This window comes from Esox lucius, chromosome 3 (assembly GCF_011004845.1).
Source record: "Esox lucius isolate fEsoLuc1 chromosome 3, fEsoLuc1.pri, whole genome shotgun sequence".
Classification (NCBI taxonomy): Eukaryota; Metazoa; Chordata; class Actinopteri; order Esociformes; family Esocidae; genus Esox; species Esox lucius.
The window spans coordinates 23584472-23705339 of NC_047571.1; the positions used below are offsets into that span (position 1 = coordinate 23584472).

At 42.0% G+C, this 120868-nt stretch overlaps 6 protein-coding genes across 9 annotated transcripts; 2 read left to right on the forward strand and 4 right to left on the reverse strand.

Moving 5' to 3' along the window:
• Positions 1–493: 493 nt before the first annotated feature.
• dapk3 (death-associated protein kinase 3) lies at positions 494–8861 on the reverse strand. Its single transcript, XM_010891306.4, has 11 exons — positions 8706–8861; positions 7723–7829; positions 5381–5602; positions 5027–5165; positions 4449–4578; positions 4103–4151; positions 3973–3999; positions 2919–3071; positions 2588–2633; positions 1825–2036; positions 494–1720 (listed from the first exon to the last, which is right to left on the reverse strand). Exons 1-11 carry the CDS (start codon positions 8808–8810, stop codon positions 1405–1407), a joined length of 1506 nt encoding a protein of 501 aa, XP_010889608.2. The 5' UTR covers positions 8811–8861; the 3' UTR covers positions 494–1404.
• Positions 8862–9014: 153 nt separating this feature from the next.
• On the reverse strand, positions 9015–11987 carry lsm7 (LSM7 homolog, U6 small nuclear RNA and mRNA degradation associated). The gene is given in 4 exon segments (NM_001304120.1): positions 9015–9708; positions 9941–10012; positions 10290–10404; positions 11962–11987. Coding segments are annotated over 4 exon segments (336 nt in total). The 5' UTR covers positions 11968–11987; the 3' UTR covers positions 9015–9565.
• A 1937-nt stretch (positions 11988–13924) lies between these two features.
• sppl2 (signal peptide peptidase-like 2) lies at positions 13925–24567 on the forward strand. 3 transcript variants are annotated; one of them, XM_010891278.3, is made up of 16 exons: positions 13925–14045; positions 14630–14746; positions 14948–15130; positions 16146–16235; positions 16556–16695; positions 17909–18051; positions 18807–18903; positions 19082–19198; positions 19507–19588; positions 19901–19975; positions 20147–20209; positions 20343–20442; positions 20765–20842; positions 20976–21136; positions 21357–21397; positions 21931–22042. In XM_010891278.3, exons 1-16 carry the CDS (start codon positions 13998–14000, stop codon positions 21938–21940), a joined length of 1545 nt encoding a protein of 514 aa, XP_010889580.1. In that variant the 5' UTR covers positions 13925–13997; the 3' UTR covers positions 21941–22042. The 3 variants fall into 3 exon arrangements, 2 of the variants coding, with proteins under 2 accessions (XP_010889580.1, XP_010889559.1); XR_828916.3 differs by lacking the exon at positions 21357–21397 and having other exon boundaries at positions 20976–21223; positions 21931–22018; XM_010891257.5 differs by lacking the exon at positions 21357–21397 and having other exon boundaries at positions 21931–24567.
• Positions 24568–26906: 2339 nt separating this feature from the next.
• On the reverse strand, positions 26907–40721 carry LOC105022637 (rho guanine nucleotide exchange factor 18). 2 transcript variants are annotated; one of them, XM_010891244.5, is made up of 21 exons: positions 40530–40721; positions 35965–36144; positions 35631–35771; positions 35190–35308; positions 34794–34904; positions 33920–34163; positions 33326–33580; positions 33003–33082; positions 32688–32866; positions 31998–32050; positions 31738–31923; positions 30963–31166; positions 30748–30872; positions 30196–30243; positions 29910–30092; positions 29242–29394; positions 28934–29047; positions 28630–28842; positions 28133–28331; positions 27866–27985; positions 26907–27716 (listed from the first exon to the last, which is right to left on the reverse strand). In XM_010891244.5, the coding sequence occupies exons 2-21, from the start codon at positions 36062–36064 to the stop codon at positions 27550–27552; spliced, it is 2994 nt and encodes a 997-aa protein (XP_010889546.2). In that variant the 5' UTR covers positions 36065–36144; positions 40530–40721; the 3' UTR covers positions 26907–27549. The 2 variants fall into 2 exon arrangements, with proteins under 2 accessions (XP_010889546.2, XP_019900004.2); XM_020044445.3 differs by having other exon boundaries at positions 27575–27716; positions 27894–27985.
• Positions 40722–40769: 48 nt separating this feature from the next.
• LOC105022629 lies at positions 40770–42557 on the forward strand. The gene is made up of 2 exons (XM_010891231.3): positions 40770–41051; positions 41276–42557. The coding sequence occupies exon 2, from the start codon at positions 41299–41301 to the stop codon at positions 42244–42246; it is 948 nt and encodes a 315-aa protein (XP_010889533.1). The 5' UTR covers positions 40770–41051; positions 41276–41298; the 3' UTR covers positions 42247–42557.
• Positions 42558–43204: 647 nt separating this feature from the next.
• Positions 43205–117981, reverse strand: LOC105022623 (insulin receptor). The gene is made up of 23 exons (XM_010891217.5): positions 116739–117981; positions 103806–104366; positions 65933–66063; positions 65194–65387; positions 61971–62110; positions 61677–61821; positions 61130–61344; positions 60778–60904; positions 60582–60697; positions 59346–59477; positions 55507–55674; positions 52857–53055; positions 50287–50579; positions 50001–50140; positions 48802–48961; positions 48567–48669; positions 48308–48375; positions 47885–48114; positions 46480–46590; positions 46200–46362; positions 45889–46018; positions 45599–45733; positions 43205–45009 (listed from the first exon to the last, which is right to left on the reverse strand). Exons 1-23 carry the CDS (start codon positions 116821–116823, stop codon positions 44619–44621), a joined length of 4137 nt encoding a protein of 1378 aa, XP_010889519.2. The 5' UTR covers positions 116824–117981; the 3' UTR covers positions 43205–44618.
• Between the last annotated feature and the right edge of the window lie 2887 nt (positions 117982–120868).

The following is a 120868-nucleotide window of genomic DNA, read 5'->3' on the forward strand; positions in this document are numbered from 1 at the left end:
AGTGAGTATGCTGGCCATGCAAGAACTGGCATTTGTGAACACAAAGACAACAATTATTTTGGAGAATCCTGGAGGGGGTGTGGTATGGGTAACTGATGTGCTGTGTAAATGAAACATTTGAAACAATTAACTTATTGAAGAATTATATTTAATGTGTCTTGGTAATGACATTAAGTACTGATACATTATCCAAATCTAAATAATATTTACATATTCAATGGAATATTTAGTGTAAAAAACATACCCAACAACTAATCAGTTAGTCGTTGCTTGACACTGGAAAACCTCCCTGCCTGGTCTTTAAGGCTGCGTATGTGCTTACAATTCACTACTCAGCCGTTAGACCTCACAGTCAAGTTGAGCTGTATTACTGTATTACTTCCCATAGGGATTTCATTTGATTTTGGCAGCAGTTTGCATATATATTTGATATCTGTTTCCTTGATTATATTCTACATCCCATAATTGACCTAAAATAAATCTACACAAGGGATTTCAGTTACAAGTATTGAATTTCTTTATTTAAAATACATACCTGTATTATCATCTAAAACTTAAAAATACTTACCATTATACAATTTGCTCATGTAAAAATAATGTAGATGTTTTGGACCAATATATAGGGTTCTATGGTCCTATGCTGAACATAGAATGTGATACATGTGATACAGTAGATTTAAAGATTAACTTTGGGAATGTCTGAAGTGTGTGAGTTATAGTTAAAATAATAAAAAACAAAATTGTATGTTTTATACATAGTTTAACATCATGCATATCATTTGGTTTGAAGCTAATGTGCAATAGCAGTATTCAAAGGACCAGTTTCCCAGACGCAGATTGAGACAAGTTCTGCCCTAAAAAACTATTTAAATACAGAACTTTCATTGACCATGCTTTTTAGCCTAGAACCGCGAGTGACCGGGAATCAGGCCTAAAACATTCAGAGGGACAGTCACTATGCCTGTATTTTCACTACCATGTTTAGACATTACTACAGTACATTTCTGCTTATATTATAGGCAATACGGTGTTCAATGCAGCATACAACTTGCAAAATAGGTTTATAGAAACTATATATCTTAGAATTCTCTCCATACTTAAGAGAACTATAGTGCTCGCATTTGTTTCATGGATATCTTTGCATTGCAAAACAACAAGTCATTTCAGGAACTAATTTACATGTAACCCTTGTCGTGACTGTACCTGTACTAAACACACAGACACAGTCAGACGTGATTTGACAATGAGAATGTCATTTACTGACACCTGCCCCAGCCAGGTGGGACATCACCTTCAGGTCACGACCACACTGTCCCATAAAGAAGCAGAAGTAGTTTGAGAATAACGTCTGTGCCTGTAAAAGGCATGTCCGTCTGATTGTAGGAGCCCGGCTGGAGCCAGGCCTTAGGGCATGACCGGACAGTCTTTCTCCCTCTCCATCCCTCTGACCATCTCCTCCACCCAGCGCACCTCCGATGCCACCTGCTCCGCCAGGACCTCGTAGCGATTTTCCAGACGCCCAAACCTCCTCTTGAGCGCGTTGGTGGCTAACATGGCCGCGCGAGCGTCCTCCTGGTTCTGCTTGCGCTGGGTCTGGGTACGCTGCAGCTCTAGACGGATGCGACCCAGGTCGTTGGCGATGCTCTGGTTCTCTTCCTTGTACCAGCCCTCCTTCTCCTCGTAGATAGAGAGGAGAGCAGCCACGTCCTCCCGGCAAGATCTGGACAAGGGTGTGTATATTTGAATTCATGCAATATACATGCATCACATGACTGAATCTACCAATCAGCCAACCCGTTTAATCCGTTTCTCCGCCCCACCAACCTCTGGTTGTGTTCCAGGTCTTTCAGCCCCTCCTCCGCAGCAGCGATCTCCTCCAGCACCTGGGAGAAACGTTCAAAGTTGACGTAGGTGTTGTTGGGGGGCATGGACGAGTGGGACTTGATGGTGTACTCCTTTAGACGTGTTGTCTTCAGACGCCTGCGCTCCGACTTCTTCCCGCTGTCTTCCTGGCGCACGTTCCGCCTCTTGATCACCTGGGAGGAGAGGGTGTTAGTTGTATAGACAACTGGGGGGGACAGTGATATAAGACCACTGGGGGGGTCAGTGATATAAGAACACTGGGGGGGACAGTGTTATAAGAACACTGGGGGGGACAGTGATATAAGAACACTGGGGGGGACAGTGATATAAGAACACTGGGGGGGACAGTGATATAAGAACACTGGGGGGGACAGTGATATAAGAACACTGGGGGGGACAGTGATATAAGAACACTGGGGGGGACAGGGGTATAGACAACTGGGGGGGTCAGTGATATAAGACCACTGGGGGGGGTCAGTGATATAAGACCACTGGGGGGGGGTCAGTGATATAAGACCACTGGGGGGGGGGGTCAGTGATATAAGACCACTGGGGGGGTCATTGATATAAGACCACTGGGGGGGGTCAGTGATATGATGCTTCTCCGATGCTCCCGTGTTTCACTCTCCTGTAAGTAGGAGTGGGAACTAAGAGTTTGCAACATCTGCTAAGTTAATTGAATGTAAGTATAAAAACGTATCAACTAGTGAAAGGTGCTACCTACCTTGATCCATGGATGCTGAAGGCTGTCATCGATAGTCATTCTCTTCCTTGAGAAATTGTAAATAAGAGATCAAAATCACTTACTATTTTCATTTGGTATTAAATTGCTTGGTATTTGACCTTAGTATTGGCAATTAACATTTCCATTTAAGGTCTCAATGTCTATACCAGAGCAGTAATATCTTGAATAATTTGCAGACTTTGCCCAGAGCGTATTGGTTATATGCTATGGTGCAAACTTTCATATTAAGCTAATATCCCTAAGATGACATACAAAGTGCTTGGTTTTAATTATTCCCTGGCCAATTCTGTCCAGAGTAAACTAGGCTTACTTGGGATCCTTGACCAGCAGTCGTCGGATGAAGTCCTTGGCTAACTCGCTGGTGTTGCTGAAGTACTCCTCGTCAAAATCATAGTTGACCGCTGAGATGTTGGTCAGAGTCTCCTGCTTGGTCTCGCCCAGAAAAGGAGAAGCACCACTCAATCTAAGGATCAAAAGACAGCATGGAGAACATCAGAAGATCACTCAACCAGAGGATCAAAAGACAGTATGGAGAACACCAGAAGATCGCTCAACCAGAGGATCAAAATACCGCATGGAGAACACCAGAAGATCGCTCAACCAGAGGATCAAAATACAGCATGGAGAACACCAGAAGATCGCTCAACCAGAGGATCAAAATACCGCATGGAGAACACCAGAAGATCGCTCAACCAGAGGATCAACAGACTGAAGGAGGGAAACACAGCTGTCTCCCAGGGAGGGGGTGTATCAGAACTGACAATTTAAAGTGCTGAAAGGAGGCTCGGGTGAATACATATCAAGCTGGAACCTGAAAGTTTGTTGCGTAGTTTGCGTTGTGTATTGCGGTGAAACGGTACTCTGACCTGATTACGACCTGGTTATAACCTTTTATCCACTTAGTTCAATAGCCGTCTCCTGTGATGTAGTCAAGCACGGTATGGTGTTATTGTGTATGTTTCAAGGATGCCGGTGTGAGCTTTCTCTAAGACTGGTAGCTGTACTCTTTGTATTAATACAAAATGCTCGCTTGAAGGAGTAGCATCTGTTGAAGACCATCTAGCTAATTAATTAGAGAAGATAATTTCTGTTCAAGATAAGTAATCATACTTTGTTGTATATCTTTGCTATATGAGAAAGGAAGTGACCCTCCTGATATTTGAGCAACTTGGCTGTTAACTAATTTCCTTCTGTTCTGTACAAATAAAGAACTAAACTATACACTACAATTCTCAGTGTCAAATTCATACCTCATTTTGGTATATACATAATAAACACACAGTACACACACACTGCATGTTCATGAATGAATTACAGAATAATAACAAAAAACTTTCGTTCAAATTAAGTGAACTAGTACTTACAGAATGTATGTGATGACTCCAATACTCCTGGAGAGACACGAGAGACAAAACTTCAATTTTATCCAATAAAACTTGTGATTAACAGTGTTAAGGGAAAATGGTCATTTCAAATAATCTCAGTCCAATTTACCACATGTCTGCCTCCAGTCCCAGTGGCTCGTAGTTGACGATCTCTGGAGCTGTAAAACAAGCCCCGCCATTAGCATGACTCAAGCTTTAATTCAAACCAAATGGTTTTCAAGGATATTTCAACACAGACATACACACATTAGGAATATTTGGCCCATGTGTGCTTAACATAAGATAATTGTGGGTATTTAATATATATGGATATTCTGTATGCATTAACGAGAGAAGTGTAGTAGGATATACTGTAACAGGGGGAAAAAAATATGTGGCATAAAGAATAGACAATATTAAAGCAGTACAAAACTGCTTGTGGTTCTATTGGTCTTTAAGGTACGAGAAGGTCTCACCAACAAACTCTGGAGTTCCAAAAATGTTCTTAAACTCATTTCCGGCTTTGATCTGATGAGCAATGCCAAAGTCGATGAGTTTGATCCTGGGATTGGGAACATTCTTATCTAGCAGCATTATGTTCTCCGGCTACAGGATAAACAAACAGAGGAAGCATTGCATTTATACGAGCTTGAAGAGGATGGGTGAGCCACAAGTGATTTGAAATAAATGAAAACACTGGAAAGAATTTACCCAGACCTGACAAAAATCATTATAGAAGTGGTCTACTATGATGGTATATTTAATGAGGATGAGAATTCACTGTTTGAAACACCAACCCAGGATCATTTAAAAACAGCATCAAACTAGCTAACAGGATGAACAATGATAAACTGTGTTTTCCATTGAAACATTTATTACGTGGAACATTACTTTTAAGTTTCTCCACCTAGAGTTCTAGCAAGCTTAGGGTTTGGAGTGCAGAAAGTGGACCCAATCCAGGATCTGTGTTGTGTGTGTACCTTAAGATCAAAGTGAGCAATGCATTTGGAGTGCAGAAAGTGGACCCAATCCAGGATCTGTGTTGTGTGTATACCTTAAGATCAAAGTGAGCAATGCGTTTGGAGTGCAGGTACTGGACCCCGTCCAGGATCTGTTTGAGGAACTGTGTGGCCTCCTCCTCAGTTAAAGACTCCTTCTCAGCCAGGAAGTCAAACAACTCCCCTCCAGACACTCTGAAACAACACACACACACACACACACACACAGTTGAGTGACATTCGGCATTACGAAAAGCCATGTTTGGGGCTGTATTCACCTCGGTAGGAGTGTCGCTCTAGGAGCACATCCCCCATGTCTATGTAATCGCATTCATTCTGATTTCTAGATCAGAATTTCTCCCCAGAGACTCCTGGGTCGTATTCATGAGGTGTCATCTAGTGTAACTCACAGCTCCAGGATGAGGATGACATCGGTCTTGTTCTCGAAGATGTCATGCAGTGTGATGATGTTACTGTGCTGGATCTCTTTCAGGATGTTCACCTCTCTCTCGATCTCCTCGCGGCTCACTCCGCGGCGACTGGATGACAGTCGCCGTTTCTTGATGAATTTGGCTGCGTACTCGGAGCCAGAGCTTTTCTCTCTACACTTCCGCACAATTGCAAACTGTCCACTGAGAGGAGATGGAAATCAAGGGACATCATGAGAATGATGACAGCATAAACAGGGAATTCTTGGAAAAGAGCAACTGGGGCACATTCAGAACGCTAATCTTGAAAAAAGCTATATATCATGTTGGACAACAGATTAAAAAGGCTGGGGTTTACTGGCCATATTGCAACACACTTCCTGGAAGTTTTAACTTTTCTGTAATAAGAAAAGCTCTAGGCAAATATGGGAAGTGGATGGCAAACAAATCTATAAACATTTACACTCAACATTTGATTTAGCACATGAAAATGTTATAAGTCAAGTGGGGAATTCTGCATTCCAGTGTCGAAATTCTGGTAATTCTGAATAAGATTCAATAGGGCTCTAAACGTCCTGCTAAGTCATTAAAAGCATGTTTGCAAGCCAGATCATAAACAAACCCACTCTTCCCACCTCTTACAATAAGACTAAACATGGAGACATGGAGTGAAAATAAACGTGTAGAAAGGCAATGATGTAATTGTTCCTCTGCTGAAACCCTACAGAAAACAATCCTACCATATATAGAGTGGATTGTCAGATGTAGTCTGTAACATAAATGGCACCCTATTACTTTTAGTGCACTATGCTTCTATGTAGTGCATTAAGCAGGGAAAATGGGTCCATTTGGCACACAGTAAGGTTAAATCCTGTACAGGCATGACTCATTCTATTGCTTTGTTTCAGAACAGAAAGAGGCCTTGCATAACAAGCCAGAGTGGAGTGCAGTTTAATAAACAGCCTCAAAGATACAGACAGGATCTCCTAATGGATTACATTTTTAAAGGGAAAGAAAATAGGCAGAAAATGTTTTATTATATTATAAACGGCATTGGGAAAATATGTTATTTGAAATTGAGTACATTCCAAATAGGCTTGTTACTAACTGCGTGTTAACGCTCACCTGATTTGGCATATTTACAATTATTTTATCTTATTAATTTTTAACTGGGATAAAGCTCTGGTGAGATCTCAAGTATAGACGCATTTAGAATTTCCACTTGAACCCGCACAACTATTTATCCCACTTGTAACATCCACTATACTTAATAAATGTACATTTCCTGCCCTGTTCTATTTGCACTTCTGGTTAGGTACTAACTGCATTTTGTTGTACTGTACTTGTTCAATGACAGAGTTGAATGCAATCTAAAATATTTTTTAAAAAGAATCCCTTTTCTCGACCGGGTACACTATTATTCTTTGAACCACTATACAAAACAGTTAATATCTAACAACACTTAAGCTGCACACCCAAGGGAGACTTTTGTTTTGAAGCCAAAAGTAGAATTTCACTAGTGTGGTTAGGTGACACACACACACACACACACACGTTATAAAAATGGTTTACTTGGTTATTGTTATACCCCGGCAGGAAAGGCTTCAAAAATGGAAAGAAATGAAATTACAAACCATACATTGAATAATGTTAGATCAAACGCCAAGCTAGCTTATCTAGTTCTCTCCTAAGAAGTATCCCTGTCCGACGCCACTGCTATTAACGTAGGACAAATACAAAAAGTATTTATTTACACTGTTGGTTTGTACTTATGTTTGAGAGATTTCTGAGTCAGTTACATTTGGTTCACACGTAATTGTGTCAGAAAGACTAAAACTCCGTAGGGTTGCAATTTCCTGGTATGGCGTAGTCCCTCCTCGCGCCAAAACATTTTCCCATTAGACCGTGGATTGCTAGCTAGACAGGTAACTTTACATCACGCTTGCTTGTCATTAGTATTTCAAGGCAACATTTGGGGAATTGATCTTACATGGTGAAATTTAACCATTCCAGTTTGAACCGGGATAGGCAATTGCACAACAACTTTATGAGACAGATATTTGGATATTCTAACTCAGTAAAAAAAATTCTCCCACTGATTTCCTGGTGATATGCATTCAAATACAGATTGAAAATTCATAGCACTAACGACCAGATTTAGTGGAATGTTGAATAAGCATGAATACGGGTATGGATGATTTTAATAACCTTTGATTAAGCTTGCATGATGTGCTGGGAATAAAATAAAGCCTAGACTTGATCACCCAAACAAACATGCCAGATTTAGAGCAGAAGAATCCGTGAAGAATCACATCAGCACTTACCTTCCCAGCTCCTCCCCCATGTCATAGAAGCCTTCCACATCTTCTTGTCTGAAGCCAGCCATAGTCTGACAGAGCTGCAGATGATCGAAGCTGTGTCTTGAATCAAACTGAAATACAGCACAGGAGGGGGGGAAATGCATTTTAGTAACTGCGGCATGAGCAAACTGGTTTTTTAGACCAATGACAAAGAAAGACACAACGACGTGGGTAGAACAAACCGATATTACAACATTGTCATAAACATAGCAAGAAATGAAGATGGCAGAAGGGTTAAAAATAAATCTCAACACACATAAGACAGTGAGCACATTCAAGCCCAGAGGTCGTCCTTATTTTGGCCGCAAAGTCAACACAGCAAGCTGGAGTCAGAGGTGTCAAAACTCTGCATACCAGTCTTACTTACGTCATCTTCCATCAACTAGCTGATTATTTCACTGGGGGGTTTAACATAACCATTTGCCAACTTCTCCCATCAAGAAACAAAGCTTTCGTATTGTTAATAAAATAGTCTACTCGCTATGGTATTAAAACCCAGATAATTATGTTACAAGTGAAACGCATCGTTTTGGCTAGCTGTGTAGAATTACCTAGCTAGAGAGGTAGCCGCACTGTAGTACCGCAGTGAAACGTACACGAAATTGCTAGCTAGAGGGCTAAGGATAATAACGAGTTTACATTTAATCAACTACACCGGTCTGCCTCTTTTAATTCCGAATAAAACATCTCACCAGCAAACAAAGATAAAACACAAAACCAATAAGATAATGGGTAGAATAGCAAAATTATCCAAGAAATAAAGCTAGTTAGTCACAATTAGACCAAACTAGATGGGTAGCTAGCTACGCTAGTAACGTCGTTAGCATCGAATTGCCAGCTTTGTTAATCGACAAGGATTTGAAGCCAACTTCAAATGTTGTAGAACTACACGACATAGCTTTGAATTCAAATAAGATTAAATCACAATAATATACGTATATATTTACATTTAACTGGCTAGCGGTCCCGCATTCCTCTCCTGAGTAATATCCGGTGGTTGAAGAAAAATTCCACCGCTTTTCTGGAGGATGGACCATATGGAATGACATCATACATCATCCTTCTGCGTGTATAAACTTGAAATTGCTCAAGCTATTATTATTGAAAAGAGCAACTGTGATGTTCCTAAATGAAGCAGAAACGTGTCAAACAGGTTCACTAAATACTTAACGTCAGCACTGGTAAGGGTATTTGTCAATTAATCAAAATGAATCACTTCAAACTGATAAGAAATGCAAAATACAGAAGGAATTTAAAGAAAATAGTACATTTATTAATTTTCTAAGGTAAAAACATAATATGCCACATTGTTTTATTCTGGCCTGAATGGGAAAACAGCAGTAAAAAGAAATAAAACAATTTCCTATGTTTATCATCACAGCAAAACTGTTTTAACTTGCCTGCAGTCAGATAATCTTATCTCAACAAAAAAAATACAATTGAAATCACTGTCATTTGTTTATAAACAAAAACACATGCTTATCCCACCACTCCATCTAAATCAATATTTAGGATGGCAAATCAAATGTGTGGGGCTGTTGGGGCGGTGATGGTGGAGTGAACATTATGTAAACCTCTGGGATAAGGAAGAGAGTAGAAAAGGAGTGAATATCAATATTTCCTTTTACCCTCACATCTTCCGATCTTATCTCCTTCCCATAACACAGTGGAGAAGATCTAAGGTTTCTACCCTCAGATCTCCAGTATGGGGAGAGTGAAGGATGTTAAGAATCTCTGAATTACACTTGAAATTCACACCAGTGATTGGGCTACTGTTAGGTAAACCAAGAAGAACAAGGCTGGTCAACTATCCATCCTGCTGCTGGATGAAGGGGTTGGGAATGGCCTCCATGCCGTCCTGAGGACAAATAAGCACCACAGATGTCCCTCGACATACCACCAGACCCAGCTGTCGTGTGTCTTCCGTGAGTTTGAACTGGTCATCAGGATCTGGAAACAGAAAGTGACATAACGGGTCAGAGGTAATAAACATTGCGTGCAATTTCACCATACAAATTATAAGACCTCTTAGTTTCTATGTAATTCTTTTTGTCTGAGAAGTTATATTACCAAAGTGTTACCTTTGGTGGTGTGGGTAACATCTCATCACCAACCCAGGAATGCTTTTTTACAAATGAAAATGTGATATGCCATCCCCCAAAAAAGACTGTCTGCTAAATACCTCGCAAGTACTCGATAGTGCTATCCAACACCAGGTTCAACAGGGGGTCAAACCCCTTTAGAACTCCACTGGCTGAAAAACAAAATAATTAGGATTATTTTCTTGAATGAAGGCATGAAATAAAACCGTAGAGAAGAAGGCCCCATGTAGCTCAGTTTGTACAGCATGGTGCTTATGACAGCATGGAAAAGGATTTCCAGACAGTCAAAAGGTTGTCAGGGTTGTGGAAGCCACAAAGTCAACTGTTATTCATGTCATGTTTCACATAGCAAGGAAGACAATCAAGCTCATTATCACCACTTTCTTTTTAACAGCTAGATCTAAAAGGTAAAAACCGATTTAGACCTACCTTCTCGTCCTCCCTGGAACTTCACTCGAATTTGTTTATCAATGTACTTGGACAGGTCAAAGATACTCTCTTTCTTTTTCTTCTCTCCATCCTTGTTTCTGTCCTGGTTTCGGTCCTGAAAGGAAAATATTGTGCATACTTTAAGATTAGCCTGAGACTGAACCCTATCGTCTCTACGTTTTATTCCTGGATTTACTTGTGCCAAGCTTCATCTCACCTCTAATCACAACAGAAGCCCTGTGACCAACCTCTTATGGGGCAGCTGTACTTAAAGCTTTGTCAGAATCTATTCTTGCTAGCTCAGCATCATATCCAGACAACTTATAGACCATAAGCCAGCGGGTTGGTCAGGCTCACTGGATGTCACTATGTACCTGCATCGTTATCGAAAATATATGATAATGCGGCGATGGTGCATTTCTGTCTGTTTTCATTCTTCTTACTACCATCCCATTCATTTTCCCTTATGAATTTTACCCACTGACAAACAGTGTAATTACACATCAGGTTATTGCTCATTTATATAAATGTATTACATAAAATTATCCCGCAAAGCTACCTAAGGTTGTCAGGTGAGTGTTCGTCACATACTTTGTCCAATATGGCTTGAAAACAAGCTCCATTGCTTCCATTGGAAGTTGCACTGATCAGACATGGCTGCAGTTGCAATTGGATATGACAAAAATAGGGAAGGGAAAAAAGTGGCTAGCTATATTTAATTATGTAATTATATGTACAATTACATTCACAGCAATCCATCAGACATTTTTTGAATGTAGGATTAACAAAATCTTTAACTGTGACTTCTAGGGCACGTATTCCCCCTCCCACCACCACTGATATTAGAATGTTGGAAACTTGCCACAGAATTTGATGTTATGAGGCAGCAATGTTTTTAGATTGGTAACATTGGTAATATAGGTACATAATACACAGCAAATGCATGCAGAACAGGGTTGTATTAATTCAACCAAACAATGTGTCTGCTGAGATGATGTAAATCATTGTTTTTCTAATCAATAGCGTATTCTAAATAATATAAATGTAATAAGTGATTTTAGGGTGTACATGAGCAATACCTTCTATCCGGACATTATCAATTTAAAATACATATGGGTAAAATTTATTGGATGATGAATTGAGTGGCGATGACATACAGTAACCGACCATTACTGACCTGCTATGCCACATTTTCAAACTGTTAGAGGCTAAGTACCTTAACACCAAAACAAAATAGGCACTGTCAGCTCAAGTGAGTCTAAAAGCCAAACTCTGGAGGTCTGGCTCATGGACTTGTAATGTTCATACTCCAGCAATATAGATGTCAGATGGAAATCTATACGAAATTTACTTATGTAGTCTGACGTAAGGATTTGCAAACATATATCAGAATATATACTGTTATAATGGGATTAAAGCGTCCTGGGCACTACTGTTTCAAGCGATAATATGAGTTTTTGGGTTGTTAATTTTAATTATCCTTCCTTCTCTTTGTTGGTCTCACCGACAACACGATGCACTCTAAACTGCACGCTAGTAAATATCTCTACTTCGTCATTTTTTAATTCTTAAACAGAACACTGTAAATGTTCAATCACAAAATAATATAAATTCAACAGTACATAGCATAATTACGTTTAAAAAACGTTAATGAAAGATTTCATCGACTCACCGCCATTTTTAAACTGTTCGAGCCACGCTTCTCGAACTCCAACCTTTGACCCCTAAAAAGCAAAATCAATCGCCTTTTCTCTCTACTGTTTCAAGTAGCTTTATAATTATTATTTATAGTTCAGTTTGCAAAAGCGCATCTTTTTAAAACTTTCATGTGTCGGAAATCCCAAGTAACCTGGAAAACCTCTGGATTTTATGGCTTTAATTTTATTGACATCCACGTACACCAATCAAATTTCATGTATTTCAGCGCTGGTTGAAAATGAATCAATGAGGGCGGGAGCTGGAAAAACAGCTGGTGGCTGCTTCATAGAATTTCAACCCAGAATGGACATGAAACTTCATAAAATCGGGTAACTTGTCAGACATTTTGGCTAGGGAGTAGGCAGTTTCCCAGCCATGGATTGAGATTGATGTAATACTATATATTATTATCTAAAACAATATATTTTATCATGTAAAAACACTCATATATTTCCAAGAGGCAATTGAAAAAATCTGAGGGTAGAACAAAAAATTCCTTTAATAACTATTTATAAATATATGATAATATTTTAGGTTGGCAACATTTCAAGTGAATAAAACAAAATATATTAAGTTACTTACTTTTAAGCTCAATGTAGAAATTCATACTACTGCATCATTATATTTGACATTTTTGTGGGCTGAAATCACTTCAGATGGACCATCTCATCGTCATGATTTATTTGAAATACCCAATCAAATAAAATAAAAATTTTTATTATTTGTATTGTATTGCAACTTATATATAATAACATAATTAATAATAATAATAATAATATAAAAAGCTAAATGCATTTATTAACAGCATGAACATGTCTTGCTGTACAAATATGTCTACCATTAATAATAATGACTGCCATTGTCCTACAAATACAAATAAGGAAAAAAATGACCTATTGTTTATACAATTGTTATAATTATTATTATTTGTCTATCACTACCAAGACTTACATACATACATAAATACATACATGCACACACCCATACATGAATACATATGTACATACATACATAAATGTATACATATAGTACCTAAATACATGCAGTACAAAATAATATATTATTTTGAAATAGTACGGTTGTCCTCTGGGAGTGAAATCAGTGATTTATTGTACAATGACACGTCCTATAACAACCTCCTAGAATAATTCTGCTAAGTATGCTAGTGTTTTGGTAAATGTCACCAATACATCACTATTTTATAGAATAGGAAGCAGCAGTTTGGTTGCATTGTTATTTTTAAATGAATACAATATCAATTATTAGATTTGTACAGTAACCAAAGCTTATAGTTAATCGTTTTTCTAATATAATGAATATGCTTCCCAAAAAATGTCAGAAAATATTCTAAAACCTATCTTTCTGGACTCCTCCAACATACATTTTGGTCGAGGTGTGATACCTGGCAGGATGATGTTTATTTGAATCTGAGAAAAGGTTCACGTCTTTGAGCAACATAATTGAATTTGAAGAAGATTAGATTTTATAACTATGAATGCCCCAACTTCACACTTGACTAACATGGATGCAAGCCAAAAGTAATTAGGCTACGGTTTTAATGTTTCAAATTGACTCAGAACTATTTGATTGAAGTTAGGCCTCCATTAAGCATCAACCCTCGACTTGAATAGATGTTGCAGGATTTGAGTTGAGATCCATGACTATCCTCAAACCCAGATATTTCACATTGAAGCATAATTCCATCACCTGTATTATTTTAAATGGCTGTGGTGGTTATAGGTATACTTTGCGGAGTATCTTTCTTTGATAAAAAAAACTATTTATTTGATGGAAGCAATTGTTCACGTTTTAGAATAATCTCCGAGAGTTGACTGTATCAGCAAAATATTAGAAATATTCCATATAAACCTGTTTGGATATTTCCCCGACCAAGATGGCTGTAACTTTATTCCCCTTCTGACAGTCGCTCTAGTTAACAGTATTTCTACCGGCCGCACTGTGTTTGCGGAGCAGTGCGGTTGATGGGGAGACAACAACAAGCTAGGCAACATGAAGGTTTCGCTAAGCTTGTTTTGGGCAGCATTCCTCATAAAACAGGTTAGATTTGTCTCATGTCGAATCACCCCAAAATGTGGCATTAACTTGTAAAACAATTCACAAGTGGACGATATGTATATCATTACTTGTATTTTGTTGTCGAAATAATTAGCTTGCATGCTACATAACTATTAGCTTGCGGAGATCACCGATTGAGGGCGCTGAGAATATTCGTTGCTGCAGGGCCCATTCGCTATTCTCTACAATACATGACTTTGATCGTCTTGGAAGTACCATGGTGGTTTAACATACATTTTATAATCGTCTGGACACTTCTCATGTCGTGTTCACTGATGTTGTCATTTTACTGTGTTGTTCATAATAAGGTGCCAAGCGTGTGTATTCGGAGTACAGCTAGTTAGCTGTAGCTATGCTTATGTAGGGGGAAAATACTATACACTCATAGTTAACTGTGACCCGTCTGTAAAAACATGTCAAGATGTTCTGATATTTCTATACAGTAGTAACCCATTATTATCAGCAGTACAATTTATAACTCCTCTTTTGCTCTAACCTCTCTTCAAGGCACTTCAAGTATCTTGTCAACCATATTTGTTAAACATTTATACATTATTGCTTACCAGGTTGTGGGAGAATATGGCATGGCCCATTTCAGTGACAAGGGCCAGAGCAAAGGAAAGGATTACTGCATCTTTTTCAATTCTCAGTGGGCACGTCTACCACAGGATCTCAACAAAGCAGTAGGTGGAATAACATAACAAAAAGTTGTTGTCACTTCTTTAGAGAGTTCAGACACATTCATGTGTGCTGGTTTTTCATTAACTGGTTAATGCCCTCAAAATAAAGCTGCCCTGACAAGTGTGTATGCATGTGTGTGTGTGTGTGCCTGACAAAACATTGTGAGCAGCCCCCGTTATTTGCATATCCTTTTTTGTATCCAGTCCCGTCTCGAGATCTTTGACCTGGTACCGTCAGTCCTATGTTCCCTGTCAGAAGTCCCAGAGGGGGGCTTCCTAAATCGTATACCAATGGTGATGAGGGGGAACTGCACCTTTTACGAAAAGGTCCGTCTGGCCCAGCTCAATGGAGCTAAAGGCCTGCTCATCGTCAGTAAAAACAGGCTGGTAAGTGTTTTAGCATAGTGAACTGTGAAGCACATCAATGCAATTTGCACACATTGTTTTATTATACAAGTGGGTAACAATTCTTTTTGGTAAAGGGAATTTTGCCATTTGCCTATGAGGGGCATTGCTTTACTTCTTTTCAACGGCAAACGGCATTTACGTTCCTGTTTTCTGTATATCACATATGTAAGCAAGGCAGTACTGTGTGCTTTAACAGTTCCCTACTGGAGTTCTGAGATGCTTTTAAAGAGGATATAAGAGCATTGGGACCCATTGAGTATAGTCACAAAGAGTTATGGGATATTAAAAATCCTCATCCTACGGGTACAGTTGCATTGGCCGCTAGTCCACCCAGTATGCCATTATAAACTTGAAAGTCCCATTTTAGTCCTTTATATTTCTATGAACACATCTTTTGGTATTCCGATTATACATTCAATACCAAAAGGTAAGAGTCTGTGGAAGTACACATACAATCTTCAGTGTCTGGCTAAAGATAAGTTAAGTAATGGTGTAAACCATACATATGTAAGACCACTAATCAAAAATGGGTGAAAAATTAAGATCTTAGATTTAGTAAATTAACTAATTAATTACTAACTAATTCAAATTGCAAAATGATCCATGGTTTGACCATCTTAAAAACATTCCAAATGTTAGCTTTGTTGAACTGGAAAATTGTGGGCAAAAACGAGTGCCCACCATATATCAAGTACAAACAGAAAGTCTATGACTCTCTTCAAACGTCTTCTCTAGTTTCATTCCCGTTATCCTCAAAAGTTGAGGGAGCCAGAGTTATAAAACCAATTTTGACACCAATCTTTTTGAGTTTTTCTAGTCTCAGTTTAGTCTTTGTTGCTCATCTTTATCAAGAGATAAAATACAATTGGAGATTACTGTAGGTCATCATTTGTAGGTGTTCTATTAGCTTACTTAGTAGATTGAATGTAGATTAATATTTTTTTATTGTTTCTATAGGATATTTGTCCATTAATTTGGGTTTTTCCTATCACAGACCCCCCCGGCAGGAAACAAGACCCAGTATGAGGAGATTGACATCCCCGTGGCGCTCCTTAGCTACACTGACATGCTAGACATCAGTAAGGTGAGAGGACAGAACCAACAACACCAGTCTGGTTACCAGTGTCTTTGTGTCACCATGCTTGAATGGCATTACAAGGACTAAAATTATATATATATATATATATATATATATAATAAATGTCTCGTATCCTATATACAGTAGAACAGATTTGTAGAGAAAGGAACAGTTTAGTTCCATTAAGTCTATCACCTGGGGTAAGGATGTTATATCTTTCTGTATGTGACCCTAATTCTGTAAATAAATTACATGACTTTTAAGAACAATTATTTAATAAATTGATACATGATTTGACCCAAATGACATGCTCTGGTATTCTGCAGACGTTTGGACAGGGCCGGGAAGTGGCCATGTACGCCCCCAACGAGCCCGTTTTAGACTACAACATGGTCATCATTTTCCTCATGGCTGTGGGGACGGTTGCCATTGGAGGATACTGGGCTGGCAGCAAGGACATGAAGAAGTAAGTGTGGGAGATATTAAATAGTAGTCACTCACCCACAGACACAAAATAATAGTAATTCCCCAACAGACAGTAAATAGTAGTCTTTCACCAACAGACATTAGACAGTAGCCGACTTGTTTATTTTATCTTTCAAGTTGCGCTGTGTTTCTTCTGGTGGGGTCTATAGAGACTGTCTATGTGGAGTGGAGAGCAGGGCTGTGTGTCTTGTGAGGTCTATAGAGACTGTCTATGTGGAGTGGAGAGCAGGGCTGTGTGTCTTGTGAGGTCTATAGAGACGGTCTATGTAGAGTGGAGAGCAGGGCTGTGTGTCTTGTGAGGTCTATAGAGACGGTCTATGAGGAGTGGAGAGCAGGGCTGTGTGTCTTCCCTGTGTGGTCTATAAGACGGTCTATATGGAGTGGAGAGCAGGGCGGTGTGTCTTGTGAGGTCTATAGAGACGGTCTATGTGGAGTGGACAGCAGGGCGGTGTGTCTTGTGAGGTCTATAGAGACGGTCTATGTGGAGTGGAGAGCAGGGCGGTGTCTTCCTGTGGGTTCTATAGAGACGGTCTATGTGGAGTGGAGAGCAGGGCGGTGTGTCTTCCCGTGGGGTCTATAGAGACGGTCTTTGTGGAGTGGAGAGCAGGGCGGTGTGTCTTCCTGTGGGGTCTATAGAGACAGTCTTTGTGGAGTGGAGAGCAGGGCTGTGTGTCTGGTGTTTAGTCAGCTGAGGTCATCAACAGTGAATCATTAGTGATGTTGTCTGAAGAGACAGAACAGGCTACACCACAAGGCTGAGTGGTCATTGATGGGGGAGGGATTAGAAGGCACAAGTGTGTGTTTCTCCCAGTGCTTGACTGTGGAGGATGCTGTCATGGATGCCCTGCATGTTTCTTATTTCTGACTGTTCTGTGTTTTATGAGTAGGTCTTGACCCAAAGATGCATATTCTGTTTGTAACTCCACCAAACTATGACCAAACTGAATGGGAATAGTCCCAATTCATAAAATCCTTCAATTCTTTTGAGCTGTTCCAAAATACCTACGTAGTCTCTATCTATCTCTGCCTAAGAAGAGGATATATGTCCCAGTCATCTACCTGGGGCTCTTGCTGTGGGATAAAGGGTGATGTTGCTCCAGATCTTCTGTGGTCAGTTTCAGTATGAGGAGGGGTCTCCGATGCCGGGGCTCCTCCCTCCCTTACGTGACCCTGGGCTGCTCCTCTGTCTGCAGGCGCTACATGAAGCACAAGCGTGACGACAGCGCCGAAAAGCAAGACGAGGAGACGGTGGACGTGACTCCAATCATGATCTGTGTGTTTGTGGTGATGTGCTGCTCCATGCTGGTGCTCCTCTACTTCTTCTACGACCACCTGGGTACGCACCTGGACAAACACCCGGGGTTGTCTCTCTGCCGGTCTCTAGACTGTCTCTATCTGCCGGTCTTCCTGTCAGCTCTAGTCTGTCTCTATCAGCCGGTCTCCCTGTCAGCTCTAGTCTGTCTCTATCTGCCGGTCTCCCTATCAGCTCTAGTCTGTCTCTATCTGCCGGTCTCCCTGTCAGCTCTAGTCTGTCTCTATCTGCCGGTCTCCCTGTCAGCTCTAGTCTGTCTCTATCTGCCGGTCTCCCTGTCAGCTCTAGTCTGTCTCTATCTGCCGGTCTCCCTGTCAGCTCTAGTCTGTCTCTATCTGCCGGTCTCCCTGTCAGCTCTAGTCTGTCTCTATCTGCCGGTCTCCCTGTCAGCTCTAGTCTGTCTCTATCTGCCGGTCTCCCTATCAGCTCTAGGCTGTATCTCCTCTCAGTGTCGCTGAAACACTTTTCTAAAATACACCCCCCATAAGACCCCGCTACATTTTCCCAGAAAAGACTAAACCAAATGAATACCCACATCAGCTTAGTATAAGGAGTCAAATATGTATATTTTATATCACTTTGTTATAAATATCTAACAAAGTGAGTGGGAAAACTGGATGTGTTGCCATCTGAACAACATGCCAGCAAAGCCCCTCTGTCCCCGACCAGCGATGATAAGACAAGGATAGTCTGTGATTCCGTTCCAGTTTCCCATCTCTCCGCGCCCAAGCTGTTAATGATAACTGCCTCTGTCTGTCTGTGTCTCAATCTCTGTTTAGTCTACGTGATCATCGTGATCTTCTGCCTGGCTTCATCTGTTGGGCTCTACAGCTGTCTCTGGCCCTTTGTGAGGAGGCTCCCCTTTGGCAGGTGCAGGTGAGACTTAACAACAAGCGTATAATCATCTCTAGAAAGCCCCCAGTAAAGGAGGACCCTGTCAGCCCGACGACAACAGGTCAGGGGAGCGTACAGTCAACAACTAAATGCACGAATCAGTGCGAACGGTTGACTCATCTCTCTTTTTCCTGTTCCTTGGATTCTGACTTGGGTTTAGGATCCCGGAGAATAACCTCCCCTACTGCCACAAGAGGCCTCAGGTCCGCATGCTTCTGCTGTCAGCCTTCTGTGTTGGAGTCAGCGTTGCCTGGGGGGTGTTCCGCAACCAAGACCAGTGAGCACCACACCAGCCCCCGTTATTGCTTCCTGATTCTGGGAGTCCCCGAACCGTTTCCCTGGTTACCCCGCTAGAGGGGTCAGGAGCCTTGACACCGGAAGTCGAGACTGGATTTAGCCTTTAGATGCCCGAGCTGAATGAATGCCTGAATATTCCATTGTTAAGTGGGCTTACGATGTTGTCGAGCCGCACGCGCACGTGTGTGTGTGTGTGCGCGTGTGTACACTGTGTGTGTGTGTACATACACTGTGTGCCTGTGTATGTGAGTGGTCAGCTGACTGTTCCCTCCATCTGCCATGTCCCAGGTGGGCGTGGGTGCTACAGGACGCCCTGGGCATAGCCTTCTGTCTCTACATGCTCAAGACTATTAGGCTCCCCACGTTTAAGGTAGGTTTGATAACGTCAGTATTCTACTGTTCTCTGTGTTATTCTGTGGGTACTGGAGCATGGATAATCAGCCTGTAATTCACTGACCTGTAATATCCCATTCAAGTCAGTGGTCTTGTGAATGGTTGGGATTTTATTGGTTTTATTTCTGACGACACTGAAGCGCTAACTGGGGATGGGTATTTGTGCTGATGATCTTGGATGTCAGGGCTCAATAACAACTAATATGTGCATGAACCCTCAGTACACATCATGCATGGGCAGGAAAATGGCCAGTCATATTCATGTGTTCTTCCCTGTCCTCTGTTACAGGCCTGCACCATGCTGTTGGTGACCCTATTTATCTACGATGTTTTCTTTGTATTTATAACACCTCTCTTTACCAAGGTACGTTACAGTGATGTCATTCTTCAGGCCATCTTTTCAATGAGAAATATTGAAAAAAAATAATACTGGAGAAAGTTCAATTGCTATTTTTAAGGGATAAGACTACATTGACCTGCTAGTTAAATGTTGGATCCATTAAGCAAGTGGACCGCCTTGTGTTTCTGTCCTCAGAGTGGTGAGAGTATAATGGTGGAGGTTGCGGCTGGTCCCTCTGACTCCTCCACACATGAAAAGGTACAGAAGGGGTCTTTGACTGATTCACATAAGAGTTGATTCACGAAGAAATGATAGTTTCAAGAGTTGATTCAAATAAGAGTTGTTCTGACTGAAGTAGTAATGGGAGCTCTCTGTCTGTCCTGTAATTCAGCTTCCTATGGTGCTCAAAGTGCCCCGCCTCAACTCCTCCCCCCTGGCTCTGTGTGACAGGCCGTTCTCTCTGCTGGGATTTGGAGACATCTTAGTACCAGGTAACTTTTCTATTTTGTGTTAGTACCAGGTAACTTTTCTATTTTGTGTTAGTACCTGGTAACTTTTCTATTTTGTGTTAGTACCAGGTAACATTTCTATTTAGGCTTAGTACCAGTTAGCTTTTCTATTTTGTGTTAGTACCTGGTAACTTTTCTATTTTGTGTTAGTACCAGGTAACATTTCTATTTAGGCTTAGTACCAGTTAGCTTTTCTATTTTGTGTTAGTACCAGGTAACTCTGTGACTAGATAAAGCTGCTATCTGTATCCTCTTGGCTGGGCTGACATGTGTGTGTTTCTCTCTCTATCTTTCTTTCTGTCAGGTCTGCTGGTAGCATACTGTCACAGGTTTGACATCCTCATGCAGTCTTCACGGTTCTATTTCCTGGCCTGCACTATCGGTAGGTCAAAGCAAGACCTCAGATTCACCAGGAAGATATAAGATCAGTGTGTCAATAGAAATCCAAAAATATGTATCTGTACAGCTAGTACTTCACAGTCTCTCCCTTTCTGTATTTTCTTCTTCCCCTGCAGGTTACGGTATTGGGCTGCTCATCACTTTCGTAGCTCTAGCCCTGATGCAGATGGGTCAGCCGGCCCTGTTGTACCTGGTGCCTTGCACTCTGCTCTCCAGCCTGGCAGTGGCGCTATGGCGCAAAGAGCTTCCCTTATTCTGGACAGGAAGTGGATTTGTGGTGATTACCAGTTTGATATGAGTGCCTTCTACTACGGAAAGAAACATTTCTAGTTTTATTTACCACACAGTAAACCTAGAATTTAAAGTTGAGTACCGTAACCCCGAAAATTAGATACGTCCGCTTCTTGGTTCCAATTTGCTGTTTTTTGTTTGCTGTCCCTCCCCTGCTCTGCTCTCCTGCCCTATACTGTCCTTGTACTGTGGGTGCTCTGCTCTAGTCGGCTGCTGAGGGCTCCAATGTCTGTGAATGTCGATGCAGGTATCAGATCTGGACTTGCCTTTATTTTTCACTGCTGTTCTAGTCCTCTACACCTAGATAACTGTCAGACTGTCTTACTGTAGATTGTGATGTGGTGCTGTTAGATGGGCTGCTAGCGGGTCTCCACGTTCCCCTCTGAACTGCAAACTGTGAAGCTGCCTCTAGAATCTTCTGGGGTTCAGTGTAGTGTGGCACACGGCGCTCTGAAGGCCCTTGCTTTCCTGAGCGGATGTTTCCTCCCCCTCTGTGCGTCTGTGGTGCTGTACAGTAGAGTTCAATGTACAGCCATACCTCCGCTAAATCTAGCTACCACTAAACACTCCGCCAGTCAGAGGGCTGCTTTGATCGGAGTGAGGGACAAGACGTTTATCTGTTCTTGTTAACAGAGGATATGGCTGTATATGTTTTGGCATTCTGCAATAAACCGCCTTGTCAGTGTGCTACTGTTGTCCATCCTGTTGTCAGTAGTCTGGTTGTTGCCTCTGACTAGCTCCACAGTGTTCTGATTTCTCTCCTCTGGTTGTCCCTCTCAGCCTCCCATAGTTCTGCAACCAATCAACTGTACGCAAACCCCAGGACTGCCCACAGAGGAGCCCATGACCAATCCCGAGCCACCAGGTGCTGAAGCAAACAATCAGAGTGAGGACACTCCTCTTCCAACACGTCAGGACACACCCCCTCCAGAAAAAGAAGCCAGCAAGTCAGAATAAAGGACTTCTAGGATGATGTTCATGTCCTGTTCATGTCATTTCTTATTTTGTACACATAGGATCTTAATGGAACTCTTTATGTTTGTAACAACTATTAGTTATAAACATTTCGGTGCACTTGGGTGAATTAAAGATAGAGAGAGGGCACTGGACCTGCCGTGGCTGTTCTTCATCCCCCTGGGTCCCCCTGGATGTCGAAACAACATCATGCAGGGCTGACCCAGGCCCAACTAAACAACATCATGCCAGGCTGACCCAGGCCAGGCTAAACAACATCATGCCAGGCTGACCCAGGCCAGGCTAAACAACATCATGCCAGGCTGACCCAGGCCAGGCTAAACAACATCATGCAGGGCTGACGCAGGCCCAACTAAACAACATCATGCAGGGCTGACTCAGGCCAGGCTAAACATCACCATGCCAGGCTGACCCAGGCCAGGCTAAACAACATCATGCCAGGCTGATCCAGTCCAGGCTAAACAACACCATGTCAGGCTGACCCAGGCCAGGCTAAACAACACCATGCCAGGCTGATCCAGGCCTGGCTAAACAACATCATGCAGGGCTGACCCAGGCCAGGCTAAACAACATGCCAGGCTGACCCAGGCCAGGCTAAACAACATCATGCAGGGCTGACCCAGGCCAGGCTAAACAACATGCCAGGCTGACCCAGGCCAGGCTAAACAACATCATGCCAGGCTGACCCAGGCCAGGCTAAACAACATCATGCCAGGCTGATCCAGGCCAGGCTAAACAACACCATGCAGGGCTGAGCCATTTGATGTCAACTTGCGCTGAGCTTAACCCTCATTACCTGGCACTACAGCAGCCCCACCACACAGCTCAAATGTCTGAGATGGAGTGTGATGAAGATTGACTGGTAACACTACAGATGGCGTTCCCTGGTCTGTACGGTCGACGTACGATGGGACGTGGTAGCTGATTATGGACTTGTGTTCTGGAAGGCATCTGCTTGTCAAGTTGTCAGCATGGAACATGACCAGCCTCATTCATTACCTTCCATACTCTAAATATCTCCATCCACCCTCAGCCCCATTGTCTCCAGGTCACCCCTCCTCCCCACAACCAGTTCTATGCAGAATAGCGTTTACCTTTCTTTATTCAATATACCTTTTTTTCCTGTTATTTTATTTAACAAGGTGAGTCCCATTGAACAGGGATTCCTGAGAATAATCTACATTACAAATGGCACACTCTTCCCTATATAGGGCCCAGGTTAGAATTGGTGTGCACTACATAGGAAAGAGGTTGGTATTTGGGATGTAACCAGTGTCACAGTCCCTCCGTTGTCCGCTCCCTTTTCTTTTCCTTTAAGAACACAAGCTGCTCCACGGCTTTTCTCTGTACTTGACAGATTGTTGAAGTATCATACCCTTTACCATGTGGTGCTATCATGGCTTTTCAACCAACCAAAGGTATAGGATAAATAATGATTGATTGATTGATTTAGGGAAATCAGCTGGTGGTTTCCTTTTGGACTAAAAAGCACGCTTAATGGACAATCTGTGTAAAATATTTATAAATCCCAAAATAAGCTTAACGTGGGCCTGGGAAACATTTTTTAAGAGTTTTTAGATTTGGTTGAAGTAACTGCCTAGTTGAAATCTCACTTTTAAAAATGATCATCTGTTACCTCATACCCAAACAATGTTGTTGGCTTGTCCAATAGTGGTTATTTTTGGCCAATGCTTAAATACGAAAAGACTGCCCTAGAAAAACCCAACCTCAAACTCATCAGTAGATAATGTAAGGGCAAGCTGGCCAATCAGCTGCCTAGATACATTGTTATTCAGTTTTTGTGACCAGTGTTCACCCATAACATTTAAATCTCACACCAACACAGGAAAGCTGTTTTATTGAAACATACCAAATAAAATGTTAGTTAAACATGAATTCATGTTGTAAATAATTATAGCTCATATTTCATAGAAATCTGGAAACACTAGGCAGTTACTTTCAGTTGTACCTTTTGGAATGGTTTTGTTTTGCATGCAACAGGGTTGGTTTGGAGGTTGGCTGTGATTCAGTGTGTGGTTTATATACAATAGCAGCCAACACACTTTCTATAATACGACGGGAACAATGTTGTCCCCATTGTATTCTTTGCCGAATTTGGGCTCCCACTTTACAGTAGCAGGTAGCTACAGTGTAATTTCCTTGTGTAGGCAGCTAGGTGAACACTAAATCTCTCAAACACTGTGTACAACATGTATCTACACTGTAACTACCTAGCAGAACCGCTCTTGGGTTATAAGGAGACAAAGAAATTAGGCCTATTTCATTATAATCGTCATTATTATCGTAAAAATGGGCTTTGGACTTACTGGTGTCCATGGTTACAATTGGAATGTCTGCATATTGCTTTATGAAGACAAGAGTGGTGTCATGATGTGTTAGAGCTTATTATGTTTCTTAATTAAACTACCTTAAGTGATGTTGTTTGGAGTGCAATAACCGTGGTCTCAATACATTAGCACAACGTGTTGGTTTGCGTCTCAAAGTGCACTCTATGAACAGTAAACTACTTTTAAGACATGTGTGCTTTGGACAAAAGTAGTGGACTATGTAGGTAATAGGGTTTCATCTGTAATCCAACCCTCTTTAATTCCTCTGACGAGTATGTTGACAGTTTGTGATGTCCTCTGGTTGGTTCGTTCTTGTCTGCTCCAGTTAACCTGCCGTTTCTTTAAGGGAACTGACATCCACGTTATCATTTGACGTTCAGCAGAATTTCATTACTTTGTTTGCCCGTTTCAATATTATGTGACCGTTAGGTGGTCATCTGAATGCAATACAATACATACAAACATAATACAGGGTACAGTAGATATTGTGATGCTAATTAAACAAAGACGTTTTATGCGTATTCAGTTACTATGGCTACCTAGAAACAGGTCATTATAGCATGTACAGCAGCCTACCATAAGTCCAAAGTCACTGGGAAAAAAGTTAAGGGAGGGTGTTTTAACGGGCGTGGCAGTTCTGTCAGCATTGTGCTGAATTTGGTTTTGTCCTAGCAAATATATTTTCTTTGCTGTTTTAAAGCAGATTTCCTGCCATTACACACATTTCGCCAAGCTTAAAAATGCATTATTAACATTCTCAAATAATAGAAAATGAAATCAGTCGGGCACACTGGGTCATTCTTATTTTAAAATCTGTACGATTTTTGTAAATTATAACACATTCTAGCCCTTTTTCAGCATACTTTCAATGTGATTGATGTGAAGGTGACACTGCATTTTCCATACATTTTTATTTGAGGTAAGTAGGTGGAATATCATGACATTAGTAGCTGTATTGCTGCCGAATCTGAATGATGCTCATTCTGGATCCCCCAGTACACACTGCTGGAGCTTTGTCTCAGACAGCATCATAGATACGTTTCTTTCCTGTCTCATCTCCCCAAAATGTGCACCCATTCTCTGTCCCTCAGCTGGGTACAGTTTCAGTAGTTCTTGGCTTGTGTGTTGTCCCGAGGGTATTTGTGTTCCAGAACAGAACAGCCCTGAGACTTTAGTGAGTTTCCTGGGCCTACCATCCTGTCAGAAAATAAATTGCATTTCCTCACAAATTCTATCCATTGCTGCCAAAAACCCATTGCATGAGGTCAGAGAGGGACCGGTGTTCTTTCATCCAATGGGCTTTTGGAAGGACAGGAATCAAGGGAATACTGTTTTACAGACCGGGATACCATTCTATTCTGATTTTGTGCCTCAGGTCCTCTGTCCTTGCTCTGTCTTCCACCACTATTTCAGGCTGTTGTTTTAGACAGAGGGGAGGATGTGAGTAATTTGGAGTTGACAGACAATGGTTCCTTTTTTATTCATCCACTGCTATGGATGGAAACAGTTCAGCAGGACAATGACATCACAACAGAATGTGGAAAGCATAAAGATCTATATAATCTTTTCCTACAGATCAGGATGTGTTCACTGGAAACTGTGCAACCCAATCTTAATATTTTGTACAAGTTACTTTGGTTCCCAGACAACCTTATTACAATTACACATGAATGAAAACCATCCAGCCAAGGACATGCCGTCTGTTCCAACAAAATGCAGTGTCCAAACATCTTCACACAAACTCACATTTGACTGACAGTCCTTGTCGACTGTTGATTTTTCAAAGCAAGTCTGTCCAACGATGGGCACAAAATTTAAGGACACTGCTGTCCTTGGTCATTACAGAAATCACTTGGAATTGGAATAATAATGTAATAATATTATTGCTAAAATACACACTGGTTTGAATCCTGAATGCTGATTGCTTAAAAGATGTTAAATGACACTGTATACCACAGGGGAGACAACAACTTTTGTTGTTAACATTATGTTATACCAATAAGGCATCTCAGAGGTTTAAAGCTATAATCGCCAATACACAATATATACACAACCCATCAATCCTTATTAAAATAACAGCATACTGTTACAGCTTTACCATAAAAGATAAATGGACATAAACTGCCTATAGAAACCTCTTTGTTTTAGTGCCTTAGAGTTTAATGTTTCTGAACAATCTACACACCATTACTCCACACTATAAACATTTTCTTTGAGTTAAATATAAAAATACTAAACTGAAATATGACAATTGGATAACAGTTATTATGTGGAAGGTGTATTATAGCACCACGACCGTGACTAGACCCCGTCCAGGTCACCCCCGGAACCCCGTCCAGGTCACCCCCGGAACCCCGTCCAGGTCACCCCCGGAACCCCGTCCAGGTCACCCCCGGAACCCCGTCCAGGTCACCCCCGGAACCCCGTCCAGGTCACCCCCGGAACCCCGTCCAGGTCACCCCCGGAACCCCGTCCAGGTCTCCCCTCACAGCTCTAATTATTTCCAAAGGTGCTCCCACCAAGTATTAAATCAGGGTTGTGGAAACTTACATACTATATTTCAGTTTTGTATTTTTCATACATATCACAATAACAACTAAATCATTTTAAAAGTGTGGAGTATGGTGTTCAGATGAGTGGAAAACAATACAAATATTAATTAATCTGAATTAATGATGACGCACTAACAAGAAAAAAAAACAAAAGAAAAAAAACTTACAGGTATTGTATATTTCCATACATTCTAACATTAAAGACATTCTGATTTTCAAAGATTAAAAAAAGTGTTTTAGGTACTCACTGACAAATCTGTGAACATGTTAAAATAATAAACAGCTTAAAAATCCGCCTAACAACTGGATAAGAATCACCTTTAAAAAGGCATTAAAAAGTGAAGGGGACTTGAGTGCAAAGGGTGGTCAGAGAGCAAAGAGGTCAGTTTCCTTATAAAATACAACATAAGCACTATTTAGAACAAAATAAACATCTTTGGCAATTCAAAAATAACTCAAGATGACAACAAACAAAATCAGTAGTGGGCGGGTATTGACATACCTCTGGCCAACCGCACTGCTTCTTATAGGGTTGATTGATGTGCTACATCTTCTGGGAAGGGTGGAGGGATAGGTGGTGATTGGTCCTGTCTGGGGGGAGGGTCAAAGCTCTGGTTGTTCATCCTATTGCTGATCTGGGCCTGGGAGGGTTTGGCATTGGACACCAGCTCTACAGGCCTGAAGAAACCATCTGAGGAGGGATAACAACGCTGGGTTAACCTGCTTGTCGTGAGAGTGTGCAACGCACGCGCGCACACGCATGCACACATCAGATTAGTTCAGTTCCTGAACTAATCAGTACGGAACAGTACTTCAGTGATTCCAGTGTTTCTGTCTCACCTGACTCATTGCTTTTGAGCAGACTCACATTCATCTTCTTCTTCTTCTTCTTCCCTTTCAGACTCCCGCTCTCTTTTCCTATTACTATGATCGGTATCACCTGAGAGATGTCTATAGATGCTGTAATAGCAAAGAAAATATTGCATAAAAAACGAAAGAGATTCGGACGGCCAAACAAACAGCGGTAAGTTAAGTTAATGTTATTTTCTAAAAGAAGACAGAGAGATTGGCAGACATAGGACCCGTTCTACTGTGCCGTGTTCTGACCTGCGCTGTGTGTTCGGTGGTGGGATCCCTTCTTGCTGGTCTTCTCCTTGGCTTTGCTGCTCGGGGCTGCCAGTTTAGTGGGGATCTGCTGCTGAATGACCCCTGCCTTGTGAACCACCTGGTTTGTGGTGCTGATCAGGTGGAGGGGGACCTCTGCTTTAGGCAGCACAGGGCTGATGCTTTCCCTACGAGGGGGAATCTAAAATAGCGCACACACACAATGTCCTGAAAATGTAACAACAGCGGGATGTGGAACCACACTTAAACAATGCAAAAACAACAGTATGCAGTCCTGTGGTTAGGGTTGGAAAATACCAGTAACATTATCAAACTTAATGTTAACCCTTAGAAAACGTTGACTTCTCATGTCCATTTTACATTTATTCCCTCCTTATTATAGGACACCGGGATTTGTAGAGAACCTGGGCATTTTGGGAAGTTGATTTAAAGCTCGCAAGCCTGCCGTTGGTCCACAATATGTTCAAGCTCCACTTTACCGGAGGGGCATCCGGGTTCGGGGAGAAGCTGGGGCGTGAGTGGACCCTGGAGCTCAGCCTGCTGGTCACATCTCCTCCCGGGGACCGACGACTCGTCAGGTCCTCCACATGAAACGATTGGGAGTGGGAGATGTTTTCCCGCGGCGACAGGGAATAGTGTGGGTCCCCGTGGAAGGAGGCAGAGTGGATGAGGTAGTCTCGGGATGAATGGGACTGTAGAAACGCAGAGAGGTGGTGAGAAACCGGCGTGAACATACCAGTACCGGATCACATCCTTAACAACCACATCCATCACCTCCCCCACCTGCTGAGCACTAAAACCCAAGATGCTGTTGTTCTTCTTCAGCTTCATCTGTTGATCCAGTCGTTCCTTCTCTTTCTCCACAGTTTGCGCTGACTCCCTCAATCGCTCCAGGTCCTGTTGGTATGTAATAATACCTTCACATGAACCCATTAATGGCCAGCAGCACTCACTCGGAAGAATTTTAATGTATTTTTAACCCATGTCTTAATATACTGACTGGTTTTATGTATTTGGTCACATAGCAGCCACACAGAGCTACCATCAGTACAAGTTCAATTGTAATTCAGTAGAACAGAGGACGCAGCAACCTTTTGGTAGGCCTCTCTCTGTCTTTCTAACTCCCCCCTCTCCTCTGCTAGCTTCTCCTCCAGTCTCGTACACTCCTCCTCTCGACGTCTCAGCTCTGCATCCATCCCCTCCATCTTTCGGTGTTGTCGCTCCAGCTCCTTCTCCCAGCGAGCCTAACGATGGAACGGATGACAGAAGGGAATGAGGGGGTCATAGATCCCCGGGGTGCCAAACCAAATACGCCGAGGGCACGGTTTCCGCACGGACAACTAGAAAGCCAGATGAGGAAAGTTCCTGACTACTCAGTGTTCAGAAGAAGTGAAAACACTGCAGACACACTGTCCTCCATGTAGGTTGAACTTGAGACCCAGGAGATGGGACGATATCAGACACAAAAGATAGTTTGATGGATAAACAGCATGATTGACGGAACAGAAAAGAGAAAGCAAGTACTTGTTAATAGACTAACACATAACAGAAGCATCCCTGTATCTAGAAGTAAGCACATACAACATTACATCTAACATTTTGGTGAAGTTTACACCTACAGTGTCAGCGGTTTAAAGCTTGATTCTAGGTTCATGTTCTGGGTGACGTCTGCCTCTCGTGGAGGTTGCCCAGCTCCAAGCTTTGTTCTTCTAACATATTAAACCAGTCTCTACCTCACGCTTTCAAACAGTTCCGGTACCTGCTCTTGTTTGTGCTGTATCTGTAGCTTGTGGAAGTTGGCCATTTCTTCTCGCTGTTTCTCCAGGTTCCGTTGTTTCTCCTTCTCCAGGAGCACATTGCCACAAGGACGCCATGAACGCTCGTACTCAGCCAGGGTGGCGCGCTGCATTTCAATGTAGCTGTCCTGCTGGGAGACAATGGCCTGTGGAGAAGCAAAGGACAGACGTCAGAACGATCTAATGGATAGATGACACAAGGTGAACCTAGCAATGGTGTCTGTGACATGCAAAGCATCCATGTCGTACCAGCAGACTGTAGAGTTTCTGTGAGAGCCGCTGTAGTCTATCCAGAAGCTGAGGAGGGACAGAAAAAAGGTTGTGTAGCAGGGTTTTTTTTTTTACGTCTGAGAAAAACTGTAGAAATATTTTGAGATGATCAAAATCCAATTGAAAACCGAAGAAACCACTGAAGGAACAGATCACTTGATGCATAAAAGTAACAGAAAATGGGTATTGTTGTAGAATGCTAAATAATAAATGCTAAGATGTAAAAGATTCCAACATTCCATGTAAACCAAAAGGTCAAAGATTGTATTACTTGAGATCAGGACTCAGACTACAGCGTCAATAGTCACGACTAAAACAGACAGAGCTATATCTTCTACTTCTTAAACAATGTAAAAAAAAAAAAAAAGTATACTATTAATGTTGGACTGCAGCTTATAACTACAAAGGGACTCAAGTATGAATTACTCAATCACCAGGTTTTTGTTACTCAACGCATGGTGTTTAGTCACTGGGCCTTGGGCCTCCAGGAGGGAACCTGACAGGTTGGGAACGAGACAGCCAGTCACTCACCGACATTTCCGAACCTTCCGATGGGTCAAAGTCCTGTAGCTGTGGGTCAGAGTTTGAATGCTGACGCCTGTCTAGAGGTCGTCCCGCAACAGTGCCTGGCCACTCTTCTTGCGGTATACTACCATCTGGAGAACATGTACAGTACTTGATAAAAAAAAAACACTGGATTTCTGTGTAGAATTACTACTATTGTCATCCATGAGTGGTTGACTTACTCTTTGTTGGGGTAATGAGGTTGCAGTCATAGCCCCCAAAGGTTTTGGCTCTACTCAGTGCAACCAGGTTCCCCAGCCCTGGTGGATCGTGTCGTAGCTCTCTTAACCTCAGACCCAAACCCCCTGGTCCGAGCTGGTCCTCTGGAGCGGGGTTGGGGTCTCTCTTAGTCACATTGGAGAGGAGCAGGATCTGCAGACCTTCCACTGAGATCAGGGGAATAAACAAAAAGATGATTCAAAAAGGTCAAAAAGGATTTAAAGAACAATGGATCTCTCGTAGACAGATCCTGCATTAAATTAACTGGTACACGGGGCCTCGCCAACTTGCCATCATTATGTAAACCATGAATTCTGTAATGTACCAGAGAATTATTGAGAAGAATGAGGGACCATCTGTCAAAAAGCTGAAGCGAGACCAAAACTGAATGGCTCCAAAATGCAATCCCAGATCTCAGTCCCATCAAAATGTCGCAGGGGAACTCGTGGGCTGTGCATGCAAGAAAGCCCTACTGAAGCAAAAGCTACTGAAGCCACGGGTGTTCTTTGTCTATACAACAAAATTGGATTTCTGTTGAATAAAGGTTTGCAAACTACAATCTTTCAATGTCATTTATTGAATGAGATTAACTTCACTGGTCAAGTGTTGACCTGAACACGTCATATCCATCTGTCCATGTGACAGGATGTGAACTAGTAGAATCTATTATAACACGGTTTTAACCTCTCACATCAACGGCACACAGGCTCAAGCAGCGGATGTTTGCCTCCTTCCTACCCTCAGTGATGATCCCATTGAGCAGTGTTGCCCCTTGCTGGAGGTCCGAGGCATCCCCGTGAAACAGCAGGTGAGAGTGGTTTGCTACATCCCCCAGCCCTGCCACAGCTTCTGCCATTTCAGCCAGCAATTGCAGCTTCTCTGTCAGGCTCTGCATGACCTGGGCATCTTTCTTATACATACGCTCTGGAGAGATAAATACAGTGATAAGCAAAACAAAACCTGCAGAAGCTCCACCCACCCACACCCACACCCCTTACCTTGGAATTCTCTAAGCACAGCTAGCATGGCATCCTCCTGTTCGGTGGGGCAACTGTGGCCCAAAGAGAGTCAAACACGGTGAGGTTAATAAAAGGACTTAGAGTTTCAGTTTGAAAGAAATGTTGCCTAAAAGTGAAAAGGGGATTTTAAATTATTTTCCTGTCGATCTACACAAACTACTCAACATTTTGAAGTGAAAGAGATACAAATGTGTTATCTCCCAAACACCGAGCCGCTCAACATCTCATCAAACCAGATCAAACTGATTCTGATTAAACCGACTGCAGAAGCAGTCATTCCATAGCCACCAACAACAACGACTTAGCTCGCAGGCCTGTGACCTATCCCAGCTAGTCACCGGAGTGTGACGCAAGAGGTCAGAACTATCCTGACGTTCGCTTGTCCACCCAGGGAAGCGCGGTGCCAATGTCTCGGCGCAGCTACACTGCGAGGCACTGACCTAGAACACTTCGGGGCCCCGCTTGAATAACATCCTAGCAAGATGGCTCAAGTCTTATGGAGGCACTAATTCATTGTTTTTGTCAGAATCATATGGACATTTAACTCAACACCTCGTGCAGAAAATAAATTCATTTCCAGGCCAAAATATTTGACTGAACAGGCGGGGGGGGGGGGGGGGGGGTCATCAGATTAGATCTATATTGTCCTGGCTGTCACATCGTCTTTACCTGTCGACAGCGTCTCGTATGAGGCTCATCCAGACGTTGCGCTCCTCTTTAGAGGTGGCGTGTATCTCATACATCTCTGGGAAGCTGGACGAGTCACTAATCAGATACATGGCATTATCGTCGTGGGCCAGCTCCCTCATGATGAGCACCTGGAGGGAGATGACCGAAGGCTTGTTGTCCTGGAGGAGAAGGGGAGCACACACAGGAAAGGGTTAATATTCCCGATTAACCCCAATCAGACTACTGGTTCATGTTACAGCAATATCTATTTTTTAATAAACCAAAGCTATAGGACTCGGACAGAGAGGTACTCACTAAATTGGCAAATGTGATTTTCTGGTCCTTTTCCTTTTGCATTAGCAGCAGGATATCGGACAACAGGACCGCATAGATCTCTGAACCATAGGAGAGAAACAGACAACGATTCAATCAGCAGATGCACCACAATCACAGAATGACTAGACAGAGTATTATATCCAGAAATGTTACTATAGAACTAAAGAAGTCCTCAATCAGGAACTGCTGAGTGACAAGAGCCTGGTATAGAAAAGTCCTAATTCAGCTCTCACATGAATATAAGGTATTATGAAATCAATGGGACAACTTTGTAGCATATTATATTTGTATTTTTAAATGACCTTTGAGTCGTCCATTAGCCGCCCGCCAGTTAACGGTCCCCTCGTGGATCAGGGTTCTGGACCCCTCTTTCAGGTCGTCTCTCGATAGCGGCGGTCCTTTCTTCAGTTTGCCAAAGGAACGGGGATCCAACCTGTTGATGATGTCGTCCAGCTTGAAAGCCCTCTCATAGTCATGGACCTGGGAGTCCACAGCAGAGATGGTCTCTTTGATCAGAACCAGGGCCTGGGTTAAGGCACCATGTTCCTCAGTGTCAGCTGTTTAGAAAAAATTACTTTGTTAATACTAAAATAATTTAGTTCATGCAGGAAGTAAAATTAAATAAATGTGATAAATGTTCAAAGTACATTTCCATCTAAATATTTCCAATATACTTCTCATGGATTTTTATTTGTATTCTGATTTGATAAAAGGTATCTGGATGTTGTTGGAGCCTTTGCTCGTGTTTACTCAGAGCCTCTGTACTACACAAGTATGAAGATGTGAATCTCTGATTGGAGGAAGTTTGTCATGAACAAGCGACATTGCCAAAGAAGATGCGCATGATTGTAAAAACAGAAAGCATGCACAGTAACCTAACAGAGTCAGTTAATTACCTTCAGTGTTCTGTAGAATGCGTTCCACCAGGACTGGGTATTTTGTGATCCGCTGAGTCACCAACAGAATACATTCTGGGACTCCTAATCGGCGCACTATGGACAACCGACTGATTTTCGTAATCAGGTTCTGGAACTTCTTGTTGTTCTGTAGCTGATCTTTGTAGAAGCTGACTGCATCCGTGTGGTGACTGCAGAACAGCCCATAACTCAACTTCATCCTGTCCCCAATCTCACCTGAAAACTAGAGCAACACAAAAACAACATAATCATCCTTATCATTATGGTAAAAACTAAATTGAGGTATTGGATGCCAGAATTTTAACTGTATGGCCTCACTACTGCGAGGTGTAGTGAGTTCCTGCTAAATGACTAACATGTAAATGTACGATGAAGAGAAAACACAAAGACTGATGATTATCTTAGCATTCTTACAAAAAAAGTGGTCCTCAGAATAATTTCTGCAGAGGCGGATTCCCAGCATTCACTCAATCATATCTACCCTACTGCAGAACTCCTGCCTGGGGGTTAGTTCAGGTGAGACACATACACATTCTATGCGCAGGGTAGGGTAGAGAAACGCTGTGTCTTCTTGTGTGGTCTATAGAGAGGGTCTATGTGGAGTGGAGAGCAGGGCTGTGTGTCTGGTGTTTAGTCAGCTGAGGTGACTCATTAGTGATGTTGTCTGAAGAGACAGAACAGGCTACACCACAAGGCTGAGTGGTCATTGATGGGATGACTAAGGGCAGGGCAGGGCAGGAAGTCAGCCCAGCAGAGAGACAGTCGGATAGAAATATAGAGAAAAAGACAAACTCGTCAAGGACTTAGCCCTCATCTCCCAACACTGTAATGACAGTGTGAATGGGTCCCTTACCTGGCTGATAAGTATTTCTCCAAGCTGTGTGACCACATAATGATTCTGTTCATCCCGACGTTCTCTCAGACCATAGAGGAATTGTTGGTGGATTTGCAGCAGGCGGTCCAACTGATGGAAGAGTAAAGGAATCCATTGGTGTAATACAGGGGTTACCAAACCTTTTTGCCCGACAACCCCATTTCGATATCTAAAAATTATTGCGACCCCAAAATTATAAAATCTTATTTTTTTTTATTTGAGGCTATGAGAGTCAATTGTCAAACATTCTCCCCCGACCCCATTTTCATATCACGTGACCCCACATGGGGCCGCGACCCCTAGTTTGGGAACCTCTGGTGTAATAGCATGCACGTATGCACACACACGCACATGCACACTATTAGAGGCGTTTACCTGAGGGAACATCCTCTCCAGTTTGGGCTCTGGCACCTGTAGGCTGTGTCTCAGCTCATACCGGTACACACTGAGCAGCTTCAGGGTCCGGACATGGTGCACCTCGGTTTGGATCAACTCTGACAATAATACACACACCATTATTGCTGTTAATATTATTAATCCATGAAGTTATAAAACGATAAGAGTGCTCCTCGGACCATTCTCTTTATATTTACATGTTGTGAACAAGCAGAACACAACACTGACATTAACAGACCTTGGCACTGTTCAACATTTGCGATAATATGAGACAGAGCGAAGCACTCTAACGTGGGCTCCGTTATAAAGTAGTCCTCAACACCAGAATTGAATTAACAGCAATCGTCTTCTTCATCATTTGTGATTATAACCCTGACTCATGGCAGCAACTCCCCAGCGAGGTTAGGACAGCATCTCTACCGTAGATGACGTCCTGTCTCTTGACGGTGTCTTTGGGCAGGGTCTTTATGTACAGCTGGTCCACAGAGACACTCCACGACTCCCTGTCCAGGTCACAAGCGTCAGCCTCCAGGTCTGCTTGCAAGGCGCTGTAGTGGCCATCTACACCCACATAAACAAAGACACACAACACCACACACACACACACACACACACCTTAATAGGCGTCTAGGCGCGCAAACATGCACGCACAAAATAAATCCTGGAGAAGAACAGTAAAACAGACAGGACTGCTGCTGTTGGTGAAAGTACGACTATCTGCTGCAACTGCAAGCCGGCGGACTCCCTGACATACCTTCTATGTTGATGGAATCGGTGGTGGACAGGGACAGAGAAAGAGTGTCCTCAGGAGGAGGGGACCTGGGTAGACCTCTCAGAGCATCCAGGTCTTCCATGGGTCGTCTGGGGGTTAACGGTCAGGATGACGGGATCAAGGGGGCAGGGAGGGAGGCCATCGTAGGCTGGAGGACAAAAGCTGGAAGCAAAAAAAACTGGACTTTTGTAATTTGACATGTTTCAGCTGTTATTAGATTAGCTCTAATGTTAGCTCTAATGTGACTTTGATTAGCTCTAATGTGACTTTGCATTTCCATCTCCCACAATTCATGCACTTTCCTAAAAAAGGCAAAAGCTACATGTATAATGTTTCATTAAAAAGCTGAATATTCTTAGAACATATCTTCAGTACGACAGGATTGATAGTATTTCACATTTACTTATGGGTAATTACGTGGGCGTATACAAAAGAACGTTATAAAATTGAGAACTTTAATTGGCCAACAACAGGAGAGTTTGCAGACCGCAAGTCGGGGCATTACTTATGGCGGTTCCTGAATATTAAGTTACGCCTAATGATGTTTGCAATTGTTCTGGTGTTTTTGATTAAGTTCGTGCGTTTATGAAGGAATAATTACAGGGTAAATTACGAATATTTCGGTAAGTGCTTCCATGACAACCTTTAGCTATATATTTAGGAATAGGTAACGTGTTCACTAAGATCGCTTCTCTACTAAATTCTTTATTTAAATCTGAGATTCGAATAGCTTGCTAGTTACAGAAAACACGACAACCTTTATAGCTACATTTAAAGATAGCTACGCGACTGGGTAGGCTACTTGTTAGTCAGCTTTAGTCAATTAGGGTACGTTATAACTAGCTAAAGTTGCATGATCACACTGATCCACCTGTCACTAGTATATGCAAGCAGGAAAGATCCATTTATTTTGTAGCTTCATATACACTATGTTGTCATTATTTAGAGATGTAATCAAAATAATAATTTTGTCATGGCCATCTTCCATAGAAGATGGCCAGTCCTCACCCCTGAATGAAGAGGAAATAAAGGGTGCTGTGCAGTTGCTCAGAGAGATCACACCTCTAGAGGAAGAACAAAAAGCTCTCTCCCCATTCATGTTTTTGTTTAATGATTTTGAAGGCACTGAAACATTCATGGACAAAAGAAGACTAAGTGTTAATTTTGTACTTCTCTCTTAATTATTTGTTGATGAGGACCTATTAGCTGTCTTTAAACCATCAGCTAATGCTGGTTTCCACACAACAAAAATGCTCAATATAGTTTGACCAGACAAAGAGACAAGAAACACCAGTTGTTCAACAAGTGTAAACAGGAAAGTTTTTTTTGGAGGTGTTCAGCTGCCAATACAATATGATAGGATGAAACCAAAGTCTACAGAATCTGAGCAAAGCTGAATACACAGGACATAAAAAAAACAATTTAGTTTTGTCAGTGTTGGAATGTAATGTTTTTAATATTTAATATCTAACTGGCAAATAATTTAACTGTGTATTTATTTTAAGTTATTCCATTAACTTTTAGCTTTTGGACTACATTAATTGACTTCCAATAACATCGGTTGTGCTCTTTTGGGCCTATTCTAGTAATTTATGCTATTGAATCACCTTTTAGGATAAGGGTTAAATTAGACCTCAGATAATCAAATCCCAAGACTTTTATATTCCTCACAACAATGTTTTATGTCCATAACCACATCATTACTCTAGAATGATAAAATGTACTTGTTCCAGGCATCCCTAGATTAATTAACATCTGTAAATAGTTGACCTGACCTCTACATGGTGCAAAGTGAAACTTGACACTTTTCTGCAACAGGCTATAGAAAATTCAACACTTCCAGTTACCAATATCGACTTTCTAGAACATTGCTGTTAAACTGAACAGTGCAATTCAAACGAAGGAGAAAATATCACAATGATTTGCATGAAAACTTGTCAGAGCTACACACCAGAACCCACATGTCTCAGCAAAGGACCTGCAGGACAGTTTAGCTGACACTGAAGTAGTTGTTCACAGGTCCACCGCACAATGTACCTTACCCAGCATGTTCACAGCATGTTTCCATTTCACTTTGTAACATGTAGAGCTCAGATCAACTATATCGTAACTGCACTAAGAAGCATTCTCAACCATCAACCTCCTAATGATGGCCCTCTACTATCACATATATCCAAGCAATGGCTACTCAAGCAAAAACTGACCATGTCAGGCATAGTGAGTGTGACTGTGCATGTGTATGTATGCATGTTTGTATTATAACTGCACTCTAAACCACCAGTGTCTCATTCTTAACTGTAACCAAAACATTAGAAACTATTTGTAAAGGCACTTCAGTCTTCATATTAATATTTCAGTTTCATGTTCTCAAACAATTTTAATCCTGAAGCAAAATACAATTAAATAGTATTTCAGTCTCTGCAAATGGTCTGGGAAAAAAGTTGAGCGCTTTCAACATGTTGTCAAAGCAAATACACTTTGGTTTTCTATATCTATGCTTGAACCTAGTGTTATATATTAACAAAAGATATCGAATTAAGTCACAAGGAAAGTTTGAAAGTTAGTTAGCTAGTCTTTCTCCATTTATACACTCAGCGTAATGACGTCATGCCCATACATGACACCTAGCGAGAAACCGTGTGTCAAACCAGGATGTCCCCAAACTGACCAATGGCGAACATTAGTAGGCGTAACTTAATATTCAGGATCTCATTAACTGACCAATGGCGAACAACAGTGGGCGTAAATTAATATTCAGGAACCCCCATATTAAATAACTCCCCAGACTTGCGGGCTGCAGATATCCCTTATTGCAACAGCAAGCCAAACTAATAAAAGCTGCAACCTTACGCTCTTCCTTTGGTTTTACAAATCTGCACAATTTGTAATGGGAGACTGCAGCAAACAAAACCCCTGTAATTTCCTAGTTGCTAATATTCTACACAGTTCACTACATTTCTGTTCAAGTGAGACAACAGGAGCAGAATGGTGTAGAGAATCATTGTGGAACCTACATCGCCTTTTTATTCTTCTAAACCATCAACAATAGTTTTAGTCATTTTCAGCTAGTCGACCCAAAGTAGAATAATGTCATCATAAGCGCTTGTCGGTGTAATTCCGCTGACTTCCACAACGTGGGAAATAAAGGATAACGCCTTTTAGGATAAGGAAAACTATTTAATTAGGAAAGTATATCTTATTTTTGGATAATCGAGTACTCCTTTGTATTGAATAGACGAACTTGGTTTATTTTTAAGTTGCTGTAACTTGACAGCTTAATCCAGTGACAAAGCAAGAAATACAGGTAAGTCCCAACGTGAGAAAAAAAACTAGACTAGCAAGTCCACCGACTATCCCGGCAGGCAAAAGCAGTATTAGTAAAACAGCGCAAATATGAGGACATTTTAGGGACCAAAGTGTATTTAGAATCCAATTCCCCGAATGTTAACCACAAATCCTCAAACAATTTTCTAAAACTAGTATAGAAAATGCTTTTCATCGATCGAGGTAAAACAGTGCCCCTCTAATCTCTGCAGATTTCAGCAGAATGTAGATGTGCGTAAGTTAGTGGGTCAATATTCAACATGCTCCCTTCATTCACACAGGGCATGGGCCTTGACACACTGTTTACTCAGCAACCGCAGCTAGCTACACTATCTCTCTGTCTAACTCCTTTCTCTGCCTCTGTGCGTTTGGGTGTATGAACCAGTGGAACAAATGCTTTTGGCAAATCTAAATAATTGGGCTGTGGTGTGTGAACTCTAGCCCAGCTAGCTAGGCCTAATTATAATCACATGACGTCTCACCGTCGGAGGTTTTGCAGGGACAGACAGAAAAAGGCAGCCTCATTGATGGCTGGTCTGCCTTGGGCTTTTTACTCCCTCTCACATACACTCTCTGCATAACATATCAACCTTGCTGAATAATCTCCCGTTTTCAGGTGCCGTCTAAGAGAGGATATCGACACCTGGTCGGTCTTTCAGCAGAGCTATTCAGAGGCCATTCTCCATGAAAACGGAATAGAATGTATGGAATGCGACTGTGTTTTGAGAGAACACATTCACCGGAGTAATTCTAGAGAAGAATCCACGTGTCCGTATCTCTTATTAATCAAATGTACTGTATTTCACAGAGGCTTTAAGTTTCAACAGGATCCAGCAGTTTCTGAACAGGTGTACACCTCACCTCTTAAAAGGAAAGTCAGGAACAAGAACGGCTGGTTTATGTTGGGTTTTAGGTGTGTACAGAGGTAGAAGTGTTTACCTCCAAAATGTGTAATCTTAGTGGTAAAGTTTTTTGACAACAGATGAAGTGTCTTGGATGACTTAATGCAAATATTGCATTAACGTTGGAAGTTTACAAAGTATGACTCCGAAGCAGTATGACATGTATTTGTTGAACAATCATAGTGGCAGTTTGTTTTTAAGTTCAAAGTATAGGCTACCAATTAACGAATTTCAACTAACTTGACAAGTGGCATTTGCCAGTTTAACATACGTTATGACACCTGATCTTAGTAGATACATCAACATTAAATAATTCCTTACCCGTAAGAGAAACGATAACTACGACATCAACCAGATCAAATCCTTGATCAAACTTCCACGTCGGTTAAATGTGTACTATTAAACGCGTTTCAATTCCAAAAGGTAGACATCCGACGCAAAGTACTCAAACACCAGAATCAGGAATTATTTTTCCCGTCCTACGTCTGAAGTCCCTTCTCAAAGCATTCTGGGAGCTGTTGTTCGTGGTTAAATACATCACGTTCCAGATGTTAATTTCATTAGACCTGTTACAGAAGCACCTACTTTTAAAAAACAAATAATAACTTGCGGTCATTACCACGCGTTTATTTTTACAGCTAATGTATAGCTCAAGTAAATGAGACAACGCATATTATGTTCAACAACTGAGAGACAATTATTCTAGAACGATCCAAAGCCGCTCTGGAAAAATCATTGATATCGATTGTATCATCAGTGACCATAGAAACGAGACGATTGAGAAATGATGCAAATTTTACTTCAATCACAACAACCTCTCTTCAAATCAGCAAATATGCACAGGTAACAGACTAATAACTTTTTATGTTAAAGTAAAGGACATTGTTCCTTGGCTATCATGAATCATGAAAATACAAATATAGTTAAATCTGCGTGAAAAAAGTCCATTGGCCTGCATTACGTAGCTTGCTGAAGTTGACGCAAACTCATATTCAGGCCTAGCTTTCCAGATATCTTCAAATTACTATTGAAAATGTAATACAATGTATTCATTTGCTGTAATTCAGATAACTGGAGAGACTGGTAGAGAATGGAGTGCCATAGCACACCGCTAAAGCAGAATGAACCAGTGGCTAAGAAGGCTGGTGGACAACAGGGAGATAGATTCGTTAAGGACAAGAGGAGAGTACACACTGCCCAGGGGGATATGGCCAAAGCAAGGAGCAGGAGTTGCCCTGTGGCAGGCCTCAGTGTAGAGAATGGTTATGGGGACACCAGCAACCAGCCAATGTGTTTAAGGGGAAGAAGACCTGGAAGCCAAGGGGTCTGTTGGAGCCCTGACCGAGTCACCATCCTGACAGGGACTGTCAGTGAGCTGAGCGGCATGACGACACAGACCCCAGAGGAACAGGCCACTGTGGTGATCAAGCTGTCTGGTGGAGGGAGGACAGCGATACGGCCCAAGAGAGCTAACAACCTGGGCAACGGTGAAGGGGTATGTGGGGCTCCACTGAAGAGAGAGGAATGGAACCCCTACACCTCCAACCTCACCCTCCCCCAGGCCTGTGTTACTAGAGAGAACAACAAAGAGGATGCCCATCAGCCGAGCCCTGTAGCGGGGCTGGACAGGGCCATGGGTGGGCCCCCAGTCTCCAAGAGGGCCTTGGCTCCTCTGGGTCATGGTGGTATGAGAAAGAAGGGCAAATGGCGGCTCGACACATTGCGCTGGTACAGCGACCTGCCCGTGCATGCCGACAGAGGCCCCATGCCATTCCGCCGGAAGAAGAGTTTGAGCATCATGGGGAGCATATCATGGGCTGACGACCATTACTGGGCATCCTGGGACGGCTGGGACGAGGTCATCATCTGGGGCGACGAGGGGCGAAATGAGCAGAGGAAGAAGAGACAAATGGCTGAGGAGGAGAGGAGGAAGGAGGGGAGGCAGAAGAGTAAAGGAGGAAAGAAGGAGGGGACGGGAAGGGAGGGAGTTAAGAGTGGACAGAAGATGGGTGGAAAGAAGGTCCAGCAGAAAAGGTAGATTCAGAGACAAACAGGAAGTCTGGGACGTGGAGAAGCAGCGACAACACTGCATATACCATAGACTCAATTACCGCTCCCGTTACTGCCCATACGGAGAACAAATTGCCAAATAATTTTTAAAAAGTATGCATTTTGAAATGCATTTTAATAAGTGACATACATTCGTAAAATGTATTTGAAATACATACATTTCTACTATTTCACATGTACTTTAAATTCTTCACATTTCACAATATTTTTTCCATATGGGTGCACAGGTTTACCTGAAAAATATCACTTGTCATATCTGAGGATTTAAATAGTGAGGAAAGATTTGAAGTAATCATATATGTTGTGTAATCAGTGTCTCTGGGTTTAACTGATCAAATATAACCGGTACAAACCCATTCAGCAGTTTCTGTATACACACAGGTCAGCTGTGTTTGTGTTGCACTCACTTTCCTTATCTCTAGAAGACACACCAATGCAAAGACACCAAACCAAGTAGTGATCAAAGAAATACTCACTGGCATGTGGATGTGATCTGTGGGGCCTTGTTGGATATTAACCATTTTTCAGTAGAAACAAACTGAGTTTTGATTATCCTAAACTAATCTTAGGCTGCACTGCCAACATGTGGCAGAAACCAGACCCTGCATGTTGTGGCTTGGCTTGTTGGTAACTCCACTATCGAATGCATTTTCGCATCCTATTTATTTTCCCCTTCATCTGCAGAGCATCGCTTTTACAAAAGAAAAAACAGTGTATGACATACAAATGCATTCATGACTATCAGATTTTTGTGGATTGCACCTTTATAAGAAACATAAAATCTTTGAATGTACTGTATGTGAATATATAATATATAGGCAATGCGCAAATACCTGACTGTGAGATGAATTTAACATATGACATAGTAAACAACAACTGAAAAGTCAAATATAAAAGAAGCATGTGGAGAAATAGGAAAAAAAGAGTGTGGTCAAGTTGCACCATGCTGCTTTATTTATCTAGAGCAGACAGTTGGATTTGATCTGATATCAATGGGCAAAGCCAACATCCTACTCATACTGTGCATCTGATATGAAGAGAGAGAGTGAGAGAGAGAAAAGGCCAAGTGCTGCTGGTTGATCACAAGTCCAAATGAGTATTAGTACGATTTCTGGATTAGAAACAAGAAACATATAGGACAAACATTTAAAAAAATGTTTTTCTACACAGCGGAAATACCTCATGAAATACAATGAATGTCAACAACTATGTACAAAAAACCCATCAATAATAGATTCATATATATTTATATTTTTTATACCCACTAAAATACACCAAAAGAAGCAGCTATTTGTCATCTCAGGAGCTAGTTTTTTTGTCTATATGTTTTTCTGAAACCGTTTTCTTTTTAAATATCCTTCAGCTGTAAATGTGAAAACTCAGAGAAAATGAAACGTAAATAAATTAAAAAATATAACCACAAAATCTGTTCATTATTTTCTGTGATGCTGGAATACTGCAGAGTGTAGGGACAGAGATGACAAGAAGCTCTCTAGTGGATCCACAATGTTTGTTCAAAGATTCCAAGATGGATATGACACATTCATCTGTCAAGTCTAGAAAGTCTGTAGTTCATTGACGACTTGAGATTACAAATATACAGAGAAATAGCTTCATGATTTAAGATGCAGGCCACGGACAGAGATAGAAGACAAGGGCACTTTCACGTTGAGCGACCCAGGTGGACCTCCATGGCCCGGGGGGACCCAAAGACTCCATGAGGGCTGAGCTTCCCAGGAAATGTCTTGGCCTGGGCAGGGACAGCCCGGAGAGTCCTGGGGTTAGCAGCCTTCTGGTTGTCCCGAAGTTAGATTCACAGTTGACTCCTAATATTTGCCACCCATTTGTGGAAACTAGGCAATATTCTTTTAAAGGATAGAGGACAAGTAGCAAAAGGAGGGAGGTTCTTTCTCACGAGAAGGATACTGTGTCCTGTGTGGACATTAACATGCATTCATACATACTGTAGTGTAAGGATGTGGCATCTTGACAAGAAAGCAACAACGTCCTGAGATATGTACTGTACACTTTGATGAGGCCTCTGAAAGAGTGATAAAAGTGATCATCTGTAAAAAATAAAGAAAAAAAATATATTCATATATTTATATCTACATCTTGGGGCGGCAGGTAGCCTTAGCGGTTAGAGCATCCACCAGTTACTGAAAGGTTGCTAGGTCGAATCCCAGAGCCGGCAAAGTGAAAACATCTATAGTTCTGTCCTTGAGCAACCATAATTGCTCCTGTAAATAACTCCAGATTAGAGCATCTGCTGAATGACTAAAATGTATTAATGTATTCATCTGTGTGAGTACAGGGTCGGGGATGAAGGAAAATGTTCTGTTAGGATGGACTAGACCGAGGCAGGGCTAGTATTCGTCCGTTAGTCTTTGCCCCATTCATGTGTGTGTATGGGATGTGTTCCTCGTAGCTATTTTGCCTCAACCCTAGGGATGAACCCGCCTCGCCCCTCTCCGAGCTGTGGTCCCCTCTCTGTGAGTAAGAGGAGCTGTGGTCCCCTCTCTGTGAGTAGGAGGACGGGTCCAAGGGGATGCTCTCCATGTCCATGTCTAGGTCAAAGTCATCCTGTTCCGGAGGCTTGTTCTCCTGGCTGTAGTAGAAGGAGACCTCCTGGAAGGACGGGTGAAGGTCCTCGTGAAGCATCTCAATGATCTCCTGGAAGCTGGGACGCAGCTTGGGGTTGTACTGCCAGCACATTGACATCAGGTTGTGTCTGAGAGGGCAGAGCAAAGAGGGAGCTGCTGTTACAATACATATTTAAGAGCTGTGTGTTTGTTAGTGTTATAAATATGACGTGTTCCCTGCCGTGCCCTTTATTAATGAAACATTTGTTTTCCATTAAACTACAGATGTACAAAGACAGATTGTTTGTTTGCCATGAATCACCCAGCAGTCTGGAAAGGGGACACCTGACAATTTGTCTGGAGGAAATGACTTTTTGGGTGAAGCATTAAGGACAGTCATTGGGGACATTGATGGCCATACCACAGATGATGTGCCCTTCTTTGGCACCAAACTGCCGTTTGGGATTAAACAGGTGTGCGCCATGTAGAGAGAGCACCCTCTGTGCCCGCAGGTCCTGGAAGAGTCTTGGTGGTTCCAAATTTGTAACCCATTATAAATGTAACCCATTACAATTGTAACCCATTATAAATGTAACCCATTATAAATGTAATCCATTATAAATTCTGTCTATTGCCCAGAGCAACATGTGGAGAAATTGGAAGAGGTCTGACTACTTTCATGTACAGAACATATGTATATTAGAGTGAAGATATGTACATTACAGAGCTGAAACTTACAGCCGGTCAGCACAGTTGTCCGGTCGGTCAAGATATCCTCCGTCCATGACAAACTTAAGGACCTGCTCATTGGACAGGCCCTGGTAGGGCTGCTCCGCCAGTGTGCTGATTTCCCACAACACCACACCAAATGACCTGAATGCACCAAAGAACAGGACACACCTAGCATCAGTCACAAGGGATAAACTACACAGGCGGACAGGGTAGGGAGAAACCTTGAGAAGGACCAGAATGTCTCTCTCTGGACAGTTGGCCGTTATTTGCTGACAGATAGAACAAGGCGTCTTTACCAGCAGTCTGAGTGCGCGGTAAACACTCCGTCCTTTAAAGACTCAGGAGCCATCCAGCGGACAGGAAGCAGACCCTTCCCTCCCTTCCTGTAGTAATCAGTCTCATAGATGTCTCTGGTCATTCCAAAATCTAAGGATTAGGGACAAACAGAACAGAACCCACAGATCTGTTATTATCCCAGAAACATTCAGATAATTTTCTTTTGACACGCCTGTAACTCGATTCAGCTATGTGGGCGTGGTTAACATCTGATTAATGTACAGCCCATGGAAACATATGTGACTCATTTGGAAGTGTTCGATTGACACACCTCCTATCTTGACAGTGAAGTCCTGTCCCACCATGCAGTTTCTGGCAGCAAGGTCTCTGTGGACAAACTTCTTGGCATTCAGGTAGGCCATGCCGTCGGCAATCTCTGCCGCCATCTGGATCATCTCCCTCAGAGTGGGGGGCGGGCGCCCTGTAGGGTTATTCTGGCAAAAGACACATTACATGAACACCAAAGATATTTCAAGACACAGATGGTATGTCTTCAGACCTCAAGGATGCATCCCAAATAATGAGAAACCAGAAGGTAGTTGTGTGTGAACCTCAGAGTCAGGGCGGAGGCAGCGCAGGTAGCTCTTCAAGTCGCCGTGGGTCATCAGCTCCATGACGACAAGAGTTGGCTGGCCCTTTGAGACCACACCCATTAGACGCACCTGAGGGGGAGACATTTTGATTTGATTTCTTAAGCCCAATGCACACTGTCCGCTCGCTAGCGCTACAAAGGGGCACACCCCCATTTATTTATAATGAGAGCCAGCGAATCAAGGCGACAGTGGGTGGAGCTTCTCTCTGAGATAAAATCTCCCAGAAGCAGCGACAGTTGGGAAATGTTCAACTTTATACCCAGCGAGTGGGTATGGAGGACCAATACTGCCATAATTAGAAATAAATAAATGAATCAATAAAAATATTTATACATATAAATATTTTTTTAAATATAATTCTACATGAATAATCAATATAATTTCCCTATTTATTTACTGATCATTCATTTCTGTATTTATTCATTTTTATTTTAATTTATTTCCACAAAATTGATTATGTTCGCAAGAGCCAACAGATAGGTAGTTTAAAGTTATCACCCACTCGTTGCACTGAGATTTAGAACTAGATGTCTTATGTATAGAAAAAATTGAAGGCATTACTCTATGAACTGACACGGTTACATTTATGATAGTAACTGCGGAGACTGACAATTCCCCTATACTGGTTGACTGGTTGCCGCTGACATAAATTAGGAAGACACGCCCCACCCGAGTGGGCAGTCTGCGCGCAAGGGAGGGCTCAGCGACAGCTCGCCAGAGATTGAGTGATTTGCGAGCTGAGTGAGGGGGCCGTGTGCACGCAGCATTACACTTCAGCAGCTACCAACATCTACAGCCACAGTATCTGCCAATGTAATGGAAACACCAACATAGTGTCCTAATGGGGAGTTTGGCCTTCCACAAGTCAGAAAGATTTTATGTTCCTTGGTGTCGAGTCTAGGAGGGTCAGGAATTCTGCTGGGGGGAAATTAGTCATGCAGCAGTATTCTTTCTACAGACATTCAATCTTGTGGTGTTATGTTGATGGTGGTGGAAAACCTAGGAAATCCTCTAATAAGTGTAAGGTTTGGTTAAGGTTTGGTTTTCGAGCTTACACATTTATTCAGTGACCACTCAACCACAGTGGACAAGAGGCATCCCACTGGGGCACTGCCATCGCTGCCAAGCATTTTTAATACATGACGCTAAGCATGATGGTATGTTCTTTACCTTAGTGAGCACCCCTGTGTAAAACCCATGCTCTCAGAAGACTCCTCCCCCTCATTCACTACTTGTCTTCTTTATTCTGGCTGTGATCTGTTCTGTTTCTAGATGTGTTCACCAAGCTGTCCTAGCTTCCTAATAAACAACTGCAGTGAAGCTAAGCTGTCACGTCCTTCCATCAGCCCTGGGTGAGTCTTACCACGTGGTGACAGGTGAAGCCCTTCATGACGGAGGCCTCGTTCAGGAACTCTATCCTCTCCCTCAGGCTGGCCGACTCGTTCACGGTCTTCACCGCCACGCGGGTCTCCGGCTCACCCTTGACGATGTCTTTGGCGACGCCTTCGTAGACCATGCCGAATGAGCCCTGACCCAGCTCGCGCAGGATGTTGATCTTATCTCTGCCCACCTCCCAGTCGTCGGGCTCGTACACTGCAGAACACGCGCGCACAAAGGCGTGCACAGTCAATGGCTGGACACATGCAAACGTGGAAGTATTGGACATTCCACATCTCTGATTGGCAAAGACATCGAATTCAAATGCAAAGAAATGTTACAATAGTTTGAGCAACTACGTCTGGTCTGCCTGCCCAAAGTGACACGTATGATGATGAATTGTCCTTACTGTCGGCAGCACTGAGGTATTCTGGGTTGGAGGAGGTGTACAGGGGACCCGAGGGGCCCTGGGTTTGTCTTGAGGAAACAACGACAGAGAGATGGGTTAACAAGTATCAACGCAGAGAGAACAAATAACTACCATGGCCCAGGGGGGGGGGTTAAATATATAATTGGTATGAGGAGATTTATCAAATTGGAGAAAAACCTGCTGGTTTCTAATCAGTTCTGTTAACTGTGTTAAGATGTGTAGAAGCCATAAAACTTACTTCTTCTTGAGCACCACGAATACTCCCGATGCAACCACTATCAGCAGAACAATAAAGATGACCGGACCAATGATAATCTTAACCAAGTTGGATGGGTCCACCCCTAAAAAGGTCACCATGGAGACGAATCAATGATATTGTTAGCTTGATTATGCCCCTGCTTGGCATCCGGGAGATGCCGTCCAGGTTACTGATTACAGATACTAATTGTGCTCATGAGTGTTTCGTCACTTACGTAGGTCCTGAACATAGAAGTGCGTGGGCTCGGTCCATGAGCCGTTCCCTGCGAGTGAGGTGGCTCGGATCCTAACGGTGTAGTTCCCAGGATGCACCACTCTTAGCTTGCAACCTTTTGACTGCTGGTACATCTTCCTCGAGACACAATGATGCAGCTCCTACGAAACAATGAACCCAAAAGATATTTCATTTATTCTCCAATTGAGGGGGGGACTAGGGATCAGTCCTCTGTCCACTAGTTAACTTTACCTAAATAAATGGTGACAACTGGCATAAAAAAAAGGAAAATTACAATGAGTGAGGAGCTATAGTAATCAACTGAAATGCGCAATCTCAATTTGGGTACGCTGCATCAGATGTGGGGTGCAATATGTTTACAGTTTTTTTGTTATTCTAGTTTTAAGAGTTGGAGGGGACGGAAGAAAGGTTGAAGCCACTTATAATATATAAATAAATAAAAATAAAGCCACTTCGATATATAAATAAAATGTGACTGATTGAGAAGAGTGAATGATCAAGAAGACGAGCAATCAAATGCATTTATATTTTGGCCTGAAAACACACAGACTGAATAGAATGGCTATGCCAATCAGGTCTGTTTTAAATCATTGCATACGAGGCAAAAATAAAACAAATAACCTGATTTGAGAAAAACATGTTTGTGCAATCAGTATTCAACCATCATCTTAGTTGTTTTTCATCAGCCAGTATTGTGGTCTGTGCGGCGTTTCCATGGCAACTAAATCACAGCCCTGATGCAACTCCACGTTATTATTACTTTTCCATTACCAATCCTGTTCACTAATCAAGAGCACAGAGACTCTGTGGAACTGCATTATATTAAGTGAAAGTGTGGGGCATATCCAATGTTCAGTATTTAAAGATGCATCCCGAAATTCTGGGGTCCCGTCGAGCTAAAGAAACGTCCCCAAAATTTGCGCCACAAGACATCAAACCACCTCTATTGATCTTGGAACATGGAACTGAGGTATGATAGTAATTCTACTGCTTGATTATTCATTTCTAAAAATATATTTGTTTCTTTCCCCCCGCAAAAGTCCCAGACTGCATCTTTAAGTGTGTAGGAGAATATGTGCTTTCCTTAGTGTACTCATGTGTATGCTTGTGTGTATGTTAAGGCATTAGATAGCTGCGTGCGAGCCTGCGTGTTTTCACTAGTTGTCCGAGTGCTGTCACCTCTGTGTCTCCCAGTCTCTTGTAGTTGACTTCATACAGGATGATCATGCCATTAGGGGCTTTCGGCTCCAGCCACTTGATGTGGACAGTGTACTCAGACACATCGTAGGTGATGTGCCCCACAATGTCATCCGCTTTGTCTGCAGCCGGGATACACAAGGTGTTAAAATGGACTCGCTGACACCACTACTACAAAACGTTACATCTGAGGTCTGGAAACACGCAAATGTGGCCAAGCTGTCGTGTGCTTGTACACGGGTGTCTCGTGCGTGGCGGGCGGCCTCACCCTCCGGCATGGTGCGAGCCGAGACGAAGGCGGCCATGCTGCATCGGTTGGGATCCGTGGGGTCGTTGCAGGCCATCACGTCGATCTGGTACGAGGTGAAGTGTCGGAGGCCCGAGATGACCGTTGACTCTTTGGCGAACACCTTCAGTCGGATCTTCGCGCTCTCCACATTGTTACCGTCTTCGTCGCCGGGGCTGCGGGTGGCGAAGCCTTCCGGCAGGGTGGGGGGCGTGGTCAGGGACGACTGGTGAGTCTGATTGGCTACACCCATGGCGGACCGCCTTTGTCTTGGTCTGGAGGGAAAATAAATACATTAAAAATGCACTTTAAACAACCAGTAAATAAATATATCCCTCCCATTTTATTAAGATTACTGCTACTGGGTAGAGAGTTAAGTTAGGTATTTATTATTAAATGAATGAAAACTAACTATGAGGACAATCTGAACGGTTGTTTTCGTTTTTTTTTGGTAAAAAGTATGTTGCTACTAAAAAGCCCCGGTAAGGATGTGAGCGTGTTGGCCACCAGGGGGGGCACTCGAGTTTCAGAGAGCTTTGAAGGAAAATAACAGGGTTGTGTCTCAAGCCTTTCCTTCCTCCTGACTGCGCTCCTTTACGACACTAAACCCTTGTAAACATTGGGCTGGTGCAGTATGACATGGGGCTGAAGGAGTTTCCATATGTCTGTCACTTCCATGAAGTGGCGTGACAAGCTGGACATTTCAGGAGATCGAAGACATATTGAGAGTCAACCCAGTGAGGTCCGTTAGGGTGGCATCCGTATGCTGCTGGTGAAAAAGTTAGCAAAGTGTATTTGCTGTTATGTGAATGTGTGTCTATGCGGTCTGTGTGCTGTTATGTGAATGTGTGTCTATACGGTCTGTGTGCTGTTATGTGAATGTGTGTCTATGCGGTCTGTGTGCTGTTATGTGAATGTGTGTCTATGCGGTCTGTGTGCTGTTATGTGAATGTGTGTCTATGCGGTCTGTGTGCTGTTATGTGAATGTGTGTCTATGCGGTCTGTGTGCTGTTATGTGAATGTGTGTCTATGCGGTCTGTGTGCTGTTATGTGAATGTGTGTCTATGCGGTCTGTGTGCTGTTATGTGAATGTGTGTCTATGCGGTCTGTGTGCTGTTATGTGAATGTGTGTCTATGCGGTCTGTGTGCTGTTATGTGAATGTGTGTCTATACGGTCTGTGTGCTGTTATGTGAATGTGTGTCTATGCGGTCTGTGTGCTGTTATGTGAATGTGTGTCTATGCGGTCTGTGTGCTGTTATGTGAATGTGTGTCTATGCGGTCTGTGTGCTGTTATGTGAATGTGTGTCTATACGGTCTGTGTGCTGTTATGTGAATGTGTGTCTATACGGTCTGTGTGCTGTTATGTGAATGTGTGTCTATACGGTCTGTGTGCTGTTATGTGAATGTGTGTCTATATGGTCTGTGTGCTGTTATGTTAATGTGTGTCTATGCGGTCTGTGTGCTGTTATGTGAATGTGTGTCTATACGGTCTGTGTGCTGTTATGTGAATGTGTGTCTATGCGGTCTGTGTGCTGTTATGTGAATGTGTGTCTATACGGTCTGTGTGCTGTTATGTGAATGTGTGTCTATACGGTCTGTGTGCTGTTATGTGAATGTGTGTCTATACGGTATGTGTGCTGTTATGTGAATGTGTGTCTATGCGGTCTGTGTGCTGTTATGTGAATGTGTGTCTATGCGGTCTGTGTGCTGTTATGTGAATGTGTGTCTATGCGGTCTGTGTGCTGTTATGTGAATGTGTGTCTATGCGGTCTGTGTGCTGTTATGTGAATGTGTGTCTATGCGGTCTGTGTGCTGTTATGTGAATGTGTGTCTATGCGGTCTGTGTGCTGTTATGTGAATGTGTGTCTATGCGGTCTGTGTGCTGTTATGTGAATGTGTGTCTATACGGTCTGTGTGCTGTTATGTGAATGTGTGTCTATACGGTCTGTGTGCTGTTATGTGAATGTGTGTCTGTACGGTCTGTGTGCTGTTATGTGAATGTGTGTCTATACGGTCTGTGTGCTGTTATGTGAATGTGTGTCTATGCGGTCTGTGTGCTGTTATGTGAATGTGTGTCTATGCGGTCTGTGTGCTGTTATGTGAATGTGTGTCTATGCGGTCTGTGTGCTGTTATGTGAATGTGTGTCTATGCGGTCTGTGTGCTGTTATGTGAATGTGTGTCTATGCGGTCTGTGTGCTGTTATGTGAATGTGTGTCTATACGGTCTGTGTGCTGTTATGTGAATGTGTGTCTATACGGTCTGTGTGCTGTTATGTGAATGTGTGTCTGTACGGTCTGTGTGCTGTTATGTGAATGTGTGTCTATGCGGTCTGTGTGCTGTTATGTGAATGTGTGTCTATGCGGTCTGTGTGCTGTTATGTGAATGTGTGTCTATACGGTCTGTGTGCTGTTATGTGAATGTGTACCTGTTATGCATGTTGTCATTGTTGTTGTTGTTGAGTACCTTAATCACACAAACATCCCGACACAGATGACAAGGACACTCCTTTCCGTTAAGTGACTAGCTGGCTGAAGTGGCTGACAAACGTACTTGGGCTCGAAGACCTCGTTGTGGATGTAGTTCTCGAAGGTCTTGCGGTACTCTGAGTCCTCGGCTTCCTTCTTCAGCTGCTTCTCTGTTTTGGGACAGGCACAGCAGCGACCCCCCTGCCCCTCGTCCTCCGTCTGGTTCCATTTCGCCTCCCCATCACTGTCAACCTGGGTGGGCATCCGTGACGGCAGCTTCATACCTGGATGGAGGCAGTCGTGGAGGGGCCGGATCAGAGGTATGTACAGACAGGGATGGCGACAGAGTGTCTGAACAGCCATACCCATGTCTTACACTGTGGGACATTCGAGTATAGGACATTTTCAAAATAAAGTATGTATTTAAATGCAGGGATGAACTCATGTTGTTGGTTTTTCTGACACTGTGGATGATATGTGGTGGTGGTACTAAATGAATGGCCAACTGGATGAGAATAAATGTTCCCTAGTTAGCACTGTAACCTTTAAAAATAAATCAATTATGCTTCAAACCCCCAGATGTTATACTTGTTATTTTCATGTAGTAGAATTCAATGTGTACATACATAATTTCCAACTTGGCCTCACAGCAGTTAGTAACATAGAATTTCAGTGCGTTGGAAAAGTGGGGCCTTTTGTGTTTCATAACTAGATCTCTGTAAGTATGCAACTCGGACGATTGAGAATAGTTTCTGCAGTGGTGATTAAATGTTAGGAGAGCCTCAGAAGAGTGGCGCTGACTTGGTTTATAGTTAATCCATGAGGTACTCTTTTAATCATGGGAGGAATCATAGAATAACAAGAAACCAGGCAAGCCTAGTTCAGTCGGCCCACAATAGAAAGTATTGCCCTCTTGAGATTCGAACACGGTTGACCACATGAAAGGCTGGGTCGCTAACCACTATTTCACAGAGTTGACATTGATACAATAACTATCAATAAAGGCGACAATGTCGTTGTTCACAATAGATTCGAACTTGAGTCTTCAACCTGAGAGGCACTGTCTTTAAGCACAATCCCATGGAATTACGCATTTCATCGCTAAACACTACTGAGCATTGTGATTGTGAAAATGACAAACGTTTCTTATTAAGTTTACCTCCACTACAAATAGCATCTATGAACTGTTAGCTTTTCCCACTGGCCGTTTGAACAGCTTATTAGCCAGTAATAAGCTTACTAGTATCTACTAACTTCTTAGGAATAATCATAAGAATTGAGCAATTGCTAGTGAGACTGAAGATGAACTTTTCCGTGCCAGAAACAGTTGCAACATAACCGTAACCTGTTTTAGGCTCATTATAACATAATTACTGTCTATTGTAGCCAGCAAATGTGTTTGTCTATTATGACCCAAAACGCATGCACGGATGCGTACTTCGAAAATCCACCAGAACAAGTCGCAAAATAAACGTAAACTGTCTTGTTTCAGTTTTACTATAAGCACTATTAAGCATCAAAAACATCCTGAAATTAAATTTCCAAAATTGTTCAAGGCATTCGAATATGGTAATAAACACCTTAGTTGTTTATGAATAATATATCGCAAAAACAAAAAACTCACCAACTTATTGTGACTACAACCCCCTTCATGACAAACTAAAGAGACACCTAAGCACATCCCAAATTCGGAAGACAGGAATCACGGGGGAAAACTGAAACAATGTCATGGTGTTCCATATAATGTAGTAAAAATCTAAGGAAGGCAGAGTATTCAAACATAAGCTCATGTTTTCCATACATGTAATTGAAAGGATTTTATATTTTACATTCACCCAGTTAGCTAGCCAGTTAAAGTGTTGAGTTGATTTTAATATTCATCATGCTATTAGTTTCTACCTGATCCAATACTGCTTAAATGGGTCTAGCTTATTTGCACATTAAATGTGTTTAGGTGTTGGCAAACTGAACACAACTTTGCTCAAGTTTGGATGAATGTTAATCTTACCTTTCCAGGATGTGAGTGAGGGCTACTGTATTATCGGGTCATGTAAAGTTGTAGTACCATTTGCATAATACAGTTCCTAGTCACTTTCCCAGGGACTATCAGGTTTGTAATTAACATGCTTATTTGATACTGGTATGTCTACTGTTGGTGGATTTCACATTCAAAACTTCCAGCATTAAAATAATTCAATCGTACAACTGAGCTCTGCTAATACAATTACTGGAAAGAAACCTGTACGTTGACACTGTTATTGAAGCTAAGTGTCAGCCTCTTGGCCTTCGTCACACTGTTGTTAAACCATCTTCTGCATCGTCATGGATTACATTTCTATTACACTATTGTTCTGCTGGTTAATACTGAACTCCACTGACGTTCCACACAGACTAGGGTTGTCAGACTAAGTGACAGATTTCAAGTAAAGGAGTAGATTAGTCTTGTGAGTGTTAGCTTCATGTTAGGGGAAACCATATCAGTTAGCAAACAATTTAATCCATTTCTGAACCACAGAACCTTACGGCCTCTCACACACTGACTTTTCTGTCCTTAGTCCAATAGAACAGGATAGTCCATTTGGGAAGTACACTCTGACACTCATCTTTTTGCGGTTGTGTGTTTCTAATGACAGTCAAATAACTAAGTGATGCTTATGAACCAACTCTTACTTCAGATAAATGTGAAATTCATAGAATAGAATTGAGAGTAACTGTCCACCAAGAGGAAGACTCACCTTTCTGACAGTAGTCAAACTTGTAAAGCTCACTGGCCTCTGGCTGCTGCTGACAGTACACCAGGTAGTGAGTGATGTTGCCATTGGGGTCAGTGGGGGGTTTCCACTTCAGGATGATCTGAGAGGACGAGTTCGATGACGAGATGGGGTCCAAGGGCACAGAAGGTTCTGGGGAAGGACACAGATACATACCATTCATATTTAAGAAACTGTACAATTAAAAGCTCACCTTTATAATTCAATATCCAGTTAACCAACACTCATATCCTGTCAACCAACACTCATATCCTGTCAACCAACACTCATATCCTGTCAACCAACACTCATATCCTGTCAACCAACACTCATATCCTGTCAACCAACACTCATATCCTGTTAACAAACACTCATATCCTGTCAACCAACACTCATATCCTGTCAACCAACACTCATATCCTGTTAACAAACACTCATATCCTGTTAGCTAACAGTCACATCCTTTTCGGTAACAGTCATATCCTGTTAGCTAACAACTCCAAAAAAGAAAACTCATCAAAATTGTCTTTCAAACGGACAGTTTATTTTACTCATATAGGCTGATGTGATCCCCTTGTGTAGGGTGTGCAGGCCAATCAGCAGTCAGCTCGCACACGTGCATTTTTAATGAACGGTACCCACACCATTCCGTTGTTAGAGTACGCCCACACCATTCCAACACAGAGAATAAACTTTTAAACATTGCTAACCCTTGTGCCCTCCTCAAATTTACTACCCTCTGGACACCTTCATGGACAAAAATGTACACGTACAATAAACTGATATAAAATATTTATACATTAATATTTTTTTCCCATAAATCTCTTAAACAACTTGAAACCTGCTCAAAACAACCAAACCTTCAATCATTTTCTGGATTTTAACCCTTTAAATGCCAGTTTGAAGAGGGTGCAAAATTCAAACAGAGTATGAAAGACATGAGAGTTAAAGACATTGGATAAAAATGTTTTAACTAAAAATTAGAATTCTGCCCAAAAATTCCATAGAAATCTAAACACTGGAGAGTAATGTACATGTCTACGACAAAATAAGTAAAATCTGGACGTCAAGTCCAAGTTTCACTGCCCGTTTTAATACTTCTAGGTGAGTTCCGTTAAATACTGAAATAAAATAAAGTCAGGAATCAATGGTATATCCCTGGCCTATGATAAACATCATACTGTTGGAGCTGACACATCCTAATCTGGGCCATGACGTCTGATGCATAGCTGATATGCATTCTTTTCCCCTTGCTAAGCAGGAGATAATTTTGGACTGTGAGTGAACTTTGACCAGCCAGTGATATTAACCAATAAAGGAACTACGGAAGAGAAAAGACGAGCAGTGCTACGTACGTCCAGGCCTGAACATGAACACAACTACTGAGAAAGTGACAAAGCACACCAAGTTAACAGCACTGCATAGGCTCATGTCTCCGTAAATGCCGCAGTGGAAGGCAGACTGGTGAAAGGCTCCGGGGGGGTTACTGGCTGCCAGTCAGCACAGAGTTCCAGTCAGGTTGACATGATGGTGACTGACTGTCTGACGAGGTGACTGACAGCTACAGGGTACAGGTTGGACCACATTGTCACACTCTGCTAGAGTAAAATGTACATTAAGCCTAATAGCTTCTTGTCTTGAGGTGTGTGTGTGCACCTGCGCGTGCGTGGGGAGATGGAGTCGTGACAAAGGACAGGATGTATCAGTTGCCACACATTTAGGTAGGGTGAAACTAGAAAAACTAGAAAAGGCGCCTGATGCCATCATCCCTGCTGCTGACACTGCTGTGCCAGCCACTGTGACTCCACAAGCCCGAGGACAGCTTCTCTTCAAGTGGTGGTGAACCATGTGTGGGAGAGGAAGTCCTGACACAATACAGGAGGTGAACCAGACAAACCGACCGACACTTAATTGTCACATCTTCCCGTAAGCCCAGACAATGGTGTGCGCCCTTAAGGCCTGGTTGGGTTGAAAGGTAATTCCACTACCCAATCAGAGCCAAGCACTGTAGAATGGCTCAAACAACCGAACACTAAGCCTTTAACCCACCAGCGCTAAGCAAACGTTTGTAGTCTGTTAATGGTATTTTACAGAAAACAGTATATTACCAACAGACTTTCAGTATGTTTTTAGGGAAGGGCACTTTACAGACTTGGCACTGAAACAAATAAATGATGATTTCCTGAAAGGAATTCATAAGAAGATTGCGTGAGCTTTTTCATTCTCGTACTTCCATGCAGCTTTTGACATCACTGATCATAACATTTCGCAAAAAACAAACAAAAGTGTTATTAATTTAATGATTTATGTCCTCCGCCACATCAACAGTTGAGAGTTCCTACCTAATGAAAAACTTCCTGAATTCTGAGTACAACAGGGTGACAAACTTGGGCTTTTTTCATTTTATTATTTTCAACCAATGACCTTCCACCAACCCTGAATAAAGCCTGTGTGTCTATGCACGCTGAGGAACAAGCATTATACACATCAGCTACACCAATACAATAAACTCTTAACAAAAAACCCCAGGCAGAATAGGTAACGAACACTATGCCAGTCCGTAATTCTGTAAAAAAACTAAAGGCATCTAATTTGGGACAAATCACTGACTCAACCATAAGCGTCAACCAGACCTATTGTTGAAAAATGTGGTGAATGACGAGGTTGAGGAGAGTAAACTTCTGTGAATAACTCAAGATAGCAAACGATTATGTTCAAAACACACAGACTCAGTGGTTGCTAGATGGGAAGAGATCGTTGCTCTACTTCTTTGACCCCTTCAATCAACCAGACATCTCCGGGTCTACTGCCCAGCTATGCGGTCATGTGCGGTACGGAAGGACAGGGAAAAAATAGACCAACTCTATCACTACTGGCCTTTGTAGGCGGTCTTCATGGTACCAAGCTCTCAGTTCAGTCAGTTAACACACAGCTTCGACACCCACCAGAGGTCCCCTGACAGTCCTCAAGTCCAAGAGAGAGACAAACTATCCTAAACAGTTCTATATAGAGCCTTGAATATATGGAACCCAAGCTGGCAAAAAAAACAAACAACAACTGACAAACCAACACCCTACGTGGCGTAACACATAGACACACGACAAGGACCTGGGAGAAACAACCAGGTGAAACTGAAACAATGAGTGCCAGGCGCCGTCTCACGTCACGCCGACAGGAGTAGCAGGCCGGCCGCGTTCAGACACTTATGTGGTTTATCAGGAATGAAAGCGATGACAACACACAACTACACAGGAAGCCAGTCAGACTTCAGTTATTACACCTGTCTGTGTTCAACCCCAAACCGCAGCAAGTCATCGGGAGAGGCAGACACACATGACTGGTGCCTAGAGACGAGAGTCTGACACTGGAGGTACGGGTGGCATTTCTGGCTGTCACCTACTTCCTCTTCCTGCTTCTCATGCCAACATCTGGGACACACCTCAGCCAGCTAACAGACAAACTGTGAGGCAGAGGACAACAGCCAATCTACTAACTGCTGGAGCTCTTGAACCACTCATCCTAACCAGGGGGAGTAAAATCACAACCCTCCACAGAGGAACCTGAGTGGGGCGGTTAAGGAAGTTGGGACTGACCACTCACACCAATGAATAGCCACAGCCCAGTGGCATTTCCCGTTTCTGCCTGGAAATTAAAAGTGAATCGGTTCAAAACCCATGCCCCTACGCTTTGCCCTCAGCATCAAGAACATGGACCGGGGTGAAGTCCAGGCATCTGGTCCATGGGCTACTGAATCAGGACCTGCCCTCTGGGCCAGCTTTGCTGAGACAAGGCTTAAGGGGTTACATGTCAACCAGAGCTCTTACTCGTGGCCTCTGTCCTATGGTAGATGATCTTGCTCTTGGCCCCAAGGACCTGGTGTTCATCAGAGGCAGAGAGCTGGGTCTTGACCATGATAGCGTACTGCGTCCAGGGCTTCAGGGACAAGATCAGGGTACCTGCAACCAACAACAATATGAATGTGTGTTTTCATGCACAGAGCCGTAAGCAACCCTTCCGGAGATAATACATTAGTTATTAGCATTGTTATGTGTTGCAACATGGAAACAGATGAGTGTTAATGGTTAACAATGGGTGTCTACTCGTGGCTACTACAGTGGCCTGCACATGTAATCAATATAGAGTGAATGCTCAGTCACAGGGCTTTTTTCGGACAAACACTTTATGCTAAATAGCAACGACATAACAACTGTATACAAAATCTATATATTATGCCTCAAATAAGCACTCAATTTAAATGTATATCATCATAATTTAACATAAATAATTTTGTAAGTAAGAAAGTGTGTAAATCACAAATGGGAAAAGCTGTGTTTTTATCCCATGTTATCCCATTTTAAAATGCTGTTACCTACTAGGGTACATAAGAATTGTCAACTCTGATCTTTTCAGGAGCTTCCCTGCACCAGCAGAGCTGCTGTTGCTGTCACATCAAAAGTTAGTCAAGAGAAAACCCTTTTCCACTCTGCATTATATCTGTAAATTCTTAATTTAATTTGGCATTGGTTCTTCTTTAGTTTCTTCCTCGCGGGGCCGTTTGGGGTTTTGGTTTAGCACTTGAAAATACCGCTTCTAGCTAGCTAGCTAGCTAGCTAGCTCAACATGCTGAGGAAACAGGGATTGTTCGCTAGGAATTGTGGGATTTGGTGTTGGATGTATGTACTCTATGCAGAAAATGATATTTAAATGCACGATAGACTACAACCACTAAGTAGAATAGCGATGGGCCATCGATTCACCTCACACACAAACAAGCAGATGTCGCACTGTACAGTCCTGAGTTATGTTAAATAAGTTGTAATGGCTAAGAAGAAATTATTCTACCGGTCATTCATTCAGTAAAGCTGCTGGAAGACAAACTCACGACGGTTAAATCAACTCAATGATTTTTCATTAGTTCAATCTATTCACATTTCGGAGAATCGTGTACTATTAAAAACCTCCTATTCATGCATTCCCCTCCATTATATATTTGAGTCCATACCAAGTCACTGTCTATCTCCAATACAGCTGTAAGACGGGAGAAAGTGAAGCATTGTTACCTGGCTCCACTTGGGGCTTCCCTTCTGTGGCCCGGGCTGGGGGATCCAGGTCAACTATCACCCAGTTAGAGCCACACGCATCCTGTCCGTCAAACTCTGTCACGTTGGCGTAGGGCCTTGGGAGAGGAGAAGGATGTCAGATATCACAGAGGACCAGTGAGGGGACGCTCACACACGGGCGTACACGTGCACTTACGCTTCCTTGTAGAAGACCATGAAGCCCAGCAGGTCTCTGAAATCAGGCGGCCAGAAGGGTTCCCAACGGATCAGGATCTTGTCATGCGTGGCACGCACCAGGGTGAACTTTAACTCCTGGTTCTCACCTGAGAAACACGCACCCAATGCACACACACGCACGCACGCACGCACACGCACACGCGCACACACACACACACACACACACACACACACACACACACACGTGGGTACAATAATAGGATATGGTCAGTATTACATGGTCCTAGGTCTGTAACATACCACCCATATTTGCGTGTGTGTTTTCATTAGTGTGTGTGCGCGTGTGTGTTCTTAGACTGCATTTTCCTTACAGGAGGCCTGATCCCCATTGGTCTTGGACACAATGTCGTTCTTAGGGTGTCTGTCTTTGGTGCCCGTCACCTCCTCCATCCTGCGGATCTCCGACATGCACAGTTTTATGTTCAGCTGGAAGAACATGCGGCCCTGGAGGATGGTCAGGTTGTGTTTGTTCCAGTCCCACAGCTGTCGCAGGTTCTGGTTGTCCAGCGCGTAGAACGAGTACCCCCTGGGCAACAAAGACACAACCAGTTTGGTGTAATTCCATTTAAATGATGGTACATTCAGAAAGTAGGCCTAATTTTAAAGGACTGAACGGTAATTGATGTACTTCCTGAATCGAGCCCAAGCATGACATGCATACACGCACACACACACACACACACACACGTATATTTAAAAGCAGAGCTCTCCAAACCTGTTCCTGAAGAACTACCCTCCTGTAGAACTGGGATCCATAACTAATGTATAACCAGCGAACTGTTAGGAACATGTGCTCTACATCAGGGCTGGAGTTCAAACCAACAGGAGGGTAGAAGACAAGGAGGAGAATCAACATACCCATCAATCAGTGTGGCCCCTCTGATGACCCGTAGCTTGCGGAGGAAGGAGAGAGAGACGAGGGCATAGGAGCGCCGGACAGTTAGATAGCCGGTTATCTCCTCCAGTTGACCAAGGTTAGCCTCCAGCTCTGCTGCTATGTTGTCTACACACCAACAAAAACAACCAATCAATCAAACAAACAACCAGAGTAACATTGGTTACAATCACCAAGCACGCACGCACACGCACACAGACACACACACACGCGCGCAGCCCCCCGACACACACTAAAGAAGGGCTGGATATACTGACTTCCTCCTCTGAGGTTGATTTCCATGCTGCCGTTCAGTACGGTGCATCCTCTCAGAGCCTGGGCTGCAGTCACAGAGTCCACCATCTTCTGGCCCATACACACCTTAGGACACAGCCCAGCACACGGAGTACAAACCAGCCTGCAGGAGCACACACACACACAATAATAAACATACACACGTTAGGTAACACACACACGTCAGTATACCTCCTGGGAGCAAGACGGAGAGAGACCAACGCACACAAACACACCTCACAATGGGGTGAAGGAAGAAGCCTATTGGAAGATCCATGATGACCTCATCTACCCACCACCTTCAGAAAGAGGGCAAGCTACTACATAAACTCACATGGGGGTTAGGTTAACTCTTTCAGAGGTATGAGTGTCTGACACCCTGATCTAGACGTTTCCACACAGAGCCAAACCAACCATCTCAGTCCTCGCTGAGACAAAGCGTTGTAATTTGACAGGATTACAGCCGTGTAGACAATGATTAGATGGTTTTGTGGACTCGGTCAGCTCTGGGCCTTTGTCCTCACTTCACGATTTGTCAAAGTTATTTTCACACTGACTAGCTAGTGAGGTGTGAAGATGAGATAGCTAGTGAGGTGTGTGTAAACATTTCTCTCAAGAGAGGCCAGGAATGCACTAAGATTTCATAAGAACCAAATTAAGCACCTGAGCCATGAATTGTTTGATTCTTTCCTCTAATATGAATGTCAGCATTGTCAAGGCAACCGTTGACCTATCATCCAACCTTCCATCTTGAGTTCAGAGTGTTTCTCCTTGGAGCTCAGATGAGCATACTGTGACCCCCTACAGGCCCAACGTCCACCCCCCACTGGCCCAACGTCCACCCCCCACTGGGCCAACGTCCACCCCCCACTGGGCCAACGTCCACCCCCCACTGGCCCAACGTCCACCCCCCACTGGCCCAACGTCCACCCCCCACTGGGCCAACGTCCACCCCCCACTGGGCCAACGTCCACCCCCCACTGGGCCAACGTCCACCCTCCACTGGGCCAACGTCCACCCCCCACTGGCCCAACGTCCACCCCCCACTGGGCCAACGTCCACCCTCCACTGGGCCAACGTCCACCCCCCACTGGGCCAACGTCCACCCCCCACTGGGCCAACGTCCACCCCCCACTGGCCCAACGTCCACCCTCCACTGGGCCAACGTCCACCCCCCACTGGCCCAACGTCCACCCTCCACTGGGCCAACGTCCACCCCCCACTGGGCCAACGCCCACCCCCCACTGGGCCAACGTCCACCCCCCACTGGGCCAACGCCCACCCCCCACTGGGCCAACGCCCACCCCCCACTGGGCCAACGTCCACCCCCCACTGGGCCAACGTCCACCCCCCACTGGGCCATTCTAATCCAGCCAATGTGATCCACCCTCAAAACTAGTCTATATAGGCACTTTTCACCATGTTTCATGTAATGTCAGGACATTTTGGTGAAAGCCATTTCTGAAATGGTAGGGAAACACACACACACACACAAATGAAAATCATGCACACAACACGGCCGGGGAAACAGGCAGCAAGAGTGGATGAAGGTCAGGCACAGGGACAGACAGGCAGGCACAAGGACAGACACAGTTATTTGTAAACCATTGAGTACTGTAGCCCAGCTCTGTTCGCCAGACAGGCTCAGCTAAAATAGCAAATAGAAATGAAACGCTAACAGGAATGCAGTCTGTAGCCCAATGCCCTGATTCCCCTGCCTGCTGCACTGGCCGCTTTGACCCGGCCTAACCGAGATGTCTGCTTACAGCACACATTGTGCCAACCAACGCCTCCACACACAGAGCGGCAGAGCCAAGCACACACACACACACACCCCACATCTGGGCTCAACAGGGAGCCATGTGGTACTGCAGTGTCATGTTGTCGTGTACACCAGACAGTGGCGCAGCAGAAGATGCCCAGGGCCGTTAGCATCTTATCCAACACGCCCTCTGAAACCACACGGGCAGATCACATGGCTGAACCCACATGGTTCAGGGCAGACACGACTACAATTTCCTCTGACCTCCCGTGCAAACGCGAAACGATCAATTTTATGGTGACAACTTATTAAACACAGTAATGAGATCTAAAGAGTGGAGCTTTAAGTGGTGTGTAGATTACAGTTAATAGAGTCTTAGCAGAAATAGTCCAGGAGGTGTGTTTACTGGGCCATCTGACAGGGGTGTAGATGAGACAGACCTTCCACAGCTCCAGAATAACACGGCCCACAGGGGACATAGGCTTTCAGTTTGGTGGCACCAGCACACGATTTGGTCATAGCCCAGAAACATTTGTATAAATTAAATAAAACATATTTGGCATATTGGTTTATCTGTAAATGAAGATTCATTATTTTGTCTTTTTATTAATGTATAGACTGCAGTCCTTTGTATTTACACTGCCAGTTACTGATAAACTGAAAACTCACAGACATGATTCTACATGCAAGCCTCTCGGTCAGAATAGGAGTTTGTTGCAGACGTGTTTCAGACTTCTAAACGTCTTGGTTAATAAAAGGTACATTTAAAACTTCAAGGCATAGATCATTTTTTGTAACAGAATGTTCAGCTGCAGTTTGAACACTAGTGGAGTTCATATGAGTTTATAGTACTGTATACTAAACTACTGGAATTGACTGGAGTTTATAGTACTGTATTCTAAACCCCTGGTTTTGACTTGAATCAATAGTACTGTATTCTAAACCCCTTGTTTTGTCTTGAATCAATAGTACTGTATTCTAAACCCCTTGATTTGACTTGAATTTATAGTACTGTATACTAAACTACAAAAGTTGATTGGAGTTTATGGTACTGTATTCTAAACCCCTGGTTTTGACTTGAATCAATAGTACTGTATTCTAAACCCCTGGATTTGACTTGAATTTATAGTACTGTATACTAAACTACAAAAGTTGATTGGAGTTTACAGTACTATATCCTACACTACTGGAGATGACTGGAATTTATAGTACTGTATACTAAACTACTGGAGTTGACTGGAGTTTATAGTACTGTATTCTAAACTACTGGAGTTGATTGGGGTTTATAGTACTGTATTCTAAACCCATGGTTTTGACTTGAATCTATAGTACTGTATTCTAAACCCCTGGATTTGACTTGAATTTATAGTACTGTATACTAAACTACTGGAGTTGACTGGAGTTTAAAGTACTGTATTCTAAACTAAAACCGTTAGTAGACTTACGTAGTAGAGTTAACTGTAGTGTATCCGGAGGGACACTCAGGTATACAAGCTCCGTTGTGGATGACATACTCCGGGCAGTCGCTGCTCTTGCTCTGCATACATTTGTTGTGGAGGTGCTGGCAGAAGGAGAAGGGGATGCAGCGCCAGCCCCGGTAGGTGTAGTATCCCGGGGGACAGCGGTCCACGCAGGCACCCTGGTACAGGGAAGTGTCAGTTAATCCATAAATTGGGGCATCTGGATGACTTCAAACATTTGGCAGAATCAAGAGATTCTGGCCATCGGTGGACAGGCGAGAGTTGAACAGCTTCACCACTGTACAGATCAGCACTAAATAAGGAAACTTGTGTGTAGTGTTGCACACACACTGCCTCAATGACTGTACAGTTATCTAAAAACGGCTTCTCCCATTGAAATCCCTGACCTTGCCTATAGACCATCAAACCAACAGCAAACTTTCAAAATGCGTTGTCCTCGTTGCAGTTTCTCAAAAAAATGTTTTAAATAAAAACGACTAATAATGAGGAATATTTATTTTGACTTTCCAATCACCTGTCATCCGTCGTTTAAGAGATACCATATTTTACCTGGAATATGTATTGTGTATCACCCCGTTTATGTTTTCAACTCGAAGTAAACCAATTTTTTCTACCCATGTCATCCAATAAACAGTTGACTCATTCCAAATGTCCTCCCATACTAGCGCCTTGCTTTGGGTTGGAGGTGCTGGGTATTTCTTACCTGATGCTGGAGGTTCTTGCATGCCACGCAACTGCTGCTGTTCTGGGGCTCAGAGCAGCCTCCCAGACATGACTCATGGCAACACTGGTTGTCCTTGGTACAGGCCCGATGCTTACAACTGGGTGGGCACACTGGGGGGAAGGGGAGACAGAGACGGGTTAACACAGAGACAAAGAGTTCACATCTGCATTGCATTCAGTTCCACAACATTTTCACCAACTGAACACTACCCCGGACAACAACAGTCCTGGGTCAAAAATCCCCAAATAGGCAAAGCCTGCTGCTAACCGAACAAGCCTAATGCCTGGGCGGGCCGTAGCACTGTTGGGACAACTGTCATTTTCATTGTCTGCACTCAACCCAGTTTGCTTGGAACAGTCTGACTTGTGCTACACAAACACACATTTAAAATATCTTCAGTTGAACACATACAGTGGATATAAAAAGTCTACACACCCCGTTAAAATGCCAGGTTTTTGTGATGTAAAAGAATGAGACAAAGATAAATCATGTCAGAACTTTTTCCACTTTTAATGTGACCTATAATGTGAATAATTCAATTGGAAAACAAACTGAAATATGAAAAATAAAAACCTTACAATAACCTGGTTGCAGAAGTGTGCACGCCCTTTTATAACTGGGGATGTGGATGTGTTCAGAATTAACCAATCACATTCAAACTCATGTTAAATAGATGTCATTACACACCTGCCATCATTTAAAGTGACTCTGATTAATCACAAATAAAGTTCAGCTGTTCTAGTAGGATTTTCCTGACATTTTCTTAGTTGCATCTCAGAGCAAAAGCCATGGCCCACAGAGAGCTTCCAAAGCATCAAAGGATCTCACCCTTCTCAGTCAGGAGAAGGGTACAAAATAATTTCCAAAACATTAGATATACCATGGAAAACAGTGAAGACAGTCATCATCAAGTGGAGAAAAGATGGCACAACAGAGAGATTAGCAAGAATTGGACGTCCCTCCAAAATGTATGAAAAGAAGAGAAGAAAACTGGTCAGGGAGGCTTCCAAAAGGCCTACAGCAACATTAAAGGAACTGCAGGAATTTCTGGCAAGTACTGGCAGTGTGCTACATGTGACCACAATCTCCCGTATTCTTCATATGAATGGGCGATGGGGTAGGGTGGCAAAAATTTGCAAAAACAAACATCAAGTCCCCCAAAAGCTTGTGGGAAAATGTGTCACAGTCTGATGAAACCAAGGTGGAAATTTTTGGCCATAATTCCAAAAGGTATTTTTGGCACAACAACAACACTGCACATCACCCAAAGACCACCATACACACAGTGAAGCATGGTGGTGGCAGCATCATGCTTTGGGGCTGTTTTTCTTCAGCTGGAACCGAGGCCTTAGTCAGGGTGGAGGGAATTATAAACAGTTCCACATACCAGGCAATTTCGGTACAGAACCTTCAGGCGTCCGTTAGAAAGCTGTAGATGAAGAGGAAGTTCACCTTTCAGCACGACAACGACCCAAACCACACATCCAAATCCACAAAAGCATATTAACAGGGGTGTGTAGACTTTTTATATCCACTGTAAATTCCATTAGAAATGTTATCATGACAGATGTGACTCGCACACCGTGCTTCATCTAGTGCCAAGCTGGCCAGAACACACAGTGACAGGGCAATCACACGTACACACAGTTCAGTTCGGTGACACTGCGGAGGTAAAGAGCCAGTTGGCACTGGTTGTGTGTTTGTTTCTGTAAGTGAGTGAGTGCGTGGGGGAGAGAGGTAAACACCTTTGCTGACTGCCTGTCTACCAGATTAGCTCATCCCTAGAGGCAGATTAGGATTGGCTTTAACGAGGGGTTCACGTCCGGCCACTGGTCATCACGTAGCCAGCGTTACTGTAATGTGAGGATGCGCATTAGGGCGCTCCCGGTGTCATGGAGATGACAACTGCAGGCCAAATCACAACGTCGAAATCTCAGAATTATATTTCCCAAAACGTGAATTTATTAATGTTGGCATGGAGCTAATTAGGTGTGTTATAGGTCCATCCATCCATAATCTTCCGCTTATCAGGGGCCGGGGTCACGGGGGCAGCAGTCTAAGCAGGGATGCCCAGACTTCCCTCTCCCTAGACACTTCCTCTAGCTCTTCCAGGGGGACACCGAGGAGTTCCCAGGCCAGTTGGGAGACATAGTCCCTCCAGCGTGTGTTACAGGTGTTACATAAAATGAACAAGACCCTTGGGGAGGGAGAAGATTTTACCAGAAATCATGGATTGCAATTTTAAGAAAATAACTGCATAATGCTTGCTTAATTTTAAGCTACACTGAGACAAGTTTTGTTATTTTGGCTGTTTACCAAATACAGCTCTGAAAAAAAAAAAAAAAAAGACCACCCTTTTCTTCCCTTTCCAAAAAAGTCGAAAAAGGAAAGTTTTGAGTGAGGAACAGAAGCGTTCAGTTTTCAGTGGTCTCTTAATTTTAGCCCTTCTGTTCGTCACTCAAAACCTTCCTTTTTGAATGTTTTGGAAAGGAAAGAAAAAGATGCAGTGGTCTTAAAAAAATAAATTCTGAGCTGTATATTCAAGTTACAGATAATTAATATGGGTTTAACGTGCAGTCTTTTAGCTTTGTTTTATAGGGAATTCACATCAAAATTGGAGGGTTTAGGAATTACAACTCCTTAATATGTAGCCCCCTCTTTCTCAAAGGAACAAAAGTAATTGGACAATTGACTCAAACGGAGAGGTGGGCTATTCCTTTGTTATTTCTTCATCAAATAAGCAGGTAAAAAGTCTGGAATTGATTCCAAGTGTGGCATTCGCATTTGGAAGCTGTTGCTGTGAACCCACAACATGTGGTCAAAGGAGCTCTCAATGCAAGTGAAACAGACCATCCTAATGCTGGAAAAAAAAAATCCATAAGAGAGATTAGGAGAACATTAGGAGTGGCAAAATCAACAGTTTGGTACATTCTGAGAAAAAAGAGCGCACTGGTGAGCTCTTCAAGACAAAAAGGCCTAGGCCTCCACGGAAGACAACAGTGGTGGATGATCATAGGAGCCTTTCCATGGTAAAGAATAACACCTTCTCAACATCCAGCCAAGTGAAGAACACTCTTCAGGAGGTAGGCACATCATTATCCAAGTCTACCATAAAGACTTCACAAGAGCAAATACAGAGGGTTCAGCACAAGGTGCAAACCTTTCATAAGCCTCAAGAATAGAAAGGCCAGATAAGATTTTCCCAAAGAAACATCTAAAAAAGCGAGCCCAGTTCTGGAACAGCATACTTTGGCCAGATAAAACTAAGATCAACCTGTAGAATAATGAGGGGAAGAAAAAAGTATGGAGAAGGGCTTGGAATGGCTCAGGAGCCAAAGAATACCACATCTTCTGTAAAACACAGTGTTGGCAGTGTGATGGCAGGGCATGCATGGCTGCCCAGTGGCACTAGGTCACAAGTGTTTATTGATGATGTGACAGAAGACGGAAGCAGCCAGATGAATTCTGAAGTGTATAGGGATATATTGTCTGCTCAGACTCAGCCTTAATCAAGTTCATTGGACGGCGCTTCACTTTACAGATATGTCTAAATATTTCCGGACCTAACTGTATTTTCTATTATTACTTTACAGTGGATAATTGACAGTTATAGCTGTGATATTCTACATTATGAAGTTACAGAGTCTAAAACAGATAGAATTTGCTAATTTACACACTTTTATATCCCAATCTCTGATAATGGCACCTGCAAAAAAAAACAATCCTATTTGCTGCATGTGGTGTCATATCAACTGTTTATTTAAGGTCCATTTATTTAAGGTCCATTCTGTTTTGTTTATAGTGTTCTTCCATTAATTAGTATTTATTTCTATGTATATTCAGTATACACCGATCAGCCATAACATTATGACCACAGACAGGTGAAGTGAATAACACGGATAATCTCGTTATCATGGCACCTGTCAGTGGTCAGTTGATGTGTTAGAAGCGGGAAAAATTGTCAAGCGTAAGGACCTGAGCAATTTTGACAAGGGCCAAATTGTGATGGCTAGACAACTGGGTCAGAGCTTCTCCAAAACTGCAACCCTTCTGGGGTGTTCCCAGTCTGCAGTGGTCAGTACCTATCAAAAGTGGCCCAAGGAAAGGATAGCGCTGAACCGGCGACAGGGTCATGGGCGGCCAAGGCCCATTGATGCACGTGGGGAGCGAAGGCTGGTCTGTGTGGTCGGATCCAACAGACGAGCTACTGTGGCTCAAGTCGTTGAAAGAATTCATGCTGGTACTGATAGAAAGGTGTCAGAACGCACAGTGCATTGCAGTATGGGGCTGTGTAGCTGCAGACCAGTCAGGGTGCCCATGCTGACCCCTGTCCACTGCCGAAAGCACCTACAATGGGCACGTGAGTATCAGAACTGAACCACGGGACAATGGAAGGCAGTGGCCTGGTCTGATGACTCAAAGTTTCCTTTTACATCACGTGGATGGCCGGGTGCATGTGCATTGGCATACACGGAGAACACATGGCACCAGGATGCACTATGGGAAAGGGGCAAGCCGGGGGAGGCAGTGTGTGAGGCTTTGGCCAATGTTCTGCTGGGAAACCTTGGGTCCTGCCAGTCATGTGGATGTTACTTTGACACGTACCACCTACCTGACCATTGTTGCAGACCATGTGCACCCTTTCATGGAAACGTTATTCCCTGCTGGCATTGGCCTCTTTCCGCATGATAATGCGCCCTGCCACAAAGCAAAAATGGTTAAGGAAATGTTTGAGGAACACAACAACGAGTTCAGGGTGTTGACTTGGCCTCCAAATTCCCCTGATCTCAATCCAATTGAGCATCTGTGAGATGTGTTGGACAAACACGTCCTCCGATCCATGGAGGCCCCACCTCACAACTTACAGGACTTAAAGGATCCGCTGTTAACGTCTTGGTGCCAGAAACCACAGTCCATGCCTTGACGGGTCAAGGCTGTTTTGGTGGCAAAAGGGGGACCTACACAATATTAGGCAGGTTGTCATAATGTAATGGCTGATTGGTGTCTACTGTCAGCTTTTATTGCCTTTAGACTTACTGACTGAAATGCCTAATCTGGCTAGGATTAATGCAGTTTCCGAGATACCCTGTTAAAATAATGTCTGTACTAAAGTATAAAATGTCAAACCTAAAGCAATCACAGGACAGAAACAATTGTCTGACGTCATGCTTGATACACCACTCATTACTCACTTGTTGACCATTACTCCTGTATGTGTGTTCATGCTGTTGGGGTTCATTAGTGTCACTGCAGTCATGTGACGTGAGGTCAGGCTTCTAGGAGCACAACAACATGGACCCCTCCTCCTCCACGGTCTGACGGTTAGAAATGCTTCACACTAGCGGGCCTAAAAACAGCCTGACAGACGGTGTGCTGTGTGTAGGTAGGAGGGGTAGGTCCAAGGAGCCAAGAGGTAATGTAACTTAATCAAATGTTTGCCTACTCCCAGCTCCAGCCCTACACAGAGGGTTTAGACATGCCTTTCTCAATGAGAAGCTTACACTGAGAAGATCGTCTTGACAGTAAATATTTTGAAGGAGAAAAAAAACCAACTCTCCGTCTCCCGCTTTCCCCTCAGCTATAACATACAGCCCCCCCCCCCCCAAACTCCTAGTGGCTGCAGCCCAACCCTCCATAGAGACAGGCACACAGACAGACTCCTGATCCAGTGTGGTAGAATCCACACCGCAGCACAGTGTCAGCCACAGATCCACCCTCTGCCTTAACCAATGTGTTGTCTGGCTGTGGGAGCTAGCCATTCAACGGCCTCTCCCCACCCAGAGGAGGAGCTGCTTAGCGTTAACCCTTGACATGCTGGAAACGCCGCTGCTAGCGCCACCACTGCTCCCGGACACTGTGCACAGAGAGGCTACAGCAATTATGAAAAGATCTGAGCAGATGCTGCACGTCCAGACACGCACACGCATGCTCACCAACGCATGCACGTACAGCACACACCCAAACAGCGCACCCCAGCCCCGCCAGTGGGACAGTCAGGAATCTTGATGAGGAGAGACTGTGTCCGCATCCAATAAATATATTATTAAGAAGGGTAATAGAGAAAGCTAAATTGCACACTGACACAGAAGCCTGGCATTGACGTTATGGTCGTCACTTTAGCCCATGTTTCCTACTGAACTCTGCCTCTCCCCGTCTGTCTATAGGAAATGTAGCACCAAGACTCCAGAAGTACAGCATGACCCCCGTCCGATCATGTGGGCAGCAAATAGACAGAGTGTTTTGTTCCATTCAGCCAAGCCTAACTAATGGGTAAGCCTGCATACTGTACAACTCATTGTTATGATAAAGAGCAGGAAGTCCCCCTACCCCCCCCCCCCCCCCCCCCCCCCCCCCCCCCCCCCCCCCGTTCAGGTATACCATTAGTATGTCCATAGGGTTTCAGTACCGGCATAATGGATGAGCCGTCTCCCATTGTGGTGCTGACATGAACACCACACTTGTACTGACCAGAAATACATAGAATCTACGGGTACAACCGGAATGGCTGCCTGTCTGTCAATTATGCCATAACTGGCTTGAATGGCAATGCTTTTTCTATTGATTCCATGCCTACACTACAGACCGACTTGGCAACAGCCGCTGGCAGGCACTGGTCACTGGGAGCACGGTCCTGGCATGACGCTGCCAGTCTTTATGGCGGCGGTGGATCAAATATACAGTCTGGTATTGAATGGCTTCCTCGGCTGAGGCGTGCAACTGCCAGCCACCATAATGCCGGCTTAAATAAGCCACAGACAAGACGGTTGGAATGGTGCTGCCATGGTGGTGGCACACTGGGCTGGCAACCACCAAGCAGCTGGGATTGTATAAAGCCCTACCAGCTACAGGCTGACTGGCACGGGTTAGGTTGGTTGGAGCTCCAGCGTAGTGGCGGCATGGTGGTGGCCCACTGGGCTGGCAACCACCAAGGAAATGGATTATAAACCGCCTAGTGATGTGTCGTCTGTCAGTGGCTCTGGACAGAAGTTGGTGTCTGCATCAGCAACGGTCGTGCTCATTGCGGCGTAACACAGCAATAACTTCCCAAACGTTGTGCAATTCAAGTAAACAAACGTTTCTTGTTGGGTAAGTTTTAGAGTAACCCTCCTGAGTATTCCTGTGCATTCTAGAATCTTACCCCATCTCATCTCCACCAACCCAGTGGCACTTCTGCTCTCAGAGAAAACATCTCGAATGTTGTTAGCCTGTCTTCTGTGTTTTCAAAGTCTCTTTCAGGGTGAGCCCACCCCAACGCCTACATCCACCCAAGCCTTCTGTTCCCCACAGAGGACCACGCTGAGAGGGCAGGAAAGGGGCTTGGGGCAGCCATGGGTTCAAACAGTACTGGTTAACATTTCAAACACCGCCGGTGCTACCAGAGTAATACGATGAATGAACTGTTATTACTAACAGTATGAGGAAAATATTGAAATAGTTTACCTTCCAAAAACTATAACTGAAGTGAACTTGGCATTTCCAGGCTGACTGAGGTATGACACGGAATCTGCTAATCATTCATGTTACTGACACAGTGTGTTGTGGATCAGAACACACGATGCAGGCTGCGGGAATGCAGAAGAAATGCCAGACTCTGTCATTATCGGGATCACACAATACAGTGGGGACAACAAGTATTTGATAACCTGCAAAATCGGCAGTGTTTCCCACTTACAAAGCATGCAGAAGTCTGTCATTTTTATCATAGGTACTCTTCAACTGTGAGTGACGGAATCTAAAACAAAAATCCAGAAAATCACATTGTATGATCTTTAAGTAATTAAATTGCATTTTATTGCATGACACTTGATACATCAGAAAAGCAGAACTTAATATTTGGTACAGAAACCTTTGTTTGCATTAACAGAGATCATACGTTTCCTGTAGTTCTTGACCAGGTTTGCACACACTGCAGCAGGGATTTTGGCCCACTCCTCCATACGGACCTTCTCCAGATCCTTCAGGTTTCGGGGCTGTCGCTGGGCTATACCGACTTTCAGCTCCCTCCAAAGATTTTCTATTGGGTTCAGGTCTGGAGACTGGCTAGGCCACTCCAGGACCTTGAGATGCTTCTTACGGAGCCACTGCTTAGTTGCCCTGGCTGTGTGTTTCGGGTCGTTGTCATTCCGGAAGACGCAGCCACGACCCATCTTCAATGCTCTTACTGAGGGAAGGAGGTTGTTGGCCAAGATCTCATGATACATGGCCCCATCCATCCTCCCCTCAATACGATGCAGACGTCCTGTCCCCTTTGCAGAAAAGCATCCCCAAAGAATGATGTTACCACCTCCATGCTTCACGGTTGGGATGGTGTTCTTGGGGTTGTATTCATCCTTCTACTTCATCCAAACACGGCAAGTGGCGTTTAGACCAAAAAGCTCAATTTTTGTCTCATCAGACCACATGACCTTCTCCCATTCCTCCTCTGGATCATCCAGATGGTCATTGGCAAACTTCAGTTGGGCCTGGACATGCGCTGGCTTGAGCAGGGGGACCTTGCGTGCACTGCAGGATTTTAATCCATGGCGGTATAGTGTGTTACTAATGGTTTTCTTTGAGACTGTGGTCCCAGCTCTCTTCAGGTCATTGACCAGGTTCTGCCGTGTAGTTCTGGGCTGATCCCTCACCTTCCTCATGATCATTGAGATCTTGCATGGAGCCCCAGACCGAGGGAGATTGACCGTCATTTTGAACTTCTTCCATTTTCTAATAATTGTGCCAACAGTTGTTGCCTTCTCACCAAGCTGCTTGCCTATTGTCCTGTAGCCCATCCCAGCCTTGTGCAGGTCGACAATTTTATTCCTGATGTCCTTACACAGATCTCTGGTCTGGGCCATTGTGGAGAGGTTGGAGTCTGTTTGATTGAGTGTGTGGACAGGTGTCTTTTATACAGGTAACGAGTTCAAACATGTGCAGTTAATACAGGTAATGAGTGGAGGACAGGAGGGAAAAACTAACAGGTCTGTGAGAGCCAGAATTCTTACTGGTTGGTAGGTGATCAAATACTTATGTCATGCAATAAAATGCTAATGAATTATTTAAAAATCATACAATGTGATTTCCAGGATTTTTGTTTTAGATTCCGTCACTCACAGTTGCAGTGTATCTATAATAAAAAATTACAGACCTCTACATGCTTTGTAAGTAGGAAAACCTGCGAAATCGGCAGTGTATCAAATACTTGTTCTCCCCACTGGACAGGGAGCAGGGTTCCAGAGGGAGGCCGACATGGAGTAGTATTTACAGGCCAGGTTGACTGGAGACTAAGGAGCGGCCCGCTGTGTAGAATACTTAGATACTGAGCTCAACATATTAACTACAATCCCTCACAAACATCTTGTGGCTTGTTCCTGCATGTGTATGTGCCAAATGGCGTCCTAATCCGTATATAGTGCACTATTTCTGACCACAGACTTGCCAAAAGTAACACACTACTGAGGGAATAAGGTAAGAGTACCCTTTAGGATACACAAAACTTTGCTTTTTTACAACAACATGAAAAGCCTCATTCAGGCGTTCTGCGTTAACTAAGATCACATAAGACCCTTGGCTAATGCCCCCAAATGGAACCCTATTCCTTATATAGTGCACTAGGTTTGACCAGAGCTATAGGAAATGTAGCGCACCATATAGAGGATAAAGTATGCAAGGTTTGTGGGTTTGATTCCCATGGGAAAGAGTATGAAAGTGTAGGCTCTCAGTACTGTAAGTCACTGTGAATAAGAGTGTCTGCTAAATTACTAAAAATAACAAATGTAAACGTGAAAAATGAGGATCAAGACATAAAGAATTTGATGGTGGTGTACTGGTTGCCCGGTCATTAACATTCCACTACCAAAACAAGGGGGTTATTTAGAAGCTACAGGACTGCAGAAGAATCAGCGGAGACAGAACTGAACCAATGAGGAGAGTCTTATACAGGGAACTACTTAAAAACAAAACATCTAAACAAAATTTATAAAAATCTAGCCAAAGGGAGCAAGAGAAGAAAGAAAACAGGTGACACAGAAGGCACAACCTTCATTTCGGACATTGTGTTGAGGTCATCTAACAACCTTCATTTCGGACATTGTGTTGAGGTCATCTAACAACCTTCATTTCGGACATTGTGTTGAGGTCATCTAACAACCTTCATTTCAGACATTGTGATGAGGTCATCTAACAACTTTCATTTCGGACATTGTGATGAGGTCATCTAACAACCTTCATTTCGGACATTGTGATAAGGTCATCTAACAACCTTCATTTCTGACATTGTGATGTGGTAATCTAACAACCTTAATTTCTGACATTGTGATGTGGTCATCTAACAACCTTAATTTCTGACATTGTGATGTGGTCATCTAACAACCTTAATTTCGGACATTGTGATGTGGTCATCTAACAACCTTAATTTCGGACATTGTGATGTGGTCATCTAAACGTCACTCAGTAGATGATTATGATGTGCCATTGCAGAGACGTATTCACCAGTACCGCTGATGTCCCTCCACACCAGCCTCCCCAATCACCAGAGACAATGCCTCAGATTTAGAGTCACTGCTAACAATGAACCATTATTCGGTCATTCCATTTGTGTGACCTAAAGAGCAGAGGTTGGAGAAGATGGAACGGCCCTGTCTTAGCAGCTTGTAGTCAGAGACATCAAATACTATTTGATTGATATGGATAAATACAGGATAAAGGGGGTATTCAACACGCAACCTGATATTAACACAGACTCACAACTAAGTCTGGGGTAATTGGACACATTTTTGATGACGGTCTGGGCCCTTAGGTGTCAACAGAAAAGATCAGAACAAGAACAAAGAGCTTCACCCACTCTCTATGCACGTTCTGGTACAAATTAGCCTCAGGCTTGAGCCCCATAAATACAACAATCTGTCTTTATAGCACGTAGTATGAATACTGCACACTAGTGAAAATAAGAGATGGACTGAGAAAGAGCAGATTGATTTAGAGAGGTCAATAGATACAAGCAGTCCATTCACCTGTTCTGGGCATGCTGTCGATATTATCGCAGTGGCACCCTCAGCTGATCCAAAAAAAGAGCTGACACAAGGCCTGTGACTGTCAGATCTAAATGGCCCCTGATTCCTAAATAGTGACCTACTTTAGACCAGGGACCGATCCCACATCGCTGCTCTATGTTGGGAATAAAGGTTGACATCCAAACTAAGAGAGAAACAAAGAACCACTCCAGTTGACATTGTGAGTCATGGTGTGTCCTGTAAAGTCCTAGATACACCAGCCTGACCTCACCCCATACACAGTACTAAGAAGGAAGTGGATGGAAGGCACACATGGATACACGTCACTCAGCCCAACTGATGGTCAGATTAGGCGTTCAGTATGAGAGGGAGGGGTGAACGAGCATAAGGAGAGAAAACTGGAAAACGACAGCATGTTGTAAAAATTTAAACTCTAACCATACACATGTATCCTTTTTAAATTAAGCTGGGATTTTAAATAAAAAGGTAGACTAAAGATAGCAGTGACCTTGTGCCAGTTGCTTGGAGACTAATATGTTCCACTGGTGGCACCACCCCCAAAAATTGTCTTATACATCCAAGTAATACATATTTGGCATATTTAGATAATTCGCACAATAATGATGAATGCACTCCTTTGATTAGATTGTCCATTTAGACTGATGTCCTTTACATCAATGATTAGACTTCTAGCATAGGCACACAGGTCTCTATATATATGTTAAGAATGCAATTATGGCTAGGCCCGATAGCCAACTTGTAGAGAACATTGGATTATTCTTTGGTTTATTTTAGCCATTACACTTGTACATTTTAGTAAATGCCTTCAGCATTGGCATGCTAGATTTCAACTTGGCAAATAAAGACTAGTGATGGGACATTTGATTCGATTGATGAAATCATTGAACGTGGAAAAGAGAAATACATGTTTGTTTTTAAAGATCACACTGATACAAGCAATTAAAAAGCCAAGACAGGGTTACTAAACTGCCACCTGGAGCCTTGCTGTTAGTCAATTGGTAATCCGGTCAGAGTCATAGCAACAGGGTTCTGTCGGCAACAGGAACAACAGGAACTGTAAACAATTTCATTAGCTAGTCTGTTATGCCAGCCTCCCGTAATAGAACAACACGACACTGGTTCACCGAGTTCCACACGGCATCTCATTGGATTCCCTGTATGGTGCACTGTTTGACCAGAACCTTAGGAGCTCCGGTAAAAAGTCTCGCTGTACGAAATAGGGAGCGAAATAGGAAGCCATTTGGGAACACAGAGGAACATGAAGGTGGAAGAGAGGCGCACTTTGTTGTTTAATATCACCCAGCGCTTATGTCGGTAGCGACAGGATGTTTCAATTCACCAACGTGATGGGAATAAAGACAGGGAAATTAAGAAAGGAAGTGGATGGTGGATAGAGAGACAGTGACACAGAGAGTGGGAGTGGGGATTTTTTATTTTTTAAAGCATCTTTTACGTAACTCAAATAATTTGATTTAAAGGGGCATTAAAGATTCTGTATTCTGGGGATTTTTGACCACTGGTTGTGTGCTATGTTATGTATCATGTTTCAATTTGTGCCTAATGTCATCAAAACCACTCACTTTCAAACTTGGAAATTAATGGCAAACTGAGGTATGGTGATTAAACGTATTTATTAAGCAAGATATTAAACATCCAGCCCAAAATAGGAGGCTTGCAGAATTTAAAATGCAGAATTTCTATTGGTTTATAGAAAGAGTACAAGCCTGCTGTGACCCTCTGTCTTTTCCTTCAGGATCACAATGACACACAACGTGTCTCTCCTCAAATAGGCAATTGTAGAAAGGGAAAAGCAAAATCCCTCTTACGTCCTGGTGGCTAATATTCTACATGTTGATTTAGATACAGTGAGACGCACCTGTGGCAGCTCACAGGGTCACACCTTTAGGCGGCTGATGGTTGTGTTGGCAGGTTGAACATCTTAATACCCCTTAAGCTTATATTGTAGGTATTTACAGAGGAGAGTTCACTAAGTAAACAACGGCAAGTTTAACTGAACACCGGCAAAGTCTTTCTGAATGCCTGTCCGTGCTGCCAAAGTGTTTGTCGTGGTTCTAAGTGTATCTAAGCAGTGTGGGACTGTCTGAGCAGTGAAGAAATGCTTGTCTGCCCAGCTTCAAAAAAAGAAAAAAGAAAATAAAAATACTTCAAATGTCTGGGATTCCAGAAACAGCCCAGCAGACACAAAGGGAACTGGTTAACGGCAGTATAAAGCTCCAATACGCTGAATGACCTGTGTCTGGTGCATATCACACAGCAGCGCCACCAGACTGAAGTGAACTGAGAAGTGAACTGACAAGGATTTAGAATACAGCACGCAAAACAACCAGCCAGTGTGAACTGAGAGAGAGCTTACAGGACCAACACAGCACAACGGGGCCGCTAAGTGAATTCCCTGTGCTAACATCGGAATACCTCTTACAGTTCCTCTGAGCTGAGAAGTGAACTGAGAGGGCTTACAGTTACAGCATCAGGCAGCCTGTGACGTTCTATCAGTTCAGAGAAAAAGGCTTGTGACCAGTAGGTAGGGCGACCAGCCATCTCTCCATGTACACCTAACATGGTGTAGCGAACAATGAAGGATTGCCAATAAAACAAACTTTGCTCCTATTTGTAGGACTGCAAGGAACAACAAAGCTGTAGAACTCGACATCACGTTTACCGATGAGTTCAGCGACTACTCATGTAGGCAGACTGGAGTGCAAACGCCCACAATAGTCACCGGTCAACTACTAATTCACCAGTCAGTAGGCTTGTAGGATACCTGATGTTGCATTTATTTTACCATTCTGTCAGCACGCAGAATCCCTTGTGCTGGATCTAAAACCATTTAGGATAGTAACTGACACAGTAACTGACACTACTTAGTACTGAGGCGTCCAAAAATGAAACAGATCCCTTAAACAAAGCCCACGTTCATCAGGGTGTATATATTTCAGAAGTCAAGCTGTCAGACTGTTACCTGCCGGTTGTTCCCACTCCTGCTGCTCTCAACTGGTGCATTACTATTCTATATATCTTTCTGAAGATCTGAGCTGCCAATACAGTTATTCCACAGGCAATAAAGAACTGAACATGTTCATTTTTTTAATTAAATAAAATACTTTTTTGAAAAGACCGGGTGAAGTGTTAATTTGGGTCCTACAAAAGTTCACCAAAATGGAAAAGGCAGGACAGAGAGAGTAAAGCAGTAAGAGACAGAGAGAAAGAGCCAGACAGAAATAGAAATAGAGTGATTCATATCATGGCATGAGGACAGGGCTGGCTTGGATTTCAAACACGTGTCAATTTTTAGGAGGACGAGTCGGCAACATTACAGCAGGCAGGGTAACACACACATACACACCCAACAACCCTTCAACCAACCAACACACCCTCCAACCAACCAACCAACAAACACAGCCTCAAATCAACCAACCAACCAACAAACCCTCCCTCCAATCAACCAACCATACAGTACAGTTATACTGGCTAAACTCTCACCAAGGAGTTACAAGAGCTAATAAATAAAAAGACAAATAATATCTATGCTAACAAGCTCCAATACAATGTCAGGGTTTAATCTGCCATATACATATACAGGATATAAAAAGTCTACACACCCCTGATAAAATGCCAGGCTTTTGTGATGTGAAAGAATGAGACAAAGATAAATCATGTCAAAACTTTTTCCACTCTTAATGTGACCTATAAAGTGAACAATTCAATTGAAAAACAAACTGAAATCTTCGAGGTGGAAAAATGAAAAATAAAAACCTTAAATATAATCTGGCTGCATCCTCTTAGAGCTGGGGATGTGGATGTGTTCAGAATTAACTAATCACATTTAAACTCATGTTAAATAGATGTCATTACACACCTGCCATCATTTAAAGTGACTCTGATTAATCACAAATAAAGTTCAGCTGAGCAAAAGCCATGCCCACAGAGAGCTTCCAAAGCATCAGAGGGATCTCACCCTTCTCAGTCAGGAGAAGGGTACAAAATAATTTCCAACATTAGATATACCATGGAAAACAGTGAAGACAGTCATCATCAAGTGGAGAAAAGATGGCACAACAGAGACATTACCAACAACTGGACATCCCTCCAAAATTGATGAAAAGAAGAGAAGAAAACTGGTCAGGGAGGCTTCCAAAAGGCCTACAGCAACATTAAAGGAAATGCAGGAATTTCTGGCAAGTACTGGCTGTGTGCTACATGTGACAACATTCTCCCGTATTCTTCATATGAATGGGCTATGGGGTAGGGTGGCAAGATGGAAGCCTTTTCTTACAAAGAAAAACATCCAAGACCGGCTGAAGTTTGCAAAAACAAACATCAATTCCCCCAAAAGCATGTGGGAAAATGTATTATGGTCTGATGAAACCAAAGTTGAACTTTTTGGCGCAAAAACAACACTGCACATCACCCAAAGAACACCATACCCAGAGTGAAGCATGGTGGTGGCAGCATCATGCTTTGGGGCTGTTTTTCTTCAGCTGGAACCAGGGCTTTAGTCAGGGTGGAGAGAATTATGAAAAGTTCCAAGTACCAGGCAATTTTGGCACAGAACCTTCAGGCGTCCGTTAGAAAGCTGAAGATGAAGTTCACCTTTCAGCACGACAACGACCCAAAGCACACATCCAAATCCACAAAAGCATGGCTTCACCAGAAGAAGATTAACGTTTTGGAATGGCCCAGCCAGAGCCCAGATGTGAATTTGGTTTGTTTTTCAATTGAATTGTTCACGTTATAGGTCACATTAAAAGGTGGAAAATGTTCTGACATGATTTATCTTTGTCTCAATCTTTTACATCACAAGAACCTGGCATTTTAACAGGGGTGTGTAGACTTTTGATATCCACTGTATACTCTTAGGTGGGTGAAAATTGGGCAATCTAATAAGAAAAGTGACAAATTGCATAAACATTTTTGACAGAGCACGGATTCAGGAGGGTAGAATGCACGTCATCTATAAAGAGGATGGCCTCTCAAATGTCCTCCACAGGAGGTTAGGTGGAACATCTAGCAGTACTAGCTAGTATGGGATCGGGGTGGCAAGATATGCAGTGTGTAAGTAATTATGGATTTATTGAAATGGCCCAAGCCTTTTGGTAGTCAATACTGCAACCAGCTGCCTAGTATGCAATATTTATAGGTTAGCCCTAGATATTTAAAAGTTAGCTGAAAGTTTTTTTGGAAAATACCTCCAATAATGGCTTAAATATTTGCAAGTCAAAATTGTTTTCTAGGCAGAAACCATAGCAAGTTTTAATGAGACATGGTGGTAGGTAGTGTGCAAGTGCTTTGTTAACTTTAAAAGCCAACTTAAAAATAAAAATAAATGCTCACAAATAATTCAGAATACTAGCCTGGTGCCAAAAGATCACATCCGTGGGTGCCAGTCCAGCTCTCAATCTCAACAGGCTCGAATAAAAGTCAGAGGGTTAGCCGCGGCAGCTAGCATTCAGGCCTGGTTCTCTCTCTCTTGTCACAAGTAGTATTTTGGACTGTATGGGTATGCTCCTCTGGATGGGTATTGACAGCTGAACAGGTTGTTTGTAATGAATATTTACAAACAACCAATGTTTGCAGAGCCATTGTACTCAGCTTTATAGGAAAACTTTCATTACTGAAGGAACCGTTCAAGAAACTGTCATTATCAAGACAGGGAGGAGTCACAAAATTGCTTAAACTCTGTGGGGTGATGGTTCAAGTAATCTGCTTACTGGTTCGTTCCACAACTGAGTGGTTCTTGAAAGGTTTAACCTGGCAAAAAAAAGAGATTTCACATACTTAAAAGTGCCAAATTAAGCAAGAGAGTTGACCAAAATAGGGTAGATTAGGTCATTCTAAATCAGCCATAGATCCTTTAGGGCAGGGGTATTCAACTTGTACTCAACAATGTCCGGATCCTGCTGGTTTTCTGTCCTCTCTCATCACTATCGCACCCACCCGGTGTCCCAGGTCTAAATAGGACACTGATTACAGGGTTGCGTTGAAGAAATGTAGTGGAACTGGCTTCGAGATCCAGAAATGCATACCCCTGCCTGAGAGTGGAAGAAACTATTTATTTTATTGTTCAGTACTTTTTGGCCTGTATCTACCGATAATACAGCTGAAGTGTAATGCTTGAACTACTTAGCAATGGTCATCCACATTTACAGCCATGTAATGGATTAAGTTACAACATTTTAGATCCATCAAATATTGACAGCAGTACTGAAACCATCGCAAAATCTCAAAGAGATTCCTGTGGAAAAAGTCTCTCACAAAGAGCTTCTTAAAGGAATCTTCCCTCACTCCAATTACTGGTAGGGTACAGTGCCAACAGTTAATGGCTATCACTAAAGTCTGCAGTCAGATATATTTGGGATCAATCCAGCTATGAAACAAAACAACAGAAATACTTATACATGCTAACTTGCATCTAGTCTTACTTGATTATTTGCATTTGTCTACAAATAACAGAGAAATGGTTGCAGTAATAGGGCCCTAACCACCTGCCAGTTGTCTTCTCAGTCTGATATTAGAACTGTTTCCATCAATGTTTCACTCAAAACTTTCTTTTTCAACTTTTTTGTAAAGGAAAAAAGTGCAGTGGTCTCTTATGTTTTTCTGGAGCTGTATGTATGTATGTATGTATGTATGTGTGTGTGTCTGTGAATATATATGTATACAGGTGCTGGTCATAAAGTTTGAATATCATCAAAAAGTTGATTTATTTCAGTAATTCCATTCAAAAAGTGAAACTTGTATAATTTATACATTCATTCCACACAGGCTATTTCAAGTGTTTATTTCTTTTAATTTTGATAATTATAACTGACAACTAATGAAAACCCCAAATTTAGTATCTCAGAAAATTAGAATATTGTGAAAAGGTTCAATATTGAAAACACCTGGTGCCACACTCTAATCAGCTAATTAACCCAAAACACCTGCAAAGGCCTTTAAATGGTCTCTCAGTCTAGTTCTGTAGGCAACACAATCATGGGGAAGACTGCTGACTTGACAGCTGTCCAAAAGACGACCATTGACACCTTGCACAAGGAGGGCAAGACACAAAAGGTCATAACTAAAGAGGCTGGCTGTTCACAGAGCTCTGTGTCCAAGCACATTAATAGAGATATGTTAGAAAAAAGTGTACAAGCAATAGGGATAACCGCACCCAGGAGAGGATTGTGAAACAAAACCCATTCAAAAATGTGGGGGAGATTCACCAAGAGTGGACTGCAGCTGGAGTCAGTGCTTCAAGAACCACCACACACAGACGTATGCAAGACATGGGTTTCAGCTGTCGCATTCCGTGTCAAGCTAGGGGCTAAAGACAAAAAGGACTGGACTGCTACTGAGTTATGTTCTCTGATAAAAGTAAACTTTGCATTTCCTTTGGAAATCAAGGTCCCAGAGTCTGGAAGATGAGAGGAGAGGCACAGAATCCACGTTGCTTGAAGTCCAGTGTAAAGTTTCCACAGTCAGTGATGGTTAGGGGTGCCATGTCATCTGCTGGTGTTGGTCCACTGTGTTTTCTGAGGTCCAAGGTCAACGCAGCCGTCTACCGGGAAGTTTTAGACCACTCCATGCTTCCTGCTGCTGACCAACTTTATGGAGATGCAGATTTCATTTTCCAACAGGACTTGGCACCTGCACACAGTGCCAAAGCTACCAGTACCTGGTTTAAGGACCATGGTATCCCTGTTCTTAATTGGCCAGCAAACTCCCCTGATCTTAACCCTATAGAAAATCTATGGGGTATTGTGAAGAGGAAGATGCGATACGCCAGACCCAACAATGCAGAAGAGCTGAAGGCCACTATCAGAGCAACCTGGGCTCTAATAACACATGAGCAGTGCCACAGACTGATAGACTCCAAGCCACGCCACAATTCAGGCAAAAGGAGCCCCAACTAAGTATTGAGTGCTGTACATGCTCATACTTTTCATGTTCATACTTTTCAGTTGGCCAACATTTCTAAAAATAATTTTTTTGTATTGGTCTTAAGTAATATTCTAATTTTTGGAGATAACTGAATTTGGGATTTTCATTAGTTGTCAGTTATAATCATCACAATTAAAAGAAATAAACATTTGAAATATATCAGTGTGTGTAATGAATGGATATAATACACAAGTTTCACTTTTTGAATGGAATTACTGAAATAAATCAACTTTTTGATGATATTCTAATTTTATGACCAGCACCTGTATATTTTTCATAAATAAATCCTACTACAAAAATACATGGCTTTGGTTCAACTTTCAGGTGCCTAAGACATTTGCACAGTACTGTATAGATTTTCTTTTCTATGTGGTCTACATCGAAAGGCAATTCATGAAATATAACATGCTTTAAAAATGCAATATTGGTGCACAATTTCTAAATCAATAGTGTCTTCCAACTCACTTGTGCTTGTTTTAGAGGTTCATTAAGAAATGCAGGAGCTCTGACATGCCCAGACACGACAGGTCTTGCAGGTGTGGTTTAATGTGGGTGTCTCATGGTGTGGCAAGTACACCCCCACCCGATAAAGACTTGAAATCAACAACCAGCTTTCCCCAACAGAATTGCTGCAAGAAGACCTGATAGAAATGTTCAAGTCAAGGACTTATGTTCCCAACTCTGGTTATATACAGCTATTCATGATGTAGCTATTGGTAGGACAGGCCCCAAAACATTTACATGTACCGATTAAACTGAGGGAGAGGTTGGGGGATGTGGAAAAATGGTAGCTAGCTAGTAGGCTTACCTGCCTGGCTAGGATTACGAGACTGGCACCAGCAAAAGTAGTTGCACCTGACATCATCTGGCCCTCTAATGTAATATGCATTCAGAGGTAGCCTTACATTTCTATGGTAGCCCATCTCAACTTCGTACAACAACAAAAAAACATTCCCAAGCAAAGTACCGTCACTGGTGCAAACTAGAGATCAAGAGACTAACCACCTGTTCAGCCCAAAGCAATTGTTATAACACTACTAAATGCTAATGAGTTAACAACTAATTCACAGTAAGGACTCACCACGATGGAATTAGCATTCATCCTTTGAATTAAAAGTCAACCATTCAAAAATGTAAAAATGTATATAAGTACAGTAAAATCACGCCACATTTGTATGGAGTAAAATAATAACAAAATAATAAAAATCTAAATTTTTTAGGTCACTTTGAAATATCCTTAGTTTCCATGAAAACATACTTGGGAGTTTGAATAGGAAATATAGTAAAATGTAAAGGAAATAGTCACTGACATGAAATAATGATTTCAATTGAAATTAAACTTTGCTTTTGTTAAAGAATCCACCATTTGCAGCAATAACAGCCTTGCAGACCTTTGGCATTCTAATTGTCATTTTCTCGAGGTAATCTGAAGAGATTTCACCCCATGCTTCCTGAAGCACCACAAGTTGGATTGGCTTGATGGACACTTCTATGTACCATACGGTCAAGCTGCCCCCACAACAGGGTTCAGATCCGGTGACTGTGCTAGACACACCATAAGAGACAGTACACCAGCTAACTGATTCTTCTCTTAATACACTGATCAAAATTATAAACGCAACATTTGTTTTTGCCCCCATTTATCATGAGCTGAACACAAAGAGCTAAGACATTCTCTATGTACACAAAAGGCCTATTTCTCTCAAATATTGTTCACAAATCTGTTTAAATCTGTGTTAGTGAGCACTTCTCCTTTGCCGAGATAATCAATCCAGCCTTTTATTGTGGCCAGCCTAAGGCACACCTGGGCAATAATCATGCTGTCTAATCAGCATCTTGATATGTCACACCTGTGAGGTGGATGGATTATCTGGCCAAAGGAGAAGTGCTCACTAACACAGATTTAGACAGATTCGTGAACAATATGAGAGAAACAGGCCTTTTGTGTACATAGAGAAAGTCTTAGATCTTTGAGTTCAGCTCATGATAAATGGGGGCAGAAACAAGTGTTGCATTTATAAGTTTGTTCAGTGTAGTTACTGCATGGTTTGGAGCTGTGCTTTGGATCATTATCCTGTTGTAGCAGGAAATTGGCTCCAATCGAGCACTGTCAACAGGGTATGGCATGGCGTTGCCAAATGGAGTGATAGCCTTCCTTCTTCAAGATCCCTTTTACCTTGATCAAATCTCCCACTTCATCACAACCAAAGCACCCCCAGACCATCACTTGCTAAACAGATGGTGTCAAGCACATCAACAGCCTCTTTTCATTTGGTCTGGATCTCCCAAATGTTCTTCTTTGAGATTTGAACACCAGATTTGTCTGTCCATAACACTTTTTCCAGTCTTCCTCTGTCCAGTGTCGGTTTTCTTTTGCCCATATAATCTTTTTTTTTTATTGTCCAGTGTAAGATGTCTTTCTCTTTGCAACTCTGCTTAAAACAGTTGATGCTGAGACCGCTGTTTTGTGGGTACTATTTAATGTAGCTGACAGCAGAGGACATGTGAGGTGTCTGTTTCTCAAACTAGGCACTAATGGATTTGTCCTCTTGCTCAGCTGTGCACCGGGACCTCCCACTCCTCTTTCTAACCAGGTTAGAGCCAATTTGCAGTCCTGTGAAGGACTGCAAATACACAGACTTGTACCAGATCTTCAGTTTTTTGGCCATTTCTCGCATGGAATAGCCTCCATTACTCAGAACAATAATAGACTGACAAGTTTCAGAAGAACATTCTTTGTTTAATTTTGAGCCTCTTTTCGAACCCAACAATTACTGATGCGCCAGATACTCAACTAGTCAACAGAAGGACAGTTTTATTGCTACTTCAATCAGCACCACAGTTTTTAGCTTTGCTAACATAATTGCAAAAGGCTTTTCTTATGATCAATTATAACCTTTTAAAATGATTGACCTGGATAACCAAACCCAACGTGCAATTGGAACACAGGGCTGATAGTTGCTGATAATGGGCCTCTGTATGCCTACATAGATGTTACTTCAGAAAATGTGCTGTTTCCACCAACAATAGCAATTTACGATATTGACAATGACTACTCGGTTTTCCGATCAATTCTGTCATTTTAAAATGTGGTTCTTTAGAAAACAATGGACATTTCTAAGTGACCCCAAACTTTTGAACGGTAAAGTTATAATGCATTTAACTACATCTTTTTGAAGAATATCCCAACCCAGCATTATCTAGTCCTAATGCTGCATGATTCCACTGTTTATATTTGAATGCACGTCTTCCAGTGGTGGACTTTTATTTAGAATCTCAATGCAAATTCCACTATTCTGCCTAAATATTATTGTGGCTGGGATCAGCCAAGTTGATTTCATGTGGAGCCTGAACTATAAAGAGGTGGCTTGCCCATATAAGGGCAAGCCAGCACATGACCTGTTGACATAATTGTAATTCAAACTCAACCCGGTATTACATGGTGATGCAATCACATGGGACTTCTCGTTTTCAAAGAGCGAACAGTTGGTTCTCATTGCAGTTGCTCTTTAAATTACCAACAAGACGCAGGCAGGGAAGGCACTCAATTCATAGAAAGTGACTAAAGGACGTCCTCTGCCTGGTTAGTTTGAGTAGTCATTCAGCCTGTCCTCTGCATGCCCCTCTGACCTCCACGGGTCACATGGCACCAGTGTTTTGGTTGTAAAAGCATCTGTTGGCAAGCAGCGCTGTGGGGAGGGAGAGAGAGAGGTAGAGAGACAGAGAAAGCCCTCACTCTGCCCCGTGGGTCCATTCATAAACTTGGAAAGGAAGTGCCCTCACAATGACAGGAAACAATCGTGCAGTATGCTCGGAACTTCTTGGACAACAATTATTCTGGCAGGGTATGGACTTGGCGCCAGGCAGACTTGATTGGGATGTGTGGAGAGAGGTGTCACACACGGGAGAGCGGGTCACACTCACAAATGCATGTGCTACACAGACACACAAGGACAAACAAATAAAGCAAAAACAATATTAGGCACGCACGCACCCACACACATGCCCGCACACAAACACAGCAGCCTAGCCTTTGTTACCTTGCAGCACTTCCAAAAACAACAAACATTCTTTACACACACTTACACACACGTACACACACGTACATACACATACGCTGCATGTTTGTGTTAGCAGCCAGGAAGTTCATAGTGTCTCAGGTCATCCCCTAGGCCACTGATTGGTCGGGGCAGGTGTGTGTGACGTCCGTGTGGGTAAATTTGGACCATCCATATATCAACACCATTCACCTCACCTGATCTGTCTTTTGGACGTACTAGCTACAGACAGTGAAGAGACACCGAACGAGAAGCCACAGAGGGTACAGACAGAGAAACATAACGCCTTGGAAGGCAATCACTCCACCGTACAGATATGGAGCGGCATTTCCTGTCAACATAATGTAATTAGCTGGTAAAGGTGCAGTAAATGTATGTTAACCCAAGGCCTTTCTGAAGAGCAAAAATAATCCAGTGGGACTCAAATGGTGGGTTATCCGTTACCAAACATCCCAAAACTTTCAATAAGCAGGCAAGTACAGAGATTAGAACTGTAAACGTTTGGATCAAACTCGTCACCTCCTTTGAACAGAATGACAACTGCAGCTTTCAAATCCAGGGAAACATTACAATCTACTAGTGAGAGGAATAACAGGCAGACAATTTGGGTTATGGCCAAAGTCCGCAAATTCTTGTTTGTGAAAACCTGCCGTAGCTTGACAAATTGAGTGCAATTCTTCCTAGTACACCATATACACTGCTAAAGAATTATGGGAACACAGTCATCACAGTATAACACCAAGTCAATTAATATTCAAGGACATCAATCTGTCCAGTTAGGAGGCATAAGTGATTGTGAATCAATGTCTGTTTTGGTCCAAATTAAAGTGATAACAGGTACACTGGAGAGGCAACAGCAAGACAACCCCAAAAAATGAATGGTTTTGCAAGTGGTGGCCACAGACAATTGCTCTCTGCTTATCCTTCCTGACTGATTCTACTCTAGTTTTTTTGCTAGTGTCCTTATCACTACTGGTAGCATGAGGCGGTACCTGTAGCCCATTTAGGTAGCACAGGTAGTCCAGTACCTCAAGGATGGCACATCCATATGTGCTATCGCAAGGTTTGCTGTGTCTCCCAGGACAGTCTTAAGAGCATGGAGGAGATACCAAGATACGGGTCGTTACAGGAGGAGAGCTGGACAGGGCCGTAGAAGGGCATCAACCAAGCAGCAGGACCGGTATCTGCTCCTTTGTGCAAGAAGGAACAGCACTGCCATGGCCCTACAAAATGACCTCCAGCGGGATACTGGTGGGCATGTTTCTGACCAAACAGTCATTGATGCCACTGACTGGCCCTCACGTTCCCCAAACCTGAATCCAATTTAGAACCTATGGGACGTTATGCATCAGCGCAACCGACGCCGCCAAGTAGCGCCAGACTGTCCAGGAGCCCACTGATGCCATGAGGGTCTGGGAGGAGATCTCCCCAGGACTACATCCGCTGTCTCATCAGGAGCATGCCCTGACGTTGTCGGGTCGAGTGCATACAGGCATGTGTGGCCCAAGCACACAACCAAGTCACATTATGAGCTGCCGTGATGAAATTCACAAAAAATGGAACAGCCTGTGATTTCAATAGTTTGAATCCAGCTCTCAGACGGTTGGCGATTTTGGTTTCCATGGACCATTGTTAGGTCATTTAGATCTCAACGAATTACATAATGTACAGTAAAGTTTTTGATCTTTATTATTTCATTTATCGAGACCCGATGTGCGATTTCAGTGTTCCCTTAATTTTATATATACATTTTGTATATTTACCCACATACAGTGATGGAAAAACTATTTGCTGATTTTGTACGTTTGCCTACTGACAAAAAATATTATCAATTTATAATTTTAATGGTAGGTTAATTTGAACAGTGAGAGACAGAATAACAATAACAAAATCCAGAAAAACAAATGTCAAACATTTTATAAATTGATTTACATTTTAATGAGTGAAATAAGTATTCGACTACTCTGCAAAACATAACATAGTACTTGGAGGCAAAACCGTTGTTGGCTATCACAGAGGTCAGACGTTTCTTGTAGTTGGCCACCAGATTTGAACACATCTCAGGAGGGATTTTGTTCCACTCCTCTTTGCAGATCTTCTCCAAGTCGAGGCAACTCGAACCTTCAGCTCCCTCCATAGATTTTCTATGGGATTAAGGTCTGGAGACTGGCTAGGCCACTCCAGGACCTTTATGTGCTTCTTCTTGAGCCACTCCTTTGTTGCCTTGGCCATGTGTTTTGGGTCATTGGCACACTGGAATACCCATCCATGACCCATTTTAAATGCCCTGGCTGAGGGAAGGAGGTTCTCACCCAAGATTTGACAGAGAAGTCCTGTCCCCTTAGCAGAAAAACACCCCCAAAGCATTATGTTTCCACCTCCATGTTTGACGGTGGGGGTGGTGTTCTTGGGGTTATAGGCAGCATTCCTCCTCCTCCAAACACGGCGAGTTGAGTTGATGCCAAATAGCTTGATTTCACAACACTTTCACCCAGTTCTCCTCTGAATCATTCAGATGTTCATTAGCAAACTTCAGATGGGCCTGTACATGTGCTTTCTTGAGCAGGGGGACCTTGCGGGCGCTGCAGGATTTCATTCCTTCATGGCATAGTGTGTTACCAATTGTTTTCTTGGTGACTATGGTCCCAGCTGCCTTGAGATCATTGACAAGATCCTCACATGTAATTTTGGGCTGATTCCTCAACGTTCTCATGATCATTGCAACTCCACGAGGTGAGTTCTTTCATAGAGCCCCAAATCGAGGGAGATGGACAGTTCTTTTGTGTTTCTTCCATTTGTGAATAATCACACCAACTGTTGTCACCTTCTCACCAAGCTGCTTGGCGATGGTCTTGTAGCCCATTCCAGCCTTTTGTAGGTCTACAATCTTGTCCCTGACATCCTTGGACAACTCTTTGGTCTTGGCCATGGTGGAGAGTTTGGAATCTGATTGTTTCTGTGGACAGGTGTCTTTTATACAGGTAACAAACAGATTATAATCAACTCGTTACCTGTATAAAGGACACCTGGGAGCCAGAAATCTTACTGTTTGAGAGGGGATCAAATACTCAAGAGTCATAAAAATGCAAATCAATTTATAAAAATGTTGACATGCGTTTCCCTGAATTTCTTTGTTATTATTTGTTGAACAGTCTCTCACTTTTCCAATAAACCTACCATTCATAAATGTCCTTGGTTCATTAAAATGACATCGAATTGATCGGAAAACAGAGTAGACATTGTCAATATCGTAAATGTCTATTGTAGCTGGAAACGGCAGATTTTTTAAGTAACATCAACATAGGCATACTGAGGCCCGTTATCAGCAACTATCAGCCCTGTGTTCCAATGGCACTTTGTGTTTGGTAATCCAGGTCAATCATTTTAAAAGGTTAATTGATCATAAGCAAAGCCTTTTGCAATTATGTTAGCAAAGCTAAAAACTGTGATGCTGACTAAAGTAGCAATAAAACAGTCCTTCTGTTGACTCAAAATGAAACAAAGAATGTTCTCCTGAAACTAGTCAGTCTATTATAGTTCAGAGAAATGGAGTCTATTCCATGTGAGAAATGGCCAAAAAAACTGAAGATCTAGTAGGCTGTGTACAACCCTCTTCACAGAACAGCGCAAAGTGGCTTAGAATTTGAATAATGTTACTATTCCAGAGTATGCATTTGCATTATGAATTTATTATTACATTATCCACAAAGTGAATTAAAACTAAAACAGTTCGAGAGAGAAGAGGGGGGTTGGGGGAGTGGTGGGTGGGGCTAGTCCCAATGTCCAGAAAGGCGAGCTATCGTCCTATCAGACACGAGGGGCGGCGACCAAACCCATACTGTACCACCTCCTGCTGTTAAAGTTAATTACATATAGACCACATTCATAACACTGGCTTACCATAACACAGGCTTACTGGCTGCTATTGGGGGCAAAGTCCCTATGTCTCTCTCTCTTTCTCTGCCTCTGCCTCTCTAGGGCTCTACGGGCTTGTTCAAATGATGCTACATTTCCCGAGACGTATCAAAGAACACTCAAGTCCCTAGATCATTTTGTGTAAACTTGCAAATATCGGTAGCTCGAGAAGCCACCTTCAGAGGTCGCGTGCAGCACATTTTCGATTGAGCTCCCAACCCAGATTAATGAAATTTTTAAGACAACTGTGTGGGAAGTGTATCAAGTTATTGGACCGGTGCCCACGAATATCACTTGATTTCCCACAATTGACACCACAATCCTGACATGGTACCTCTTGACCAAGCGGGGCCAAACGTTACGGAAATTATTATGCAAAACAAGATAATTCTACCTAGTGTTTTATTCGCTCTCTTGTAACGTAAACAACCCCCAAGGCTCTACCCTCTGCCACTTTCCCTTCCACTTGTATACCCCTGCACCCCCCCCCCTCCCCTCTTCTCAGCTATGTGTGCAAGTGAGTAATCTCCTTCACTGAGTGGTAGATAAAGTTAATTGTATAGTCATTTGGTAAAATACCAGCCTCCTGGGTTCAGCTGGAGTCCCACTGTAAGGGGGAGTTCCAAATGGTACCTCTTTGCTTATTTAAGTGCACTCATCATAAAATGGCTATCCGGGACAACCACAGAACCTAGTTATATTAAGTATACCTTAATGAAGAAGCCATCAGCAAAGTGCTGCAAGGAAAAAATAATCTAGCACTTGAATAATGATTCAGGAGATTCAACCAAAATCACATCTTTAATCATACTTTTATTTCCAGAGAAATCAGCTGTTTGGATTCGCAGCTCCGCTGTGGCAAGTTGATATATCAGCCGGTCAGATTTTTCTGTGATACCCACTGCCTAATTTATGAAGGTCCTCAATGATGTTTTTCCATTTGTGAGTTATTTGCCTTTAACCATGATGACAGATGAGAAATATATTTACACATGCATTTTACCTCAATGTTATACCCCAGTGAAACAGAAGCCTGTTTCCAACAATACAGTTCCTTAAAACATATATACACAAGTACAATGTTAATTAAGCAATAAGGCACACACAACAGGACTGTAGCATGAATATAGTCACAGGTAAATGAGCTGACAGTAACTCCTTCCACTAATGACATTTACCTGTGATGGTACAGTATTCTTGATTTAGCACAGCCACACATTTGAACTTCCATAAAACATTAGACATTTGTGACATTCACATTTTAATAAAAACAATGTTGATAAGTAAATGCATGCAATTACATTTTCAAAATCCTTATTGTTAATTGTTTTCATCACATGGCCAGAGACATGTTCAGCTATGCGAAAACTGACCATTGCAACACCAAACTATATGCTGGGTTAGAAACATGGGGAACTAACATCGAAATACACTAGGCCATTCAGATAGCAAAGTAAATGTGAGAACTTCTCTTTGAGGCATACTGATCATTTACATATGGAACTTCCAGCAGGACGGACAACACATCACAGTTCAGAACGTTGCTGAACATCTAGCATCAATAACCAGTTGTAACAAATTGTTTCACATTTTGTTTGATGTTATTAATAAGAATCCTTAGGTGTGGGAATTCAATTTAGCTTAGCAAGCATGTTAAATCAAAAATTATCCTCTCATATATATTTTGTTACCTAAAAACATATGTCCATTACTTCTTTGGTAATGACATGACAAGCTGCTAGTTTAAGTGTTTGTAATAGTGTAATGGTGATACATAATCATATATTTTAACAAAACATATTTAAACTATAGCTTGTGTCAATCACTAAAGATCTGAAGTCATATGAGGTGAACTAAACTTAAGCCCAAAAACTCAGGCCAATAATCCTTGCTAGCACATAATGTGCTTGCCAAACAAATATTTAGCATGTGGGTGTATGCCTTAATATCTGCATCAAACCTTCTATAGCTACCAAAGCATTGGTATAGATGTATTGTTTTAATCTAATGGAAGATCAATCATACCAACATAGCTCTGTCTATTACTTTGTGGTTTTATTGCTCCAGCTGCAGCCCATAACTGTTGACCAAAGTGCTGCTTTGTTGTTGAATACCAAATTCTCTTCTTAAACTTGTAGCATTTTAGAAACAAAGTAATTTTATTATGGATTCCCAAATGCTCCCAGCATGAGAAATAGTTCCCCACCAAACAAGAAACGATCTCATTATTGTGGGATGAAGTGTTGTTTTTTAGTAACTTTATTCATTAAGGGTACACTTACTCTTCAGTGTGCTCTGTATATATTATGTTTAGCAAAGTATTTGAATGATTTTGTTTTCATGTTTTTACAGGAACTTTGAAAATATAATAAAATCCAAATACATCAGACAGCCTCTGAAAAAAAGTATGGTTCCATTCAAAAATGTGGACACCTAATTAATTTAAGGGTTTCTTCATTTTTACATAGTGAAGACATCAAAACTATGAAATAACACATATGGGATAATGTAGAAACCAAAAAGGGTTAAACAGATCAAAATACATTTCATTTTGGAGATTCTTCAAAGCAGCAACCTTCGCCTTCATGACAGCTTTGCACACTCCTTGCATTGAAACTAGTTCAGTGTAACCACGGTGTCACCTGAAATTTGTTTTGGATTTGAGAACTGGATTTGAGGCCCCTGTTAACTTGTCTGGTGGTAGGATACATTTTTTATTTTAGTTGTTTCAATTCATTAAATATTTTCACGCAGAGATTTCTCATGAAAACAAGAAGTGATGCAGTTCTATACTACTTTTTATCGAAGTTGACTGGAATGCTCTTCAGTTCTGGGACAGTTAAAGCTTTTCAAAGCAACTTTTTAATTACCAAGATTACCAAATAACTGTCAAAAGCTCTTGAGGAACACGTTTCCTGTCAGTGATGGATTTTTTTATATCTTGGCAGTCAAATGTAATAAATGAAAGCATTGAATATAATCAAAGGCTTATTATACATTTTACACTAAACAAATTGCATTGTGAGAAGTAATGTCAAATAATATTAAAGCCTGCCGTGTTCTGCAAACCACTGATTGGGAGCCTTTATCCTAGCTCCAGCTTTGATGCACCTGGCTTTAGACCTGTCCTATTGTACTGATGTTTTGTTGTCCCTCCAATAAGAAAGACCAACCATCACTCAACACCACAGCAGAGTAAATTATGACTCACTAGTCCCTACCAATGATCATTACACCAAAACAAAGAAAATCCATGGATACTAATCACCACATACTTGGGGTATCCGGCACCTCTTCATTGAATCTACGCCATCACAGCAAAAATTATCTTAAACTTTGACTCTAGCGCAATAGTGCAGTTTGAGTTGAAATCTTATCTTTGGCCCCTCACTTCACAGACATTTAGAGCAACCTGGGCTCAATGTATATTGTATATTTACTGTTTTAATGCTTGTTGGATTTAGTTTGCATTTAAACTGCAACTTTTAACAAAGATGTCAGGTTACTCCAGGATAGTCAGATTCAAGCCATGGAATGGCACCAGAGGGCAAAATTCTCAAACAACAATTGCTGTGGATTCCGTTATCGCATGAACTAGGGATGGGCATGGTTAGTCAAATAACCAAAATAAAGTTAATACTGGAGTACTTGTGCGTGTTTGCCCCTCAAAGTTTTTTATGTTCATGTACTTTTGGTTGTTGAAATAAATTGATCTATACATGATTTGTCAAAATACAATTAAAATTACAAAAGACAATCTGCAATGATTCTAAGTTGTTTTTATGGTGTATTCCTTCATGTATTTTCATTTACAATCGCTTATCAGAGCCATAGTTGTGTGTTGGCCCAGTCAGTATATGCGTAGTCTACTGTTACCAAGGGGATGAAAGCAAACTAATTCAACGCAAGATGAACTGTTATCTATGAAAAAATTATCTAAAGTTAAGCTGTAGAATCTAAACGCTGTTGGGTGTGCAGAAAACACTGTGATAAGCAAATAGCTTATTGCTGGCTAGCTTAGCTAAGTAGCTCCTCTAGACTTCTTCACCCAAAAACTTTTGGCTTCTAGTTCCATAGCAGAGTTTAGTGAGTGCACAACAATGCTTCCTCCATATGTGCGCTTCGCGCCTTATTTTGTAGCACCCATGTTGTATCGGTAGTTTAAAAAGAAAGAAAAAAAAAACACTCTTGGGTAACAGAATACCATTTAAATAATAACACATACTATCCAGATAATAAAGTAATGTCCAATGCACATCTCTAATGCAAACCCCATGCCCTTGAAGGGGGTTTTAGCAAAATCTAGAAGAATACCATATTTAGTGCTGTGCCTATACACTGACTATGTAGAATCACAATTCTTTTTTACAATACTGTATCTATAATCTGACCACCAGAATCAATATCATGATTACACAGAGGGGCACACTCACATCAGAGCAGGTTGACCAATTACTGTTTTTGAACCACAAAATTGATACTCAGAAATAATTCATATGCAGCAGTTTTTTCAGTATCTTGTTAACTTGTTGTTGTACTTTCTCTAAATAATAACAATACTGAGCTTAAAGTTTATCTATGCAACAATTTAGCACTCTTATTTATTAAATGTTGCTTGAGGTTCTGCTAAGAATGTACTTTTCAGAACTGTACACTGCTAAAGTCTTTGTGTTGAAAGGTTAAACAGTCCTGAAGGTCAACCTTTAATGTTCAATTTAGAAGTTCTAAGTAATTTCAAATTGAGTGGTTTGTCTCTTACTGAGTGAGTGAGTCCCCCTTGTTAAATAGCGTAGCGGTTAGAGAAGCGGACCTGTAAACTAAACAGTGTTGCACACTTATGCAACCAGGTTATTGTGAGTTTTGTATTTTTTATTTTCCCCCCTCAAAGATTTCAGTTATTTTTTCAATTGAATTTTTCACGTTATAGGTCACATTAATGGTGGAAACATTTCTGACATGATTTCTTTGTCTCATTGATTTACATCCCAAGAACCGGGCATTTTAACAGGGGTGTGTAGACTTTATATCCACTGTAAGTCCCGCGTTCATATCTCCCCACAGGCAAAGCGAAGTACACATTATGAATTATTCCATATAGACTAAATCTTCGCTGAGTAAAATCTTCAGTATCTACATTATTGTAAGCCTGAAATAAAATAGTTTACGGTTGTATTGCGACTGTTTCTGGAGCATTTTCGAAGTACGCATCCGTATATGCGTTTTGGTTCATAATAGACAAACACATTTTCTGGCTACAATAAACAGTAGTTACGTTATAGTGAGCCTAAAACTGTATACGGTTATGTTGCAACTGTTTGCATCTTCGTCTCGCTAGCAATTGCTCAATTCTTATGATTATTCCTAGGAAGTTAGTAGACACTAGTAAGCCATTTACTGGCTAATAAGCTGTTTAAAAGGCCATTGGTTAAAGCTATACAGTTCATAGACGCTATTTGTGGTGGAGGTAAACTTAAGAAACGTTAGTCAATTTAACACAATGCTCAATGGTGTTTAGCGACCGGTGAACTGTGTAATGCCGTGGCGTAGTGGTTAAAGACAGTGCCTCCCACGTGGAAGACCTAAGTTAAAATCTATTGAGAGCAACAACATGAATACATTTTATTTTTGGGCCGCAAAAAAAAAAAAAAAGTTTATAAAGTGTTGTGACTATTTCTGGGAGATTCGACGATTCTCTCGTCTTTTCACTTCATGAAAAATGTAGTTATCACCTTTATCGCTTGATAAAATAATGTAATTCACAAATGAAAGAAAAAAGAACGTTGGTATTCCATGAAATAGCTTTGGCAGACTCGCTGGCAATTGCTCAATTCCTACGACTATTCCAGTAAGTTAGTAGATACTGGTAAAGCCTATTACTGGCTAATGCGCCGTTAAAACAGCCAGTGGCAAATGCCATATAGTTCACAGACGCTATTTGTGGTGGAGGTAAACTTAATAAGAAACGTTAGTCGGTTTAATTGTATCAATATCATTCACAAATGGCCTATTAGCTGTTAAAATGGCCAGTGGCAAAAGAGGATTTGTTTATAGACACAAGAGGCTATACTGACACCCATCGGAACATACAGCTCTGTGGTGTAGTGGTTAGCAACACAGCCTTCCACGTCTGCGATCTGGGTTTGAATCTCGAGAGGGCAATACTTTCTATTGCGGGCCAATTAGGCTTGCCTGGTTTCTTGTTTTTATGAGGAGCTGCTAATGGGGATTAGCTAAAGATTGCGCTTTGAAGATGTAGCCTAATATTATTAGAGATTATCTTTAGCACTTCAGTAACTATTGTGATTCAGTTGTGATATTGTGATGTATTGAATCATAACGTTATCATTACATATTGTATCAAAAGGTATGTGCCAATACCCACCCATATCCACATTATTAGTTAACAGGAATATATGCATAAGTGGATTTTCAATTTACCTGACACAGTGGCTGGTGAACTAAAAGGGTTGTCTGCATCTACGTACAATATAATTGATTTCGTAAGTCAACTGTGTAAACATGACTTATTACATTAAACACAATTAAATTAAAAAATGATTGCCCGTGGACCCCCGAAGGACAATAAGTGCCCCCGCTGCCAACATAGAATACTGTAAAAACACTGTTTACGGTCTGTTAACAAGACACAATGACTCCATCAAAGGGAAACGCTGCAGTGAATCAATACAGCCACTGAGATTAAGAAATGACAGTGAAAGACAATGCGCAACCCAATACCGTGAAGGCACACAAGGTTCTACCATATTTCCAATCACATACAAAACTTTAAGTATCACACGGTCTAAACATTTATAACATGTGAGGACACAATAGGCAAAAACTGTCGCAGGAAACAAGCCATTGCTACAAATATTTCTAAATTTAGAATTATATTAGGAAACAGAGTTGTCTGCCAAAGGATGACTGAATAAGGTCTATATCAAAAGCATTGCAGAGAACAGCGTGGAACAGGGCAGGGAAGGACTCTCTCTTACCCTCTCCTGTTTCCATAGTGTGGTTGGAGCTGGGGCTTAACCGATCTTTTCTTGCTTTAGTGAAAGCAGGCCTGAAACCACAGGGTCCACACCACAAGACCACAAAGCCTGACTCACTACTGAGGCAGCTAGCTAGCTACTATTCAAACAACTGAAGCAGACCATAGGCTAACTCAGCATTAATAAAGGGCTAAAGACTCTAGAGATTTAGTACAGACTGTGGTTGGGTATGTTCATTCAAAGTGGAATTTTACCCGTGTAATTCAGTGGTTTTGGTGTTTTCCTTTATTAGTCATTGGTACAGAAATGTGCAAAAATTTATTTTCAGAACAAAGTCTAAGTCTAGATATCCTGCTTTGATTGTCCTGATAAGTACTGATTTAATCAGTTACTACAATTCCCAAAATCTCATTCTTGGAGTCCAGTGAGCATTGTTTATTGTGGAACACATACATGGCAAAAAGAGACTGAGCTTATTATAGCCGGCTGCAAATTTGCTGGAAATTACAGATGGGCGCCAATAAGCGTAAAATAAAGTTGTGTTTACTTCAATAGGCAAGGGGAAGGTCTGTAATACTGAAACCACATCACATTGATAACATTAAAGCTGCAGTTGTAGTAGTGTCGCTTGCAGAGACACCAAATGTTTGCTATCAGCACTGGGCAACTGCGTAACTAACGAGTTGCCAAGCGCAGCCAACATGGCCAGTAGGTTTATAATAGTATGATTTCTGGAACCACAAGAGATGAATTGGAAAATTGGTACCATTGTTTTCTGGTACCATTGTGATGAGCTAATGTTCCTCAATCAAAAAGGGAGCATGCCAGCAGCACCCCACCTGGGCCACAGTCTGCAGACAGAAATCACACTGCAGCAGTCCACGTCTAACACTAGTGCATTTACGCGGTCCACGTCTAACATTAGTGCATTTACGCGGTCCACGTACCACACTAGTGCATTTACGCGGTCCACGTCCCACACTAGTGCATTTACGCAGTCCATGTCTAAATTTATCAAATCAAGCATGTAGGCTACCAGCTGATTTTGAAGGAGGCTTTCTAAGGAGCACTCATTGTAACATTGTAACAGCAGGTGGTAGGCGATGCCTAAATCTAAAGATGGCTGATATACGAAAAACATTACAGATGCACCAATACTTTTTTTCAGACCGAGTACTCTTTGCATATTTGATACAGTCAATCCAGCAATATCAAAATAATAAATAGTTGTATTACAAATTACTGGTCTTTAGAATGCCATCATGTGTTTTAGCAACAGTGTTTCACAAATACTCCCTCTCACATGGGCATGACTATAATAGGTCAGTCCTGTCTGTCAAGACATGTAAAGAACAGCTTAGCGGTCCAACACACTGCCTTGTAGAACCAGCTGCATCACTACCATGAGGTGTTTGATTATAACAAGTCCTGTGAACTTTCATAGAAAGCGGCATTCATTGGTTCTGACCGTCTAGGGTAGGTTGTAGGGATGTTGTAAAATGTTTCTTGATTTCGTTGCACTTGAGCGATTCCTTGTGGAAGACCAACATTTGCACGTTTAGTTGAGGTGGTTGTTCGTAGAGAAAGCTCTCTCTTCCAAGAATGTAAGTTATGGGAAAAACTCCCTGATGAAGCAAGCTGTGTTAAGTAGATCGGCTTAGCAGAATGTGCTTTAAAGAACTTGTGCAAATCGACACTCCCAAGTCATGGAATAAAGAGGGAATCACATTTGTGATGTAAGGACTGGTCTTCAGAAACATAAAATATTTCAGCCATAGGGGTTAGGGTTAGAATTAAATGGTGCTTTTAGAGTAAGGAGTTCAGAATAAGTTTCGATTTTTGGATTCATGTTAGTTTAGGGGTTAGTATAATTCCTAGCAAAAACAACATCATGAAGATTAAGGAACATTCAAAGTATATCCAGAATAAGGTTCAGCAAAAGCTACAATCAGGGGTAGGATATAAAAATATTCCAAGGCACTGAACGTTCTTACAAGTAAAGGTAATTATTAAGAAATGAAGAGAACATGGCACAACTGGGAATCTATCTAGAACAAGCCGACCTCAAAAACTGAGTATATGCACAAGACGGGCACTAGTCGGAGGCTACCAAGAGGCCTATAGGAACTGTAAATTACTTACGTCCAATTCAATGGCTGAGCTGGGAGACAATTTACCTACTGCAACAAAAGCCCAGACGCTTCACAAAAAAGTGGCCTTCATGGAAGTGGCATAAAGATAACTCATATCAAATCTAGGCAAGTTCATAAGATGGCATACCGGAGACTCCATAACAAAGAATATTCTACGGTCTGATGAGAACAAAATCTACTTTTTGCCTGGAATGCTAAACACCACACATTATCCTGAGAACACCATCCCTACCGTGAACAATGGTGGTGACAGCATCATGCTATGGGAATGCTGCTTTGCGTCCAGGCATGGGAAGAGAGATCCTGGACGAAAACCAAGTGTAATCTTCCAGCCGGACAATGATCCCAAACAAACAGCCAAAGTCATACTGGAGTGGGTTAAAAACAAAAAGGTCAATGTCCAGGAATGGCCCAGTCATAGCTCAAACCTCAACCCAATTGAGAATACGTGGAAATAATGGATTATCACTGTTCACAAAAAGTCCCAATCCAACTAGACAGAGCTAGAGCAATCTGGCCCCAGATTTGCAAAGCTGGTAAAGACTTATTCATGTAGACTCATGGCTATTGTTGCTGCCAAACGGGCCTCTACTGAATAATGGGGATGAATACTGTTTTGCATTTTTTTATTAATTTAATAATTTGTAGATTTTATTTTTCACTTGCATATTATGGACTTTTTTGTGTTGATGAGTTGAAAAACTAATTAAATAAATTCTGATTTCATGTAAAATGAGGATAAATTCAAGGGGGCAAAAGCATGGTTATTAAGATGTTCAACTTCAAGGTCGGTGTCTGCAAACACATATGGGTGAAAATGTTGCTCAAGAGTTTTACTATATACTGGCAACAGCACAAAGGAAGAAAACGTCTATTGCAATAAATTAACATAGGCAACAAATTTTGCCACAAACCGTACCTTAAAATCAGTAATACGTGTGAGAAGCACTTAACTTTAACTCTTTCAAAAATATATATTACAATATAATGTAGGAAATGATTACTACAATTACATTTCAGGCGTATGGCTATCTACGCTGTTTTCACGTTTGAAAATCACAATTCATAAAAAAACTAAAAAAACATTCTTCAATAGTTTATCCAAATGTGCAGCCCTACCTAAATCTACCCGTTAATAGAAATATCCTTGTGGGGACTGGCTAAAAAGAAAAACAAACAGGGATTTTAATTGTGGAGACTTCCCCGGATTATATAGAAAAACCACGATCCCATCCGATATACTTGGTGTTGTTGCATCAAACCCAGGGCCTGAACCTGGTTCAAGCTCGAACATGAACATAGCCTACTTAACTAAACCATAGCACATGACTTGGCTCTGCAGCTGGCCTTCATACACTAAAGGACATGGTGAGTGAGTGAGTAAGAGTCTTGGCAAGTCTGCATCACTCGGCCTAACAGCACACACTCCACTCTCACTTTCCAACAACTCTTCCTCTTAATCTGACTTCCCTGGAGACCTGGTCTTTGAATGTTAAGTGACATCAGTGCAACCGGAGAGCTCCCACTCTCTGCCTCACACACAGACACACAGACACAGACACACACACAGACACAGGCACCCTCCACATATTCACCGCAATTGCTTAAATTCACTGATCCAATTTCACTTATAAATAGCACAACACCGAAAGTAAAGTAGAATAAAGAATGTGCACAAATACTACACCCACATAAATACCCCGACACATTAAAACTAGTACTAGTAGCCAGGTGCACAGTGTCATCTCCCACTGGTAAACGTTAGGAACCCGGGAACTTACTTCTCTGGCAGTGCTTGTGTGTCCAGCAGCGTTCGTTGAACTGGCCATTGATGGTAGTCTGTTGGCAGGTGGTCTTCCCCTTGGCTGCCCCGGGACACACGTCACCACACTCCCGCTCGTTCTTATTGGCCACAATGTAGTTGTCCTCCACAGAGTCCAAGATCTTGGACCAGTCCAGAGTTGAGAGGTAGCAGAGGTCTGGGTTCTTCTCAATCCTCACCGCTCCTCTGGTGATGTTCATCAGGCTGTGGAGACCGATGTCTCTTAGCTGCAACATTTCAAAAAAGACCAGGGCGTAGTTGAAGAACAAGTTGTTGCCTCTTATTACGGTGAGATTAGGGAAGAGGTCTTTCAGGCTTTCCATGCCATAGACCCTGAACAGGAGGAGGAAGTCAGTGATCACAGCTAGTTTGGGGTAACTGAGGCCTCTGAAGTCTTCGGGTTTGGTCTTGAACATCAGGATGATCTTCAGGTGGCCCTCAATCACTGTGCAGTTCTCCAGGGAGCGCAGGTTGGTGACGTTGTTGCGGATGTCCTTACTGGAGCAGATTCCAGTGGACACTTTCAGTGGAGAAGATGATGGGAGGGTGGAGAGGAGAAACAAACACATTGTTTAATCATTGGATTCAGGCAAAGTTGACATAATTTGAAAACATTACCATACTGTACAGCATTTATAATCTGATTGGCAATAATAAAATGACAGATTATTTTTGTCTTGTCCACTACACATTTTGACACTTTACTGTATAACAAACAATGGTGCCGCAGTGTATTTCAGTTGGAGTCGTCAGCCAGAGTCAGAGGGTGTTCATATCCTATTCTGTTTATAACACCCCAAGTCATCCAGTACAGGCCTGCCAGAGCTCAACTGGCCCCCTATTTCCTACATGGGGCACTACTTTTGACCAGAGCCCATAGGGAAATAGGGTGAAATTTGGAGAGCAGCCTATCCATGTCAGCCCAAAACAAATAAACTAGCAAGGGTTCTGTTGGGAACATCACACAAACCAATGAAGTTACCATAGAAACCACCACGGTCTGTCTCTCCCCCTCTCTCAGTGGCTCCCTCTTCATTAGTGCTTAGACGAGAACATGGTCTGCTCTTAGACAGTCAGGACAGAGCTTGGGGCTAAAAGACGGGCTGATTTCCTATAATTACACACATTTTGCTAAGGAGTAAAGAAAAATGTTTCAATTTAAAAGGTAATTTCCTGCAATTTAGCCATCTTCACTGTTGGGTTCAAAACAATCAAAATAAATGGAGGGCCATGGACAGATATTGTTTTGTTTTTAAAATTTTCATTCTGCCAGATTAATCTAGCATTAATTTAGGTTATTTGTCAGTGGTCAAAAAATATATGGTAGTAATTGAAAATACTATTTGACAGATGGCGCAGTAGTCCAGACTGCACTGCGGTGTTGAGGTGTCCACCAAACAGGTTGGATACACATTTTAAAGTTACAGTGAAAACATATTGCACCTGCAAAGTGTATTGAACCTGTTATTTATAGATTTTTTTTATTCAGGTAGCCCTCAAAAAGAACATAGGGGGCTTACCCTAGTTTCGACTAAACAGATAGAAACCACAGACAGAGTCAGGGGGCTGCTGGAAGACACATTGAGGCAATTAGTGCCTCAGCCACATTAGTATAACAGCGGAATACATCCAGTGACACTGACCAACCTCACAACGTCACCAAGAGTCCACAGACAGGCTAAATGAAAAGGCCATTAAGAGAAAGATGGAGAGGGGCTGACTTCCATAAAGCTCTGACCTGTTTGTCAGAACATCAGAACCTCCAGGCGGGGAAAAGGAGTCAGACTAATTGTTTTTAATTGTTTTTTTGTACCACCTCTCCTGTGCATGACAAAATAAATAACGGGAGGGGATTAAAAGGTCAGGATTGAGTCATAGAACAGCCCTGCATAGGACATTTCTAATTTGTTTTTCTCTTCCTCCAACGCTGCTTTGGTGAATTAATGCATGCAATTTTTGTTATTTGGGTTTCTCTTCCTTCAAGCACTGCCTTAGCTGATTCCTACTTCATTGAATAAGGTGTACCTAAAACTAGTGAGGATTGTGGTTGTCCCACTTAGCAACCTGATTTTTATTAATAATTTATTTCATTACTATGATTAATTACAATAATGGACTGGATTAGTAATATTTTTATTTATGCAAGGAAAACCAACTGTGATCTCATTTACAGTGGTGCCCTGCATTGCAACAATAAACAAAAACACAAGTGATTTAAAGCAGATTTGAAAACATGTCAAGAATGGAAAACAATTCACTGGAAAATTGTTATTCAACAATTTTTTTCAACTGTGTTATAAGCATAGTAGCCTTCAACTTAAGGTCTTCAAGTAGAAAATCGCTTGAGTGGGGGCTTAGAAGGTGAACAAGGTTTTGACATTTTGGAACAAGCTCAAGGGACCTCTGGTACTAGCCAGTCCTGTGAGCGTGTTTGATAGGTTCTATTTTTCAAACACATTTCAGCAGGATGGCCTCATAATAATAATGTGTAAAAAAGCTGGCAACAGGAATAAAACATAATGCTACATGATGGACTGAGTCCAGGCACTTTAAAAAGATGCGGAATCATGCATGTGTATTATATTACCATAGTCCAGAAAAGACACGCGGCCTGAATAATTTAATTTCTATTAAGATGACAGACTTTCCTATAGAAGAAACCAACTCTGATCTTCACCTTTACAACTAGTGGCCAAAAGTCACAGACTGCACACCTTTAAGTGTTATACCTACTAGTGCTCGACCACAAGGGTTTACAAGACACAGCTGAACACCACAGCATTTTCCTTGTACACAAAACAAAATTTGACAAATTAAACATGTATACAATAATCACTGCAAATACAGCTCCCATTTAGCCACACTACACAAACACGTCTCCTCTTTACCCAGGCCCAGTAAACAAGCTGAGAAATATCAAACACGGCCTTCCTGAAAAACATGAATTCAAGCTCTGTCCCATAACCAGAATATTCCAGGTACAGCACCAAGCAAGCTTACAAAAAATAACTTGTCTCCAATCGTGGTTGAGACAGCAATAAAATGTAACATAAAATTTAAATGAAGTTCACACATTACATAGATTATCTTCCCCTAGGGCGGTTAAATACAACGGTCTGTAGAGAAAAATTGAGGCTGGCTCCTAATCGAATAATAATGAATTAATACAGAAATTGAATTACTACAAGAGATCAGTAATGTAATTATTATAATCATCAATGTCACTCTAGCTATCCAAAGAACGACTGACCCACACGTTTTTAATTCTCGACCATGCAGGGGAATAGGCCAAGGGAGTGCTATTTGAACTATTTGTTTAAATGTTATGTTGTAACCACAACGCCACATCATTTAACTTAGTTTGAACTTGTTTGAAATGTAAACGCGTTATCAACATTACTTGCACTTCCGTCAAATGAAAATTTAGTATTGGTAAAACAAATACCATTGTATTGTAAAGTAAATTAGTAGGATCTTGTTGGCAAAAGGTCTGTGACACACAAACGTAGTTCTCCTAAATTGCGAAAGACCAAGAGAGACAAGAGAAACAGACAGACAAGAGAGAGACAGACAGAGAGAGACATAACAGCTTTATATCATGCAGGCCAGTTGTTGAGCAAAACTGAAAGGTTTGGTAAGTACCAAACTAATTTTGGCATAAGGTTTGCAAAAGAGGGCTGAAGGAAATCTTAAATGTTTCCAAGCAACTCCGACAAAATACCCTGGTTATCTTGTTCTCAATCAAACTGAAGTCGTGACAATAGTATCAATTATTAGAATTTCAGTAATTGTAATTGTGTCAAATGTTGTAGCTGCAGGGCGGTGTTCTAAACAAAACAAGTGTGTGTGATTCAATACCTCAGCTGCACAGCAAGAAGAAATAATGGATAGATGACTCATAAAAGTAATAAAAGAGTAGTGTCATAAAAGTGCATAGAAATATCTATGCAAAAAGTGCATGTCAACTAATGAAGTGTGAAAAGCAACTTGTGTGTTGAAAGTTACTGTGACCTAGGGTGTTCAAATGCTCCTAAGTACTGTATCTTGTAGCCAATATCAGAAAAAAAAAATAACATTAACTATTTCCCCTTTGTCACTATAACGCTGAGTCTGACCACTACTCGTGATTATTTTGGGTGTTGTGCCCCCCCTCCCCTAATTAATGTTTCCATCCTGATATACTGTAGGTCAATGCCCAAGGGTCTAAGGGGTTAAGTGAACCCACATACAAAATATATCGGGTATGTATATAGCCCGTTTAAACTTTGCACGGGTCTCTATTAATGCAAAACAGATTTCAATCTTATTTAGACAAACCTGTGTGGCTAAAAGTTAAGTGAAAGTAAAACAGAAGGTTGACCACAATGATCCTGAGGCCCTGGTCTGCAAGTCAACCACAACAGGAGGGGGGGCTTAGGGCACTGCCCAGGTGTGTCTCTAGCTCCTACACTACAGGTCAAAGTAGTGCACCAGATATGGAATAGTATGTCATAAACCTCTCCTCTCCCTTTTGCTCTAACGTGGCCTCAGGAAGAACGCAAACACCCGGCTGCTATTGCAACACTTCCCTTCAAGGTTCCACTGGGTGGCTCGCTGCTTTGTTGTTTTCCAACATATGTTGCTGGAGCTAAGGTCACGGCGGCACCAGTGAAGCAGACGATTGGCTGCAGCAGCATGTGATGTAACCCATGCCAAAAATGGTTAGGTTGTAAAACCACTTCATCAATAACAGACTTACAGATTTCAGGCTTCAGCAATTGGTAAATAATTGCTGAAGCTATTAGGAACTGTGCTTCTAGGAAATAGGCCTACAAGTGTGGGTATCATCAATCAAGCTTGTGGTGTTTGCCCAGCCATAGCCTGAGTTCCTAAGACAACTTTTATTTATGTATCACTGCCCTACTTGAAGTAAATTAATGGCCAATGTATCTTTTGAAAGAGCCTTTCACTTGGTTAGCTTGCTGTAAAGTGACCATTGAATTAAGGATTTAAACACTTGCAAATGCATATACAAATTGGAATTCAAAACACAGAATAAAAATAAAAAAAAAACATCAATTTCAAACGTTCATTTGCAGGAATTAACGTTTGAAATAGATTAAATAGGAAATTATGCAAAATGTCATAAAAGTGCAGAGTATGTTAAAAACCAGTGGTTGACAGAACACAGAAGTTCTGTAGCATCAGTGTTAATTTCCAGCTCCTTTGAACTGCCACTGCAACGTCTTGCTTGAAGTAGATAAACGTCAACATACATTTATCGTTTGGAACAAGTTTTTTTTCACTTGCTTTGTGTCAAGTGACAATTCAGTAGATATAATTAAAAAGGGAAGTTGTTTCCTGGTTCAATGCACTTGCCACTGCAATTCTGTTGTAACAAACCTCCAATCATTGAGAACAGAGTGGTACTCTAGCAGCAGACTTAAACAAATAACTATCCTCTACACCTTGGCTGACAACTAAAAAGAATTAAACCCTATTCCTTACAGAGTACACTACTTTTGATGAGGGCCAGTATCAAACAAAGCCTCTCACTAGATTATTGGTCATACCAGTATAGTTTGACTAACACCATAGTGTAAGTCAAATCACACTACAATTTAACTCAGCAGAATGTTTCTGGAGCATTTATCATGGTGTTCATTACCCATTATTACCAACAATGTCAAAGAGCGTCATCGCTATTGTACCTTCGCTATAGCCCAAACAGATTTTTGTTGTGATTACTAAAACAGTAATCAGGAGTGGCTAATACATCTGGCGCAGAGTTTGTGTGGGCATTGTCTTAACACCGTCACAAAACCTGCCGTGAACTGGTATTATTTTGTTGGCAAACGCAACTTTTAACTTGATCTTTTTTGAGATGTAGACATTCGGCATTAGCTCCGGTGAAAAATCGCCATTATTCCTGGCCATTAGCTGCAGCGCAATGCGTGGGGAAGACACTGCCGTCTCACCAGGGACAGACAGTGGATCCCCAGCGGCACGATGATCTCATGTAATGTGAAGGGTCATTGTTGAGGGCCATTGTTGACGCTGAGGTAATTATTACCTGCCGTGTGTGAAAACTGAAGACCAGAATAACAAGGACGCTTCCTTGATCAAGAGGCCGGTTGGGCCACTGTGTCAAGGGCACGCACTGAACACACACTTCAGAAAGAAAGTGCAATGTCAGAGTGAGCGCTGTGTACATCGAGTACCTCCGAGTAGGAGGGCGGACCAGGGACTGGATTTACCTTGTAGGTTATAACCAGTAAAGATTACACACTACAGCGGACCTAGGCCTGTATCCGGAGTGCTGATCTAGCGTTTGACCGCATAACATTCATTAGGACCCAAAAGGCAGAACTGATCCTAAATTAGCACTCATTCTCAACACTTTGAGGATACAGGCCCTAATCCGAAGATGTGACCTACATTCAAATATAGCATGCCACGTGGGACACAAACAATAGCTTGTTATAGTAAACATTAAAACACCTAAAGACTAAGCAAATGCCTTTTGATGAGTTACATTTAACAAAACGTCGTACTTCAGATCTGCAACATGGACCCACGCCGGGCGACACTCGACGCTGTCAGCATGGTGCGTAGACAGACATTTATTATGTGTTACGTGTCGATTGTCGATACACTTGCCACTCCTGAGCACTTCGGGAGTCTGGTTCTGGGATACAGTGTGTTAGTGTGTGGTAGTGGGCCCTGGATACCTGCCGATCCCGTAGGGACCCTTTTGATTTAGGTAGTGGGTCAGATGTTCATTTACATTCACACCATAGGTTACATACAGGTACTGGTATCGCACAGCCAAACCGTTGGTCGGTCAATGTTATGAAACACTTTTAGTGAGGCCCAAGTTTTTCTTTCTCCTCTGCCTGCCTCTCTCGTCACCCTCCCCCTTTCCCGGTGGCTAACTGTCAAGTCGGAATGGAGCAAGAAGGGGGCCAGCCAAAGCTAGCAGCCGAGCCATTACACAACACGTTAAGTCACAGCTGGAATAGGATCTCGTGCAAACTGGTCTGATGACCTTACCCAAATCTTCATTTGTCTCCCCCTTTATACGTTTTTATTGTAAGGTAGATTCACGTTATTATTTGTTTTTGCAACTCTCAGTCCAACTCTCTCCCATTCATATTTGCAAAAAGCAGAAACCAAACTCAACTGCGTATGTACTCAAACATGTACCAAGACTCATTGCTATGTTGCAAGACAAAGGCAATTTAAGACAGTCAACTTCCTGATCCAAATACGTATACAGAGTTTGTGCAAAAGGTGGTCTATGCTAGGGCTGCACGATATATAATTTCAGCATCGACATCGCAAAGTATGCATCCGCAATTGTCACATCGCAGAACGTGCGATTCAGTTAGGTAAACATATCAGTCTACAATATATATTATAATTTTTTATGTTAAACTAGCATTATATGTCTATATAACAATTTACTACGATTCATGGGTTATTGGATACACAGTTTATTATTATTATTTTAAACACAGAGTTCGATGCTGCAAGTCGTTGACATGCAGGCTCTGCTTGCGCGTGACGAAATGATGAGCGAGGAACAGGCAAAAAGACCGAAATTGAGAATTTGGTTGCAAAAAGAAATCCATCGTCAATCATATGGAAATATTTTGGCTACAGACAGGATGATGTTGACCAAAAACAGGTAGTTTGTAGAGAGTGCCTTGCCACAACACGAGGCAACAGGACCAATTTGTTCGATAATTTAAGGCAGCACCACAAATCTTCGTATGACAAGTGCAAAGCATCTCACAATGCCCTCCTAATTCGGATGCCTTTGCCAGTAATACACCATACGAGAAAGGTTCCAACCGGCAGAGAGAAATCACAGATTCAATAATATTCAATAACAAGACATGGTACCAATTAACACGGTTACCAAAGAGGGTTTTAAAAACATGATCCGGTCGCTTGACAACAATAGTTGCCATCACGCAACTATTTTTCTCAAGTTGCCATCCCAGAGTTGTACGAGAAATGCAAGGCACAAGTTGAAACAGAGCTTTCACAAGTGGAATATTATACAGCAACAACGGACTTGTGGTCCAGCTGGACAACTAAGCCCTACATAAGTACACTTTATTAATGAGGACTTCCACCTGAAAAGCCGTTGTTTGCAAACTGCATTTTCCCAGAGGATCATACAAGTGAGAACATCACAACAGGGATGAGAGAAGCTTTAGCTGATTGGGGCCTAGATGAGAGTCGTCTAGTCTGTATAACAACAGACAATGACACGAACATGGTGAAGGCTGCCGCTCTGAACAAGTGGACCAGATTACAGTGCTTTCGTCACAGACTGCATCTTGCAGTTGGTAAGTTATTCCCAATTGAGCATTGTAATTTACTACTGTTGCTATTGCAATACTATTACTGTTACATATTATTACCTAGCAACCTGTTCTGAAATAAAAATAAATGAATAAGTTTCATATTTGTATTGTAGAGGATGGGGCTGGGGAAGAATTAAAGATACAGGTTGATAGCCAAAGCTCTGAATGCCAGGGCTGATATCCTAAGGTATTAATGTTTTATATCTTTATATGTCTGCTATCTTTATGTTTAAACGCTGCATTTGTTTACAAAAAATAATAATGGAATTAAATGCCCCTATATTCTGGGTTATCAATAAGTAAAATAGCTAATGCTAAACTCATGAGATATAAGTTATATGTGAATGAATTTGTTTTATAATAGGTCTTTAAAACAAAGAAAGCATGCTGAAACTCTAAATTGTATCTGTAAATAACTAATTGTGTAATCATTTGCAAAACAGTTTTATGAGCAATTTATTTTTATAAATAATTTATTAAAGAAAATGCATTAAATGTGTATAATAATAAGCAAGAAGCTGGTGGGTCACTTCTCTCACAGCTGGAAGGCCAGAAGTGCCCTTGAAAGAGCTCAGAAGGAACTCAATCTACCTTCACATTCCCTCATATCAGAAGGCCAAACAAGATGGGGTTCCAGACAGAAGAGGATCAGCAGGATACTAGAGCAGCAGAAGGCTATAACTCAGGTCCTGTCTGAGGACAGGAAGACACTGCATCTAATTCTAACCTGGCAAGATATGGATGTCCTGGAATCTGTCAGTAAGCCACTGGGCCCACTGCTGGACTTCACAGATGCACTCTCAGGAGAAGACTATGTTAGTGTCTCATATGTGAAGCCAGTTCTTCACCTCTTCAACATTTCAATGCTGCTAATACCAGAGGGAGACACAGACTTGACAAAGACCTTGAAAACTGAGATGTTGCACTACATCAATGAGAAATATAGAGATGAAGCTACACAGGAGCTGCTAGATGTGGCTTCTTGTTTGGACCCCCGGTTCAAGACATACTTCATCAGTGAACACAACAAGCCCCAAGTCAAGGCCAGAGTGGCATCAGAAATTATGGAATGCCATGAGGAAATATCAAGCTACAGCACTGAAGTGGAGCCTGAAGTTGCTGATACGTCCCAGGCAAAGAAAGCCAAGAAGTCCTTGGGAAGTTTCTTTTAACAGAGCGGAGCTGCAGCAAAGAGAGATTCCTCTTTGACCCACAAGGATGCTGTGGAAGCAGAATTAAACAACTACCTGCTAATGCCTTCCATAAACTAAGAGGAAGATCCACTTGCATTGTGGAAAACACAGTAAGCTTTCCACATCTCGCCAATCTATCCATTCTCTCTACAAGTTCCCCCTCAGAGAGGTGGCAACATTGTCACTTGCCAAAAGTCATGTCTCAAGACTGTAAATAGACTGGTATTCTTGGCCAAAAACCTTTTGAGTGAGCAATGTATACATGCTTAAAGTAAAGTTATTATATTTGAATATAATTTAGATTTACTATTTTATTCTACAGTTGTGAGAAAGAAATGTATTTATTTTACTAGGTACTCTGTTTAGAAGGAAACCAGATTTTATACAGTTGAAAAGTTTAATTTAATCGGCATTTGTCTAGCCATGATGATCAACACTGTTTTCCTTTGGCACTGTTGCTAAGAAAAGTTTATTTTAAAAACAAAAATTTGTGAAATGCAATGGTTCTGTGTTCATATTTGTTATTTGTGTTACGTTCATTGGTATTTATTAGTTAGATTTTGCTTTTATTATTACAAATTATTTGTTTTATAAACACTATTTTGTTTTTGTAAAACTACTCAGGATTGGTGAATAGATGCTCTTTCGCATTTTTCAAATGGTTTAAATTAAAAGATATACGTTTCTATTTTCAAAAAGGAGGTTTGTAATTTAATTTGTAATGTAATAAAATGTTAAATGACTTTTTGATTTGATTTAGTCATTAATTCCCTATTTAATGAAACTTCCTCCATAGAGTAATAGAGTACTGAGATAAAGCCTCCTGTAATCTCCTGGTTCCCTTATAGACACCACACCTCTTCATTCACAAATGAGCCCCTTTGTTTTAGGGGAAGCAACATGCATTATTAATATCATAACATGTTAGATCATTGACTTTAGCCTGAATTGATAGAAGAGTATTACATGAATACAATAGAACCATGATGAATTAAACAGTGTATTCATTAATATAATAAATGAAACTACCCAAAATAAGTCAAAAGGTAAAAAGTCATTTTCAGTTTAATTTTTAAATTTTTGTTTCAATTAAAGATGCAGTTCCCAACAAAATCACCCCAATCATTCTAGAATAATATTTTTTTCTCAAATAGAGATTTAAGTCATCTGATGAAGACATCCTGTATTTTTTCATATCGCAATATATATTGCAGAAAATCAGTTATTTCCAATATCGTACGACCCTAGTCTATGCCCATTTTATCATATGGTAGTCTAAACCCCAACCTGTAATGGTTTGTCAAATAGTTTGAGTGAACCAAAGCCATTCAGTGTTAACCTTCGGGCATCAGAGATATTGAGTATGGCTCTACAGGGGTGTCCCCAAATGGCAACCAGTTATCTACATGGTTCACTAATTGGTCAAAAAGTATCACAAAAGATATGAAACGGGTGCCATCCGAAACACAAACAGCAGTCATGCATTTCTCTCCTGACAGAACCATCACCGCCTTCAGACCCACTGAAAAATCAACAAACTTCAGATTTACATTTTCTGAAACTGTTGTGGTTTTTACAACACTGACATAGTGATAAAACCCCTACGTATAAGATATTGCGTTATGTGGTCGTACATTTTCTAGCTAAGAAATGGTACGCTAAAATACGTTTGAGGACAAAAGCAATGACAGATGGATTGAAAAGAGGCCAGTGTTTCCGTTAGCTTGGCAAAGCCAAGTGTGTCAGAGGCATAGCTATATTTATTTCTCTATTTCTGAACCCCTACAAGTCCAGACAGTTGAGAAACACCTACCAGCATACAGAACTGTTTTACTGACAACAGTAGGTGTGTGTTAACAGTAGGTATGTGTTTATACATGGCCTCCCTGTTGCCATTTGATTGAACTTAATGTAATCACATCTAATCAATTCCAGTGCCTTGATAAAAACAACACTGTAGCCTAAACTGACTGAATTTACACAGGGATGCCTTTAAGTCTGAAATTAAACTCCTTGTTAGGAGAATTGTTTAGATGAACAACACTACTACGCCCATCTATAGTCATTGTAATTCATTTGAACAAATTGGTTTATTCTATCTTATCCAATAGAATGCAGAAAAAACATCCAATGCAAGAGGCTGACAACATAATACCATTGATCGAAACCAATTATTTAAAACAGCCTTTTTTGTTTTTATTCATTTTTGTACAAGCGCATCTGGTTGCTTACCATTTACTCAATGCATGTTTATTTGGGGGCTAATCAGATCCACTAGCCCTTGTTTGGTTTGCCATTTAGAACACTATTCTAATTGTGATTTGGTTGTTTTCTCATTAACTGCTATTTCAAACACACCTGTCAATCTTGTGAATCACACATGTATTTCAACAGAGTAATGTAGATAGGTCATATGTACAAGAGTTGTACAAGAATTTAACAGTAACAAGCAATATAGTGGCAGGGATTGGGCCACTGAACTCACCAAAAATATTTTATAAGTAGACAAACACAATAGTTGCAGTGAGTTAATTTTTCTCTCATACATTTCACTATAACTACATAGTCATTTTTTTCACGTATGAATTCACGCTAACAGATTTTTCAATTAGAGATCACGTCGAATTGAGTGAATGAGATCTGGACTAGATCAAATACATCGAATGGCAGAGGGTCCCGAGGAAAGGTTTGAGAAGCGCTGTCTTAGGCTACCGTCAAAACTCTTACAGAACTTACTTTATTCTATTTCTTTATATATTTCGATTCATTTCAAAACCATTGCAGGTTAATAAAGGCTTTGTGTTTCTTTATGGCTGTCACATAAACAGATATTGTGGCATAATGTTAATGGCTGTAGAACACATATCTAAGCTTACATCATCGACAAGATTGTAATCTCCACAGCGTTGACACGGAAATAAAATGTATCTTCGTTAGTATGCGATAGTCAAATATCCTCTAATCAATATATAATGTACATTCGTTTTTGCATTAGATCTCTACTTGATATGCAATCTAATTAATGGGTTAGACTTGCGTAATTGCTTCTTTCAAAAGCAATTTAAACGGTTTAGTTATTGGCTTCTAAGTATAAACAACCGCAAGCCCAAAAAGTTGATAAAATAGACCTTTGCAAATCCAAATCTCTCGTATCTAACGAAAAATCTGGGCTTGCTGTCATAGCAGATGTTCATGTCAAAACAGATGTGCCAAATTTAGTTGTGAACTGACATCACAATAAAAAATCTCAATATTTTTGCAAGATTCTTTCCAATAATGTACGTGCACAAACATATGCAACAAAGGATAGTTAGGTGATAAAAAGTACAGCTAATTACTTACTTTCTGTAGTTTCTCCATTCGTTTGTTCAATATTCCATACGAAGACAGCAGTCACAAAAAACACAAGGAAAGTCCGCGGCCACATATTGACTTAACTGAAGTCAAATAACCGTCGACACAGTCGAGAGTTACTGGGGACGAATCCGCGACAACTCGATTAAAACTAGTTGGCAAGTGGTCGCTGTCAATTGGTCTGTTAGTTAAACCACGAGAACACACAAGTAAACAAAAATAAAAACATGCATCCCGTGAAAATGGGCGGATGGAAGGATGAGTCCAACGTGTTCACTGCTAGCTAGCGAGCTAACTCACTGGTTGGCCTCAAATAGTTATCTGCACAACAGATCTGGTAGATATTAAAAATTGCAACAAATAATTCAACTGTAGGAATCATTGTGGACAAACGAAGTAATAGTCTAATTGTCCTGTATAATGCATTGCATTGCGTCTTCCTTTCAAGTGTTCTGGATTCGATCCGCAGTCTCGAACGTCGGGGCAGGCCAGGGGGAGTAGCTAGAGCTAACTAGCTGCTAGCTAATGTTAGATAGCTGGCCGTGAAGCAGGCCAAAAAAAGTTAGTGCGATTAGCTAGCTAGATATTAACTTTCGGTAACATTCGGTATATATAAATTACCACAAATGTACTTCGGAAATGTAGTATTCCTTTGCATTGAAAGAAGCCAACCCACAGCTAGTAAAGTGTAACGGTGTCTCCCGTCTCAGTCACGAAATCTGTAGCAAAGGTTTGCTTCGCTTCTGACAAGTCCAGGTTCATGACACGCGTGGCGTAGTAAACCGAACCAACGCACGAGACGCAGCGTTTCACGTTTAGTTTTTCACATAGCCTACCTATTTCAAACTCGACTAGAATAAACGCAAACTAATAGCGATTACCAAGTACTTTACATAGGTAATCAAATAATATGGTCCGTTTATGAAAACAAAAACTAATTCCACGCTTGATTCAGTCAATGCAGAGATTTCAACTCCACTCAAGACAACTGTCAGACTTCGTTAATCATTCGTCAGTTGCTCCCACTGCTCAGGATTAAGCGCATTTCAGTGATTTCACGTGAAGGGTTTTCCTCCAAATTAACGACACGTTTATTGCACAACGATAATATCAAAAGTTGAAAACGTATTTCCCCACGTTGGAAGTAGGTTGTTCAGTCCCAGGGCCCCTAGGATCCCCTTCTCTGCCTCTCCTCCGCCAGTAAACAAAACCTGCAAGTGAGCCAGCCAGTTGGGGCCAAGGGGAAATACGGACTGGAGTAGTCTGTATTGGATTACACAGTCAGACTACTGTAATAAATACGCTGCTTCTGAGTGAAGAAACGGGCGCTTTACTCATGTGGGAAAATTAAGCTCAACTTTCAATTAAAGCAGGATCCAAATTATTCGCAAAATATGTTGATTACATATATTATTTCTTCCCCTGTTGATCTGTGTTCAGTGGGCTACTACGACCAACCTGCCCATCCAGTTTTAAAACATGGTGGGAAATGGGAGGGGCCGTATGCAACAGGACGTTGTGGGTCTGTCAACATCAATGTGATCATGGCCTACATTCCAAAAGGCCCCCTAATCCCTTTAGGGACAGTTCGAAATATACTTGGGAAGCTGATCAAATTCGAGGTGTCATAAATATAATTGCCCCCCACCCCAAGGTTACAATAGATGTCTCAAAGTGCAATTTTTAATGGTTCAAAGGAAGACAACATAATTTACTGTTGAAGATCAAATGGTCAGGGAGAAACGTAAGTGCCTGCAAAGCGCTGCACATAACATTCATCTTTCATGCTGCTCAGAGTGCTGCTCAGTATTTTGAATCTATGGATTTTAGGAACTTATATTATAATGAGTTCCTGAAATGCCACCATCATGTTTTACACATTTTCTTCCATTGTCCATCAAACAAAGGTACAATCTCAGACAAAATATCAACTGATGTTAGCTGTTGTATCTTTAGATCATCCCTCTTTCTTAATTTCTTATATTTTTATCTCTGTCACATGAAACCACTCTGGTTTGCTTTGTAAAAGGTGTTTCCCACCAATGGAATTAATAACCATTAGTGCCCCCCACCACCAAAGTAAATGCCTTGACTGTCCCTACCATTGATCAGGGAGCTCCGATGTCTGCTTTAAAGTGAGGCATTATGGAATGGGATGCTGTTTCAGAAGCGTACACATGTTGCTATATACCTTACTAGACCAGACATTCTGGGACACTCAAACAGAAAGGTCTACTGAAATTCTTTGTTTAAACAGACATACTTTTTATTTTTTTCAAACATTACATTTTCCATCATGGTTATCTATTCTCTGTGTTAGTCCTTGGTTGCTTTTATGGGAAGAGCAGATGTCCTGCTTAGATAGACCTTATTCTCCCAATGGAAATGCCAACCCCCTTAGAGAGGGACTGTGTCGCTAAGATATGGTATGTACATAGCAATTTTTTTATTTCTTTTTTGCTTTCTGCTAAAATTTGTATCAAATCAATCAATCAATCAAATGTATTTCTAAAGCCCTTTTTACATCAGCAGATGTCACAGAGTGCTTTTACAAAACACCCGGCCTTAAACCCCAAGGAGCAAACAACAGTAGTGTTGAATTTCAGTGGCTAGGAAAAACTCCCTAAGAATGCCAAAATGTAGGAAGAAACCTAGAGGACCCAGGTGCAGAGGGGTGACCAGTCCTCTTCTGGCTGTGCCAGGGAAACATATTAAGATTACAATTATAATAATTAATAAATAGATGTGGGCTGAGTCTAGAGTTTATTTAAACCTAGTCCAGATCGGAAGCATTACCTGATGGACAAGGACAGGGACAACACAGGGGAGGGGGAGGTGTCAGCACAGTGACAGCTGAAATCGTCAGGAATCGTCTTGATCTGCAACACAACCAGGAGGACTCTGGACATGGACAACAATGGGTCCCCCAAGCCAGGCACTCCGCAAATGTGGGCCAGGACCTCATGCCCTCCTAAGTTCAAAATGGGAGGAGACTGGGAAAATTCAGAAAATGCATTCCTCATATCATCAAGGATTTATAGTGGAGAAGGAGAACTGACCCTACTCGCCCAGCACAATAATATAGCAGCGTAAGACCTTGGGACTGAGGCAGGGGGGTCCTGCGTATTGTGTTGTCTGTATTGTTGTAAGGATGGGTTACACATCAAAATAGCTTTCTAAACTATTGATTGTCCACTAGTCCACTACTAAGTAGGGTAAAAGGGGACTGGTCGAAAAAGTAGTGATTGGGGTTCTTCTTGGGGCTTGAATGGCAGACTGAAAGGGCTGAACTAAAGTCGTCTTTTCCTCCACTGTTGTAAAAAGACAATATTGAAGAGATGGGAGGATATGCCCAGGGGCGACTGGTCATTAGGGGCAGGTAGGGCACAGCCCCACCTGTTGTCAACAGAAAAAACTGCAACAAAATTCTCGAAGATTACTTCCTATAATTTATTATCTATGAATATAGCATCTTCCTAAATTGCATATCATTTGTGATAGGATTTAATTTAATGTTCATTGGTCTCTGCCTTGCTGCTCCAGACTGTGTTCTGCCGATTTAAGTTTGCAGTAGTAGGCCATAGGCTAAGCATGAATGTGGGGCTAACCCCTCTCTCACAATGAAAATGTACATTGTACGTGTGAAAACATTAATATGCATGCTCAGAATTTTTAGTGTGATCAATGTAGATCACATGAATTTGATGCCAAGTGGGGCTGACAGCCGGTAGCCCCACTACAGTGTCATTTCGTATTTCAGACCTAATTGTCTGTCTGTCTGTCTGGCGCCAACATTAGTTGTCAAAAAGAGCGAGGAGGGTAGATTGTCTTGGCTAGCTTGTTAGCTTCACAAACACCTGGTAAATTGAGAAAAGGAATAAATTGCATTTCATACTCGAGCACCAGTTTGAAACCCTTTATTTGGAGGAGAAACTTGAAGTAAAGTGACATGGTGCCTATGAGCCACGGGATATTGTCATCACTCAAACTGCTGGTAAAAGTAACTGCAGGTTTAACGTGGAGTGGTTTTTGAAGAAAAAATTGCTAACTGTTAGCATACAAAAGAAGGCACTCTTCTGTTTTCCATGTCTGATATTTGGTGGAGATGGAACTTGGTC

Bases quoted from the DNA above. Each gene is read 5' to 3' on its own strand.
- LOC105022623 (XM_010891217.5), bottom strand. From the start codon at position 116,823: ATGTGGCCGCGGACTTTCCTTGTGTTTTTTGTGACTGCTGTCTTCGTA. The intron at 53,056-55,506 runs GTGAGTCTTCCT...GCCTCCATCCAG, and splicing joins GTTTGACTACTGTCAGAAAG to GTATGAAGCTGCCGTCACGG. The intron at 46,019-46,199 runs GTGTGTCAATCG...CCTAATCCTTAG, and splicing joins CTTCACTGTCAAGATAGGAG to ATTTTGGAATGACCAGAGAC.
- dapk3 (XM_010891306.4), bottom strand. From the start codon at position 8,810: ATGATGTCATTCCATATGGTCCATCCTCCAGAAAAGCGGTGGAATTTT. The intron at 5,603-7,722 runs GTAAGTGCTGAT...ATCTCCTCTCAG, and splicing joins ATGGGGGAGGAGCTGGGAAG to TGGACAGTTTGCAATTGTGC. The intron at 3,072-3,972 runs GTAAGTACTAGT...TTTGATCCTTAG, and splicing joins GGAGTCATCACATACATTCT to ATTGAGTGGTGCTTCTCCTT.
- sppl2 (XM_010891257.5), top strand. From the start codon at position 13,998: ATGAAGGTTTCGCTAAGCTTGTTTTGGGCAGCATTCCTCATAAAACAG. The intron at 16,696-17,908 runs GTAAGTGTGGGA...CTCTGTCTGCAG, and splicing joins GGCAGCAAGGACATGAAGAA to GCGCTACATGAAGCACAAGC. The intron at 19,199-19,506 runs GTGAGCACCACA...GCCATGTCCCAG, and splicing joins GTGTTCCGCAACCAAGACCA to GTGGGCGTGGGTGCTACAGG.
- LOC105022637 (XM_010891244.5), bottom strand. From the start codon at position 36,064: ATGGAAGACCTGGATGCTCTGAGAGGTCTACCCAGGTCCCCTCCTCCT. The intron at 31,924-31,997 runs GTAAGGGGTGTG...TTATCTCTCCAG, and splicing joins TGTGCTTAGAGAATTCCAAG to AGCGTATGTATAAGAAAGAT. The intron at 29,395-29,909 runs GTACCGGAACTG...TTCCATCGTTAG, and splicing joins TACAGCACAAACAAGAGCAG to GCTCGCTGGGAGAAGGAGCT.
- LOC105022629 (XM_010891231.3), top strand. From the start codon at position 41,299: ATGGAGTGCCATAGCACACCGCTAAAGCAGAATGAACCAGTGGCTAAG.